At 42.1% G+C, this 144,179-nt stretch overlaps 1 protein-coding gene across 1 annotated transcript; it reads right to left on the reverse strand.

Annotated features, from left to right (window-relative positions):
• Positions 1 to 1,001: 1,001 nt before the first annotated feature.
• On the reverse strand, positions 1,002 to 66,335 carry EMC2 (ER membrane protein complex subunit 2). The gene is made up of 11 exons (XM_060243321.1): positions 66,150 to 66,335; positions 50,036 to 50,149; positions 47,184 to 47,248; positions 32,534 to 32,619; positions 29,343 to 29,400; positions 18,555 to 18,640; positions 18,340 to 18,399; positions 12,091 to 12,172; positions 10,629 to 10,739; positions 8,884 to 8,988; positions 1,002 to 1,315 (listed from the first exon to the last, which is right to left on the reverse strand). The coding sequence occupies exons 1-11, from the start codon at positions 66,187 to 66,189 to the stop codon at positions 1,229 to 1,231; spliced, it is 894 nt and encodes a 297-aa protein (XP_060099304.1). The 5' UTR covers positions 66,190 to 66,335; the 3' UTR covers positions 1,002 to 1,228.
• Between the last annotated feature and the right edge of the window lie 77,844 nt (positions 66,336 to 144,179).

Below are 144,179 nucleotides of genomic sequence, written 5' to 3' on the forward strand. Positions count from 1 at the left end.
TGGTGATTAATTGGCTGATGCTGGTGGAATGTTGTGATGTCATATTGTTAATAAAAGCAAGTGCAGACGTCGCAAGGAGTTACTACTAAGACCTGATTTTCCTTGCGCAAGTATCGTGCACATTTTGAAACTTATCAAGATGTCTTCCGTGTGTTTTATTGTCTTATAAATCTTTCTTTCCGTACCTATGGTGTCAGAGCTGGTTCTCCGACAGACCTGCTTAGGATTACTCCCTAAACTACCTGAAATCTGACTGAATCTCTGCTCAGCATGCAGTTCAGAAGTCTTTCTCTGCTCAGTCGATGCTAACCAATCAGATTGCTTGGAATTGCCTGTCACTTAAGGCTCTATGCCTTCTGTAAAGATTTGTACAGGCACTTCTAGGCTTCTTGAAAGTTCAGTCCATCACACCAGCGCTGCTCGTCGAGCTTTGGAGGGCCACTATTGGTGTTTTCAGGGCTGTAGAAATCCATCCCCCATCGTTGTTTTTCAATCGTAATTGATCGGTGCCATGGTGTTTGCCGCAGATGCTGCTGACACACCCCACCACGATATGCCCAAACCTCCAAAAACCACATCAAAGGTCGTTGAGGCAAGATCACTCGGATCTCAGCTCATGAACTGTGACCCAGGTGATTTTAGTCATGAATTTAGGGCAGGTTTGTGCCCATCCTTACTCCTTGCACTGGAAAAGGCTCCTCCTGAAAGCAGGCTCCAAAGATTTAAAAAAATACATCAATGAATGGAAACAGGCAATCCTTTCCTGGTCAACATTTCAGAGCACCACTCAGTACGCATAATTTTTATTATTGCTCCATCAATTGTTCTGTTAAGGTTTTATTGTACCATATGTTACTCATCGTCATGTACTGCTCCCATCACACTCCTACTCAAAGTTTGATAAATCATTCCACTTTATCATCATGTGGGTTTGTTTCTATATCGGGTTATGGCTTAAAAGCATTTAACTATTCACACAAGATCTGAAGACAGTGGCCATCCAATAAATTTACTCTTTTTATTCATTTCAGTGGCTTTCATCGTAGCAGCAATAAATAGGCATCTTACATCTTTAAAAAACACATTCTTTAAGAGAGTCACTTTTACTTACATTGAACTGCTGTTAACACAACTGGGAATTTAAAATTAACGTGACTTTTAGATTGCTGACATTTGAACATGAAGCTAAAGTGGGGGAATATCTACTGCTGGGTGGATTTGTGACCATTTACGACTGTGTGATCTGCAGTGCTTCCAACATGTCCTCCACAGCTTTCAGAGAGTACTTGGTTTCTTTCTTACTGCGACCAGCGAACTAAGGAAAGAGAAGGATTATTCTATTTCATGGAACATGCAGTAAGTAGTTATTTTGCAACATTATTACAACATATGTAAAATTATTCTAATGCTTTACAACAGGAAAAATTATATGTATCAACAGCTGACTGCAGAAGTAACCACATGTGCTAATGCCCATTTTTGTATTATCTTAAGTTCTAGACAGCCACAGTGCACAGGGGGAGGGGGCACATAATCATGTGTTCACGGATCATAAGTGGACACTGAAAGCTGAACAAACCAAAACATATGTGTATCATCACAAATCAAACTGTCATTAGGCTTAGAATCTGGGAGGAAACCAGTGGATTACTAGGTTCTATAAAAGGTAAAAGCAGTTCCCTGTGCAAGCACCAGTCGTTTCCGACTCTGGGGTGACGTCGCATCACGATGTTTTCACGGCAGACTTTTTAGGGGGCGGTTTGCCATTGCCTTCCCCAGTCATCTACACTTTACCCCTAGTACTCATTTTATTGACTTCAGAAGGATGAAGGCCGAGTCAACCTTGAGCCAGCTACCTGAACGCAGCTTTTGCCGGGACCCAACTCAGGTCATGAGCAGAGCTTGGACTGCAGTACTGCAACTTAGCACTCTGTGCCATGGGGCTCTAGGTTCTATATACAATACTAAAAAAGCCAAAGTAATTCTCAATTCCCAGAAAGGACTGGACACATAAAGCTGCCTTATACTGGATCAAATGGCTGAATAGACAATATTGACCTTACACAATCTGGAAGCAGCTTTCCAGGGTCTCAGGCGTGAGCCTTCCACATCACTCATTACCTAATCCTTTTAATTGGAGATACTAGGGCAGGGGTGGCCAAACTGTAGCTCAGGAGCCACATGTGGCTCTTTCTCACATATTGTGTGGCTCTCGAAGCCCCCACCACCCCATTGGCCAGCATGGAGAAGGCATTTGTCCCTTTATATCAGGGGTGGCCAATGGCAGCTCTCCAGATTTTTTTTTGCCTACAACTCCCATCAGCCCAAGCCAGCATGGCCAATAGCTGGGGCTGATGAGAGTTGTAGACAAAAAAAAATCTGGAGAGCTACCGTTGGCCACCCCTGCTTTAAATCATTTCTCCAAGCCAAGTCAGCTGGCAACTTGGAGAATGCAATTAAAGTGAAAATTGCTTTTTTCCACCTCCCTCTCCCATCTCTCTCTCTCTCCCTCCCTCCTTCCTTCTTTGTCTTGTAGCTCTCAAACATCTGACATTCGTGTCTTGCTGCTCTCAAACATCTGACTTTATTCCATATGGCTCTTACATTAAGCAAGTTTGGCCACCCCTGTACTAGAGGCTGAAGCTGGGATAGTCTGCTCTACAACTGGACCATGGCTCCTCCCCTAAGACAGCATATTACAATAGCACCACACACATAAGTTACCTAGTCCTCCCTCTAAAACCTTCTCAACAGGTCCCACAGCCTTTGCATACAACCTGTCATACTCTGGGAAATTTTCAGAACAAGCTGACAACTGCAAGAGGAAACAAATCAAGAAATTACCCTGAAAGCAAGAAATTACACTTGCTTTTGTTCCTTTAACTCTGAACACCCAAATCTGCAGTTATCTTGTAGGCTGCAGGAGGGAAGGCAGTGGAGATCTACTCAACCAACTCCTTCTGCAAGACGTTCTGCAGGATTTGACTGGGTGTTGCCAAACGTTCAACAAAAACCTTCCTTCCTTAAGGTGTGGGAGCTGATGCAGCATACAGACTGAGCCATGAACCAAGAAAAACCTAATTCAAACTTGCCCTCTACAAGGCTCTCACTTGCTGGCCTTACTGTATGTGAACCACCGCTAAGTGTCCACAATAGGAAATAATACTGTCAGTATCATTACTCTGTTATACAACTCTTGTAGGGGTTATTAAAACACCCTGAACATTTTAAAACTGCCATATATAAAAAGGTATTGTTATTACAATACAAACTCATTGCAATTTTCCAATTTTCAGCAGACAGGGAACATGTCAATTAATACTTCCGCTTAAGGGCAAACCACAGTTTGACTTTCGTCCAACCTGCTTTCTATGGTTTGCACGATTCCTCCAGACCCCAGAATTACAAGCCACAAACTAACTGTGGTTCAAAATCCTGGCTTGCAGGACAAGCACAAACCACACAAATTCTAGTTTGGAAGCAACATGAACTATGGTTGCCATTTAAAGTGGAATAACAGATTCTGACCACATGAGGGAAGGAAGGCAAGCAATCCATGCAAAGCATGTGCTGTGTGAGGATTATGCGCCCAATTTCTCCCACTGTCCCTTGGGGAGGAAAGGGGGATCAAGTTCTCAACATTTTCCCTTGCACAAGCAGTTGGTGCTGCAATCCTGCTTTCCTGGGAATAAGGCCCACTGAACAAAGTGGGACTTACTTCTGAGTATACCTGCTTAGGACTGCTCCCTAAATGTAGTCTAGCAGGTTGGATCCTGTGGATTCATTTCAGTAGCATCAATGGAAAGAACAGAACAGCTCTGCATCACATAAAGACCAAGGAAATAACAAATTAATTTAAGAATGAGCTGATGGCTATTTTTGTAGCAGGAACTTCTTTGCATATTAGGCCACACACCCCTGATGCAGCCAATTCTCCAAAGAGCTTAGAGGGCTATTAGTACAGTGCTATTAGTAAGCTCCAAGAAGATTGGCTACAGTGGTGTGTGGCCTAATGCAAAGGAGTTCCTGCTACAAAAAAAGCCCTGGCTCAACTTAAAATGTCAAGAAATGCTAAGAACAAACTGAAAATATGTTAGCCTCCCAATTTTCGCACAGACTTAGATTCGAGAAAAGTTCTTGGCAACTGACCTCAAGGAGCACGAGCCACTTTTATTATAAAAGCCTTACTGATATGAGTTGGAGGCAGCACAAGAGTCAGACAGCTCTTTTCAGCTAATCTTATTCCTTCCATGCTGGGTTTACGTAGGAGAACTTCCAAGTCATTGGTGCCTAGATTTAGCTCTAGCACAGTTTCTACCACTCATGTAGTTTGCACAGCAGGTTTATCAGTTAGGGCACGGTCTACCGCAAACTTTTAGTTATAATACAAGAATTGGGCTAGCTTGTTTAGACAAGTTCCATTCAGTTCACATGGGCCTGAGCAATAGAAGTTCCAAATGGACAACTCTGGTCACAGCTTACATTGCTGTGTTTTGGGAACTGGACACACACACACACGCACGGCCTAAGTATGGCTCTCTCCTTTAAAGTACCATAAGCTAAAATGGTTCATTAAGTAAAAACAGCCTGTTCCTCAATGAAACATTCACATCTGAGCACTCAATAAATTTTCAGCTTAATGCTTTTTTCTTCAAGTATTGCTGCTGTCCTGCATACTTTGCTCCCTGGATTTACGATGTGTCCCCTTTTCCTCGTAATTAACTCAATTCAGCAAATGTGACCTGTTGACAAAATTCGGTGATCAGACAGGTAATATCCCAGCTGAAACAAAATGCAGGAACTGTTAACCTGCCTTTGACCCCCTTCAGCTACATTCAAACTTGAGGAATTTTTTTAAAACTCCAAATAAGATTTGCAAGCACAAAACCCACCCCCAAAATGAACAAAAGCCAACAAAAACAAACTAGAGTAGCCCCAACTAAAGACTTACAGAGGTTTAACCTCTTGAGAAGAAACAGATTACAAAAAAACCCCAAACTTTAAGAGTACATTTTGGCTTTCAAAAAGTCTTTCAAAAATACAGACACAAATCAGAGAAGACTGTCAAAAGATATTGCTACATAGCAGTAGAAAATGGAGTTCAAAATGAATAGTATTGTACTTATTCATTTAGAACAAAGTGGACCAAAGTCATTAAACATGAGGAAAGTTCCTTGTTAACATGCAAAATTTCTGTCTTTAATTATATTAGCCTATTCTGAAAGTTTGGGGAAGGCAATGGCAAACCACTCTGTAAAAAGTCTGCTGTGAAAACGTTGTGAAAGCAACGTCACCCCAGAGTCGGAAACGACTGGTGCTTGCACAGGGGACTATCTTTACCTTTTAATTCTGGAAGATAGACCAACCAAGTCAATAATTCCAATTTTAGTTAAATTTTAGTTAATAATTATTTTGCCAAACAGCCTTATGTATCAATTCTGATAATTTATACCTCTCCTCTTTGAAAGCATGGTTTATTTGCTGTCCCAAATGGTTTTTTAAAAAATCACCTCACTACATGCAAACAACAAATGGATTCCTAACCTAAAGAATATAGCCAAATATTTAAAAAACCCATATATCTGAAAAAAGGCATGGAGAGAAGTGTTAAAGCTTCATTTTTTAGCTGAAGATTAAACCTCCACTTAAAGTGTTTCTATCTCGAAATATGCTAAACCAATTAGCTAACCAGAGAGCTAGGGAAATGTATTTTCGTTTCAAATGTCAAAGAACACAAATTAAGGGAGAAGAAGTTTTTGATTTTAGAGACTCTCCTCAGTATTTTAACATATTTTTTATTTTATTACTGGAGATGGGTAGCAGTGTTAGTCTGTCTGGCAGTAGAAAAGAGTAGGAGTCCAGTAATACCTTAAAGACTAACACAATTTGTCGTAGGGTATGAGCTTTTGTGAGTCACTGCTGACTTCTTCAGGTGATTTTATTATTTAAAACATTTTAATACTGCCTTTCCATCAACTTAGGACCCCTAAGGTAGTGATCAGTCAGTCAGTTTATTTACGGTCACAGACCAAATAAACAGTGGTCAATAAAAAACATTAGAACCAACTTTAAAAAAAATAAACCAATTAAAACAACAACAGGAAAGAGAACTGCCAAACCAAACATAAAAGCCTCCACCCACTGGTGGAAGATGACAGGGTGGTGGTGGAGGAATCTCCCTAGGGAGAGAACCAGAGCTTTTTTTGAGCAGGAACGCAGTTCTGGCTGGCATGGTGTCAGGGAGTATGGCCTAATATGCAAATGAGTTCCTGCTGGGCTTTTTCTACAAAAAAGCCCTGTGTGAAACAATTGTGGCATCAGGGGTGTGGGCTAATATGCAAATGAGTTCCTGCTGGGCTTTTTCTGCCAAAAAAAAAAAGCCCTGGAGAGAACTCTATTTTAATGGCATAAGGGGGAAGGCTCTTTCTTGGGTTGCCACTCATCTGGCCTCAGATGACAGGGGCACCTGAAGCAAAGCCCCTGAAGGTATAGTACTTCTAGTAACATTCTGGCGGTGAGGTGGAGAGTACCTTGTACTTGGATGGCCTCTGGAAATTTCTATAGCCAAACGGTGTCTGCAAAGTTTCTATTGTAGGACTACAGAGAGGACCCAGAAATGAACTTAAATTTCTAGAACTTATAACTGTAAAGACAGGAAACGTACAGTTTTTGGAGAGCAGACAGAATCCACACAAGAAGTGTCTGTCTGTCTATCATATGGAAAAGTTACACACAGGAAGCATATAATAATATTGGAAAGTCCCTAATGGACAGGGATGGCTTCAGGGTCTTATACAGATTTATAGTCCCTTCCAATGGCTAGCAGAATACGATACAATCTAAGCAAGTATATTTTCAGAGGGTAGCCATGTTGGTCTGCAGTAGAACAGCTAGACTGGAGTTCAATAGCATCTTAAAGACCAACAAGATTTTCCAAGTATGAGCTTACAGTCACCATCAGTGCAATCCTAAGAGCACTTTCCTTGGAATAACCCCCAACGAATAGACCTTAGTAGAATTCAGAGCAGATCTGCTTAGGATTGCTCTCTTTGGTGGTACTGGACTCAAATCTAGCTAAGCAAATATATTTAAATTTATATTACTTCGACAGTTTGTTCATTGGCCAGTTGGGGAAAGCTCAAACTATCTTTCCATTAGAGGTTAACTTTTAATCATTTTTTCTACAAATTTCAAACATTTCTACATTTTGAGGTTAAAATAGGACCAGACAACTGTGTTTGGCTAGTAAAGGAATAGGATAATTTTTATATAATAATATAACCTCTTAGCTAGAGCCTATTATTGCTTTCTTATTTTAATTAATTTTTTAAATTAACCAGCTTGTTAAATTTAACCAAACCAGAGCAGAGCATCTGGAGTAACACTCAGCAAGCTCTTCCGAAGAAGAACATCTTACTTCCTTCACAGAGCACCTGCCATGAAAATTTACTACTGTGCAACTAAAGAACACCAATGTACCCCAAGTATGTAGCCCCACAGCTAAACTGTACAGATGACCTGGAACAGAAGGAGAACAACAGAGCAAAATATGACATCAGGGAAAGAAATCCAAAATAAAGCTTATGGGCCAGGTCCCAAAGGAGATTTTCCAGTGTCCACCCCCACACCTTGGCACGTTTGGTTGACAAGACGGCAACTTTCAGCAGCACAGTAGACTCATGCCAAAATGTCCACTCAGCTGGAGGGGAGCCATATACAGACTTGTCAACCTTATCTGCTGGAGCATTTAGGTTCTTCAGCGGTTCAAATGTAAACACAAGAGCAGGCCAAATCATGCAGGGCTCACACGTCAAACAAGGTTCGGTATTTATTCAGTAAGGTTTCTTATGGTACCTTTTGCCAGAGTAGGGTGTTAACTTGAGATCCTGGCCAAGTTCTAATTTATGTAATTACATCCTGCATTCTTAAATTCCCTTTGCAGTTTTCAACTAGATATGGTATTTGTCACTTTTCTGTTAAAATACAGCTGAAGCATGCAATATATCACAAACATATGAAGTCACAAAGAAATTATGACATTTGTTTTAAATATATTTTTGGTTGTGTAGAATGTGATCTGTTCTGGTAAGTATCAACCAAGAGTGGGGCCAATTTGCAATCATTTTGATCCAACTCCAACATAACTTCACACACACATACAGACCATACATTATAAAATTGAATAAGTACTTTTTAAAGTTACGCTGCCATGTTCAGAGAACTGTAGTAAGGCAGGAAAGTATACGCCATCATGACTCAACTAATTTCTCACAATCGAGTTTTAAAAGGAGTTTCACTTGAGTTAAAATTTAACATTTAAATCCAGCCACCGATATTTATTCAATACATATGCTGCCTTTCCCTCCCTTTTAGACAGCAGGTTGTGAAATTGCTAAAAAAACATATAAAACAAAATAAAAGGATTTATTGAAAGCATCTCAACAGCACTGCTGCTTAAGACTGTATAGCTGAATCCAACCAATGGTCCAGCCCCTTCTGGTGAAATAAGGAAAGCTTGCCATCTCTCCAGGAAACAAGATTGCACAGCTTAACATTGTAAGTATGCCAGAAGTTAATTGCACTCCTATTTACAGGTGGTTAGACTGCATTATATACATGTAAATGCAAGACGATTCAATGGTATGACACCAAGAAATTATAATAGATTAGACAATTTCTTCACTCAAAATGGTTTTTAAGGGGAGGTGGAATGCCACATGCGCTCTGATCCAAAGTGCCCTGAGAAGTGAATGCAGGGATATGAAGATCTGCTAGTTTCTTTTCTATCCTCTGCAAAAGTCCCTTCCACCTTCACACAGACACACACGCAAGTTTTTAAGCATTTCCCCCCCCCCCCATGCAGAACAGGTAATTAACACTCACCTGGTAAGCTCGATTTATTTGGTTTGCTGCCCAACTTGCATACTTCACATTATCCTTTTTCATTTTTGCACTTGCCTTAGAATTGGACGCGATGTGGCTGGCAGCCTAGATGTGGAACAAGTCAACCATCAGCAACATAACCTTGAAAAGTACACCAAAACACTAAAACATATGCATGGAAAGCGAAGAAGCACTACAACTGAAGAACAAATAATTAGAAATAAAGCATTGCTTGAGTGACCGCTTAGATGGGGGGGGGGGGTTAAAAAATCTTGCAAACGGGAATTCCATCACCCACTTCTTTTCAGGAATAAGAATTCAAAAACCTGGTTGGAGTGAAGGGGATGTTTCCCTTCTATAGGATGGGAGAACTTCTCATTTGCTACAGAGGGCATGGCCATGAACTCCACCAAGATATGAACAACATCACAAGGTTCTGTGTTCCTCTGGGCCTGTGTTGCTGAAACAACAGTTTTCTGTGCTGTTCTAAAACTCGAGGGACTTTCCAAAGCTCCTTGCAATATAGCACAGAAGTTTGCTGTTCAAAGAAAAATTCAAAAAACCATACTCTTGTGAGCCCTGAGGTACATCTAAAGCAGCTCTTTGGATTCCAGCCATCGCCTTGGTAACAGTTCAGGAACTTTGGAGGAAAAGTTTAAAAATAAGACCTGACTACCCAATTAAAATAATATTATTTCAATTACAATCCTTAAAATATGAAATATTAAGACAACTTTTAACAGGAAAAAAAATGCTGCTAAAACATAAAGCAGGAATGACCTTGTTTCCAGAAAACGCAAACATTTGTACAGCACAATCTGACCGCTAGTTTTGTGAGAGCTTTCATTTGATCCGGCAGTTTTAAAGGACTCCAAATCTTATTAACAGATAATAAAGCAAAAGTCACAAGTGACCTTGAGAGGGGGAAAAGAAGTTTAACTTGCAATCTGAAAAGATTATCAATCAATGTTTATACTTCTATGCTGACATAAATAAGCCGTATTGGGTTTTAATTATAAGCAGTGGCTCTTTCAATATCCGAGCTTTGCTGCTTAAAGTGAGCGTGCAGGAACTACAACATGTGTGTGTTATGTGTCGTCAAATTACTTCCGACATATGGCCACTCTATGAATTAATAGCCTCCAAAATGTCCTATCATTAACAGCTTTGCTCCAGTCTTGCAAAATGAAATTGAAATATAGAAGAATGTGAATTTAATACAGGGAGGCATTTGTGCACACACAGAAGTGAAATCTGTTCAGGTAATATTAATACTTTTAGAATCTGAAAAGTGCTAATTTTATTGTAAAAAGGAAGAAACAAAGAAAAGCAAACACATTTTGCCTTCTAGATTCCGGTAAACCAAAAATCCTAGGTCTGTCCTCCTAAAAGATCAGCACTGGCTTTAACCCCCTGAAAACTACAGAACAATTAAAACAGTAAGTACAAATAACCCAAGTTCTCTAAAGGGTTGTGCTAAATGCCAGAAATGTAATACCAGCTCAAGTAAACCAAAGGCAACAGTGCTGACAACTATTACATTTTCATCATTTTAACTTTAAGGCAAGATAAATTATGATGACGGGAAGCAAACAGAAAACTTGTTGATTGGAAGTCTTATATAATTCTACTGTTACCAAGGATTTATATAGACAGACCAATAGCACAGGTTTCCCTTTTATTCCCCTCTCACTTTCTCTACTCTGGCTAAATGCAAAAGGAGGGGAAAATTCCTTCAAACTCACCATGTACAGCCCAAATAATGCTCTCATGTTCCTGTTGTTCAGCTTCAGCGCCTGTGCAAAATATTTTCTCGAAAGCTCAAGGTTTTCAAGCCCTCCTTGGGTATATTTAACCTGTTGCATAAGGCAAGACCAATTAATAAGCACTGATCAGTTCACACTAGGAGACTGCATTAGATATAAGCTGTCTTCATATCGTAGGGCCCTGACTTGGATGGCCCAGTTTAATCCAATCTAAGCAGACCTTGGAAGCTACTCAGGGACAGCCCTGGTTAGTACTTGGATGGGAGATCAACAAGAAACTCCAGCGTTGCTACACTGTTAGTCTCTTGCCCTGTGGGGTCACCATACGCCAGTTGTGATTTGACAGCACTTCCCTCCAGTACACTGGGGGTGGGGGGGAGATAAATAGGAATCTTATGTTATATGAAATATTAAAGACAGGCTAGAACAAGCTTTTGCGGACTACAGCCCACCAGTTCACATATAATGAGTGGGTTCCCATTAGGCTGGATTTTTGTAGCAGATACAAGTAAAAGAAACCATCAACATCAGGGTCAACAAGGCCATGAAACACTGGAAGCCCAGGCTGAAAAGCAATTACATAAAATTTAAAGCTAATCAAGAAAAACACAGGAACCTTTCACCAGTAAAGCTGCCTTATCTTACAAAAAGTACAAAATGTCTTAGTGAAACCTAAGACTCCCCACCCATTTCGGGTGTCCACTACTTTAGGATTACTAGCGAGTGGTATCTGTATTTTTCTTGATTAGATCTGAATTTCACATAATTACATTTCATCCTGTGCTTCCTTCATTTCATGGCCCGTGGACCCTGATGTTTGTTTCTTTCATACTGCTATGTAAAATGACTGAAAAGCAAGGATCCACTTACTCATATAAAATGGGATCTATGAAATATGCTGAAATAAAATTTTGGTCGTCTTTGTGGTGCAACAACAGACCAACCTTCTGAAATAGCATCAGACTAATACAGCTTGAATAACGGACCAAAACAGTCTCTTGTTATTTGAGTAATTCAAGGACAAGGGGAGACCCAGTGTGGCATAGTAGTTAGGGCATCTGGCTAAGATCTTGGAGACCCAGGTTCAAATCCCCACTCTGGAAGCTTGCTGGGTGACTTTGGGCCTGTCACAATCCCGATCCACACCCCACAAGGTTGTAGCAAAGATAAAATGGAAAGGGGGGGAGGGAGAATGATGTACAGTGATGGGATAGAGTGGACAGAATTAATAAAAACCGTAAAATGCAGCTTACCTAATGAGCTTGTTTATTTGGAATTTTCCCCCCACTTGAATAAGCAGCAGTAATTAGGAGAAGATGCCGTAGTTGAATCATACCAAGTGAGTAACTGGCAACTAAAGAACAAGATCAGCATACACGTTGCCAACTGGCTGCTCGCTCGGGACAGCATCTACTCGCTCAGGGAATTCCAAAATACTCACCTCTGCAAACTGCTGGCAATACAAGTGGTTGTGCGGGTTCGTCATCATGAGCTCCTCCAAGCAAAACGCTGCCTTTGCATAACTGGAGAACAAAACCAGGAAGAGGTATTTAAAAGAGAACTACAGAAGACAGCAGCTGCAGCTGTCATTCTCCATTTACTGGAGTAGTAGGACCAAAGCGCTGTCAGAACTTCCACAATAAAGGCTATTCCGGAGACTATACAGAACACAAAAATGCAAGTTTTCTGCTTTCCTCTTTTAGTTGTTCATTACTGTGTGAAAGAGGGACTCTCAAACTTGACGTACAGAAGGTTGCAGGAGTCTTCTGGAGCTTCATTATCTTGCTGCACATGAGTCCCATGTGCACGTTATTGCAGAATCAGCTAGTAAAAAATCTGCCGTGAAAACGTTGTGAAAGCAACATCATCCCAGAGTCAGAAACGACTGGTGCTTGCACACGGAACCTTTCCTTTCCCTAGTGCACTAGAGAAACTTATTTGCCCTTTGTTTTCCCCAGGTCTAAACCTGAACCTACTCTAAAGGCCCAATTTGCACATCCACGTAAGACATAATTTTCCCCTTGAGAGTGGTCACAGTGTAGAGGGCCATGTGGTACCTTCTTGGTGCCAAGACACAGCCAGTAGTGATTCCTTAATTATAGCAGCAGGAAAAGTGCTGCTGTCAGCCACTAGTGCATGCATCTGATTTAATAATATTACGATTCCTAGGGACTTCAAGATGGAGAACAAGGAGAGAAAGCAGCAGAGCTGCTTGTGTGAACTGTCTTAAGGGATGGTTAATTACAGCATCCTGACAGGTCTATAAACACTTTGTTGTTCTTATTAAGGAGGTCTACAAGTACTACAGTAGATGGGCATCTTAACATATGAGATGCAAGAGAAACAGAATGTACTCTCATTTTGAACAGATTAATCTAGCCAAGAATATCATAGTGTTTATTGGCCAAAGTACAATTCTTTGCCTCCAAATTTTGGCTTTGGATAATTTGGAAGCCAGAGATGTGCATGTCTACTCAACTCTATGTCCATTCTAAAAATCTCATCTGTTATACAAATTGGACTGACATTAGCAATAGCACAATTGCTGATATCCAGATTTAATCATAAAACTTACCAATTTTCTGAGCATAACAGAGCACAGAAAAATGAGCATTCTGACCTTGATATATACAACAGGGACATCTGATTCACAAGCCAGAGCTATAACATCTTGTATAATATCTTACACCACAACTCATGCTTCAGTCAACTAGCCCCACCAATACACACTGCATGCACCATTACGCATTTTTGTTTCCCAAGATGCTCTTTTGTGATATGCAGTAGTCAAACACAATTTGTCTCTCACTGCAAAAGCTTGGATTTTTTGTATAATGTTCTTTCTCTAGGATATAAAGTTTTTTTAAAGTTATTTGAGCACTTATATAATTCTTCACACTGCTTTTCATACAACATCACAGTAATTTTTACAACCTCCCTGTCAGGTAGGCCAGTATTAAATTTATCAGATGAGCCTTGGCTATGACTGTGACCAAGTATCTCGATGCTAGATAGATAGACAGACAGACATAATTACCAACAAGGCCCTAAGAAACAAATGTAGTCTGAATATGATTAGATGAGGGCCTGTTCCAGTACTAAGCAGTCTAAAGCTCCCCACCCCTGTGATCTTAGTCAACAATATATACATACTTCATTAGCGCAGCTCTTGATTATTCATTCCCTTCAGTTTGTGCTAGGACAGAAAAGAATGCTCATGCTTCATGCCACTACACAGCTGCCTGGGGTGGAATGACACATTACTTTGATGAACCTACCCACTCACTCCAGTCATCCTTGGAGACCCTGCTTCAACTGCCCCCAACATCTGGGACTAGATGGATGGCAACCTGAAAAAGGGCATTCTCCATTGTGGCACCAAAATGTTGGAACTCTCTCCCCATAGAGAAATTCATCTGTCTCTATCAGTGTCTTTTGCCAGCAGATAAAAGAAATGTTTGTTTTGTCCGGCATACCTCAAGTAACAGTATTGGCTATCATCTTGTGTAATATATTCCAGTGCTGTGTGTTTATGTGGCTTGTAAAAATTGAATTTTCTAATTTTAACTCTATTTTTCATTATTTAAATGTTTTACTGTTTGCCACCTTGTGGGCCCTGATTGGGAGGAAAGGTGACATGAGAACATTTTAAATAAATTCATAAATTAAAATAAGCATATGGGCCCCAAACTTATTTTTGCCAAGGTATTCCTGTTTTGTTTTGTTTTTAAAAATGTGCACGTGTGTGTATGTGTGTGCATGCACCTGGATATCATGGTGACCTCTGGTGACTGACCCACAAAGATCTGAAGTGCTAAATCCTGAAACCTAAATAATTACTAGTTGTGTTACACATATTCCATTTTAAAGCTGAAATTTTAACAGCAGATCTGTATTATTTATTCTTCACGTCATTTCTTGCCTTGACTGTTCCTATTCCTATTATGAGGTGTCACAATCTCGGAATGGAATGCATTCATAATTCCAGTTACTGGAAGGTTATTAAAATCACTTCAGAGTGCTCATATAGCAAAGAGGTAACAATTCATCAGCAAAAAGGGTTTGCCGTGTACATAATTTCTAGGATAAAAAAAGGAGGCCAAACTACTTTTCCAAAAGGGGGGGGGACAAAATTAAAACTATCAGCTTAGTATCTTATAATAATAATAATAACAATACATTTTTATTTATACCCCGCCCTCCCCGCTGAAGCAGGCTCAGGGCGGCTTACAGGACATGGTATAGACCATGTTATAACAATAAAAACAAGATAATACAGTTAAAATACAATTCATAGGTTAAATATATTAAATAAATAGTCTAAAACCAGTATTACTTAATAATGCCACAATCTCAGTATGTACAAAGATGGCTTGATGTTATTACCAGGTTCTGTTTTAGAAAGCTAGTTGGAAGAGGGCGGTTTTACAAGCCCTACGGAACTGATTGAGATCCCATAGGGCCCGCACCTCCTCCGGTAGCTGGTTCCACCATTGGGGTGCCTATATCAAGAAGACCTGCTCTCTAGTTGTTTTTAATTTGGCCTCCTTTGGCCCAGGGATTTCTAGAAGATTTTGTGAACTAGATCGCAGTGCTCTCTGGGGAATATATGGGGAGAGGCTGTCCCTAAGGTAGGCAGGTCCTCGGCCATATAGGGCTAATGAGCAAGTTCAGTCGTGCATTTTGTTCAAAGAAATTTGGAAATACGTTCATTCTTTTCTCACAGATGATGGCATTTTTGTACTGTCCTATTACCGGCTTTCAGACTGTTAACCTGTGGGCGGCGCTTGCCAGCTTTTTATGCAATGCTTAATTGTTAAGCACTATAGAGATCAATATTATTATTACAAAAAAACACCACATGTAAAGCAAAACTAAAGATTATTTTGTTCTTCATTAGATAATAATCAGATGAAAATAATGGAAGACAGGGCTTTTTTTGTAGCAGGAACTCCTTTGCATATAAGGCCACACACTCCTGATGTAGCCAGTCCACCTGGAGTCTACAGTAGGCTCTATACTAAGAGCCCTGTAGGCTCCAGGAGGATTGGCTGCAGTAGGGGTGTGTGGCCTAATATGCAAAGGAGTTCCTGCTACAAAAAAGCCCCAATGGAAGACATCTTCTGCAGCTGAAACAGTATCCATTCTAGTACTCTTCTATATTACTACAAAAACCAGTCCCTGCTCTTTGTGGTAGAGAGCCCCGTGGTGCAGAGTGTTAAAGCTGCAGTACTGCAGTCCTAAGCTCTGCTCACGACCTGAGTTCAAACTCAGCAGAAGCTGGTTTCAGGTAGCTGGCTCAGGTTGACTCAGAACTTCCATCCTTCCGAGGTCGGTAAAATGAGTACCCAGCTTGCTGTGGGGGAAGTGTAAATGACTGGGAAAGGCAATGGCAAACCACCCCGTAAAAAGTCTGCCGTGAAAACGTTGTGAAAGCAACATCACCCCAGAGTCGAGAATGACTGGTGCTTGCACAGGAGACCTTTCCTTTCCTTTCTTTTTGTGGTGCTAGGCATTTTGGGGCAGGGGAATTATCAGTGGTGACTACTTTTAAAAGAAGAGGTTACTGTTCTTATCATATATTTGTACGTTCTCACCACAGAAATTCAGCAGACCTTCCACTGCCTCTTTCATTTCATGGCTGCCTTTTGGACTGATTTAAACAACCTAGGGAGCACCTCATTTCCCATAAGGTGATTAATGCATTTCCTAACCATGCTTTAACAATTAACCCATACTGCAATACTATCTAGGAGCATAATCTAGAGCCCTAGAGCAGCCCACATCCTTTTTGCACTGTAAAACTATATGTTTTGGCTCTGTACACAACCTGCCGAAAAGCTAAGCATGCCTCAGTACACTTAAACCAGTGATCTTAAATATGCTTCACTCTTCAATGGACAGAGGCCTAAGTGCTCAAAACCTACCACAGACAAGGGCTAGTGGCTGCTGAGCAAAACACTGCATTTTTTCCCTATAAGAAAGAAAAAGAAATCTCCATGTCCTCCATGGAACATTCAGTCGTGAATATTCATAATTTGTCATGATTATAGTAGGCATGACTTAGTGTGTTACCTTGGTAATGCTTCAACCCCAAAGAAAGGTAAATGTGGCCTCTCAGATCTCCCTTTTGAACAGGAAAGCAGGGCTTAATGCTTGGAGTCCAATAATATCCTAGGGACCAACAAGACTTTTTGGGCATAAGCTTTCAAGAGTCGAAGCTCTCTTTATCAGCGTTACGTGCAATATGTTCAAAAGGTTGAAGCGGGTAGTGTTTTAATTGTGGGTCCAGCATTACATATTTATACTAAGGGAAGATTTCATTTTGAAACAGTACCTCTCTTTTTAAAAGGTAGACATTTAATGTAATGTAACTGGTTTTTAGCAAGACCCCTCAAATCTGATTTTAAATGAGTTGGATTGTAAAAATAACCACCGCACTTTCTGCCTTCAATTCCTTATTGGGGGTTTTTTTCTTTCTGCTCATTTATTTTTATGATTGCCAAGCAAGGATAACATTTCCTGCATCTGACAAAGTTGATTATTGTCCATAGTACCTTATGGCACCATAAAGTTGTTCGTCTTTGAGGTATCACCAAGATTTTTGCTATAACGTATTACCTGGAATTCTCTCTGTGAGTCTGTTTAAATACATTAAGTTGAACAGCACATTCAACTTAATGTATTTAAACAATGTACGGGAGGAGCGAGGTACAAACTAACAGAAATAAATAAATAAAATAAACCTACTTTAAGTTATTTGTTGCTAGCCTCCTGAAATGCATCAAAAACCCATGCATTAAAATAACCAATGATTAACAGGAGCTAATGTTATTCTCTGAGATAAATAAAAAAAATTATAACCCAATGAGAATGTTCTCCTAAGAATCTCATTACTTTACTACCTTCTGAAGAAAGAAAGGAATGAAGGAAACAATGTGGTACAATTCTGGGGGAGGGGGCTGGGGGGGGGAGAAAAACTGTGGGGGGGGCCTACAATGATTTGCCTTAGAATGAGAGCTAAAATTAATGCGGTGATATTAGAAAACTAGAACTAAGGCTGTCAGCTAATCCACTCACACTGGGATTTCCTCTTGTCACTAAAGCAATAAAAAGCTAACAAAAACATTAAATATCCAATAAGAAAGTTTCTACAACACTCAACATATTTGACTACACTGGGTCTTGTAGCCAGGCAACCAAACCCCTTTAATTTTAAAGCAACAGATTTTCTTTTAATGAAAATAAAGACACCAAAGCACATTTTTGTAACATATCTTTATAGCGTGTCTCCTTGTAGAGGAAACAGCCTAAAACATAAATCTCCTCATGGAGGAAACCACCTAAAATATTTATTATATAAAGTAGAACTGATAAAAAACAAATATAGTAATGATGGCAGCCCTTGCGATGTGCTCATTTAAATTCAATTTGTCGGACAAACAAGTAACATTTATCCCAAATCAGCAATTAAAAAAAGAAAAGCCTTCTGGCACTTAAATAAATATCTTAAGGAATTTGGAAGCCTACTCAGCAAACTTTTTAGGCGCACAATGCTTGTCCTACTACTACAGTGAAATTGTGTTTCAGAAGAAAGGCCTTCATCAGAAGCAGTCATGGGCGTCTGTTCTTTGCACTTAAGAAAAACCCCTTGGGGTCCTTTGTGAAGAGGGTTCTGCAAATAACTTACTCATGTTCATTGATGTAAAGTTCTGCAAGTTCATGCCAGGCTTCCTGGTCACCAACAAACCTAAACAAAGGGAGAGAAGAAAAAAAGGAAAGTGGAATTCTGTAAAATGAACAGCATGGAGGCAAACGAGTAAATCAAATGTAAATTCCATTTTAATTAAAAAAGATCTATCGGAACAGCAAAACACAATCCATATTCTCTAAAAAAACACTCACTGTTCCAGATACTCATTCAGCTCTCTGATGGCCTCTGCGTTTCTCCCCTGGGCTTTCCGAATGGCAATCTTACGCTTTCTTGCTGCCTGCGGATTGACATTAACAGAGGATTATGTGCTCATAATTCCCCAGGTTTTTGTGAGGAGGCAATTTGACTGTGCAAATTATTATCTCAGTTCCAGAGGAATTTCACTGGAGAGCAACTGCTTGGCTGGAGTTTATAAATATACCCTATGACATCCTGCTGAGAGATTTACCCCCCTCCAAAAAAATCTTGCTATCACATTACGTCGGTTTTACTTTTCATGTGTAAACTGTATGCATCATTTCATCCAAATAAGTGACTGTCCAGATTGTGATAATTACAAAGCAGCAGGAGATCCTAATCTTTATCCAGCCCAAAGTCCACCAACCTATCATTCATGTGCTCTATCCCAGAGATGGTCAAGGCACAGATGTTTCTGGGGGGGGGGGGGGTGCGGGGAGAAATCACACTGCCACAATGACTGCCATATTACCCAGAGAACTCTCTGTAAGTCTCCAGATACCATCCTTCCATTTAACTATGTAATTTTACAGTAGCATTATGTAACTCCAAAAACAGATATTTGCAGTTTGCAGAACCAGCCTCCACATACTGCGATGACCATACCAAAAAGAAAAGAAAAGAAAAGAAAAGAAAAAAGAAAGGAAAGGAAAGGAAAGGAAAGGAAAGGAAAGGAAAGGAAAGGAAAGGAAAGGAAAGGAAAGGAAAGGAAAGGAAAGGAAAGGAAAGGAAAGGAAAGGAAAGGAAAGGAAAGGAAAGGAAAGGAAAGGAAAGGAAAAGAAAAGAAAAGAAAAGAAAAGAAAAGAAAAGAAAAGAAAAGAAAAGAAAAGAAAAGAAAAGATGGGTGCTGGGTGCAACGTTTCTGGCAGCATGAGAGGCCTTAGGAAAATTTCAGTTCCTAGCAGTTCTTTAAACTTTTAAAAGTTGTACGGCAGCTGTTCCACCAAATTAACAACTTCATAACTGGAAAACAAATCAAGAAACACACCCTAAGAGCCTCAACTTAAGAGCACAAGGCATACGCCAAAATGATCCTTTTTTTTTGACAGCTTCGTCTACAGCAACGGAGCAGACAGTTCATCACCATGAGAAGGGTTCTTTCTTTCCACCTCTGAATGCCATTCCTTCAGAAACACACAAGCAGGGCCTCCTCAAATGATTCGGAATTAGACTTTCCAGCGGCTGCTGCTCTATTTGTCAACCACAGTCTTCCCACACAACAGAAACCATTCAGACCCCTACGCCTCTACTACTGGAAACACTATATCCTTTTCTAGAGCGCATGTATAAACTGATCATTATCTCACACTAACTCCTAGCAGACATTTGATCACATCAGATAACTGTGGAGTTCAGTCAGGAGTGTTTAATGCCTAATTCTTCAAGCAGTGCACGGAATTTCTTGTGCTACAACACAACCAAATAACTTTCTTGAAATCCTCACCTTTAAAATTTCCCCGCTCTGCATTCTTACCGCTCTCTAAAATATGTATATTTATAATCTGCCTTTTTCAGTGAAACTCAAGGTGGATTACAAACTTTAGCAATGCAAGAAGCACAGTAGAAAATATAAGAATAAGACTGGAATACAATGTTAGAAAACAACTTAATTAAAAGAGAATATGATGAAAAAATAAAAAAACCTGATTACAGAAACTGGACAATGCACTAAAAAACTAGAAATGCATATAATAAACACTGCCATCAACTACAGCCCTTAAATACAGAAACACACACGTTGGTCATCTCTACTCTAACTAGAGATACCAATTTGCAATTCCAACATTTAACAGACAAGTCCAATTTGCTTAGCTTGAATTCGTTTCCCAAGAACTGTGAAATTCTAAAACTGGCAGCCTGAACCAATCTAAGAAGTCTCATCAAAGCATAACAACCCCTCTGCTGCATCAGACCAGTGGTCCATTTAGTCTAGTATCCTGTCTCACACAGCAGCCAACCAGATCCTCTGGAAGTCAAACAACAGGGCATAGAAGCCTTCCCTTGATGTTGCCTCCTGGCACCGGTATTCAGACACTGATCGCCTCTATACGTGGAAGTTCCCTTTAGTAATCATGACAAGTAGCCACTGATACTTATTCTCCATGAATCTGCCTAACTCCCTTTTAAAACCATCTGTATTTAAAACCACTGGCAGTGAATTCCACATTTTAATCACTTAATCACAAATGGCTTTCATATCACTCTACCCAGCATCTACACATCTTGAGTCCCCATACCATTTACCTGCTAGACAACCAGCAGACAGAGACTCACGACTCCTGCCCTATATGAATGGGTGATCAACTTCCTTTTTCCCAGCAACCCCATGTGGAGCCATGACCCAAGACATCCTGAATCTTAATGGGCTCTAAACAGATTACCTCTAAGAAACATAATGTGTTTTGTTCCGCATCCTCCAATACTGTTCGTCCTCCAATACTGTCTATCATCATAGGAAAGTAAGACACTTTTTCAACTTTTTTTTTAAATTAAGAATCTTGCTTTAGATTGAATTGAAATAGTACCTATTATAAATAAGTGTGTTCTAGAGCAAATCAAGTCTGAACTCTCCCTAGAATTTTAAATGACCAAACTAAGGCTATCATACTTTGGTCACATTATGAGAAGAAGAAGAGCATGCTAGGAAAAGCTGAAGACAGCAGGAAAAGAGCCAGCATGAGAAGGATTGATTCAAGCAAGCAAGCCGTGGCCCTCAGTTTTCAAGACCTGAGAAAGGCTGTTAACAATAGGACACCACGGTGGACATTAATGTATAGGGTTGTCATAAGCTGGAAGCAACTTGATGGCACTTACTGCACACACAAATATTACCTACCCTGATTGCTTCATTGCCATAGACCAGGGGTGGCCAACAGTAGCTCTCCAGATGTTTTTTGCCTACAACTCCCATCAGCCCCAGCCAGCATGGCCAATGACTGGGGCTGATGGGAGTTGTAGGCAAAAAACATCTGGAGAGCTACCGTTGGCCACCCCTGCCATAGACGGCTTTTGCCTGCTTGTTCTGTTTTTCCAATTCTTCATCCCCAGCCCCACTGCATTATTTTGCTTTATTACAGATCTCTACTGCTAGACAGAGCTGTTTTATTATAGTTCAGGGGTGGGAAGCCTCTGTCCCGAGGGCCATATACGGCCCTTGAGGTCACTTGGTGTGGCCCTCTGGGATTGTTGGGCCGAACCGAGCCATGTGGCAGCCTCTCTGGGGCCTGGCTGGCCAGCGAGGATCGTGGAGCCCAGCCGTGCTGTGCAGCAGCCTCCCCAGGGCCAGGCAGGGATCACAGGGCCCAGATGTACTGTGCAGCAGCCTCCCTGGGGCCTGGCTGACTGGCCAGAATTGCTGCAGGGCCTGGAAGTTACGGTCACAGTTCAGTTTGCCCTTGATTATCCCAGATGGTGTGGCCTAGCATGCTAATGTGTGTGACATAATATGCTAATATTAGGAGATGTGGTCTAATATGCTATTGAGTTCCTGCTGGGCTTTTTCTACAAAAAAGCCCTGGATCTAGGCATTTGCCTAGGGCAGTGGGCTGGGTGTGGGTGTGTGCACGCCAGATTAGGCTCTCCCCTCATGACTTCAAATAGAAAAAAACAATTATTTGCATTAATTTTGCTGGGCTGAATCATTCTCCCTCTGCGGAGCACTGTTTTTAAAGCTGATAATTTTTTATGGCCCGCAAATGATGTTATAAATATCCATATGGCCCTTGGCAGAAAAAAGGTTCCCCACCCCTGTTATAGTTGTACTCTGCTTGCTGATTGAATAGTTTCTCTTGATACTATCCACCTGGGCCGACTGCATTCCTCTGTTTTAGGAGAAACCCTTATTGTTAAAGTCAAATGCTTTTGATCAGACTTTGTTAGTTTACTTGCTGATTGACTGAAGAGTTCTTATCATATTCGTAATCCATAAAGCTAATAATAGTGTGGGGAAAAATCATTTAAAATTCTGAATAGCAGATTTAGATGTTCACATCCACTTCATAAACTCCAACTCTCTAAAGGAAAATTAATTTTAGTGTAAGAAAAGGTGTGCGTGCTGTTAATTAAGTATTTTGAAACAATACAGGTTGGGCAGGTGTTGCAAACGCCATATGCTAGTTGAGAGGGAACTTCTACTAATTAATTACAATGTATATTCTTTTTCTTACACAAAAATTAAACTCTCGCTGTAGAAAATAATAATGTATGAATTATGCTTCAGCTGGCATCAAGACTACACTTTTAATATCCAAAGTATAAGCTTTTAAACTACATTCCTGTCAAATGATGAATTTTGGTACTGCAAACTTGCTTCAACTTTGGTCTGCATCCTTTTCAAGCAAAGTGATAACCAAAGCTTCGCATCAGTTTAGAACCTACAGATATCCGTACGTCTTCTCAAACAAAAAGCGGGGATAAAATCTATCATACAAGAGTTTCCAAGTGGAAATATTATTTATGCCTATTATAAGAAATCATTCCTTCTACCACTTGCCCTATAAAGCACAGAGCGCTGCCAAGAGTTATAATAATCAGAAGAACAATTTTAAAAGAGCATTTATGGCCGTGTTCTGGTGAATCTAAAGAACATTTCAATCACAGAGTGAAAGCAATGTATAAGCTCCCCTCAGACAGTAGTTTTTACTAGGCAGCTAGAAAAGCAAGAAATGATTCCATTTGATAGTAAGTCTAGAAAGTTTCTGTAAAAGCACTCAGAATTCTTCTCAAAACAAGAGATTCTTGAGAACCAACTTGACATACGAAAAGGATACTTTCCTCCCTTTTCATTCAAAAAGTATTTGCGGACCTGGTCAAAAGTGTGCTTCTCTGAAACCAGATCCGTTTTGCTTGACCATGCAGAACTGGTGACTTGGAATTTCCCCATATCCATTTCCCAGCATTCAGAACAAAAACCTATAGAGATTACTATACTGGCTGGCTCTGCAAAGCCATCTTTCTTAACGGAAAGATATATGTCATCTTAAAGAAACACTTATGCTATAATCGGTATCAAATGAGCCAAGGTACTCTTAAGTATGTCCCCTATTTCTTTATTAAACAATGATCCATTCCAAGCTATTTCTTTGAAAAGAACGAATAATCCCCAATTTGGCTCCAGAAGCAATCCTCCATAGGTCATGATTTTTTATTAATTAGCACTGAGTCTCAAAGTGAAGCGAGGATTTGAACGTTCGTCATCTTCTGCATTTGATTAGCAAAACAGACCAACACACAGTTTGGAAAGAGCTTTTACCAGGAGATGGGTTTTGAATTTGTTGAATGTCTCATAATAAAAGGAAGCCTGCCACATTTTGGATCTAATTCTATTTTGTAAGTCATTTAAAAAAAACCCCAGAAATATGTTAACTTGGGTTACATAATCCATTAAAAATTGTTTTTCCCCCAAGTGAAGACGAAGTCATTTCTCCAAACCATAGAATACTGGGGTTCACTGCCTTTCTCTGCAATGTTAAGGAAATCACAATTACAGCATGATCTTATTGTTTTTACTCAGGCTAATTTATATGCCATTTTATTGTTTCACACAGGAAACACTCAATGCATCTAGGGGCACAGCAGCTAATGAAAACATGAACAAGCATCTTCACTCCACTCCAGTACAAAGTAATGCTAGATACACATGCTGTGGAAAACTCCATTTTGTTCATAATGAGAACAAAGTCATTTTCACCACAATCAGACTGGCATTTATTCACAACATGCACAGCCCGAGTGCTTCTCTGGATCTGCATCAGCAACTATCAGTGGTCTCAGTGTCCTGGTTCTTGTCCCATGGTGCTTAAACCCTCAGCACTAAATTAATAAAGGTCAAATGGAGACAGTACGCCCTGTATTACTTAATATGAAAGACTGGATTTGGAGACTGCCCAATAAAGGGACAGTTGAGCAGTTCCCCACCCCCCCCAAAAAACCCACCCAGTTGCCAAGTTACCATCAGCCTATTTGATAGCACGTCACACTTTCCATCTTTTCATCTGAGGTCTTTCTAAGAGTCTAGGTTTCTGGGTTCAATTCAAGGTGCTGGTTTTTACCTTTAAGTCCTTCACCACTTGATGCCCATATGTCTTCTTCTGCCTATATGAATGCAGGCAGCAGCTTTGTTCCACTGGAGAGTTCCTGCTCTTGGTTTTCCTTCCGCTTTTACCATTTTTGGCCACGGCTTGCCTGTGAGCCTTCTCAGAGGCAGCCTCAGCCTTCATACCAGGGGTCGTTTTGTAGAAAAATAGGTGCTGGAGCTCGTCCAGGGATTGTTATGCAGCTGCACCTACTATTCAATGGGCAAAGTGGGAAGGAGGAGGGGGAACCCTCAGAAAGGTTCAGGAGCTGTGCTCCTGTGAGCTCCTGCTGAATTCAAGGCCTGCTCCATACTACGGAACAGTCTCACAGAAGAAGTACAGAAAGCTATTAACTTGCTCAAATTCTGGAGGGACTGAGTTTTTGGTAGTTTTCTAAGAGGGATTTCTGTAAAAGATAACTACAGCCAGTGTGGTGGTGTAGCTAAGAGTGGCAGACTCTAATCTGGAGAGCCGGGTTTGATGCCCCACTCCTCCACATGAAGCCTGATGAGTAATCTTGAGCCAGTCACAGTTCTCTCAGAATTCTCTCAGTCCCACCTCTCTTGCAAGGTGACTGCTGTGGAGAGAGAAAGGGAATGTGACTGTAAGCCACTCTGAGACTCCTTGAAGTAGACAAGTGTGTTATAAAAATTTTCTCTTCTTAGGTTCGGCCGGGGGGGGGGGGAGAAAAATACTGTTTATGTAAAGATAAGCTTTGATATAAAGTCTGAAACAAATATTCTAGATAGATTTTTATTCAGGCAGAAGACAAAAATTATTCCTCATACTTGCAAAGGATTGTCCTTAATCTAGTCTCAATTTACAGAAATTTATGACAGAATGGAATTTGGGTTTGTGCTGCACTACATAGCAGATGTTTTAAGAAGCCATCATAATGTTCCATTCTATCCAAGTATTACACCTTTCATCAGCAACCAGGTCCCCTTACTTCACCTGTTCTTAAGAAACACACAAAGTCAGCAGTTTTAAAAATGAAGAAGTGCATATAGTTAATAATGTTTTCACATGGAAACAAATCTAGGCCTACATGATGCTGATCAGATGACTGGATCCAGAGACAATGTTCTGTATGCATCCAGACTACTAAAACAACAGTGGTCCAGACATAACAAGTCCTAACTGAACCCAAAACAGATTTAATAAACCACAGTTTACTAAACCAAAGAAGAGATTCAACCAACCATGGATTATGATTATATCCAAATCACCCACCAAGGCTTGAGTTTGCAGGAATGGATTCTTTCTCCAGAGTGTAGTGTGTTATATACCCAGTTATTATAAATGCAGCAGATGATGCTCTTGAAGAGGATGCTTTATCAAAACGGATCAAGCCAGTTCAGTGTAGTGGTTAAGTGCACAGACTCTTATCTGGGAGAACCGGGTTTGATTCCCCACTCCTCCACTTGCAGCTGCTGGAATGGCCTTGGGTTGTCCTTGAAAGGGCAGTGGCTGTGAGAGCCCTCTCAGCCCCACCCACCTCACAGGGTGTCTGTTGTGGGGGGAAAAGATATTGTAAGCCGCTCTGAGTCTCTAATTCAGAGAGAAGGGGGGTATAAATCTGCAGTCTTCTTCTTCTTATGGGAGACCCACTGAGCACCTGTATGTCACATTTATTTCATACTGTTTATGATTAATTACTTATTATGATATATTTTAGGCAGTATATGAAGTATTTTAGGCAACAGGAGAAGTATGCAATAACACACTGCATCATGGCGCCTTAGTTCTTTGCACTCTGGTGTGTTTTTTATTTAGACTAGACTTTTGTTGTTTTCTTTCAGTAGCACTTAAGAGAAGCTCCCTTTCATCTATATACTGTTTTCTCTCACACAATCAAAACACACAGGGACTCACCAAGTTAGCAAAGTCATCTATTCTACAACACTAAGACTCTGGAGCTTGTATTCTAGTTCTACAATATTAAATTTTTTACGTCAAATCAGTTCACAGAGTGGGGAGTGCAGTGCGCGTGGGTGTCATTTTATTTGCAGCTTATCTGCTTTGTAAGCCTTTTGTGCATAGTTCAAAGGCATTCTCTGCTTTGACAGAGAAAACAGACCAAGCATGGGGTAATCTCAGAGGTGTCTTGTTAGTTACTGGAAAACAAAACAGATGGCAAACATATGACAGTTTTCACAACGGTAATTATAACAGTTTATATTCTTGTATTCTCTCTTTTTTTAAAGTAACACATTTTCTCTTCAAATATCTTAAAAGTTTAAAAGAAATAATAAACACATTCTGATGGAATGAGGAACTTATTCTAGAAGCTTAAGAGCCCAGAAGGAAGAAATAGAGGGAAAACCAACTGCACTTGATAGAATAATCTTGTATGCATTTCATTTTACTTTATTCAGTTTCCTGTGATATGATTCAATTTCATAACCTCACTTCTTTTGCAGTTAATTATTCCATAATCCAGGATTATTTTCTGACTGACACTCGGGAGGAGGGGGGGAGAAGAAGGGGGAGGAGTCTGTAAAAGCAGAGAGCTCAAGAGCTTGCAAAAGGGCATCAGTTCTTCTGAAACTGCTGAAACTAATGGAAAAAAGTAGAACCTGAACATACATCAGACGGATTGATCATAGTCACTTTCACCGCACTGAGGCAATATAGTCCTAACATGGCATCTGAACTATGACTTTCAAGCGGTTCCTTTTTAAATTAGGTGTTTATGTGCCTTTTTTATATCAGCATAAAAACCAACATCTATTTTAATGGCTGTTTAAAAAAACACACAACAAAAACCCCCTTAAACTGTCTTCTTTTCATAGCTGCAGAACTTAACAATGACTGGCACAAAGATGCACGTTTACATAAACTCTAGTTTACAACCCTCTGTTACCCCGGTGGAAAAAGTTTTAGATATTAAAGTTACTTCTAATCCTTGCGTAGACTCTATCTTTCCTGTTTGAAACTGTCAGCTCCTGCAAATGCGTGATTTTTACATGACTTATGTGAACTAAAGTCTGTGTCTCACATGCCAAAGAGAAAATGTTTAATATAGCTAAGCAACTCCATGTGTCAGTGCTCCAGAAGAGACTGCTTTAAGCCCAAGTCAGTGCCAAGACAAACTCAGCAATAGTTTTAGTTTAAAACCATGAAGCATTTATTTTCCTACCGCAGCCTCACGTGCACAAGAAAACAATTAAACAGGTAGTTCACATATAAACTGTTCCAATACCTAACGATTTATCAAAATGTATTTAACATTTTCAGCACAGAAGACTGAACCAACCAGTACTGAAGGGCATTTGCTTCACAATGGTGTTTTAAAAACCGCATGAAATTCAAACAGTCCACTGTTCTAATATTTTAGTACAGAATATTTAGTATTCAGTATTCATGTCTGGTGTATTTAGTACATTTAAAGCACAAGGTACTGTTACAGTGATAACTTCAGGAATTGAATTTATGACAAGAAATAGAAGTGTAAAAGTACAAAGATGGGACAGAAGTATGAATTGTAATGCCCAAAAATGTTTCCAGAAAGCCCAGTTTTTGTTTAAGTGTTGTGGGTTACATTTTGGAGTATGTGCATGACTACTGAATAGTGACAAGCACATAATGAAGAAAAGTGATGTCACATAGTCCAGTATGTGAAAAAGAGAGTGTAAACAAGAATGAAGATCTTAATGTTATTCAAAATGCTCCAATCAATTGGTCCTATATCTATTGCTCTGAACCATTTGATTTTTTAAAAGTATTCGTATCAAGCATTCATGGAGAAAAGTTTTGCTTTTTAGTCAAAATTACTATGTCTGCTTCACGCTGACCTGTTTTTAAAAGAGTGTGTTTACTTTCTGATTAAAAAAAAAAATCCGCCCTCAACCTCTCCTGAAACTAATTTGCATAACACAAATCCCACTGGCAAAATTCCAAATTAACCATGTCTTAGAATTACAACTCTTAAAGATCAGGAGAGCTTCAGTATACTAAAGCAACACAAAGAAAAGCAAGTCCTTTTTCTTCAGCCACCTATACACCAAAAAACCTGTGTTCAACATCTGAAACAACTTAGTCCAATAAAATGTATTATGTGGTTTGCTACTTGTCCTAAGTCAATACAGCAATTATGATTTTTGACCTGAGTTATCTAGTTTTTACACTGAATTCTGTTGAGAAAGACTGTGCCATGTTAGAAAGTGGATGGAAGTGTCGAGAACGTGTTCTAGAAAATCACCACTAAACTGCCTTTTGAAATTTGTCTGCCGAATGGATAATTGTGTCCTTTTAAGAAGAACAAGATTGCATATATTAAATTCAAAGGAAGGTTTCTGGAAGCTAGATTTTCACTTTGTAGTTGGGCTGATTAAAGCACAGTTTTATTCCTGCTGACAGGCAAAAGTAGTTTGAAATTACGGACTAACCAGCATAACAGTTGCAAATATTATGCCGCAGAGTCCTTTGCATTTTCATAGAGGATACTAATATTCACTGGTGTCCAAACTAAGTGCTCAAAGGGAAACAGTTTTAGCACTATAAAGTGACTATGTGATGTAAACTCAACAAAATCTCAAACCTTCAGAAATTCTGAAATTAATTCTGAATTTTAACCAAAGACTCTTGTAAGGGAGTGGGGTGGTTGCTTTTCAAGGTATTAGCACAAAACATGTAACATTATCATTATTTTTACCATCGACTTACGGTATTAGTTGAATCCTCTTGTAAAATCCTGTCGTATAACTGGATTGCATCATCATACCTATTGCAAGGTGCAAAGAAGAAACATTTCCAGGTGAATCATACAGAGCTCTAGCAAGTCCATACATTTCCCCAATCCAGCAAACAGGCACCCATGTAGCTTTTGGAAATGTGGAGAAACATCTGGATGAACATCCAGTCCTGCTGAACTGGCTAGACAGGAAGGCTAGTGAATTCAGATGAGCAGGAGTATTTGCATGCCGACCAAGTTGGGTGGAGAATAGTGTTCAGCCCAATGCTTAATGTTTAATCCACACCGCCATCTGTTCAGCATTGTAACAATTAGAACTGCTTTATGCTGTCAGACCACTGATCCATCTTGGGCAACCTACCGCACAAGATTGGTGGCAGTCTGCTCCATTAAATCCTTTATTTGTGGATACCAAGGGTTTAAGATGGAACTTTATATATGCAAGTTGCACAGTCTACCACTGAAATATGCCCCCCTTTTATCACCAGCATCAGGAACTAATTTGATATTGCAGGGCCTGCAAGACGGAGCTGTTCCGCCGGGCTTATGGCTGAGGCAGTGGGCATCTCATTATTCCATCAGCTGGCCTCCCTTGTGGGGACCTTGTGGTGATATTGTGCCCTACTGCAGTACTTTCTTACTACTACTACTATCATTTAATATGTGCCTATAACTATTTACCTTGTATGATGTGCCCTTCCCACCAGTGGGGCGCTTTATTTACTGTTTTACTTGTTTAATTTTAATGTAGTGTTTTAATTCTGATCTGTAGGTTATTTATTGTTACTATTGTATGTTGTAATCCGCCCTGGGCCCGTTTATGGGAAAGGGCGGAATATAAGCCTACTAAATAAACAAATAACTAAAAATATATAGCCCTCCTCCTTGTGCAGCAGTTATGACCTGGATGGCTAGTTCAATCTCATCAAATATTGGAAGCTAAGCATCACCCCGGGTTAGTATTTTGATGGGAGACCACCAAGGAAGTCCTGGGTTCCTATGCCGCGGCAGACAATGGCAAACCACCACAGAACGTCTCTGGCCTTGAAAACCCAATGGGGTCACTATAAGCTGGCAAAAAAAAAATCCTGTCAAGAAACAACCTTGGCTCTATCTTTCCCTAGTGTCTACTATACTCCATCCCTTGGTCACAAGAAGTAGATTTATACCCCACCCTTCCCTCTGAATCATAGTTTCAGAGCTCCTTACAATCTCCTTTATCTTCTCCCCCCCCCCAACAGACACCCTGTGCGGTGGGCGGGGCTGAGAGAGCTCTCACAGAAGCTGCCCTTTCAAGGACAACCTGTGAGGGCTATGGCTGACCCAAGGCCATTCCAGCAGCTGCAAGTGGAGGAGTGGCAAATCAAACCCGGTTCTCCCAGGTAAGAGTCTGCACACTTAACCACTACACCAAACTGGCTCTCAGTTACAGGTAACATGGGAACAAGCAACAACGCAACCTGCTGTAGCTAAAGCAACCAAGCTCCAACTAGCTAATTTCACCACCTTCATAAGACTATCCAGATTCTGATAATTTCCAGGTTTAAGAGTGGCCACAATGACTCTCTTAAGGCTAAATTAGACAGATTCACTTCTCCCATGACCATGCAGCAGCTGTGGGGAATGGATTTTTAAAGTACTGAAGGGGCCCAACATGGATCAGGACTGTGGCATTTTCCTGAGCTAAAACTGCCTGGGGGGCATTATTCACTCCATTTGGGAGCAACCCATGCAGTGTCCCATCTAATTTGGCCTTAGACCACCCTCATTCCCAAGAAACTGGAAGAGAGGAGAATGACATAAACTGCTCTGGGTCCCCACTGGGGAGAAATGTGGGTTGTAAATGAATTAAATAAATAAAGAATGAAACTTTTCAGTGAACTTTCACTTTAACATTCTGAGGACTTCATTATGAACACAGCTTCAGCAGCCCAAGTGCCCAGTTTATTTCAGTTTAAGCAATGGCAGAAGGATGCTTTTGCAAATGATTCGATACATAAAGTAGTTCAGTCACTACTTGAAAGAAAAAAGAAATCCTCAAGATTCTAAACCCCACATTGGGCTATCAGATCTTCACTAGACCAGTTGTGTAGCACAGGCAGGTTTGTCTGCAATTTCAGTTGTTCAATACAGAATGATTTATATTGTGCTTCTAAAGTCCACGAGGCAGTTGTTAAATCTTAGGAATCATACACAAAAACTTTTTTGTTTTCTTATTTCTCAGCACAATTAAATACTTCAGTATATAGTCTAGGTATCTGCAGCTGACAACCATATCACTTACATGCTGCAGAGGCCCAGGACGTCCGAGGCACGCCCAGGCAGCCCAGCCCCGGCACACCTCTCCCGGGCGTCCGGAGCTTTGAAGGGGGGTGGAGCCAGGGAGGGTTGGAACCCAGGAGGGGGGAAGGACTGAGACGGGAGGATAAAAGGGAGGGAGGCAGGAGGTTGGGGAGGAAGCTGGCCGTTGCTTATTAAGGCTGCCTCCAGAGAGAGAGGGACAGGAGCCGCTGCACAGCCAGAAGGGGAACGGGGGCCTATGGTGAAGTAACCTGGCTCCCACCCCTGTTTCTGAGACCTCCGGGGAATGCCCACAAAGTGCTCGAGGGGGGCAGCCCAGGATAAAGGGATGATGGCTGCACCGGGAGAGGCGTGCGGGGTGCGACATGGAGATCTCCCATGACCTCCCCAGGAGGTTTGTAAGGTCCATGTTGGCAAGGCTTGCAAAGCCGTTCTGTGCGTGAGTGAAGTCTGAACAACAACTTCACCCAACTGGAGCGGATGAACTCGCCACTCAGCTTTCCCTTCTGCTTTGTGTGGCTTTGCAAAAGCCATGTAAAGGGACCATGTTCCCTTTAAATGGCTTTGTATACCATGCAGCATCATGGACCAAATGGGTCACGGCCTGGTCCATTAAACTTGGAGGTTCATGGTTTGGGGATCTGTAAACCCTACGAACCTCCCTGGACACATTTTTCTGGACCATGCCCATCCCTATACTGGATTCAAACTTTGTTGTGTCCCTTCAGACCAACAGGGTTACCCTCCAGAATCTACCAAGTGCATGGAATTTATTCCCTTGTGCATTCATTTTGATGGGTGGGAAAAGTTAGTTTTTAAAGTTGTGCCATTTAAAGTTTTTATTTAAAAAAAATTCAGTTACCTCTCCATAGCTTCAAATCGCATGCCAGTTAAACGCTTAACTCGATGGCTCCCGGGGAATTGCCGTCTTAGCTCTTGAAGACAAAACTATATTTAAGAAAAAGAAAAGAAAATCAGATACAGTAAAAAGGAGGTAGGGAGCCCAATATTCTCTCAAGCTGGACATCAATATTTGAGTGATATTTATTTGTTTATAATACTTAAGAGGTTCTTCTGGCAGCTGTCTTTAAACCCAAATTATCAAATCAACACGCTCGTGGTGGTGTTTTAAGAGATACCAAGACACACAGACAGAACTCAGTTTTCAAGCTGTAAAAATATCCTGTCATCAGTTTTTTAAAAAGTAAGCCCAGACTAACCTTATGATTTATGAACAGGATTTTAAAAAAAAAAGTTTAAGCTGCACAATGTAACAAGCACTCATGTGGATTGAACTCCAAGAAAATTGGAGCAAAAATTCATTTACAAATTAAATTATTATTATTATTGTCATTATTATTAATAGTTTATTTATATTCCACCCATTCTCCCATGGGGGCTCAGGACAGAGCACAACATAAATAAAATCACATTAAATTCATATATTAATAAAAGCAATTACAATTATTCCATAAACAAATAGCTTGGCAGAACAATTTTGATGAGATGGTACAGCTGGACGGTGCAGCGAGTCAGCGCAGTAGGATATACGTAGGGGAGGCCAACTGATCCAGTGGGCAGATGCCCGCCGCCTCACCCAAAGAACAGCTCCGTTTTACAGGTCCTACAAAAGGCTAGTAAGCCAGGTAGGGCCCAGATCTCTATAGGGAGCTGATTCCACCAGGTTGGGGCCAGGACTGAAAAGGACCTGGCCCTGGTAGAGGCAAGACGGGCATCTTTTGGGATGGGGACAGTCAGCCTATCCTGGGAGGCCTAACGAAGTGACCTCTGGGGCATATACAGGAAGAGACAGTGCCGCAGGTATGCTAGTCCCAGGCCGCGTAAGACTTTGAAAGTCAGAACTAACACCCTGAAGCGGATCCGGTATTCTATAGGCAGCCAGTGCAGGCCACGGAGCACCGGCCGCATGCTCACCCGTATAGGTGATGCAGTCAGCAGGCGAGCTGCCGTGTTCTGAACCCGCTGCAGTTTCCAGATCAGCTTCAAGGGCAAGACCGTGTAGAGTTACAGTAATCTAATCTGGAAGTGACCATTGCATGGGTCACTGTGGCCAAGTCTTGGGAGGGGAGATATGGTGCTAGTTGCCTGGTCTGCCATAGATGGTGGAAGGCAGACCTGGCAGCTGCCACGACCTGGGCCTCCATGGAAAGTGAGGCATCCAGGATCACTCCCAAGCTCTTCACCTGTTGAGGTGGCACTAAAACCGTGCCATCCAAGGGTGGGAGCTGAGTACACAAACCCTCCCCCCCCCCCCCGACTCAGGCACAGGGCCTCTGTCTTTGCTGGATTTAACTTCAGGTGGCTCTACTGCAGCCATCCCGCTACGGCTCCTAATGCCTCGGACAGGTGTTCAGGTGCAGAAGACTGTCTGCCATCCATCAACAGATAGAGCTGGGTGTCATCAGCATACTGGTGACAACCCAGCCCGAAGCCTCGGGCAATCTGGGCAAGGGGGCGCATATAGATGTTAAATAATATGGGTGAGAGAATAGCTCCCTACAGCACTCCACATATAAATGGCCGCTACATGGAGGTTTGCTCACCCAGCTTCACCCTTTGTCCCCACCCCTGGAGAAATGAGGAAAACCATTGCAAGGCTGTTCCCCGTATTCCAGTGACAGCGAGGCGGTGGGTGAACAGGTCATAATCGACCGTGTCAAACACTGCTGATAGGTCGAGAAGAATCAGTAGTGCCAACACGCCTTCGTCCAAATGTCTTCTTAGGTCATCTGTGAGGGCGATTAGTACCATCTCTGTCCCGTGGCCCGGGCGGAAACCAGATTGGAATGGGTCCGGGCAGATGTTTCATGCAGGAAAGCTGCTCTGCCACCGCTTTCTCAACTACCTTTCCCAGAAATGATAAATTCGAAACTGGGCGGTAGTTGGCTAGAACCATAGGGTCCTGTGAGGGTTTTTTCAAAAGTGACCAAATTTCCGCATCCTTTAACTTCTCTGGGAATGTCCCACTTGTCAGGGACAAGTTGACAATGTCACCTAGAGAAGCCCTGATATCATCCTGGCAAGCCAGGATGGGCAGGGGTCCGGGGGCAGGTAGTAGGCTTCACTGCAGCCAGGACCCTGTCTACATCCAATGACAGTCGACAGAATTGGTCCAATATTGGACTGTGTGGCGGTCAAAGGGCTTCCAGTTCATGTACTGCATCAACTGTGGCTAAGAGGTCCTGGTGGAGAGTCAAGATTTTATCTGCAAAATATGTCGCAAAAGCCTCAGTACCAATATCCAATTTCCTATCTTTTTGATTGCTTGATGGCAAAGTAGGCAGAGACCAAATCACTCTAAACAATTGAGCTGGGCCTGATTTCGCAGAAATTCTTCTTAATGGACTTCACAGCCTTCTCATAGACTTTCATAAGCGTACTATAAGGAGTTCTAGACTCTTCATCACGGGCACGCCGCCACATTCGCTCTAACCGTCTAAGCTATCATTTCATCCTTAGCAGGTCCAAGGAATACCAAGGAGCTGCCTTGGTACGACAGCGAAGAGGGCGCCGGGGGGCAATGTCGTCGATGGCAGTGGAGAGCTGGGTATGCCAGTCCTCCACTAGCTGATCTAACAACCCACCAGGGGGCATCGGATCCCGCAAGGCCTCCTGAAACCGCTCTGGGTCCATCTGGCTCCGTGGGCGAGCATAAATCGGCTCGCCAACTAAACAGGGCTGGAGTAGTAGGTCCAGTCGGACTTTCACGGCATAGTGGTCTGACCATGGAACAGCATTTGCTGTTACCAGATCCACCAATATTCCTGCCCCAAGATCAGATCCAGCGTGTGCCCAGCCTGGTGTGTGGGGGCCGATACAACTTGGCTGAGTCCCAGTGTCTCCATGGACAACACCAGGTCCTGTGCCTGCAAAGACGCCGCATCATCAACATGGACATTGAAATCCCCCAAAACTAAAAGTCTGGGGAAGTCCAATGCCCAGGCGGACACCACATCTAGCAGGGCAGGTAGGCTCTCTGGTGGTGCGTTAGGAGGTCGGTACACCATCCAAATCTGCCACTTTTTATGTGAGAAGTCAACAAAAGGCAAATTCAGAATGGGTTTAGACAAGAGAAGTAATTCCATGATGAACAGAAGTCAAATTATCAGCAGAAGGAAAATTTAAGAATCTGCAAGAACGGCAGGCTTTAAAGAGGAAATTAAAGAGGTAAGTAGCAATAGGGCATTTTGTAGCCAAAAGGCAAGCAAGAAAGAAAGGTTGAAGTTGCAGAGGAAGACCTCAGACTGAGGGAAAGTTCTAGAACTGCTAAAACATTGAACAAAAAGCATTGTGAAAAAAGTGAAAAAATAGGTTTGGGTAAAACCATGAACAATCTTTGAAGAGTATAGTATGAAACAGATTTAAAGGGAGTAGGAAAGCTGGCAAAAAGCACCAACATGGACATAGAACAACTACTTAAAAGTTGGTGGTGTTCCAGCAATCTTCTTGAGTTGCAACTCTAGGACAATTAAAGAAGAGGAGTATGGAATTCAGTAAGAGGAAGTAGCTGTGTCTACACCAACTAATTCTGCTACCACCAAAGAGAGGCAGAGGTAGAGTTTGGATGTAGAAGATGGAAATAAAGAATGTGGCATGTGGAAAAAAGGATATAACGTGGAAACAACCTGAGACCCTGGAGAAAAGCTTCCAGTCTAAGAACATAAGAGAAGTCATGTTGGATCAGGCCAATGGCCCATCCAATCCAACACTATGTGTCACACGGTGGCCAAAAAAACCAAGTGCCATCAGGAGGTCCACCATTGGGGCCAGGACACTAGAAGACCTCCCACTGTGCCCCCCCCAAGCAACAAGAATACAGAGCATCACTGCCCCAGACAGAGAGTTCCAACAATAAGCTGTGGCTAATGACCACTGATGGACCTCTGCTCCATATGCTTATCCAATTCCCTCTTGGAGCTGTCTATGCTTGCAGCCGCCACCTCCTGTGGCAGTGAATTCCATCCTTTGGGTGAAGAAGTACTTCCTTTTATCAGTTCTAACCTGACTGCTCAGCAATTTCATTGAATGTCCACGAGTTCTCGTATTGTGAGAAAGGGAGAAAAGTACTTATTCCTCTGCTCTCTCTATCCCATGCCTAATCTTATAAACCTCTGATCAGTCTGAGTAGACTATACTGTCTAAGTAGATAATACTGATTTTGATGGACCAAAAGTCTCACTTAGTATAAGGCAGCTTCACATGTGACAGAAATACTAAGGTAACACATACTCCTTGGTTTCCACATTGATCTCCTCCAGTAGCAAAGGAGGACCAGCCACAAATGGTAGCCTATGCTGGAAAACAGACAGAGCAAAATACAGATGCTATGCCAACGAGCAGGGCTCTATTCTTCAGCACTTGCCCAGTGTTCCTGTTTTGAGTTCAGCCTCTTGTCCTACCCTCTCTAATTTTTCCAGAGGCCATCAACAGCTTCATCTGCCATATCTTCTTTATCACAGAATACATATACCAGCTGAGACTCATCAGGAAACACAGCCCTCTTGACTAGTTACCTGAGCGGCACACTGGAGTAGAACCTTAGCTTAATCAGTGTGGATTAGCTATTGGATACATCCAACAGCACTATCCTGTACAGAGGCAAAGATGACATGGAACAACAAAGGAAATCAGAACAGACACTGGCTGGGACCCACTGGTGATTTCTGTCCACAGAGAGTTATTTCCTTGTCCAAATGCTGTTCCTGGAGTTAATGAGATGGATATGCAGCAAGTAGAGGAATCAACAAAAACTGTTCCCACCTTTCTATCTGCAGATATTCTTTACAGGACCAAGTGACTGGATGTAGTGGTAACATGAGAATAAATACTGGTCTACCTTATAAGAGTATTATAAAGAGAGTAGGTGAAATGATTTGACTGCTGAAAGTGCTATAGGCATTTCAGGTATTATAATTATTGGTCAGAAAGGGCATGAGCTGGAGTCTCAGCGATAGTAATGAAGATGAAAATCACACCATGGAAAATAAGTCAATTATTCCCATTGATATCTCTTTTTTTCCTTTTAAAAATTCAGTACTGCAAAATGCAGACTTCAGAATTTTTTTTCTGGGTTTTTTTTTCTTTTTCTTTTTTTTGCAAGCCCCTGCATAAACGGTATTCCATCAAGGTAACCTAAAACTCTAACACTTTCCAAATTCTTTTTTCCTCTTCTGTTCTGTCCTATAAAGAAAATGGGGGGGGAGGAGCACCCAGAGAGGAAATTAATACTTAAAACATGAAAAGAAAAGTGTGAAAAAGGTCTCATTTGAACCCAAGTAAAGCAAAGAAAATGCAGACTTGAGCATCATACAGAGGTCTTGCAGGTGGCTGCCAAAAGAAGGCGATTTCACCAAAGTCATGTGGTGGATACACACAGAATGGAGGAAAATAAGGTTAAGAGCAGCTAATTAAGATCAAGGTGGAACAGTCTAAAAGACTAAAAAAAGTCCAATATGATCAGCTGAAAGTGTACATCTCTCAACACACTTAATCGAGAATGGAGGGCACCCGTTTCCTTAAAAGAGACTTCTTCCTTGTTCAGCTTTCTACGGGAGAAAAACCCTGTTTTGGGATCTGGTGCCTGCAGCTGCGGGGAAAAGGCCAGTCTGAATGATGGCTACGTTGAATGACTTTCAGCAAAGTATGCAGACCAAAAAAAGTAAAATGTTTTCATTTAAAGCCCTCTCCATGTGGAGACCACTACACTCGTTGAACCATGCTGTGTTTCTTATAGGACACTTTGGGGCCAGAAGTTCAAATTTATACTGTTACTAGGATTATTGGCATTTAAACATGCACACGCCTTTGATTGCCCTGATCCTTTTAGGAAACTCACAAGTATATGTAAGAAGAAATCCTTTCAATATCTTTTTATTTTTTACAAAGTGAATGTAAGACGAGAACATAAAAAGCGCTCTGCTGGATCAGACCAATAGTTCATCTAATCCAGAAACCTGTCTCAGATGTGTGATCGCATGTTTTTGTTTTGCACAAGAAAACTATGACAACATTGTCAGCAGTTGTACAATACAAGAGTTGTGCTTGAAAACTTCACGGCTGCCGTTCTGAAGTTACAGGTTTCCATGATACCCAGAAGGCAGCCATGGCTTTAAGACAGCACCTGTTTAGTGAATCCTAGCATCACAATCCACAATCTCATCATTGTTTAGTGCGAATGTTTCAGCATGGCTTCAGACACACATTTCTGCTGCCGGGGGTTTAAAAGGCAAGCTGAAGCACAAGGAACGTGTCACACGAAGCCTATAAGAGGAGACCTGCTGGATCAGACCAGCAATGCATCTAGTCCAGCATCCTGTCTCACACGCTGGCCAACCAGTTACTATGGCCTCAATGTCACAAGGCATCAAGGCCGAGGTCTTCCCCTGATGCTGCCTCATAGCACAGGCACTCAAAAGTTTATTGCTTCTGAACACGGAGGTCCCTTCTAGTCACCATGACTAGGAACCACTGATAGACTGTCCTCCATGTCATTCTCAGATTCTTTCTTTCGCACTGTTTATGATTCCCTAAGATGTCTAGGTAATCTGCTTGGCCATGGTTATGCTGCGCAGGACTTGGGGTGCTAACAAAAAACCAGCAGCATTGTCTTTGAATGTCAGAGAATCAAAAGTTCTACTAAGAAAAGCAGGAAGGGCTTAGTCTTCAAGATCAATTAAAGCAAACAAAACAGAAGCTTCTAGACTTAGGGATGAAGAAGATGAAGAAGACACTATTGGAGTTATACCCTGCCCTACTCTCTGAATCTCAGAGTGGCTTACAATCTCTTTTACCTCCCCCCCCCACAAACAGACACCCTGTGTGGTGGGTGGGGCTGCGAGAGCTCTCACAGAAGCTGCCCTTTCAAGGACAGCTCTGCGAGAGCTATGGCTGACCCATCAAGGCCATTCCAGCAACTGCAAGTAGAAGAATGGGGAATCAAACCCAGTTCTCCCAGATAAGAGTCAGCACACTTAAACCACTACACCAAACTGGTGTCAGAGAATCAAAAGTTCTACTAAGAAAATCAGGAAGGGCCTTCAAGGTCACTTAAAGCAAACAGAACAGAACCTTCTAGACCAGGGGTGTCAAACATGCAACCTGGGGGCTGAATCAGGCCCCTGGAGGGCTCCTATCAGCCCCCCAAGCAACTGGCTGTCATCTGCTTCCTTCTCCCTCACTCTTGCTTCCTTCTGCATAACAGCTTGCTTTGCCGGGCTTCTACATTTGCACAGGAGCCTCAGAGCAAAACCTCTATTTACAGAAGAAATCTGTAAAGCGGCCATGTGGTCGTCAATTTCCATGTTCATTAGGCATTACAAAATCAACATGTATGATTCAGTGGATGCGGCTTTTGGTCATAAGGTGCTTCAATGCATTTTGGAGAAAGATGATGATAGACACCCTCCCACAATCTAGGGACACTGCTCTTATATGTCCCACAAGGTGGTCTCTGTCTCAAAGGGAGAACGACCAGTGGCTACTTACCACGAGGGGTCCTTCTCCTCTGAGGTCAAGAGGCCATCTTGTGGGTGATTCCCAACCCACTTGTAGGGAGGCAGCACTAACTTCAAACTTCCTCTTCCTGTTGGGACTCACCCCAAGTCAGTTTGGTATTCCTAATAGCAGTAGAACCATAACTAAAACAAGTTATAAGAACATGAAAACCTTCATCATGAAAAAACAGGAAGGGAAGAATAACAATAGTTCCAACTGGACAAAGAATAAGATACACAGAGAAAAGGTAAGAATCCTTTTGTGCTTGTTTGCTTGATTTTTTTTTTATACAGTGCATTTTGAAGAAAACGATGATGACTGGGTGGGATCAAGATGGCCTCTTGACCTCAGAGGAGAAGGACCCCTCACGGTAAGTATCCAATGGTCGTTCTCCCTCTGAGACAGAGACCACCTTGTGGGACATATACGAGCAGTGTCCCTAGATTGTGGGAGGGTGTCTATCATCATCTTCCTCCAAAACGTGTTGAAGCACCTTATGATCAAAAGCCGCATCCACTGAATCATACACGTTGATTTTGTAATGCCTAATGAACGTGAAAATTGACGACCACATGGCCGCTTTACAGACTTCTTCAACCGAAGCTCTGCGTGAAAGTCGCATTGGTGGTTGAGCTGCACACTGAATGTGCCGTCAGGCCAGAAGGAACTGAAATCTTATGAACTTTGTAAGTTTCTGTGATACACTGTTTGAGAACCTTGCTGATAGCATGTGACATTTTTTTACCCATATGAGGTGGCAAAAGGTTGACAAACGAGTCTGTTCTACGAATGCTCTATGTCATAGCATTTCAAGGCCCGTCGTACATCTAGGGTGTGCCAGATTCTCTCCTTAGGATGAACGGGCTTCGGACAAAATGAGGGCAGACTGATCTCCTGGATCTGTGGAAGGCCGTGTTGATCTTAGGGCAAAAGGTCGGATCAGTCCTCGAGACAACTTTCTCTTTCTGAAAAATACAAAATTGCTTTTGTACTGACAAGGCCCCCAATTCTGAAACTCGTCTCGCCGAAGTTACTGCGACTAGAAAAAATTTTCATGCGAAGGAAGGCCATGGAGATAGACTGAATGGGTTCAAATGGATGTTTGGTCAGGGCCGTGAGAACAGTGCTCAGCCTCCATGTTGGAAAATGATGGATCTGAGGGGGAAGCGATAGGGCCACTCCTCTGATAAAATGGGAAATGTGAGGATGAGATGACAAACCGGAATGGCAATCTCAGGAAAGGACCAAAGAAAGGGCTGCCACCTGGCGCCTTAGTGTCACTGCCTTAAGGCCTGAATCGAGACAATCCTGGAAGAACCGTAAGATGGACCTAATCTCTGGACGAAGAGGATCCACTTGCTTTCTCCTACACCAGCGGACGAAGGCTTTCCAGGTTGTGTTGTGAATTATCACTGTGGAGGGTCTCCTTGAGGCAAGAATGGTATTGACTACCTGAGGAGAGTATCCTGACCAAAGCAATTTTGACCTTTCAATTGCCACATGGTCAAGTTGAGCCACTCTGGACGTGGATGGAAGAATGGACCCTGTTGCAAGAGATCCGCTGAAATGGGTAGAAATGGGTAGAAACCCTGTTGCGTTGACATCTCCTGCAGTTCTGCAAACCATGGGTGGCGAGGCCAGTGTGGTGCTACTACAATCACCTCTGCTTCCAGGTCTCGGATTTTCCTGAGTCGGCGAGGTAGGAACAAAGACGGCGGGAAGGCAAAGAGACATCCCCGCAGCCATGGGGCTGTTAGGGCATCCGTATCCTCCGCTCGAAGATGGTAAAATCGAGTGAAAAAGTGGGGAAGTTTGTGATTGTATGGAGAAGCGAATAGGTCGACTAGGGGTAGACTGAATCGATCCACTATCAGCTGAAAAACCCTGTCATTGATTGACCATTCACCCTGCTGAATTTGTTGACGACTGAGCCAGTCTGCCTCAATATTGAGGAATCCCCTGATGCACTTTGCCTGGATGGACTGAAGATGATGAAGAAGAAGAATTGCAGATTTATACCCTGCCCTTCTCTCTGAATCAGAGACTCAGAGCGGCTTACAATCTCCTTTATCTTCTCCCCCCACAACAGACACCCTGTGAGGTGGGTGGGACTGAGAGGGCTCTCAAAGCAGCTGCCCTTTCAAGGACAACCTCTGCCAGAGCTATGGCTAACCCAAGGCCATTCCAGCAGGTGCAAGTGGAGGAGTGGGGAATCAAACCCGGTTCTCCCAGATAAGAGTCCACGCACTTAACCACTACACCAAACTGGCTCTCGATGAATTTGAGCCCATGACAGAAGCTGACAAGCTTCTCTCTGTAGGTTGTTTGACCTGGAACCTCCTTGGCGATTGATGTAGGCCTTGGCTGAAATGTTGTCTGTTCTGACTAAAACATGGCAATTCCTGACCTGACATTGAAAGTGACACAAGGCCCGACCTACAGCTCTCAACTCCAACAAGTTGATGGGTAACTTGGATTCCTGAATGGTCCAGAGACCCTGGGCGAACTGGTTCTTATGGGCCCCCCAGCCCATAAGACTGACATCTGTGAAGATTTGGATCTGATCTTTGATCCATAAGTGTTTCTCTTTGGTAAGATTTTTCAACCTTGTCCACCAACACAGGCTGGTCTTTATTTTCAGAGTCACTCGTATTTGCAAATCCGACTTCCTGGAAATCTGAAGCTGGTAAGGAAGTAGAAAGTTTTGAAGTGGTCGAGTATGAAACCTGGCCCAATATATCACATCTAATGTGGCTATCATCAACCCCTGTAGAGAAGCGAGAGACATCAAGGACAACTGACAACTCCTGATTACCAAGGATACAGCTTCCTTGATCTTTTGCACCTTGTCTGTTAGGAGGAACAGACATTGTAACCTGGCATCTATAACCACCCCCAGATGTTGCAGCTTGTAGGTGGGTACCAAGGAGCTCTTCTGGACATTTGACCACAAACCCAACTTCTTGCATATGTCGAATAGTTTGTTCCGTGACCTGAATGGACCTCTCTCGAGGGAGCCCTGAGAAGCTATCGTCCAGATAAGGATGGATCAGGATGCCCTGCTCCCAAAGGATCAGGGTTCTGATCAGAACCTTAACACTGATCAGGACCTTGGTGAAGATGTGAGGAGCAGAAGCCAGGCCGAAGGTTGAAACGCTTGGGACTCTTTAGCTTGGAGAAACGTCGACTGCGGGGTGACATGATAGAGGTTTACAAGATAATGCATGGGATGGAGAAAGTAGAAAAAGAAGTACTTTTCTTCCTTTCTCACAATACAAGAACTCGTGGGCATTTGATGAAATTGCTGAGCAGACAGGTTAAAACGGATAAAAGGAAGTACTTCTTCACCCAAAGGGTGATTAACATGTGGAATTCACTGCCACAGGAGGTGGTGGCGGCCACAAGTATAGCCACCTTCAAGAGGGGTTTAGATAAAAATATGGAGCAGAGGTCCATCAGTGGCTATTAGCCACAGTGTGTGTGTATATATAAAATTTTTTGCCACTGTGTGACACAGAGTGTTGGACTGGATGGGCCGTTGGCCTGATCCAACATGGCTTCTCTTATGTTCTTAAAGAGGGATAATTGAATAGAGATAAGAATTTGTAAACTACTGAGGTAATAGGCACAGCCTATAACTAGGTGCTCTCCCTACTGAGGCAGGAAAAGAACTGACTTGGGGTGAGTCCCCACAGGAAGAGGAAGTTTGCAGTTAGTCCTGCCTCCCTACAAGTGGATTGGGAATCACTGACAAGATGGCCTCTGCCTCAGAGGGAGAAGAAGGGGGGCACAGCTTGTCTTTCCAGGCTCTTTCAATCCCACAGCAGAGCTATTGAACCAAGCCCCCCCCCTTCTATTGGTTGAGGCTCTTTCCTCCCAGTCCCTGGAGAAGGGAGGAAAGAACCAGAGCTTCCTTTGCCCAGTTCCCTGGATCCCATGGGAGAAATACAAAGGAAGCACTTTTAAGATTGAGTGCTAACATTTTAAGCATGCTTTAAGTTTTTTAAAAAATATATTTGTGTTTGTGCTCTTTAAAAAGTTTATAGCTCTGCTACCTAATCTAAAATAAGGTACACACGTGGCCCAGCCCAACCCAACATGGCCTGGCCCAACAAGGCCTCATTTATGTCAGATCTGGCCCTCGTAGCAAATGATTTTGATGCCCCTGTTCTAGACTTAGGGATGCCAGCCTTAGACTTGGAAATACCTAGAGGTTTTGTGGGTGAAGCCTGGGGAAAGAAGGATTTGGGGAGCAGAGGGACCCCAGCAGTGTATAGGGCCACAGAGGCCACCCTCCAAAGTAGCCAATTGCTCCAGGGGAACTGATCTTGGTCATCTAGAGAGCAACTGTAACAGCGTGAGATCCCCAGGTGCCACCTGGAGGTTGGCAACCCCACTAGATCTTCTCATTTTTGTTACCACCCACATATCCCCAGTCACCATCCTGTCCACTCTGATGCGGCAAAAGTAACTTGAACAAATAAATGTAGTTTCTAAAAGTGTGCACAAGAAAATTTGTCATGTGCCATTAAATCCTAACACACAAAATCTGTGATTCTGTGTTACTTTCCCTACTTTTGAGAAGGATGAATTTAGCAAAGTTTGCCGTATGAATTTTACTTTCCCTATATGCACATAGTTTAAGCAATTTTTAAATGCTTTTTACAAAAAAGGGAAAGTATCAAAATTTATGATCTCAGTACTGCAATGGCTGAACAGTGTTAGCTAAGCAACCAGAGAATAAGTGTAATTCAGTTCCTGGTCTCAAATAAGACAGACTGCTTTTGAAACCAAGATTTGTATTTTTGTTGTTCAGTCGCACAGTCGAGTCCGACTCTTTGCGACCCCATGGACAAAGTCATGCCAGGTCCTCCTGTCTTCCACAGTTCTCCGAAGTCTGCTCAAATTTGTGTTTGTTACAACAGTAACACTGTTCAGTCATCTTATCTTTTGCCGTCCCTTTCTTCTTCTGCCTTCTATCTTTCCTAGCATCAGGATCTTCTCCAGGGAGTGCTCCCTTCTCATTTGGTGGCCAAAGTATTTCAGCTTCAGCATCTGACCTTCCAGTGAAGGTTTTGTATTAAACAGATTTGTATTAAAGAACTGCAAATATACTTGGAAAAGTCCACTTATTTTATTCAACTACTTCGTTTTTAAAAAGACATTCTTTACACTATAATCTCAGGTCAATGTGAATTCAATTTACAAATGAAATAAGCACTAGCTCATTTAAAATACATTACTGTGGGGAAAGGTTGCTGCTGAAGGTAAAAATGATCTGGATAAAACGATGCAGTAGCATGAGAAAGATTCCTCCCACCATTTTTATATTGCAGAAATCTCATCTGCCTGCTCTACATTCAACTGATACATGAGCCCTGTACTCTTTTGGCTGGGTGATGCTGGCAGCATCTCTTGAACAAATAGGAACGTTAACTGCATGTCACCTTCTGCTAACTCAGTTAATACCTGAAAGACCAGAATGGGATATCAAATATAGAAGTACTCTAAATATTGTGAGCATGATTTAGAGAGTCAGTACATCAAAGTATTTTCTTGGTTCCTTGAGAATCCAGTAGCTTAAATTTATAAAAAGTATTTTAAATGTAATGCACAAGATTCTTCAATGACCGTTTTTACACTGCTGATCCTTTGTGCTAGCTCTCCAATGAAAAACAGTGTATAATCCCAACAGCTGCATGGTCTTTGACTAAAAGATAGTAACTGGGGAGGAGGGGAGAATTGCTTTTTGTCATTTGTATCTTCCCAACTCTTTTGAAGAAAATGGATATTATTTTGATACAGATGCTTTGAAGCGGCTTTGCAGGGAAGTCTTCTCTGAAAGTAACCTCCAAAAGAAAGGCTGACACTCGCTGAAAAGGTTTTAGGTCAACACTTTCTTTTGCGTATGGCAACATTAACATTCTTTTGGCCCACAGCTTGCATCCAAGTAGCTGTAAATATTTTTACAACTGTTGAAAGACCCAAGAAAATTATGAGCGAAAGTCTGAATATAGGCACAGATCCTACAACCCTCGGCATCTTTCCAAACAGTAAAAAGTCAGACCTTTTTTCCCCTGCTTACGCTCAAGCTACCCTCAATTCAAAGTAGCTCTGCAATACCCCATACCTGCAGAATGGAAGGTAGCCTTGCTATGATGTGGAAATGTGTGTACTTGTGATTGCTGCTTAACAAACAAAAACAGAGACAATGCGCTCTTCAGCATCAGAGCTTTTAAAGCAGCTTTCTGAGAACCAAATATTAAAAGCAAAATGATTCAGCAAAACATTTAGGAGCAAAGATTTAGAGCAAACGATTTAAGAAACAACAGGGGGAAACTAGCAGGATGCATAAGCAGTACATTGTTTAAAGACAGTGACACTTTTTTAAAAGGACAAAAGAGCCAGAATCCAGTAGCATCTTAAAGGGTAACAAAATTTGTGGCAGGGTATGAGCTTTTGTGAGTCACTGCATACTTCTTCAGATACAGCAGTGACTCACGAAAGGTCATACCCTGCCACAAATTTTGTTAGCCTTTAAGATACTACTGAACTCTTTCTCTTTTCTACTGCTACATACAAACTATATGGTTCCCCATGTTGCACTATCTCCCTGGAAGGTACCACTTTCTAAAAAGTTCACAAAAAGGTGGGGAAGGGCAAGGAATGGGAGCTGCATCACTCATGGCCCTAAGACTTGCAAAACTACCTGCAATGCAGTGCCAACAACTACAAAAGGCATGGAAAGAAAATGGGAAGAGAAAAAGTGCACTGTTGCACCATCAGTTGTTGTTCTTTGAATGAAGGGAGAATATATTTGTAACAGAAGCACTACTTTTAAAAGACATCCATAGCTCTCACTGAGATTATAAAAGGCCAATCAGAAAACTGCAAAATGCATTACCAAAACCATATCTTAATGTTTAATCCACACGAAGAGAATGTAGCATCTGTCATTAAGAAAATGCAAGAGCTGTATAAAAAGTTGGAGTGCTTACCAAAGCCAAGTCATCTCGACTGCAATCCAAGGCAGCAATCATCACCTGTTCATATATTATCCAGACTAGACGCACACACACAAAAAAATAAACCAGTTATATGAAATATAGACAAATGACTTTTCATTTACTCATAAAACAAATTATATCAATGGCATTCTGTTATAATTCTATAAAGACTGCTACTTATTGAAAAATGAACTTGTCACAATATTGCTTGAGATTATTAATGTAGGAACACTATACGTATCAGAATTCCACAACTGGTTTTGTTTTAGCACTGCATGGACCCTCTCAGAAACAGCTCTAACCCTGCAATGCACAATTACAACTTGTGATATCTAACAGACTACAGCAATGGATCCAGAGCTCCTCTACTTTTCAAAAAGCAGCTGCGAGGTTTGGCAGGAAATCCAGTTCTTAAAACTTTTGCCAAAGCCAGGTGCGTTACTTTTCTCCAATATTTACTTTTAAATAGTTCTTTTCACCAAATCTTCAAACTACTACTTTAACTGAATTCTAAAGTTCTGTAGAAGCAGCATCTCAGGACGAACTCAGGTAACTGAGAATCCCTCTCTTAAATGTGGCCTGTCTCATTATTTATCCACTCCTTCAGGAATACCAAACCCAGCCAATACTACAATCTTCCTCCACCCTTGCTTATGCACTGAAGTTTACCAACTATGTTCTAATTTGGCAAAACAAACTGTTTTCGGCTGCCCTTATGCTGACAGTACTTGACACTGAAGTGCGCAGATCTCTGTGTTCCACACCAATTAGGATTCTTCTGTGTAAAAAATCAAAGCTAAAAGGATCTGGGTGCCTGCAAGGGAGAGCCACAAATTTCACCTTCCTGACTACATCAAAAGCAGATAACAAACAAGAGTCAATCTTCTTTCACCACAACTGTAAACATATGAACCACTTGAAAGGTGGAACTTGCAGCTCTCACTCTTTCATTTAATTGGTTAAAATCAGATTGACTTCTGTAGTTAACTGGAGCAGCAGCTATAAAAGCCTAGCTGGGGGAGGGGGGGGGGAGAATGGAAGCACATGACAACTTCAATCACGCTGCCATCTAATATAATAATGTTTCTGCTGACTGGTAACCAAGGCAGGGAAGCATTTAGGTTGTATTCAGATGTCACAACAAGCCAAGAGTAAACAGGGATATGTACAAAACCCAGTTTACTGCTGGGCTTACATTCACTCCTCCCTTCTTGCACAGAGAATCCAGTTTAACACTAATTCCACTTACCCATTATGTATGGCTGCCAGTTAGTTTTTCCTCCACAGTTTAGCCAGTCAATTTTCTCTCCAAAACTCATGGTTCCAAAAAAGGACTCAATCCAGATTTAGAACACCAGTTTGTTGGGGGGAAACTAATTCTGGGTAACTTTCCCAGCTCCAACATTTGTATGTTGCATGTAAGTTCTGAGGCTTTGTATGTTGCACGTAAGTACTGAGGGTTTCTTTTCATGAGAACGGAGGAGGAGGAGGAAAAAGAAAGTGCACACATGGCTGACGACAAGCCAGGTTTATGCCCATCTTGGTTTGTTATGAAATTTGAACACAAGTCTTAGAACTGAAGCTGTACTACAAACTGGCAAAGCTAATTACAACGATAATCAGCAGGCTTCCCATCCCTTTCTGAAGCTACTTTCTACAAATGAGTTTTACAGGAGGGCAAGAAGCAAAGCAGTGATTATAAACCATTTTCCTAGGCACTTCAAACTTTCATCCCCCAGATAAGAAAATGACTGATGTATTAATATGCAAGTTTCATGTACGCTATTTTTTTCCCTGTAAGGGGAAAAAAAGGTGTTCTGTGCATATCATTATGAGATGTATCAGTGGCATCTTCTGGAAAGTTCCCAAAGTGAAAATCCACTGGATGACTACTGAAAGAACTGAATCCACTTCAGAAATATCCCCCTGACTTCCTATCAAACATAAGTGTTACCGAGACCAAAACTTCCTAAAATTAAATAAAGAAGGGTGCCCGCTCAGAACTTTGAGCTCATTGCCAGACATGAACTCCTCATACTGTCTGAATTAGGTTAACTGAATTATAGAAAGGAAAGAAAGAGAAAGTGGAATGAGCTCATTAAAAACAAATCACTGATGCTTATTTCCCTTCCTTCCTACATAACAGTCTTGCTCAGCCCTATATTCTTTTTTTGCCATTAAAAAACTGTGATGTTTTATCCTTTGCGCATATATATATGTAATATAAAGAGGTATTGCACTATTGTGACTTTCTGTTTAAACTATCCCCTTCTGTTCCAGAATGCCACATGCCAAGTTTCTGTCTAGGGAGAATTAGTATTGTGCACTTATGACTTCCCTCAAATGCAGGGATATTGTATATAATGAAAATCCAGGCACGCCCTAGACTCTCATGCACAACACTATAATAAAAGCCACCCTTATATCGATTTCCACGTAGCCGAAGTTATGGTTTCATTTCAGGAATAACATTTTTTCTTGGTTTCAAACCTTGAGCTATCCCTCAGAAGAGTGAAGACAACCTTTGAGTGAAATGCGTCCAAGGGCGTTTGGCCAAAGTTTTTCTCAAAAGTATTCGCATGACTAGTGGAGCCAGGGCTATACATCCTATTAGGCATACATCTTTCTGCCCACACCCTTACATTGGAAGATCAAGAGTCAAAGAACACTGGCAGATGTTGAGCTTACAAAAATAATGTGCGGACCATACCACCAAGAAAAAATGGAGTAAAAGTAAAATAATATGGAGGGATGTAATAAGGGAATCAATGGGGTAATAAACAAAACCAGCTGCATGGAATTAAAAAAAAGGAAAGCTACAGACATGAAAGAATTCAACCTACTGTCATCACCCAGCTTAGATGCATATTCATGAATTAACTCTTCTCCAACTTCCACTATCTGCTCACTGTTCCGGCAGTTCTCGTCCCTCCATTTCCTCATTTTATCTCGCATCTCTGAAAGATAAACAATAAAACACCTAAAGAACATTCCTAGAATGAGTTAAGACATCTATATCTCCTTCCCAGCTAAAGTTTACCTTAACTGCAATGGTTTCGAAACTTCGAGACTAAAACTCTGAAATCACATTCCGCATGGTGATTGAGAAGCTAAACAAAAATGGTTGGATTTGGGGATCTTTCAGGATACTAGGCTAATGAATCCATTGCCTGGAATGGTCATACTTAAGGATGCCAGCTTCCAGCTTCCAGGTTGGATCCGTCAAGCAGTGGATCTTCACTCTCTACTCCAACAGCCTTTCTGCCAATCTAAAGGGCATGAGGCAGACAGAAGCACATCTAGATTGAGGCCTACCTCTTCTTCATCTAGTAGTTTTTTTACCCCTACTTCTTCATCATTTCAGTGCTATACTATACACACACACAGAGCACTGAAATGATAGATGTAGGGGTAAAAAACTACCCCTGAAATGAATATTCATCTAGGTGTATACATGTATGTATGTATGTGCATGTGGCTAGATAGATAGACAGATGACGGACGACAGACAGACAGACAGATAGAGCAAATGAGTACATATACGTGCGGATACCTTGTGGGGCGGAAGGTTGTTCCTTTCTCATTTTTCACTGGAGATCCACAAATGGCAATCAGTTGTTTTAAGGGCACAGAAACTGGACTGGGGTGAAAGATCCTGTTTCCAGAATATGTATTCCTACTGATATCAATGGAGATTACTCATACATACTAAGGCCCATTGCACATGAACGTCTTACTGCAGATTTTCAAAACAGTAAGCCTTTAAACTTGGCTTTGGATTCTGTGCCTGCCTTAGGCACCATTCTTTCCCCTCCAGTTAATTTATCCTACAATCCAATCAATTATACAAGCTACAAATTAAAAAAAAAAAAACTTTTTCTAAATCAGGATGGAATGTCACTTTTGATGTGTTGGGGCAGTGTCCAAAGGTTTCTTAAAAAAAAAATCCGCAATTGCGCTATCACAGCTGTACAGTAGCATTCAGCAAGTGCCTTTCATTTAAATCCTCGTGGTTCATGTTTTACACATGCATTGAATGAAATGAAATAGAAAGGAAGGCAGGGAAAGGGAAAAAAACAACGCTGATCAGGTTTTTTTGTGTTCCATATTGCCCAGCACTCGAGGATTCTCTGCTGTTACTGGCCACACTGAAAAACTGGAAAAAGTCACACAACCACATAATACGGGGGAACATGTTGAGTGTACAGAATGTATGGCAGAACCCACTGACACTAGCACTGCAAGCTGTGCTCACTGGCAATGTGTGTGTGTGTGTATGTGTTTGTCGGTGCAAAGTCGGCTGCAATTCCACCATGCTTTGCAGAGGGCTGCAACTTCTTTGGGGGAGGTGTTATCCAACAGAAGCTCTGGAAAGCTTTTTTAGTTTTGTCCCACTAAATTGGAAAAAAAAACTGGTAGGAGGGTATTTTCATCAATGCCCTAGTGCAGTTGTACGGGAACACTAATTCCTGCCCTTCCTTATAAATCGGTGTGGTTTTCTCTTTGTGATTCTCTAATTTGATCCTGCACACTGGTTGTGATCTTGGCAGTTTTTTATAGCCTGTTCTGTGCAGATTGCACTCTGTCCTCCAAATGGATCGATCTCAAGCAATTCTTAAGTTTGACAGTTTGCAGAAGGTACATGTGGGCTTAGCTGCCATTTTAATGCCATGCTTCCAGAGACTGCCATAATGCAACATTCCCCCCCCCCCCCCCTCATTCACTAAAGCATGAAACGGAAAATTGCTTTCAAAACCTCAGGCTTTCCATCCCAGTGTCTGTCTCTCTTTACATCAAATGTCAATTTCATTCTGCACTAAAAATCCCTCCCCCTTTATTTTGTTTGCACTAAACCCCCCCCCCCCTTTTTTTTTTTGCAATGGGGATGCTGCCCTTTACCTCCTCTCTGATTCCTCTTTCAAGTTAATACCAGCAGGGAACTAAACCTCATACAACTCCTTTTACACTTTCCCTCATTTTTAAATTTTTATATACAGGAATCCAAGACTGGCGAGACTCATGCAGCTTGTCAAAAAAATTAAAATGTAAAAATGAGGGGAAAATGGAGCTTGTACACCAATGAAGGGTAGAGGATGGCAGGAAGTGTAGAGGGGGTGGAATGACCTTGACCTCAGTGTGGGCAGGGTAGTGATCTTTGAGGGGTGGCAAAAGGGCTGGGGGGGGGGGCAAATCCAAGGTAATCTGTATGCTTTTGAATTACCTTTGGCTTGGAAGTGGAACAAGGGAAAAACCAACACAAAAGCACTCTCAGAAAACCCAGAGAAACCACAACCAGAAAGTGAACTGAGCATGGAAAGGAAGAAAATCAATGCGGAATGACAAAGAAAACCCAAAAGACATGCACGGTGAAAATGAGAGAAAACACTCGTGCGTAACATGCCTACATTTAGAACTGAAGAGGGGGCAAAATCACAGTGAAATGCAAAGTCTTGGGTCTCCAGCTTTCACAATTTTGACTCCTGTCTGCTATAATATTAAACATTTGATCCAACAACCTTTGCTAGAATGTTTATGTGTGATTATTATCCATTCACCTCTGCTTCATGGCAAATCTGGTTGCATTTTACAACGTCTTTAAAAAGAATTTCTTAATTCATATATGGAACTAAATATCTTTCAAGTTCTGGAAACAAACTAGGAATCCTGTTTCATCCTAAAAATGACTATATGAAAATACTGCTTCATTATATCAACTGTGATAGCTTGAGAGAGAACACCATCATTTTTCTCAAGAATTTCATGTGGAAATTCTCAGATTCTTTTCAGCAGTCCCATAAACCAGCATTTTTTAAGAATCCTCTGCCCCCTTGATTTGTATTTCCATCAGGGCAATACTAGTGTCATACCAGTGCTGTCTCCATTATTCCCTGAACAAAACAGAAATCATAACTGGAGGGAGGATATAAGAATTCAGCATTACTGCTGAAATATGACAACATTAACGCGCATATTATATAGAATTTTTATGGGACGGCTGTTCTAAATATCTCGGCAAGTCATTTCATTTCTTGAACATTACATCACCTCCTGTTATGAGAAAAAGGCCACAAGTACAATTTTAAATATTTAATATTATTTTATCCTATTTTTTTTTAAAACAAACAATTTCCAACTAATGTGAGTCTCAGAGCAAAGACTTTCTAATAACACATAAAACCAATTTGCAAGAACATGAAATACACCACTATCTGACCACTTTTTCCTAAAAAGTGCCTTCCTTGAAAGTTATTGAATCACTTCTTACCATCACCATGTGCGCTACAGACTGGAGAATAATTTTGTTTTCAGAGTAGCAACTGTAAATGAAGAAACCATCCAGAAAAAGCAAACCAAAAATTTGTTCTTAAAAAATAAGGCTTCAGTTCTGCTTATTGTAAGCATGTTAAATGCAAGATGATGCACTGAGTTATTTTAAAATAAGGTCCTTGTTTAAACACACTATTCTGAACTTGCTTGTCTTCTTGTCACTTCAATACATACCAGTTAACAAAACTGACAGCTTTAGATTAAACAACTTTCTACCCTTCTCTCCCCCATATGCTTCTATCCACAAAGAATGAACATAGATCTCTTACGGGGGGGAGACCCCACTCTATTACTGCGCTTCATTTTATATTTTGAAAAGCAACCAAAACCACCACAGTGTTACATTTCATGTGCATGAGTAAATCTAAATGGTTCCTGACGCATGACAACCCCTGGAAATTAAAAATTAGACAGAAAGAATGTAAGTGAATAAAAACCCAACGCAGAGAGCGACATTTTAAACATGTGTGCACACACACAATAATGCAATTTTAGTCTATTAATTTACGTGGCTGTTAATAAAACTCTCGTGCTAGTATAACTTTCAAAAGTAACATCAAAGGGTGGTGGTAGAAAACGCTGTAATGTCGCAGCTGACTTATGGTGACTCTGTAAAGTTTTCAAGGCAAGTGACCAACAGAGGTATGCCACTTGCTCCCTCTGTGTAGCAACTCTGGCTTTCCTTGGTGGTCTCCCATCCAAACGCTTCCAAGATCTGTCAAGATCATCCAGATCAGGGCCAATATCAAAGTACGGTGATGGAAAAACAGGAGAAGACGGATTATGTTTGGACATGTGACCGTCTGAAATAACACAACAGTGCAATCTTAAATTTTCTGGAATTAAACACTACTGACCACAATCCAGAAGCACTTCAGAGTAGCCTTGCTTAGGACAGCAATGGGGACGCCCTAAATGTCTACCATTTCATATGTACACACATTTCCTTCAAATGGAGCTTCACACTCTTCAATGGAGTTTACTCTCAAGTGAAATGCCCTTTGGACTGCCACATAAATTGGTTATTGGGGGAAAAATGGTTATTGGGGGGGAAATGAGACTGAACAGGCCCATTTATTCAGATTTCTTCTCACCAAAAGCCTAAAAGACGTCTCCTTCACTGGGTTCAAGGCTATGGAATCCACCAATCACATACAAGTTCTTTGATAACATCACATTATTTATTTCAATTTATATTCCGTCCTCCCCGCAAGCAGGCTCAGGGCAGATCACAAGACAGTTCTAAAACACACCAATGCAAACATTAAAATCACATAGTTTAAAAACAGCTAGCACTACTTGTAGATATGCACAGTTTCTATGTTGGTGCTGCTGGGTCTCTTGAGGTCTCTTAAATCTGGGTCACGTGGAGATGGTAAGTTTCAGCAGGGGAGACTCTAGTTTTTATTGGACGCCTGCTGCCTCAGCCAAAGGCCTGGAAGAACAGCTCCATTTTACAAGCAAGTCCCACAGGGCTCTGATCTCAGACGGGAGCATGTTCCGCCAGGTCGGGGTCAGGACAGAAAAAGCCCTAGTCAAGGCTAAGCAGATGTCCCGTTGGGTCAGGGACAACTAGCAGATCTCGACTAGTGGAGCGCAAAGCTCTCTGGGGAACTTATGGGGAAGGCGGTCCCTCAGATACTTACACTCCCAATTAACAGACTTCAGTGCTCATTCTAAAAATACTATTAAAACCTTCTGTCCCCTCAATCGTTTTATTATTGTCTATGTAATTATCTGAAATATCTTAATAAAATTGTTTAATTTTTTTTTATTAAAAAAACCCCTTTTGTCAAGCACTTAAACCTGCCCTGAGCCTTGTGATACCAGGGGAGGGCAGGGCAGGCTAAAAGTTGAAGATAATACATAAGTAAATAAATAAATAATAAAGCCAAAAGTCAAAGTCATTGCCTCACACTGCTTTTGCCTGATGCTTGAATGAGATGGAACAGCCAGCCTTTTTGGTCTCCAAATAAATGAAATAGCTATCTGTGAAGCTATTGATAAAATGGCAAATCAAAGGGGAGGGGGCAGGTGAAATGATGGATGCAACAGACCAACCAGATTGCACAGACTGCAAATAGGGTTGTTTTCCCATGACAAATATAAGGGACTAGAAAGATCAATGTGAAGCACCAGTGGCTTTGCTTTCGATGCACATACAGCACTTTCTGGCCCTAATGGCACAAAGGCTCCAATGGAAGAGCTTACACTCAAAAAAACGTTCACTCTCAGAACAGTCATATTTCAAATCCTAAATTTAAACTGCAGCTGCTTCACAGGCGCAGACCCTCCAGGATCCTGCTGGCTTACAGCATGCCCTTTCGCCACCCAACTGTGACCTGAGACTACTCCAGCTCGACTACACCCCTTCTTTTGAGGTGAAACAAGGGAACTGCTGTGCTAAGCAAAAAACAGTCATGCAAGCCATTGTTTGGCAGAGGCTACCTGCCGCTGAAACTGTGGGCCTCATTACTTCTATTACAACTGTTTTAGCAATGCTTTTTGAACTGCACCAAGGTAAATTTTAGCTGCTTGAAGCAGAGGCTTCTACGTGCACAGTTCCTTGAAATGAAGTTCCTCTGAAATCAATAGATCTGAGACCCAGTGTGGTGTAGTGGTTAAGAGCAGGAGACTCTAATCTGGAGAACCAGGTTTCATTCCTCACTCCTCCTCCACATGACACCTGCTGGTTGCCCTTGGGCCAGTCACAGTCCTCTCAGACTCTCTCAGCCCCACCTGCCTCACAAGGTAACTACTGTGGGGAGAAACAATTGTATGCCACTTTGAGTTTCCCAAGGTAGATAAAAGCAGGGCATAAAACACAACTCTTCTTCTACTACTTCTGCAGAAGCATTATTTGATTTGCATATGCTTCTCTGTCATCTTCAGACTCCTTAAAATAGTTAGGAATACACAGAATTACTGGGAAAAAAAGACAGGATTGTCATTGTGGGTCAGTCTGCTCAAATGAAACAGGACCCATCAGCTTCAGCTAGCCCATACAAGACAGGGCCTCACAACAGAAAATAGTATATTAAGGAATTAGGAATCTAATACTTAAGGGAAAGTGGCACATGTTCAATATGAAGCAATTTAAACAGGAATTAATAGGAGCAAATCACCTGTAGGTCAGGGTGAAAGCATAAACAGACCGGTACCATATATGTGGCACAGCACTCAAAAATAGTCACTTAATTCCACTAACTGTGCACAGAAAAACATGCTAGTGAGTACAGCTCTCCAAACAGGAAACTGAACCCAATTATAATTTTATTTGCTGGTAAAAATATATATTAAAAATGCATACACAGTAACAGGATAAAGAAAGCAATGAGGACTTAATTACCATGCTGTAATTTGGGATTCTTTTTTTACATATCTATACTTTTCTGAAAGATTTGTTTGCCTCAAATATTATTCCACTGGATGCCCAGACAAACAGACTCAAGCCTTGTAATTAAAGTTTTTGTTCTACACTTCCTCCTAAGGACCACTGGATCCATGAAAAGAAAATCCCCAGTGCAATTCAGATTTTATTGTATATTAGCCTACTCCGATAATGAACGTTCCAACAAACCAACTGCCTCAAATCTCTCTTCCTTTCTAACATATTTTTCACTTAACATTATGTTCTCCTTACAGCCATCATAAAAAGACGCTTAATAGACGCCAATATTTTAATGCTTGGAGTGTGAACATTATAGCAAAATGTATACTCCAGTCAACTGAAAGCCAGCTTTTTAAAAATATGCACCCAATTATAATACAGACCTAATTATACTGCAAGCTGGTAAATTATGATGTTGCTTTCAGAAAGTACAGCCCAGTTTTTCTTCCACTGAAGATCTAAATTACAAGTCAAACCCATTCCCTCAAGACGATGTGCATGAAAACGATGTGGGTCTCTCTCTCTCCATGTCACCAATAATTTTAACACTGGCATTTATAATAATGCTTACACCAACTGTCCTGTAGGCCTTGTTGGTCTGCAGAAGAATGGCTAGATTCAAGTCAGTAGCAACTTAGAAATCAACAAGATTTGCAAGGGTACAAACTTTTGAGAGCCAAAGCTTCCTTTGCCAGATACACTGTATATGACAAAGAAAGCACTGTTTTTCTCTGCCCTAATGAATCTCAAGGCAGCTTACAATCACCTTCCCTTCCTCTCCCCACAGCAGTCACCTTATGAGGTATGTGGAGCTGAGAGAGCTCTGCGATAACTGTGACTGGCCCAAGATCACCCAGAAGGCTGCATGCGGAGAAGTGGGGAATCCAAACTAGTTCTGCAGATTAGAATCCGGTGCTCTTAATACTACACCATGATGGTTCTCCAAGGACCCTTGAGCCTTGAAAGCTTTCACTCAGAATAACCTTGTTGATCTCTAAGATGCTACTGGACATGAATCTAACTGTAAGGCAAATAGGGGGGGTGGAGAGATACCTAGGAATATCACCAGGTCCAGATGGCATACATCCAAGAGTTCTGAAAGAACTAGTTGAACTTGTGGCTCTCCTGACAAAAATCTGTAATCTTTCATTGAAATCTGCCTGCGTTCCTGAGGACTGGAAGGTAGCAATGTCACCCCCATCTTTAAAAAGGGTTCCAGAGGAGATCCAGGAAATTACAGGCCAGTCAGTCTGACTTCAATACTGGGAAAGTTGGTAGAAACCATTATCAAGGACAGAATGAGTAGGCACACTGATGAACACAAGTTATTGAGGAATACTCAGCATGCGTTCTGTAAGGGAAGATCTTGCCTCACTAACCTGTTACAGTTCTTTGCGGGGATGAACAAACATGTGGACAAAGAGGACCCAATAGATGTTGTTTACCTTGACTTCCAGAAAGCTTTTGTTCCTCATCAAAGGCTCCTTAGTAAGCTCGAGAGTCATGGAATAAAAGGATAGGTCCTCTTGTGGATCTAAAACTGGCTAATTAATAGGAAGCAGAGAGTGAGTATAAATGGGCAGTCTTCCCAGTGGAGGATGGTAAGCAGTGGGGTGCCGCAGGGCTCAGTACTGGGTCCCATGCTCTTTAACTTGTTCGTTAATGATCTGGAGTTGGGAGTAAGCGGTGAAGTGGCCAAGTTTGCAGATGACACTAAATTGCTCAGGGTGGTGAGAAGCAGAGAGGATTGTGAGGCACTCCAAAGCGATCTGTTGAGGCTGGGTGAGTGGGCGTCAACGTGGCAGATGAGGTTCAATGTGGCCAAGTGCAAAGTAATGCACATTGGAGCCAAGAATCCTAGCTAAAAATACAAGTCGATGGGGTGTGAACTGGCAGAGACTGACCAAGAGAGAAATCTTGGGGTCGTGGTAGATAACTCACTGAAAATGCCAAGACAGTGTGCGATTGCAATAAAAAAGGCCAACACCATGCTGGGAATTATTTGATAGGGAATTGAAAACAAATCAGCCAGTATCATAATGCCCCTGTATAAATCGATGGTGCGGTCTCATTTGGCGTACTGTGTACAATTCTGGTCACCGCACCTCAAAAAAGATATTATAGCATTAGAAAAAGTCCAGAGAAGGGCAACTAGAATGATTAAAGGTTTGGAACACTGTCCCTATGAAGAAAGGTTAAAACGCTTGGGGCTCTTTAGCTTGGAGAAACATCGACTGCGGGGTAACATGATAGAGGTTTACAAGATTATGCATGGGATGGAAAAAGTAGAGAAAGTACTTTTCTCCCTTTCTCACAATACAAGAACTCGTGGGCATTCAATGAAATTGCTGAGCAGTCAGGTTAAAATGGATAAAAGGAAGTACTTCTTCATCCAAAGGGTGATTAACATGTGGAATTCACTGCCACAGGAGGTGGTGGCGGCTACAAGCATAGCCAGCTTTAAGAGTGGATTGGATAAAAATATGGAGCAGAGGTCCATCAGTGGCTATTAGCCACAGTGTGTGTGTGTGTGTGTATGTGTATATATGTATGTATATGTCTCTGTGTATATTTATATATGCACACACGCATATATTGGCCACTGTGTGACACAGAGTGTTGGACTGGATGGGCCACTGGCTTCTCTTATGGTCTTATCTAGTCCAGGGGTGTCAAACATGTGGCCCTGGGACCAAATCAAGCCCCCAGAGGTCTCCTATTAAACCCCCAAGGGATTGGCTGTCATCTGCTTCCTTCTCCCTCTCTCTTGTTTCCTTCTGCATTACAGCTTGCTTTGCCAGGCTTGTTTAATCACACAGGAGCTACAGAACGAAACCTCTATTTTCGCCATTGGTTGAGGCTCCTACCTTGGAGAAGGAGGGTGGGAGGCAAAGCTTGCTTTGCCAGGCTCTCTCAATTGCACAGAACCACTGAGGCAAGTCTCTCTTCCTTCTATTGGTTGAGGCTCCTCTCCCTCCTGTTCCCTGGGGAAGGAAGGAAAGAGCCAGAGCTTCCTTTGCCAAGTTCCCTAGATTCCATAGTAGAAATACAAAGAAAGCATCTATAAGACCAATGAGTGCTAAAGTTTTAAGCATGTTTTAACTTTTTTTTAAAAAAATATTTAATTGTGTTTTTCTGTGTCCTTTTATAAAGTTTATATCTCTACTACCTAATCTTAAATAGGCCCGACAAGGTCTCATTTATGTCAGATTCAGCCTCATATCAAAATGAGTTTGACACCCCTGATCTAGTCAATTTAGAAGTAAAGTTAGGTTTGTATCAGGGACTCTGCAGCTCAGCTCACACACTCTTCGCTGCTATCCCAACAGTAAATATGTCAAAATTGAGCAACATAGACGGGCACCCTAGGGATAAACAAGACAGGCATGGACACTTTCCTCAATCTTATATAAATTTTAAAGTAACAGCTTTGATGTGGGCTCTAAATCATGACATTCTGCTTTTCTGCTGTGCTTTCTATGCAATTTCCAACGCGAGAGCAAGAACAGCAGGCTGCTGCTTACATGCCTCAGTTCGGACAGGGCAGACTGTAATTCATGGTTTTTATTTTCATTTATGCTTTTATTCCCATCCTTCTGGCAGCAACAGGACTTTGCCAAGTGTTCACAAGAAAATTCATCTAAAGCAAAACTATAATCGTAATAAAGCTAATAAAATAAGACAAAGAAAACTCAAGCAGGCTGTCTGCCACTCCTCAAACTCTTTCAAATAAAGAGATTCCCTCCTCAGAGGCTATTTCACTCCATTCTCCAATACAGTGATACTTAAAGAGCCTAATGAGAAGCTGAACTGACTGAAAGTGAGGAGGAACAGAGGCCTTCATCAAAGCTGGTTGCTTAAACAAGAGGCAGGCTTGGTTTAGCAAGGAGGGAATTCAGAACTCCCTGCAAACAGTTTACCAGATGGGGGAATGCAGAGATGTTCTTGAGCGGCTTAAATGTGCACTGAAGTGCCGCAATACAGACATCATTAGCTGGTTTTACAACATTCCATCATTTCTACTGCTTGGCCTCGTAAGCTGCAACAGGATTTTGACACTACTTCCTGGTTCTTCATTTACAGATGTCATTGGACAGAGATTTACAACAATCCCATGCTGTACACATTCACATTCACTACACGGGTTTTGCTTTTTTTTTTTTAAAGATGTCTCTATTATGCACATCCATTCCACAAAATGGAGAAAAAACAAATGGGGGAGGAGAACCATAAAAGATTCATTTTACACATTAAAATCCAAATTATGTGGATCTAGGTACATAAATTCCCTCTAACCCATCCCATGAAAATGTAAACAAGCATCACTTTAGAGATACCAGGGAATGATTTATCAGTAAAGAAGGAAAGAAACCCTCAAAGTCCCATTGTTCTAGTCATATTTTCTTATGTAATGATTGTTAAAATACAATGTAAAGAACAAACACGACCTCTGGAGGATAGCAATTATAAAAAAAAAAAAATTATGTGTGTTGAGGGTGGGAGGGACCACTTAAACCTTAGTTTGCATCATACAGATGGGCACAAAACTTTACTAGGCCAAAAGATCAAGAGTGAAACCCTGATGACAATTCAGGACACTGGCCATAAACAAGTTTTTTGTTGTTGTTGTTGTTCAGTCACACAGTCGAGTCCGACTCTTTGCGACCCCATGGGTCAACTAGACAGTTTCTTTGCTCACTAAAATTTTATATTCTCCACATAAACAGTTCTTCTATCAAGAAACAATTCCTGCTATTTTTGGAATTACTAAAGTCTCCTCTCTCACAGGGTTCTAATTAATTAAAGTAGCTGTCAGAAATAAGGAAAACTGGTTTTCTGACAGTGACGATTCCTTCCCATACCACTGTGTGGGTGGGAGGCACATCAGTTGCCCAAACCACATGACTGTTTCCTACAGATGTTACAAGGGGAGCACAGGAAGCAGCCATGTGGAAGCTGTTCCCACACTGCTCAGGTATCATGAGGACTGATGATCCGTTCACACGGCAGTTGGGTGCATCTTTTCAAAGTGGTTAAGCTGTGCGTTTTTTTGATCCTTCTCCTGTCTACAACTTTATGCTACTGTCTTGTAATCACAGGCAATACCAGAAATGCAGAATACTGAAGGTAGCTTCTGAATATTTGGTTGGATCCAATCTGTCCATTAATGGCATGAACTTGCAGGAAGGATTTCTGTAGGACAGTCTTCTGCATATGTTCCCGCAATAGGAGTAGGCATGAGGTGGGAAGGAGGACTACAGCAAGAAGGGGAGGAATCAACAGAAATCCCCCCCCCCCGAGATCTCTTTGCACGAGAATGAAGGGTGGCATTTTCTACTGAGTTCCCCTTCTTTTTGCAGCCCCCCCATACTGCCAGTCACAAAATGTCCCTGAGGGGACCACCAGGAGAGGCTTTCCACAGGGTTCAGGGCCACGATGGGATGCAGAAGGTGTCCATCATCCCTTCCACAAACCAATTCCACTCACAGTAGCTGAAAGTCATTGACCTTTTAGCAGCTCCATTTAAATGCTGCCAGGTGAAGAGACCGCATATGCCATTACTATTTGGCCAGGTTTAAATTATAAACTGAATCAACAGAATGCATACTAATAAGAAAATCTGATCATCAGCCTTGAAAATAACTCAACTGAAATACTGGCTGGGGAGATTTGCATTCAAATTCTTTCACACCAAAGGCTGATCATGCCCTACGTCCAGTCTTAACCTGTCCTCACAGGGTTGCTGTCAAGATAAAAGTGGGATAACTCCCATTGAATTTCTTGGGAAAACAGACTACAAATCCAATCTGCTAATGGGAAATAACATAGATGGTCTGAATTCGATTCACAGCACAGTCATATATTAAGTTACATGAGCTAGAATAACTGCAAACAAATGAAGCAGTCTTGTAATTATCCTGGTTCTAAACCAAAGCACAATACATTGATCATACTGATTCAGGAGCCAATTTAGGATACTGATTCAGGTAGCTTCCAAAAATATAAAACAATGCAAAATAATTAAAGCAATCAATTAACCATTTAAAACAATTTAAAATTAACCAAATAACATCATTAAATCATTAAAAACATTCCGCTGGGATCTTTTATATCCCATATTGGTCCAAATTTTAGAGATTCCAGATGATTTTAAGGTTCCTTTCTCGCTTGATAATTGTGATTCGGAAATAACTGAAATAGTAGCAAAGTTTCTTTATAGAACTATGGTTACTCATCCTGATAAGTAGTACTATGTATCAGGTTTTACTATGCTGCTACCTTGTTTATATCTTGTAATCCTAATTTTATTTTGTATGGACTCTATACTCTCCTAATCTGTAACCTGCCCAACCCTCTATTTTATATTTTTATATATGTCAATAAAGGCTTGTCCTGTAAATCATAAAAAACAACCTAAAACCACCAAGTACGGGAAAAATATAGAGAGAGCATGGTCATCATAATGAAACAGCTAAATGTCAAATACTTGACAGTAAAAATTGGTGTTAAAAAAGCTGGAAAAAATTCAACTAAAACTCCAAGCTAATAAAGATGGTTTTATCTGGAGTCTAAAGCATAGTGAGTATCAGGAGATCTGGTGGGGACAGAACCTGGTTGTCGACAATCTGAGGAAAAATTTCTTGCCCTTTTAGTAGAGGTTTCATGTATGGAAATGGGCAGCTGTAGGTTCTGCACATCCCCACGAAGCAACATCCCATTGGCATTTTGCATTGTTGAATGTGTCCTGTTAAATCTTATGCTCTTCTTCAGATCTGGGTTCATTGCTTACTGAACATTGGCATCAGTTAAAGGGACAGGACATTTATTCTCCAGGTTGCTGGCAACCTTAGGGAGAACATTCCTCAGATGGAGCAGCACCGTAAAAACCTTGTTTCTAATTGTTTCCCATTTCACCTCCATACTTGAGGAACATGGAGCAGAGTTTGAGACGGAGATCTTTAACTGGCTTGCAGGGTTGTATCACAGGTTACCTAAGCCATACTAAAGAATCCCAAGTACATACCCCTATGAAACCACCATATGCACAAGAGCATACCCTTGGATAGTACTGAGGGACTGTCTCATCCATTTATTCCTAAGGTTGCATGTGGCATAATCTGTAAGGTAATATTTACCATTATTTTAATCTTCAGTAGGAACCTCTATTAACACATTTTTAAAAAGAGAGGAAGGAGATGCTGGAAACAATTAGTCTCTTGAGGTCAGGAAGGCTTTCTGCAAACTATACAGAACCGTGTCGGTCTGAAGCAGAATAACAAAGTTTAAATCCAGTGGCACCATTAAAACCAACTAATTTTTATTCAAGGTATAAGCCTCTGCCTTATATGTATGGACTGGTAAATTCAGTTTCACTGTAGGTGAGACAGTGTGCAAGCACATGAAAGCTCATACCCGAATAAAACCTTTTTGGTCTTAAAGGTGCTACTAGATTCAAACTTTGTTATGCAGCACTGAATTATTCAAGAGGGCTTTTCCACGCAGGCGGTAGGGTAGCACTGTACAGAATGCTTCACAACGTTACTTGGACAAATTATTAGTGACTGTGGTCTACATTAGAACAAAGTTGGAGTTCAGTGGTTCCTTTAAGACCAACAACGTTTTATTCTTGGATTCTGCTATTTAATTTTGCATTGTTGAATGTGTCCAGTTAACACTTATGCTTTTCTTCAGATCTGGATTCATTGCTTACTGAACATTCCATCATGTTTCATTATGTTGTTTTACTCTGGGTAATCCACTGTGTAATTCACATTGGGCCCCAATGTGAAAGGTGGACTATAAATACTGTAAGCGAATAAAAATAAAATTTAAAAAGCCATCTAAAGTCATACCTGCATTGCAGTTATTATATCTATCAAGTAAATTTGAACTCACCCTTTCACCAAAAGTGAGGTTCATAGTTCTCCATCATTGGATTTTGACAACCACCATGTCTGGTAGGATAGGAGTGCATGACTGGCCCCAGGTTACCCATTGAGCTTTATGGCTGGTTTTGGGACATGACCCTGGATCTCCCACATCCTAGTCTGATATTGTAACCACTATATAACGGTGGCTATGCCATCTTGCAACTTCTTGACCAGTTTATATAGTACTATTAAAATGCATGGTGTACTGCCCCAAAGAGCTTAAAATCTATGCTTTTGACAATTTGGAAAGGAATAGAAGAACAGGACGGGAGGAAAAGTCCATGATGCCAACAGCTGTATTTGCCCGGCTCACGTGATTGCCCCGAGCCCCCACCCACCATGCATCTGTAGTGCTCCGTACAGTCGGGAACAGACCAGAATCTGATTGGTGGAACATGCACGGGGGGCGGGCCAAGGGTGGTTGGGACCAGCCTAGGTCATGCTCAGCTGGCCAATGGGTTATGTAAGCAAATGCTTCTTATACTATTCAGACTTTACTTTTGATTGAGGATTAAGGGGTTAAACCACAGTCTAAGTAAAATAAATTCAGGTGGGTACCCGTGTTGGTCTAAAACAGCAGAACAAAGCTCGAGTTCAGTTCGAGTCCTTTAAAACCAACAAAGTTTTATTCAAGGTATAAGCTTCCACGACCATGCACACGTCTTCAGATACAGTGAAATGGAATTTGCCAGTCCATACATGTAAGTAAAAGGTGAGCAGGAAATTTAAATAAAGCTAAATAAGTTGTTTGACAGGTTCAAGGACCAGACAGGAAGAACAAGCTTAGTTTATATGGTTACCATTTGTTTGAGTTTAATACTGGAGGAAAACATAAGGAAATAAATGCATCAAAATTGGAGATTGATGGGCAGATATATTCTTCTTATGGAATGCTAAGAGTAATTAACTGAGACCCTGCATTTGCTCCATCCGTCTCCTCTCAAGCGTAAGTAAAGGTGAGTTAACGAACGACGCGGAAGAAGGGAAATACCAGCGTTCCTATTTCCTTCCCGCCGGAAAAGGATCTGATACCACCTTCTGGTTGCGGGGGAAAGGGAGAGGATGCCCACACGGCTATTATAGGGTTAACGCCTCCGAAATATGCGTAACAGATGTTCGAGAATACACCGCAACAGCGGTGCCCAGCCTTACCATACGCTCCTCACTACAGGCGAAGTTGCTGAAGAGAGACTGCTTCGGAATGGGCGGGGCTAAGCCAGGCGTCAGTCCCATTCTCCCCCACCCCGAGCGGCGGACCTTCCCCTCCACCTTCCCGTTCCCCTCCTAAGTTAACGGCCACGGCATTACCTTCCCAAGTCACATCGTACATCTCTGAGACCTTCGCCATCTTGCCGCCTCCGAACCGGCCGTATTCGCCCGGCTCACGTGACCGCCCTGAGCCCCCGCCCACCGTGCGTCTGTAGTGCTCCAGACAGCCGGGAACAGACCGGAATCTGATTGGTGAAACGTGCACGGGGGGCGGTCCGAGGGCGGTCGGGACCGCCTAGGTCATGCTCAGCTGGCTCTAAGCTACGCTATGGGAACGAGGTTGGGTTGCCGGCGTGTGGAAGGTGTGGTGCTGTCGTTCTAAAAGGGACACTAGGCTGGGATCACACGCACTAAATAATGTTCTTTCAATGCACTATACAACTGGATTTTACTGGGTAAACTTGCAAAATTCAGTTGGAAAGTGAATTATTCAGTGTGTGTGATCACAGTCTAGACTTTTTAAAGAGGATGTTTCCATCCTCTGAAGGACGCACGGTGGTTGCCCCTTCCCAAAACATGTCCTAAATCATGTAACACAGAGACTTTCTGTCAGATAGATGCAGGTGGGCAGCTGTGTTGGTCTGAAGCAATAGAACACAGTAGGAGTTCAGTAGCACTTTTAAGACCAACAAGGTTTTATTCAGTCTGTAAGCTTTTGTATGCATGCATCCTTCTTCAGGACTGAACAGGGATATTGGTTTATCTCATTACATATGCTAAACCTATTCTCGTCAAGTATAGCTGTGTAACCACAATATTCCAATGTATTTCTTTTAGAATAGTGTATCAGAATAAAGTTTTTTGTATTAACATATTCAGATAAGGGATATTGACTGTTTATCTCATTACATGTACTAAACCCATTTTCACTATATTTTAATATATTTTTTTCTTATGACAAACCAGAATTATGTTTATAATGCATGTTATATTTTAAAAAGTAAATTAAGGGGACAAGAACATCTTTAAGAAAAGACGGCAAAAGATAAGATGGCTGGACAGTGTTACTGACAGGGCTCTTTATCTAGCAGGAGCTCCTCTGCATATCAGGCCATGCCCCCTGATGTAACCAATCCTCCTGGAGCTTACAGTAGGCCCTGTACTAAGAGCCCTGTAAACTCTTGGAGGATTGGCTACATCAGGGGGCGTGGCCTAATATGCAGAAGAGCTCCTGCTAGAAAAGAGCCCTGGCTACTGATGTAGCAAATACGAATTTGAGCAGACTTTGGAGAATGGTGGAAGACAGGAGGGCCTGGCGTGACTTTGTCCATGGGGTTGCAAAGAGTCAGACTTGATTGCGTGACTGAGCAACAAACTTGCTAGCTATAGGGCGATTAACAGACAGCTTTTATTACCTTTTATTGGTTTCCCATGCAAATTATTTCCATACCAAATGTTCTTTCAATTTGTTAATTACACTAGGGTTTGTAGAATCTTTCGGGATCAAGTGCCGTGTTCTACTGGAGAAAGTGCCGTGTTCTACTGCCTTCCAGATGTTTCGTTCTCAGCTGCGGAGAACATCCTCAGTGGCGTTGCAGCCGGAGCAGGCGCTCAGACCTTCTTGGCTGCTGTGCATTGAGCACAGCATTCAATGCACAGCAGCCAAGAAGGTCAGAGCGCCTGCTCCAGCTGCAACGCCACTGAGGATGTTCTCCGCAGCTGAGAACGAAACGTCTGGAAGGAAAACTTTCTCCAGGAGAACACGGCACTTGATCCCGAAAGATTCTACAAACCCTAATGATGTTACCAGCCGTGAAAACCTGAAATCTTTGTTAATTACACTATTTTGCCGCTAGAGTTTAACTTTACCATTTTGCATTCTAAACCACTGCCCACCAGCTACGTGTAGCTCTGCTAACTGTACCTCATTCCTTGCCTGAAGAAGTATGCATACATATGAAAGTTTACATTCTGAATAAAACTCTGTTAGTCTTAAAGGTGCTACTGGACTCCTACTTTGTTCTAGACTTTCTTTCAGACATTCAGTATTTATTTCATGGCCTTTGGGATCCAGTGCTAGCATTCTTTTTTCTGTCTCTGTGTAACAATAGTAATTATTGGTTTGGATATAAATTCTGACTGGGGCTGATGTGAGTTGTAGGCAAAAAACATCTGGAGAGCTACCATTGGCCACCCCTGGTGTAGTGCACAAAAGTTCCTAAACTAATTGGTGCAATGGTCAGAGTGTTCAACTAGGACAGGGGATGGGGTTCAACTGCCCCCTTGATGAAATTCAACTTTTAACCTAATCTATTGCACAAGGTGGTTGTGAGTATAAAAAGGAGATGAGAACCATGAATACTTGCTGTTCTGCACCTTTTATTTAATTCATTTATACACTGCTTTTCTCCCCAACGGGGACTCCAAAGTGGCTTATATCATTAGCCTCTTCTTCCTTTTATCACCACAACAAGCCTGTGAGGTCAGTTAGGCTGAGAGGGTGTGGCTGGCCCAAGATCATCCAGCAAGCTCCCATTGAATCTCAGTGGGGATTCAAACCTGAGTCTTCCAGATACTAATCCGACACTCTTAACCACTACACCACACTGGCTCTTTGAAGGAAAGGTTGGATAAAAATGCACTAAATAAATAAAAGGGCCTCTCATTCTTAGTCATCCATTTGCATATATATATAGAGAGAGAGTGTATGCGCAGCTGAGTACTCTGTCCAACACTTCACTTATTCATCCTGCCCTTTTATCATAGAAAAGAAAGTCTTCCAGTTCTTTAACTGCCACTTCTCCATTTATTATACCCAAATAGGGTTGCCAAGTCCCTTCACCGGAAGTGACATCATCGTGTCTTCATTTATCATACCCAAATAGGGTTGCCAAGTCCCTCCACCGGTAGTGATGTCATTGTGCCAGGGATGTCGCACTAGGGATGCTCTAGGACTTGCGATAAAACACAGGAAACGCTCTAGGATTCACAGTAAAACTCTATGGTTTTTAGCACAAGTCCTAGAGCATCCCCAGCATGACGTCAGTTCCGGGTGACATCATCGCACCGAGGACAGCATGCGCAGATGGATCTTCGGGGGTGGGGATCCCCCCCCAGTGGCCAGCTCCCATGCCAGTGGGTTGGGAGCCTCCAGGGCGGGGGAGCCCCCACCCCCAGCAGGAGCTTGGCAGCCCTATGCCCAAAGCAGTTCTCAATATAGTAAATAAATACAACAATGTTCAGAAAAACAGTCTCTGGCATTTGGCAGTCAGAGGTAACTTACCTCTATACATGGAGGTCCATGTAGCCATCAAGGCTAACACCATGAAAATCCTTACAACTCAATAAAATAAGTCAAAATTAGTTTCGTTTATAGATCGAGAAATAGTTGCATATATGCCAGCAGTCCCGGCACATATATATGCAATCTTTCCTAAGTGTGAACTAATTGCATCACTGCATAGTCATTATGACTGTTGAAGTCCACAGACCAAATCCTGCTGCCAAGTTGTCCATGCTCTTAATTTTTTATAATTTTTTTCATTCCGTGTATAACCTGCTGCAATCAAACATGACTGACATCTTGCATGTGAGTTTGTGCACAGATGAACCCCCACCATCATTTGTTCCTGTGTGTTCATCTGTCCTGTGAGGTAAAATCTGCCACAAATGTACTAAATTTCCAGCACTTTAACTAATTCCGTAGCCAGCTATGTGAAACACAATGATTTCATACTTGGAACAAGCTCATACATATGTTATCTACATCTTGTACAGACATTAGGTCTGCAAGATACCGGACTTTTTAACCTAGCATTAACCTAACTATCTCTGTCACATACTAACTATCTCTGTCACATGCAAAACCAACAAATTCCAGGCCATGATTGCTTCCCATATTTTTTAACGTTATACTAACACCCACTTCACAATCTCACATATGTATCTTCCTTCAGTTTTTCTCACATCATATATTACAGAACAGGACACAATTTCCAAATCTTAGCATACCTTCAAAATCCCACTGCACAATTCTCTAACCTACCAAACCTCCATAGTCACATAAACCTGCTTGTGATTTTTGTCCTTATACTTAACTTGCTGCGTAATCTCTCTCTCACGTACACACATACTCATAATGGATTGGATCTAGGCAGCTTTTCAGCTGCTGAAAAAGGAATCATGGGTCCCTTTTGACCACCAAAAACTGCTATACTGGGGATCATGGGCCCCAAATGTCATGTATGATGGCTGTGATAAGGAAGGGGAATTCAGCAGGACTGAATGAAAAGGCTGGTGGGGGAACTGGGGATCCAAGTCACAGGCAATGTTAGCAGCAGCCCTCTACAAAGCTGAGGCTTTCTTTTTCTTGTCTATCTGTACTGATTTTTTTCCATCAGTGTTGTAAAACTAAAGCAGAGAAGTCTTCAGTATTCCCTTTCCATCTTTGTTGCAGTACACTAAGAGAGAGAGAGAGAGAGTATGTGGAGACATATGTACAAACTGATAGCATCATATAATGGGGGGGGGGGGAGGAAATCCCAAACCTTTTCAAGCCTGTGGGCAATTTTGGGATTCTGACACAGGATGGTGGGCGCAGCCACAAAATGCTGCTGCATAGGGTTACCAACTTCAAGTTGGGAAATTGCTAGAAATTTGGAGGCGAAGCCTGGAGAGAGCAGGGTTTGAGAAAGGAAGGGACCTCAGCAGATTATAATGCCATGAACTCTACCATCCAAAGCAACCATTTTCTCCAGGGGAACTGATCTCTGTCATCTGGAGATCAGCTGTAATATCATCTGGAGGCTGACAACCCTACTGCTAAAGGCAAAGCCTACCAAAAATGCCAGGAAGTGATGTTCTATAGAGCCCTAATAGTAACTTTTTGGCATTTCAGGCAGAAGTTCCACTTAACATGATAACTTTTAAACTGCACAGCCAATCAGAAGCCGTGCTGAGCAAAGCCCCATCTGCCCATTTTCTACAAGCACTTGTGGGCCCCAGGAAAGGTGTTGGTGGCAGCACCATCGCTAGGGGCCATGAGGGGAAGGGCCACGGGGTGAGAGTAGGAAGCTGGAAGGTCCAGGACTGTCCTTCTCCCTCTTGTGTGATTTAAATCACACGGGAGGGACTTGCAGGAACACCCACCATCCCTCATGCATGACTTAGACTGTGCAGGAGAGAGAGGGAAAAGAACAGCACTGGGGTGGGGGTGAGGGGGCCCCAAAACTGTTAGGGCAGGGATGTCAAACAGGCAGTTCGGGGGCCAAATCAGGCCCTCAGAGGGCTCCTATCACGCCCCTGAGCAACTGGCTGTCATCTGCTTCCTTCTCTCTCTCTTGCTTCCTTCTGCATAACAGCTCGCTTTGCCAGGCTTGCTCAATTGCACAGGAGCTACATAGCAAAACCTCTATTTTCTCCATTGGCTGAGGAAGGGGGGAGGAATAGTTTGCTTTGTGAGTTTCTCAATTTCACAGCAGAGCTACTGAGCCAAGCCTCTCTTTGTGTTGGCTGAGGCTCCCCACCTCCCTGGCCTCTGGAGAAGGAAGGAAAGAGCCAGAGCTTCCTTTGCCCAGTTCCCTGAAACCCATGGGAGAAATACAAAGAAAGCATCTTTGAGACCAATGAGTGCTAATGTTTTAACCATGTTTTAAGTTTTTTTAAAAATATATATTTGTGTTCATCTGTGCTCTTTATAAAATTTATATCTCTGCTGCCTAATCTTAAATAGGTACACACATGGCCCGGCCCAACAAGGTCTCATTTATGTCATTTATGTTATGAGTTTGACACCCCTGTGCTAGGGGCCAGGCCTCATGGGCCCCTCGTTAGCTATGAGCCTGTTTGGTGGGCATCACAGTGGGAACACTGCGCCTGTTAATTGCTCCTTAACTAATGTTTGAAGTGTCAGTTGGGTGACCAGATTCAAAGGCCCGTCATTGCACTCTAGAAGACTTAATACGATGCTTATGTCTTTGAATATAGATGTAGATGCCCATGTGAACCCTAAAGTGTTTGAGGTCTTCAAAATAGCTATGCATGTTTGTTGCCACCAGTAAGCCCATGGTAAATATGAGCCCCACCCCGTCCCCCCATAGGCAGATAGGAACAGGCCTGATAGCAGGAATGGTATGTAACCTCCACAAAGTTCCCATGTTGCTATGTGGTACAAATCCTTCTGCAAATGTGAACAAATTCCTTAATTGCCCAAAGAAAAAGAATGCATGCTTGGCAAATGATCCCCCAGCTGTGCTGAATCCCATAAAACACTAGCAAATATTACTGTTCTTTATCAAAGTTTTGGCTACAGACTCAATTATTAATTTACCAGACCAGGCAACAATAATCCACCCAAGGCGCTGGAAAGTGACAAGAAAACTAAGCAAAAAATGGTTTAGACCAAATTCACATATGCCTCTTAAAGAGGTTTTATAATCTTCTTTCAACTCCTGATGTGCATGTATGAAAAACAGAAAAGCCACCAAAAGCAGAAGCATCAGGTTTCTGATATCTAAAGAACAGAAAGGCAGTTTTAATGTACTGCTCTAGAGACATTTTTATGCTTGCATTGCTGTTTCATTACAAATTGGGCAATTAAACAATTGGACCAACAACCTGTCTTCTATACAACAGTAACAATTGTTCTAAATTGTACTGCAAATCTTTTGTGCAAGTATGTTCTTGCTTTGCCTTCCCACAGTCTTCTCCATCCCACAATTCATTCCATAGGAAAACGATGGTAACTTATAAAAAAGTTTTGTCCCTTGGTTGTCTCCAGTGATTTACTCATGGTCTGTCCCAGCTTGGATGCTGTTGCAGAGAGAAAAACCCTGCTTCCCCACAGCAGTGTGGTGCTTCTGTTTGGCTGCCAGGTTCCCATGTATTTTTGGTGATCTTTCCCAAACATGCTTTGCTGGGATGTTTTGGGAAAGATAGCAGCAAAGCTGGGGTGGCACCCTTGTGGACACCAAAGGCTACCTCTTCCTGATCCTCAACACACTCCTCATTTCCCCTGCCCCAGTTTTCCCTAGTGGCTTTTCCCCTACCCCGGGCTTTTTTTTTTAGCAGGAACGCAGTTCTGGCTGGCTTGGTGTCAGGGAGTGTGGCCTAATATGCAAATAAGTCCCTGCTGGGCTGTCTTCTACAAAAAAGCCTGATGTGGAACAACGGTGTTGTCAGTGGGTGTGTCCTAAGATGCGATTGAGTTCCTGCTGGGCTTTTTTAGCAAAAAAAGCACTGCCCATCTTTTCCTTTTTACCTCCCCAATGTAATGAGCTAGAACAGGGGTGGCTAAACTTGCTTAACATAAAAACCACATATAATAAACGTCAGATGTTTGAGAGCCATGAGACATGAACATCAGATGTTTGAGGGAAGGAAGGAAGGAAGGAAGGAAGGAAGGAAGGAAGGAAGGAAGGAAGGAAGGAAGGAAGGAAGGAAGGAAGGAAGGAAGGAAGGAAGGAAGGAAGGAAGGAAGGAAGGAGGAGAGGGAGTGGTAGAAAGAAAGCAACTTTAACTTCAAATGTATTATCCAAGCTGCCGGCTGGCTTGGCTTGAAGAAGTGATTTAAAGAGACAAACACCTTCTCCAAGCCTGCTGATAGGGTAGTGGGGGCTGTAAGGAAAGCCCCCTACTTTTCATACATATGGACATCGTGATCACACCAGTATGGTTGCCAGGGGGCCTGGAGTTTTGACTCTCACACATCTGCTCTAAGAAGTGGACTTTGCTTACAGTTTCTAAGGCTTATGTGGATACTATAAGCCTCAGCTTTGCAGCAGCATTCTACATCTCTGAAGGGTGTTAGCCAGAACTACAGACATGCTCCAGCTGCTCCTTGTGTGCCCAGTCTTGGCCACTGCAGTGGAGGAAGCCAGGCCACCATGTTTCCAGCCTGTTTCCATGAACCAAAGGCTAACACCACCAGAATCCATCGTGCTTTCCTGATTCCATCTCCAGCATCTGCTTCAGCTTTGCATGAGCTTATCCAAGCATACCCTGCCAGACCACTCAAGCCTTTGCCTAAGGAAACCCAGAACAAAGACTGGTGCCAGAAAGAAGATAGGAAAGAGGAAGAACATCTCCTGTCTCAACCAAGTCTTTTATCTTACCCGGGTGATACCTAGGCCAGTATTTGATTCTCTATTATCACCTTTTCAGATAATCCCATTTAACCTTAAGTATCCATTTATTCCCATTCTTACACCTTGGAGCCGCCTTAGGCCATATTGCAACTTGGAAATTTCCAGGTTCACAGGACTAAGGTGAAGTTCATTGGTTAAAGCTGACACCCAATTGGATGTCACCAAAGGACTCACCATTGGCTCTGCTAATGTCCAGCCTTCATGGTCATCACAGAGCCTCTCATCTCTCCTCCCCGTCACCTCCCATCCCCTAAGGGGTCTAAGGGAGCCTATTTAACCTCTGACCCAACTCCACTCATGTGTGCTTCTATCAGCAACCCACCTTCCGCTGCATAGATCCATCCCCGATTCCTGATCAGTTTTGGGTCCTCCCCCATTCCCTCAACTGTCGCCACCGGAGCCTTCCTTGAAGTCTGCGAGAGGTAAATATTACCCTGGCTGTCTACCCTTATATGTTCCCCTATCAATCTATCTGTGTTTCTTAGACCTGTGTGAATGTGTGATTGTTTTGTATTTTTATCTTGTGTGGAAGAACTATTATTCTAAATAAATTACAATTGGTTTTTATTAAATTAGAGTCCTTTTATTGAGCAATTACCCTCTGGATGGTTGAGCCTGGTATAAATTGGTAAAAAGATTCCTAGTGAGCCAGTGCCCACCTAACTAATTCCCCAACCTCGTTTTGAGGGCATTTAGGCTTACAGGGCCTTTGAGAGCCGCACAATATGTGTGAAAGAGCCACATATGGCTCCCAAGCCACACTTTGGCCACCTCTGAGCTAGAGACTTAGTATTTTTTTTAAAAAAAACCTTGGGTTTCAAAGAACCTGATACACAGATTGATATGAATTTCTAGCACTACTGTTATCGGCAATTGCCAATGCCATTATACAATTCTTACATTGCCCCTGAACTGTATTGGCAGCCTCTGTGGCAACAGCAGAACTATACTGTCCCTGTGTAGAAAACAAATAAATGCTGCTTGAAGTAGGGGGGCATGGAGGGAAGGGAAAGGTGTGTGGCTCCTCTCTCTTGTATTTCAGCCATGCCCATTTGGCCTGTGCAATTCCAGAAAGCAAGGATTTTCCTTGAGCATTCTGTTCAAAATTGCAAATACTCTGTTCATGCTTTCTCTGCCTGTTGATTACTGTAGTTCTATCCAGTGAGTTCTAAAGAAGCTCTAACATAATAAATGCCACCAATGGATTAATGCCACATACTATGCATTCAAAACTCTGCTGGATTTAAATGATGCATGACCAACGCGTGATAATCTGGGGCATTTCAAGATCCTGACAATCTGGTATATTGCAAACCTGTACCAACAGGGCTTGGTGGTTAGCAGACATGTTGAATACACAGACACAAAAGTGTTTGAAATAATGTATTTATCCATCTGTTGATCAAATCATCAACAAAAGCATAAACAGTAGTTGGGAAATGAGCATTGCAAGCAGAATACATTTAATTCCTGAACATGTTACTTACAAAAATTGAAGTATCCCTGTTTTAAGTGCACTTGGGTTTCTAAATCAGTTGGTAGCTGTGTGGGAAGCTGATTTACAGTCTCATCTCAGCTTTCTAACATTTTTATCACGTGCATGCAATGTCAGTCTTATAGGTAAAGAGCTATTCGAAGCTGATCCTGGGTTCTAGGGTTTCACGTGCAGATTTTTCATCCACGTTTTGCTAGATTTAACAGCTAACAGTAAGGTATGCGGTAAGTTTAATTCTGGTATTGCAATTTAATGTTTCATGTATGGGTTTTACAGAGTATTGATTTTAATGCTGATTGATGGGACTGGGAGACAGCACTAGAGTTACGAGTCCCTATGCAACTCTACAATTGCTTATTAATATTTCAGTGTTTCACTGTAACTAATTTTTGCCTGTCGCATGTGATTTCTTCGACTCTGCCGCACAACCCATTACTCTATGTTTCTACTTTCATTTGTACTTTCATTTCATTTCTATTTTCATTTGGCTACTCAGTTAAACATTTTTTTCTTTATTTACTTCATTTATATCCAGCTTTCATTCTCCCGATGGAGAGCAAGTCTTACTCTAGTCCCCAAAGAGAAGATACACAGAACCTATAAGAATAGCCGAAGGAAAATAAGGAGCTGTTCTAACAGGCTGAAATGAACCCAGAACTTTCTGTGACTGCTGGAAGCTCTCCAGATCCTCAAAGGGAAGTTTGCCACCCTGCTGTTTGACCATCTTTACCAAGAGATGACAGGGATCAAGCCTGGGACCTCAGGAATGCAAAACAAGCATTTTGTTATTGAATTACGACTCTTTCCATCCGTTCAAGGGCCAGATTCATTGGAAAGCAAAAAGAACCAGTGCTGTCCAAGAGTAATCTGGAGTCTAGACCTTGGCCATTTCCACACAACCAGAAAATGAGACAAAATGAATCCCATCTTCTACAGGAAAAATGAATTTTTGGGCTGGAAGAAGATTTTATAATAGTGCATACCTCAAACAGACATACAAGCAAGTTTGATTCCATTTAAATACTTGGCAAGGAAACCCTTAAAAACCAAAGGGCATGCCTTCTAAACATATACTAAGAAATACCTGCTAGCTCTGCCTATGGAAAAAATGAGGTTACTGTGTTAGTATCAGTAGGCTCAGGGCTGCCATTTAAATTCATAATTTGTGCAAAACTAGTTCCACATCAAGGTTCATGTTGCAGGTGGCAGACTCCTGTTTACTTGCTAAATTTTTATCTTCAGCCTCCATGTGCCTGAATAATCTTGCAGAAGGTAGCCTGGAGCACAACACAATGGCATGTGCCCCACATACCATAAGCAAAAAGCTCTGATGTATGAGATTTTAAAACGGGCTGCCACGAAAAGGATAAATATGAATGACATACGGTCAGTTTTTCTTTCTGCCCCACAGAGTTTTTGAAATCCACAGCTGCTTGTCAGTGGCAGACAGACCACATTGACCTCATAAACCCACACTCTTCTTTGACTGCATAAAAATAATTGTTTATGCTTTCAGCTAAAAATTCTTTGCCAAAGGGGTGGTTATTATTACAAACTGTGTGCCAGTCCTGGCTCATGCAAGCTCTTACTGTCAGAAGCCTTCACTTTGCAGTAGGACTCCTCATCTCCTGGCATCTGAAAGCAAAACTGCAGATGGAAATGTTAAAGAAGCAAAGCTTTCAAGCAAAAAAAAAAATACTAAAGAAAAAATCCCTTTTTTTGTGAAAGCAACAGTGACAAAAAGACTCAGCTGCTGAACGCCTTCTAGTATTGGTTGTACCGTCTGAAGGAAAATATGAGAAAGACATCTGATAATATGGTAACAGTGGCTTTCACATACAGCCAAACTATACATTTAGGCCATAATTAAACACCATAAGAATTTAACAAGGAGAAAAAGAGAGCAAGGTCGTCTTTATTGTAAGGGATAGAATTTAAGGTGGAATGCAAAGTGGATGACATTTGGAATTTTCATCTCATTAAATTTGAGATGAAACTTTTGTGCTAAGCAAGCATGTGCTTGCGTATCCTTTCCCACTAGAGTTGCCAGTCCAAGTTGGGAAATAGCTGGAGATTTGGGGGTGGAGTCTGAGGAGGGCAGGGTTTGGGGGCATAATGCCATAGAGTCCAACTTCCAAAGTGGCCATTTTCTCCATGCGAACTGCTGTCTGTTGCCTGGAGATCAGTTGTATTATTGGGACATCTCCACCTGGAGTTTAAGCCAAAAGAGAATCTTGGAAGAAAGTAAAGTCAAACAAGAGCTGTGACAGAATAACTAGGAAAAAACAATTACAATAACATGTAAATTCATTGAACTATAAAAAATGATACAAATGGCTTTTCTATAATATTGAAATGAGTCCAAGGCTTTGGAGTCTGTTGTCAGTGCTCTCTGTTCTTACAATGCTTTCCAGCAGACTGCTTGTAACACTCCCAACGCCCAATGAGGTTTTATTCCAATCTTGAGTTGTAGTGGAATTCTTGGTAACTTGCCTCTCAACAATAAGGCACGGATCTGGAGAATTAAGCCTCTGACAGTATTGTCGACTAAATGATCATTTCCCAAGTCTTTTAGTCGACATTTAGTCATTCTGTCACGGCTCTTTGCCCTACATAATTCAGCAACATTACTGGATATCTTATTGTAGAAACAACACCACGAGGGGGATGATTTACATCACAAAAGGGAAGGAAAGAAGGGTTCACCTCCACACCTTACTCAATATGGCACCTCCAATTCAAACCAGAAGGTTCTTATTTTTTAAAAAATAGGCTTATTGATATAGCTAAGGGATCTGCCCACAAATGTGGAACATCTCCAAGAAGAAGTGCAGTTCTTAAGCAGGGCTTTTGTGCTGAATCCTAGTGCTTTATCATATTGCTTCCTCTCCTCTCCAAATGTGTGTTGCATTTGATAACCTGATATCATTTGTGGAGAAGAGCAACTGACTCAGAACAGATGTGTATAAACATTATGTGCATGTAAGGAAAAACAAAAGACCACACCTTTGGAGTAAGTTCGCAATAGGTCTGTACCTTGCACTCTGTGATGCGTTTGTACTCTGACACAATTGCCTTGCAGCGAGATGTTGTTGAGCAACAGCACTGTCACTCAGCAAAGGGGACTAATTTGCAGATCAGTTGTCTCTTGCTAGCAGTACCAAGGGGCATATTTATTATATTTATATCTGGTCTTCCTCCAGGGAGCTCAGAGGAACACACATAAGGTTTTTCCTCACCTCAACCCTCTGAAGCAGAGTAGACAAGAGAGAATGTCGCCTATGAGCTTCATGGCTCCACAGAAGTTCAAATCTCATCAGTTCGAGCTCACAGCCATGCTCTACAACGTGACTACTTCATACAACCAGCATCCACTATTGTGCTGCAGAACCTCTGAGAGAGAGTGACTAACTGAACAGTTAAAGATCTTCATTAGGACCAGCACACACAACAGTGCATTTTCCTTGTACAGCTACAGCATTCTTATTGCAGAGGTCAGCTAACTTAAACAGTAGTAGAAAAAAGTAAGACTCTAGTAGGATCTTAAAGATTAACAAAATTTGTGGCAGGGTACGACCTTTCATGAGTATCTGAAGCCAGTTTGGTGTAGCGGTTAAGTGTGTGGACTCTTATCTGGGAGAACCAGGTTTGATTCCCCACTCTTCCACTTGCAGCTGCTCAAATGGCCAGGGGTCAGCCCTAGCTCTCATAGAGCTGTCCCTGAAAGGGCGGCTTCTGTGAGAACTCTCACACTCCCACCTAACTCATAGGGTGTCTGTTGTAGGGAAGGAAGGTAAAGGAGATTCTAAGTGGTTCTGCGACTTGGAGATTCAGAGTGGAGAACAGGGTATAAATCCAATATCTTCTTCTTCTACTGGACGTGCTCTTTTCTACTGCTACAGACAGACATGGCTATCCATTTTAATCTATCACCGTGAATAGTAGTTTTTCACCTGCCTGCTAAACCTGAGCATGCAGTTTTCTCTCACACCATTTTTTTTGGATGTTGCATTCAGTGGTACACACATCATCCTGGCTCCTACTGACTGTCAAACTACACAATTCGATGTGGATTTTCATAGCGCTGTTCAGCAAACCAAAGATGTATGTATGCTACAAATGTATGCTGGTTTAACAGCCCTTTGGCTGCAGATCCTGAGGATTTACTCCTCAATCAGAGGCATTTCTTCCATCCAGGGAAGTTTCTTCCACCAGAAAAAGGGCTGCCAACTCCACATTGGGATATATTGGAGATTTAGGGGTGAGACCTGGAGAGCGCATGGTTTGGGACAGTAGGGAGCTCAGCAAGGATATGATAGGATAGGGGCCACCCTCCAGCGCAGCCACTGTCTCCAGGTGAACTGATCCCTATACTCTTGGAAAGCAGCAATACCAGGAGATCTCCCGGTTGGTCTTGCCTAAAGTTTGGCAGCACTAGGAAAGCATCCGTATTAGTGTCAATCATCTAGCATAGGATCCAACTCAGTGTCTCTTTTCCTCGTTTTGTGAAAAGAATCATCTACTAGACTGCTGTCAAGCACCCTAACTAAATTACTTTTCCACAATTCCTTGTGTCAGATGTTGGGGCTACTAGCTTGGACTCTTTGTAGGAGGTTTTTGTGGCCTCAGTACTAGGAAAGAAGGAGGTTAAACTCCTCCAGTAGCATCACCCCCATGAGGCCTCTCCACAGACTAACAAGAGAGCCCGCACACGTACTTCCTGGCCTTTCACTGATTCTCCTTTTAAAGGAGTCATTGGAAGCCCGAATTGTGCACCAGAGTGAGTACTGCCACAGGACTTGAGATGAGGGATGGGACTTCATTCTTCACTGGAGAATGGCCAAGTGGCAACAAACCCAACTACCAGATGTAGAAGAGCTCCATGCTTCTACCAGCACTGCTGGCCTTTTGAGCACTGCTGCTGCTCTGGGGCCTACCAGCTTCTCCTTGGGGCACACCAAGATGGGGGGACAAAATTGCTGGACTTGCTGGAGGTCAGGTGGTTACTCCCAACCCTGGTCTGCTGACCTTGGTAAGTGGGGGGAGGAAGGAACTCCCCAACCCTGGGCACTTTGGATGGAGTGCTAGATTATGGACACAAATTTGTAATATAAAAAGAGGGGGGGAACAGGGGCGTAGCAGTTTTTATTCAACCACAGCTTTTTCAAAGGGCATAGCTAACATATCTTTATATTGGAAAATACATTTTTTAAACAATAAAAGCTTGTTTCACTGTGTGAACCGCAAATAAAAATGTGGTTATCCAAAACAGAACTGAAATATGCTGTTAGGACCCTATCTCTCTCTCTCCCACACACACACTGGTATTACCAATTCAGAATTATTGTGTGCACAGAAATATGTTGATCCCCGAAAGAAAGAAAAAACAAGTGGAAAAAATTATTTTAAAACCAATCAAGGGAATTTCATAAATGAAACGTTGTCTTCTTTTGTTTTTTCCTTTAAGATTATTTGTTTTTGTGGTTCACTGACAACTGGGGCTGTTATTTTACAATCTGATGACAAATTCTATATAAAATGAGCTCATGGTATATAGTTCACTAGAATATTGAAACCTAAACAGATAAAAGCATGTGAGGTTTGGCTTGGATCATTGTTACTGAATTGAATCTTGGTGTTATAAAAGCTCAGCTTGTTATTTCTGTCGGCATGTTCAATTTCAAGCAGAATAAAATTTAATGTTGGCAGTAAATTAGAAGCAAGATGCAAATTGCCAAAATCTCTGTTGTGCAGCTTTCCCCCTTCTGCCAAATGGAATATAATATATTCTTTTTTAATATATTGGCATGATTGATGTGCTTAAATAATCTTATCAATCAGCACTGAAAAGTTGCTCAAAGATAAATCTAGCATGTCAAATGGCAGGGGTGCCTTAGTTATTTGTAAGCTGCACACTGAATGGCCCAGCATCCAATAAAGAGATAAATATTTCTTATCTAGCTTAATTGAGCTAACTGAAAATACAACAAAATAGCAAAAGCATAAAGTGAAGAACAGAGAGGCCTCCCAAAATTAGATTAAAATATATCAATAGTTGTTAGTGGGAGCTAACACCAGCAGGGCTTTTTTTGAGCAGGAACGCACAGGAACGCAGTTCCAGCTGGCTTGGCATCAGGAGGTGTGACCTAATATGCAAATGAGTTCCTGCTGGGCTTTTTCTACCAAAAAAGCACTGGACACCAGTAACTAACAATGGCTAGTACTGGTTAGAGAACTGGACTAAGGACATAGGAGAACCAGGTTCAAATCCTCAATGTGCCATGGAGGCTTGCTGGTGACCTTGGGCCAGCCACTGGGAGCTGCAGTTACAACCACTAAATAATGCACTTTCAATCCACTTTCAGTGCACTTTCCAAGTGGGTTTTACTATGTGAACTGGCAAAACTCAGTTGGAAAGTGCACTGAAAATGGATTGAAAGTGCATTATTTAATGTGTGTGATCACAGCCACACTCTCAGCCTAATCCATTTCACTGGGTTGTTGTGAACATAACATGGAGAGTGAGAGAGTATTGCAAGTTGCTTTGTGTCCCCCTAGGGAGAAATGTGGGGTATGAATCTGTAAGCCTTGAAAAAATGTTTATTATTAAAAAGCTTGTTGTTTAGATGCTCTCACCAATGTAGTGGGCCTAGTCTGAAAACAGTGCCCTCAAGAGGGAGGTGCGTCCTACAGAGAGGCTGAGTGAGTGGTTGCCTGGCAACAGGGCAGAAGAAGGAGAGGAAGAACTCCGAGAGGAAGAAGCAGCCAGAGAAGGAGCTGGGACATTTTTATTTCTGATGATGTGCAAAATTTCTAAAGCAGAAGTTACTGGGGAAAAGAGCCTGAGAAAGGTAGTCAGCAGAGGAGTGGCCATCTTCTGAACTAAGCTGTCAATTACACACATACACTTCCAATGCACCTTAGCAATTGTTTGCAAGTAGGTCTTCTGTTCACACAGGAAAATCCAGCAAACAATTGCTAAAGCACACATTGAATTATCCAATGTGTATGAAATCAGCCAGTGACTCTGAGGAAAAGTGACTAGAAGACTTTCTTCTCTTTTTGCCCTAGGTCTGAGGCCATTGTGACTTTTATTCATACTGTTCATTAAACCTCCCTGTCTGACCTTGTTGTTTTCCCCTCAGCTTTCAAAATGTATTCAGGTTTCGAATGGGACATCTACCGTTTTGTAATCATTAGCCTGCTCCTTTTAAGGCAAATGAAAATGAAACATAAATAAACATGCTGATTGCCCTGTCTAATACATACCCAATATGTCCCAAGTTATAATGATGATGTTTTGAATACTTTGGCTGTGCTCCAAAAGTCAGCATGAGCATAGAGTTCTCATTGTGAAGGCTGACTGGCAGCTGGAATTCGCCATACACTGCTGTTGACTGCTATTATAGCCCTTTTTCCTGCCCACTCTAGAAAACAACAGGAAAAGGAATGACACCTTTGGTGGATAGGACTAGTGAAGACTATTCTTACTAATTGCTAAGAATGCTGGACTCTGAATTTGTGTCACCTGAAACCTGATAGGGCTGCCAGTCCCGAGCTGGGGGCAGAGGATCCTCTGGCTGGGAGGCCCTCCCCCTGCTTCAGGGTTATCAGAAAGTGGGAGTGGGGAGAGGGAAATGTCTGCTGGGCACTCAGTTATAAGAGAATTAATCCATGGGTATCTGGGGCTCTGGGAAGTTTTTTTTGGGGGGGAGGGGTTTAAGGGTAGAGGCACTAAATTTTCAGCATAGCATTTGGTGCCACTCCTCAAACACATACCCTGTTTAAAAAAAAAGATTGGACCTGGGGATCCAATTCTATGAGCCCCCAAATAAGTTGACCCATTGTCCATGATTTCCAATGAATGGAAGGCATTTAAAAGGAGCATGGTCCCCTTGATGTGATGGACCTTCAGAGTTCAATCGTGCTGGTCACAACCTTGCTCCTGGCTCCACCCCCAAAGTCTCCAGATATTTCCTGCGTCAGACCTGGCAACCCTATTTCCACAGAGGGCCGACCCTGCCACTAGGCAAACTAGGCAATTGCCTAGGACTCCAACCTTCTGGGGGTGCCAAACTGGGTGCTCCCCATGTGACTCAGTGATGTTATCAGTGCAGGGGGGGTGGGGTGGCACCAGAAGTTAGCCTTGCCTAGGGTGCCAGACAATTTAAGGCCAGCTCTGTTTCCGCAATATGGTGTTCATAGCTCGGAACATAGGAACATATGAAGCTGCCTTATACTGAATCAGACCCTTGGTCCATCTTCTCAGACTGGCAGCGGCTCTCCAGGGTCTCAAGCTGAGGTTTATCACTCCTATTTGCCTGGACCCTTTTTTGGAGATGCCAGGGATTGAACCTGGGACCTTCTGCTTCCCAAGCAGATGCTCTACCACTGAGCCACCATCCCTCCCTGAACCTCAGACTCAATCTAGTTTCAAAGCTGTATGTGACTTGTGTCTCTCATATGTAGGGTGTCCATTCAGGACTAACACCACAGTATGTGTACACAAGGGGCTTTGGCCTCTCCCCAGGCGTTACCCAGGGCTGAGGAAGGAACTATTTGGCCCATTGTGGAGGATAAAGTAACAGCACGCTGAGGGAAAGCCTGATTTCTTCTGTGCTTGCCTTGTGGTCCTAATCCAGAGAGAGAGCCATGCTCACAACATGCAAGTCACATGTGACTCTGAAACTACTGGCAGGTTGAGCTCATGGTCTCCACCTCTGAGCTCCATCTTGTGACAGTCAGCCCTGTCACAAGTAACAACACATAGCTATATCACCTGGCAATGCTGCAAGCACCATAATTTTGCATCCATGGAGTTGTCAGGTCCCTCTGGCAACTGGTGGGGGATGGGGGGGCCTTACCAGGAGAAAGAGGAAGACCTAGGTGACTTTGCCAATGTCACGCAGAAAGCAATGTCATCATGCTGTGTTGCTACTGTAATGCTCTGGTATTTGGGCAAAAACTCCATGGTAAAAAAGGCTTCTACCATAGACTTTTGCCCAAATACCAAAGCATTGCCTGGACCTTGCTGGCATGATAATGTCACTTCCTGTGCAGCTGTGGGGTTGTGGCCTGGGCTTTCCTCCTGGTAAGTCCTCCCACTGGCCAGTTGATTGGCAGCTAGGGGACAGGGTCCATCCATAGGGGACCCTCACCTCTACTGGAAACCCTATGTCAGGAAACCCTATGTATTCACAGTGCTAGGAACCAGAAGGGCTGAGAGTGTGGTAGTAGTGCGCTTGGCCCTCAGACAGCATTGAAGGTGTGTGAAATCCTGTTGGTGGTCTCCCCCTGCCATTGATTCCCCTTAGCTTCAAAGGGGAGAAACTTCTGGGGAATTTCATGATTGTAACTGGAGAAGCAGAGGTAAAAAATAGTTAGAAAATTAAAGATGACTTTGCCTTCTGTGTCCTTGCCCAATAAAAACTACCTTCCTTATGATTTCCCTTTGTGTCATCCATCCTGCCGTTTTATCCATGCAGTACAAGCCATACCTCTTTCTCACGAGAGTGATGGTCCAGCCGTACGACTATCTAGGAAAAATGTCAGTGAAGGACATGAACCAGACGATTTGAAGTGACACGCTGATCGCTCTCTTCCTGTTACAAATCCCACACAGAACTAAATAGTGCCCTGCTGGATATGCTACTTTGTTTCCAGAGCAGTATGATTCCAGAAACAGCAGTTTACAATACACGTTGTGCATAGGTTTAATCTCTTGTGTTGACTTGAACATCTAGATTAATTTTTCTGAATTGCATTTTTGTCACAAGCATAACTGGAAATTAGACACCTAAACACTGATATATTAATTTCAATTGATCTAAATGAATGGTCAGACAAGCAGAGCGCCTTTGAAAGATAGCACCGATAACACTGTATATCTATACTGTGGCTTGGATCCATCAGATGATTTCAGCACGTACTACAGTAATTGTGCAAGCAGAGATGTGGGGGGGACCTTTCATGTCAGCCACTTGGGCTATTTTAAAGGCAGGGCTTTTTTTTTAGTAGGAATACACAGTAATGCAGTTCTGGATGGCTTGGTGTCAGGGGGTGTGGCCTAATATACAAATGAGTTCCTGCTGGGCTTTTCCACACCCAAAAAGCCCTGGTTAAAGGTAATGTGTCTAGAACCGTCTTTCTGCTTGCACAAGCAATTTCTGGGCACTGTATGATAGACGAAGGAAAAATTATTTATGTATTTACCTTAGATTTATATCCTGCTCTTTCTGCAAGCGGACTCAGGGCGGCTAACAGTCATGTTAAAAACAACAATTTCCAATTACAATTAAAAACAATAAAACTTAAACAATTAAACCATTTAAAACTACATATTTGGCACTGGACGTTGCACAAGTGGAACTGTGCTCCATGATTCATTTATGTTTCTGCTTGTACATAACTTAATCCAAAGCTGTATTTGGATTATTGGAAACTAGAAGGTAAATGCACTGTCATCAGATGACATGGGTAATGTTTTCCAAATGCTATTGAACAACATTGGTGTTTATATGCCCAGTTTCCTACCAATCATATAAAAGCAATTTGGAAGCTTTATATCCTAAGACTTGCTACAGCAGCAAATGAATGGTTAGAAAGTGGAATCAGCTCAGTCTCGCCAATACTAAGTGACACCATTGCAGACAACCAGTGCAGAAGTTCATACTTGGGATACCAAATTCACAGGATCATCTTTTTACCACCCCTTTCTATTGCTAATCATTTGCCTACCTAATTTACAGATTTTTTAAAAAAATTGTTATTTTGGATTGGAAATTTCCCTTAATCTTTGGAAACTGCAAGTCACCATTCCAGTGTGTCTTGATTTACTGAACATGCCCAGATTCTCACATTTTAGAGGCAATCCAAGTGTTTTCAAATTAAATCTGTCAGAGGAGAAATTTTCCCTGTAAAAAATGTAAAATGCCAATGACCCATGCAGTTATGGCACCAGAGATAAGGACAGATATGCACCCTCCTCACCAGCATACTATCAACGCTTCCATCAATAACATGAAGGAGCTGAGTATTTTTCTCAGTGCATTTTGCAAGTGTTTCACCAAATGCCTTTCTAAGCATTGGGTGAATCGATTCCCCCTCCTACCTCCTCTCAGGTGTTGCTTTCCAATGACATCATCAGCTGCCATGTTAGTTTCAGCCAATTTACTGCAAATCTTCCAGTGTCCCACTGTCTTGACTTTGAAGTAGGTTGTTTAGAAAACCAGTGGAAGGACAGTAACTTTCCTTTTGGGATCAATGAGGGTGTAAGTTTGCCAACTGTACAGGAAAAATAATGTTCGGGCATCTTAATAGACTGGAAACAGACAGCTGAAGCTTTCCATAGCATAAAGCTATATAACAGCACCTGATAATTGGTGCAGATGAACTGATATTAAATGGAGAGGCAGAGGGACCAGTTTTAAGGCCGGTAATCCTATGTGGGTGCCTCATATTTACACATGAGTATGTGTAGTGTACACACCACCTATTTTCATAAGCATGTGTGTATATATCCACACAAGCTCATGCACTTGAAAAACACTTTAAATTTGTCCTCATTTCTGATGTTTAAAGTTCATTATACTTAGCAGGAGCTAATGATACCCATAAAAGTGTAACATAGTATTAAGTAAAATAAATACAGAGTAGAGTCTTTAAAATGATGCTGTGCATTTAAAAATCTCAACACAGGTTTAATTTCCTTTTTCTCCCATAGACAGGACAAAGTCTACCCAGCCCAATAGAATGTGTTTCTGGGTCATCTCCTGTGGCTTACCTCCCACTGCTGAGCCCTCCCAGGTAGTTCAATCTCACTTTTTCTAAAGCAAAAAGGGAAATATAGTCTAGCTGGTCTTCTGCTGTTTTAATATATATATTTGCTTTATGTCCCTTCCCACCTTGTTTTCTTTTTGATATTCCGCTGTTGGGAGCCCCACCAATTTTGGCCCTCTGATGATGCCATGGCCTACCAGCCCAACCAGATGCAAACTAAGCCAGATCAAAATTGACACAGGAATCAATTCCAAACAGGTCTGTTTGTAAAGTTGTCAACCTCCAAGTGGGCAATAACACAACCCGAGGGTTATGGTGACAAATAACTAATGATTTATATAAACAATTAGACAATAAAGTGACATAAGTCCCTAACAAAGTCCCAATGAAAAATAATTCACATGCTCAAAAGTTCCAAACTGAGGATGTCTTCTTCATGCTGTGAATGCTTCCTTCAATGAAGAATATTTCCTTCAATAAACATGACATAAAGACATCTTGGAATTCCCTGGACAGGTTGTCAACTTCTGCCCCACCTGTTTCCAATTCTTTATCAACAGGGGATATTCCATAAATGTTAGAAATAATCAATACTGAAACTTCTGAATAACATTCATAGGGACCAATAGTCTCCAATGTAATCTCTGACTTGCGGCTAATGCTCAGAGATGGCTCAAAGTTCCCAGCTCCTTCTTCCTTGTCTTTGCAGTGGCCAAAACAGGAAGCAAAGTGGCAAAGAAAATGTGGAGTGGATTTTCCATCCAGGTCTATGGGCACAGAGAATTGAATGGAAAATCCACTCCACATTTTTTTTTTTGCAGCTTTGTCTGTGCTGCAATGTGCTTCAGTGGAGTGGAGTTCAGTGTAATTTCCCAGTATTCCTATGGCAGCTGAAGCTTCCTGGAGTTGTGTCCTTGCACATAAAGGTTTGATGCTTTAAGCCAGCTTTGTCTCTGCTCAATGGACGTGAGAACTGGTGCCTAGTGAGTATTCTAACTTGGGAACTCACAGCCAAATGGGGATATTACACTGGAAAGCCATTGCCAATCTGAGTAGACAGGGGAGGGGGGGGGGGAGAGAAGAAGCTTGCAATGCACTGCCATTTCATGTTTTCCCAGGTTGAGAGCATTTTATATTTTTAGTTTCTGCTATGAAGTGACTCTTGTGTTTTTTCTTAGTGTTTTATTTTTAAAATTCCATTGACAAATCTCACTATTCCCCCACCTTTCCATGTTAAATAAAATATTGCAAGAGTTTTAAGCATGTTTGTATTTCAAGTTTAAAAACTAATATCTTAAATTTGTTTGTGTCCTTTATAAAGTTTGTATCTCTGCTCTCTGGCATTACATTTTATGACATACATGGTTTGGCCCCACAAAGTCCCATTTATGTCAGATCCGGCCCTCCTAACAAATAAGTTTGACACCCCTGAAACATTGTACCCTACTGAGGCCATCCCCAGGCTCTACATCTCAAAATCTCCAGGAATTTCTGAACCCAGAACTGGCAAAACTATAAACCAGGAGTAAACCATAAGCCAGAAGCAATTTGAGCCCAGAAGGGAGATCCTTCAAAAGAACATCTCTTGAAGCTCAAGTTGTTTTTAGTAGGGCTGAATTAAAGGGAGGCTACATTCATACCGGAACTTGTCTAGTGTATATGTTTCCCTAATGACAGACAGTACCTCCTCAGTTCTAGTCGAATGGGCAAATTTAAATGTGCATACATTTTGTATATTAAGACACACCAAGGAAAAATTACAGTTCCAACTTTTAAAATGGCTCTTATATATAAACGATGAAATAATCAAAAATTTTGGAAGGCTTAGGGGTGTCCAGGAAAATCATAGAGTTTTCCCAGAAATGTCTAGAGTGGATGCCACGCCACGTCACCACCGTGATGATGTCAGGGGAGTTTCCCCCCACCGGTGCAATGTGGAACCCCCGCCCGGACCGGGGGCTTGGCAGCCCTATGTAGGGGACATTTTCAAAGGCTATTTTATAAACAGTGTATATCTTTAAATTTCAGAATAGTGCTGCCCACCCCTTAGGCTTTGTTAAGGATGCTAAAAATAGTAAATCAATGAAAAATGACTTCTAGTTCAGAATCTTTTCTTTTTGCTGAATGATACTGTCCAAACTATACCAAAAACTTTGACTTGTAGATAGTTAGGGAAATCTCGGCAAGCTCGTGACCATATAAGTCCTTTGTACCAAAAAAATAAAAATTAAAAAATCACAGGATGACAATCCAGGATGTGTCACTGCTGTTTTTAAGTCAGATGATGTCACTTGACCGATAGACTTTCAACTTGCAGAACATCCAAGGAAAGTACTATCTCATCAGGAGACGTGTTCTGTGATGTCTTCCTCCTTAAGTTACATTGTAAGTTTGCCAAAACAAAGGGAACTGTTGTGCACAGGGCTAGTAGACAGAGGTACAATGTTCCCTTTTGAGATATACTTATCTGGAATATAGAGTCGCACTTCTGCAAGGCTGTTGAGAGCTTACATTTTGTTTAAGTAAATCCCCTCATATAATGCAACATAGGAGGCTTGAAATAAATATAAACCAATCAAATGAAGGTAGAGTGGGGCAGGAAAAGCATCTTGTTAATGGTTGGCAATGAGTTTTTTTCTGACTTCTGTTGTCTCTGTCTTTTGTTGTGCTGTTGCACTGTAAACACCTCATCAATAATGACTAATTATGGCCCTGACCTTGATATCCAGGCAAGCCCAATCTTATCAGATCTCGAAAGCTAAGCAGGGTTGACTCTGGCAAGTACTGGGATAGGAGTCTTCCATGGAATACCAGAGCCAAGAAGCAGCAGCAGGCTTTATTCAGCCATCTTTCTGACTATCCTCCATGACCCCAGTGGGGATCAGTCACCAGAGACCACCATGACTTCCAGATGCACACGTGCGCACACACACACACATTAAAAATACCCCTCCAAAATACCAATCACATTCCAATAGCTTACCATGAAGTAGTAAACAGAGTTACACCCTTCAATGACTTTAGGAGGGTGTAACTGTTTACAGTAGCTCTTGGAGATGTGACACTAAGGACATCTCCAGTTGAAGGTACGGTTGCCAGGTCCAGCTCAGGAAATATCTGGGGACTTTGGGAGTAGAGCTGGAAGCCTTTGGAGGTGGAGCTGGGAAATAAGATGCAGCAGCACGGCTCCCCTGAAAAGAGTCTTCATTTCTTCCTTCTCTTTTTTTGCATTCAAATGCTTCCACAGCAGCTGTACTTCCACTAAAATGAAAGTGAACTCACACACACACTCACAAAGCAGCCAAAACAAACAGTTTGCATGCCCACACTTTTGTGATCTCCCTGGGGCAATGGTATAGATAGCTTTACTCACCAGAGTTGCTGAATGTAACAATCTGCTGTATTTCAACCAACTTACTGAGAAAGAAGTCTAGGAGGTGGAGTTTTCCTCTATCTTATACTTAGGTTCTAGTTAATGCTTTTCTCCCTTTTACTTTGCAAACAGTTTCTGAATGGAATGCAAAACGAACAGAAGGATTGGGCTCTCTCGCTTCCTCTCTCTCACACATGTGGCTCTTTCTGCCTCTTCTGCTCCGCCCCCCCCCCCGCAGCTTAAGTCATGCTGAGATTTAAAGGCACACACACACCTTCCAAAACAGAAGTGGTTGCAAGTTTCTGAACCTGCCTTAAATCTTAAGGCATATTGTGGGTGTTAGGGCGGGGCTTCCCCCCACCAGCCAGCTGGCTAGCAGTGGGGAAGAGACTGTGATTTCCGCCCCCCCAGACCATGGGACTGGCTCGCCTAGTTGAAGGTTTGCTGACTATAGAAAAGACATATGGTTTTGAAGGGCAAGGTTCTTGATATTAGTAAATCTCATTAGAGGGTCAATTTAACATCTAGAATTTATGTTGTAAAGGCTATGTATTTTCCCAGCACATAAACCACACGTTGGATTCTGTAACAGATTCATTATTTGATTACATCAAGGAACAATCACTGAATCCATTTCAAGAAAAGCAGATACCAATGTGTGAAAATATCAGCTGGCTGAGTAGGAGCTAGGGGAGAATTACAGTGAAGTCCACCAAAAGCTTTCATTTCACAGACAAATAATAAATGAAGTGTTAGGTCACGAGACTTACACGTCGGGAGTGCTCCCTTGGCTCTTTGAGCTCACTTGCAATAACAATTCATTTGGTTATTTGAACACATGTGGATACCGTAGAGTATGAACCTATGTATGTGTTGATGAAACCTGATTCTTGTAACCCGGTATATGAATAGATAAAGTTACCATGTCCTAAGCATTCCCTTGATGCTACACTCGGAAACCACATGTTCCCAAACTTGTGTTTGCCTAGAGAACATTGATCCTGCCTTACTTACATTTTGAGATAGAAACTCCTGGCTTGGATCCAGAGTAGCATTTTCAAGGGCATGGCAATTTTTGCCTGAAGAGCACAACTTTTCTCGCATACCTCCCCAACAGCCCCAAATGTTATCCAAAACCCTGAATGACAGGAGACCACAGAAACAGGATGGAGGGTAGAAATCCTTGCAGCTGCAGAAATGATAATCTGGATCCAAGCCAATGTTTCTCTCATAATATTCATTAAACTCTTAAGAGTGCAATCTTAGGGTTCCTTCTTAGTTTAGGACATCCCCAGGGCTTTTTTGTAGCAGGAACCCCTTTTGCATATTAGGCCACACACCCCTGATGTAACCAATCCTCCAAGAGTTCACAGGGCTCTTAGTGCAAGGCCTACCGTAAGCTTTAGGAGGATTGGCTACATCAGGGGTATGTGGCCTAATGTGCAAAGGAGTTCCTGCTACAAAAAAAGCCCTGCTCCTGACATTAGGATGTTGATATGTTGGCATTAGGATGTTGGTCAAATCCTGCCTTCCTCAGGCTCCACCCCCCAAAACAATCTCCAGGTGACACATTTCCTTCATGCACCAGGGTGGTCAACTGCTTAGGGGGAGGGGAGAGAGCCTTGTCCTGTCCCTTTAATAGAGACTCAATATGGTTTTATTTACATCTGTGCCATGAAAGTTGCCCATTTCCAGACACTGAGCCTCCATAAAAGGGAAAGGACTTTTTTTTCTAGACCTGTCAGCAATCCTACTCAGATAAAATGAGATGCCCCAGACTATATGGCAAAAGCTTGCATAGTGACCCTCAGGGCTTTTTTGTTGCAGAAACTCCTTTGCATATTAGGCCACACACATGTATTCAATACTCTAAGAGCTTACAGGACTCTTAGTACAGGGTCTACTGTAAGCTCCAGGAGGATATACCAGTTTCTTGGCCACAAGTGAGGGATCATTCTATAAAGTACCTACAAACACCTTCATATGGGCACAATATTTCCCTCCTTTTTAATCTCTCTAGAGAAACATGATTTAGATGTATGTAAGGTTGTCGACTGGCTAGAGAAAAAAATGTCCTGTCTCTTTAAGAGAGGTTTAATAAGCAGAAAAGGGGAAGCTTTTCATGGCATTGCACTGACCAATACCACCTCATAACTGCTGCCATTTAAACTGATATTAAAGGAACCAATTGGAGCAACCAATCAAAAACTGAGCATCCCTGTATGTATACTGGGGAAGATGTTAGAGCACAATCTTAAACACCCTCACCTGGGAGTAAATGGAGTTGTCCTTAATGAGATTTACTGTTCAGTAAATCTGGTAAGTGTTATGCTAAAGATGTGTGAGGCAAGATTAGCAACTATCCACAGTTTCCTTGCTAACCTCAAATAGGTGTGTGTGTCTTCCTTGTGGAGGTGCCGAGGGTAATTTCAGATACCAGAACCTTTTCAGTTATAATGGATGCCTGTATGATATGGATTATAATTATGCTGAGGCCAATAGAGTCATAATTACCTCTCTGGGATATAATGGTTTAGTGTTAGGAACCAAAGTGAAATAGCCACAATTAAACCACAGTCTTTCTGGAAACCATATAATATCTGGGTGTTCAATAAAGCCCCAGACCACCCAACCTTCCATTGACTGTTGCTTCTCCAAGTTAAACTCCACCAGTATCCAGCAGAATAAAACACTTGATATTTAATTTTTAAGGTCCTTGTGAACCATGTATCACACAATATATTTTACAGAACAAAATGCATATAGGAAGAAAGTTCAAATCCTGATTTTGTCCATATGTCTAACAGATGAACCAAAGTTTGGGGCCCGGGGCAGGGGGGAAGTGTTTTTAAGAAAATGTTTTTATCTCCAGTTCCACTTCTGAATTACAACACGGAGTATGTAAACAGAAGAAAGCTCACTAAAGTAAATTGAAGGTTCGTGTGTGTTTTTTCCCCCCGTTTAGTGGCAGCAACTTTTCTGCAATTCAGAATAATCCCATGTTTGAAGTATATAACTTGAAAAATGTCAAGTTCTATTTCCCTTCTCTGTTCTTTTATTAGTGTATTGGAAACCTATTATGAACACCTGGCAATGAAAAATGTTCAAGCAAAGTGGCTATATGAGCAGTAACATTAATCTTTCAGAAGGAAAGATTTGTGTATTTGATCCTGCTTCCAGAGAAGAAGGGTCAAAGAATATCTCAATTGTGGCTTCATAGCTCTGGTGCTCCCAACCAGACTTATTATTAGGGTTGCCAAACTCCAGATGGTATTTGGAGATCTCCTGCTATTGCAAATGGTCTCCAGGCAAGAGAGATCAGTTCACCTGGAGAAAATGGCTGCTTTGGAAGGTGGACTTTATGGCATTGTATCCCATTGAAGTCCCTCCCCTGCTCAAATGCTGTTCTCATCAGGCTCCACTCCCCAAAAAAATCTCCAGGTATTTCCCAACCCTAGATATGATAGCAGCCCATTAAAGCAGAATTAGATGAAAGAATCTTGAAATCATAAAATGTGTTGTAACACTTCTGATTGTAGTTGGGGACAGGCACATCTTAATGCTTCCTCATCTAAAAACTCCCTGAAGATTAGGGTTGCCAAGTCCAACTCAAGAAATATCTGGGGACTTTGGGGGTGGAGCCAGGAGACTTTGGGGGTGGAGCCAGGAGCAAGGGTGTGACAAGCACAGTTGAACTCTGAAGAGAGTTCTGGCTATCCCATTTAAAGGGATCAAGCTCCTTTTAAATGCCTTCTCTCCATTTGGAATAATGAAGGATGGGGCACCTTCTTTTGGGGCCTATAGACTTGGACCCCCCAGTCCAATCTTTTTGAAACTTGGAGGGTATTTTGGGGAGATGCATTGGATGCTATGTTGAAAATTTGGTGCCTCTACCTCAAAAAACAGCTCTCCCCAGAGCCCCAGATACCCGTGGCTCAATTCTCCATTATACCCCATGGGAATCGGTCTCCATAGGGAATAATGAAGTGCCCACCGACATGTCCCTCCCCTCCCCCACTTTCTGATGATCTTGAAGCGGGGGGGAGGGCCTCCAAACTGGGGGATACCCTGCCCCCACCTGGGGATTGGCAGCTCCACTGAAAATTAAAGAGCCCCCATCAGAATGAAAGATCTTCGTTTAACTAGCTGCATGCTATGTTAGTTTTCCACTTAAATGAAATTCCCTCACCTGCAGTCTCAAAATAGTTCAATCCATCAACCTTAGCAGTCTTCCACCTCAGTAGCACTTCATTCTGCTATATGTGTAGAGGAGGCTCAAAATTTCCAATGTCATTTTATACATTGGGCTATGTCTCTTGTACAGATAATAGTGGAAATCCTAGGCCTCGGAGGTGACTACCTACCCTTGACTGATGAACTTTTCTTGAGGACATTGTCACTGATAGTTTAGGGTGTGATATTCCCAAACAGGATTGATAACTCAGGGTTGGAAAATTCCTGGAGATATGGAGAAAGAGGTGGAGTCTTGGACAGAAGGGTTTGGAGAGGGAAGGACCTCAGTGGGGTCTGATGCCATAGAGTTCACCCTCCAAAGCAGCCATTTCTCCAGGGGGACAGAATTCTGTCATCTTGAGTTCAGTTCTAATATCAGAAGATTCCCCAGCCCTGTCTGAAAGTTGGCAACCTTATTCCCAAAAGAAAATCACTATTTTTGGTTCCTATTAGTGGAAAAGTACAAAGTAATCTCTGTTAATGACTGAATTTTCCCACAGGAGTAACAGTGTAAACCCAGCCCATGTTATTTATTGCATTAGTGAGACCCTGCTAATTTTAATTTATTCACCCTGGTTATGTTTTGGTTCTTTGCCACTTCTTAGGTTCTAATTTCTGTTTTCTAAAAGTATTCTATATGCTCATTAGCTGCCTTTCTTTTTAACACAAAGAATGTTAATAGATGGCACAAAGTGATCTATATAAAGACAGGGAGTGGATCTGGTTGCTAGAACTTTCCAGAACAAATGGGTGCCACTTTCAAGCAAACTCTTCTGAGAAATCCTCCCTTTCCTTCTCCTGCTGAGGTATACTGAATTACACTTCTCCCAAGGCTAGGGTAGGTAGCTGAAACATTTGCCAAACACCAAATCCTTAAGGTAAATAGATGTCTAATGGCACTACTTTGAAACATACTAGTGCCATTGTTACTTTCATAGTTTGACTGGTCCACAATCCAAACTGGAATGAGAGAAAGTGTGAAATAGAAAGCATATGTTCCTGGTCAGTCTTGATCAAGAACTGATGCATGGCCAAATTAGGAGACTGTAGGATGGGGTCTCTCTTACGTTTTCTGTCAGATTGGTTTTGACCACCCTCAGGTGCATCCTGCCATGCCTATTCAGATAACCTGCATCACAAAGTGAATGTTGCATATTTTTCCAGGATCCAAGGGATTACACATGCTGCAGGCCAAATGAGAGCCACTAGACATTTGCTGCCCATGAACACTTCATTTCTATATGCCTAAAGCACTGCGTCTTTAGTGCTGAAAACTGCAATAGGCTTGACAATGGGCTGTAATTGGGATCTTTGTTTGGGAGGACCAAAATTGTTTCCTGCTGCTCTAGAGGGCAAGATGAGATCAAACAGGCTAAAGTTACAGAAGAATAGATTCCTGTAGAAGATTAGAAGAAACTTCCAAATGGTAAAAGCACTGGGACAGTGGAATCGATTTACCACGGAGCCAACACAAGTGCTGCACAGTAGAACACGTTATGGACCAACACAGCAACTCTAAGCCAACTTTGGGGTCAGATTCTGGCTCCAGTTACAGGGCAAACAGCAAGTCTCAAAAACAAAAGATTCTTTTCTTTGCAGGCTTGGAAAGAGGGGAGGGGGGAAGGGGATGCTCAGGTGAGTCACCTAACTGATTCAAGTGAGTGGTTCAGAATCCTGGGGGAAAGTGTTCAAAAAAGATAAAAGAAGGGAGGCATTTGTTTGGGGGGGGGGAGCATGATTGGGGGTGGTCTTGGTCTGATCTGAAGAGTATAAACAGCTTGAGATGCAATTTCAAATAGTTTAAATTAATCTGCAGCAATAAACTGTAGATGGGAAATGATTATGTGAGGGGCATTCTCCTTTTGGAGGAAACTAACAGCAGATTTGTGTTATGGCTAAAGGTACAGATTAATCACTGAAAAATCTTGATTAACCTCTTGATGGGCAGCCACTGGGTGAGTCTTATTCTACTCCAGTTATTATGTATAAGTATAAGATGATCTATGTGATGCCTCCAGTAAAGACTCATGGAGAGGAGGTATGGCTCAGCATAACAGCCTCTGCTTTGCATGCAGAAGGCCCCAGGTTCAAGCTATGGCATCTACAATCAAGAGGATCAGTAGAAGGTAATGGGAAGGACCTCTACCAGATAACCTGGAGCATCGTTGCCAATCTGGATAGATAATATAGCCTTTGATGGCCCAGAGGTGTAAGGCAGTTCCATGTGTTCATGGGCAAGAAATTTCATTTTGCCGCTCTTGCTTATGGATCTCTGCAGATTCATGTGTATTTTCTATTCCAATGTACTATTTTTTATGCATCCTTTTATGGGAATCATTCCACTGCAGAGCATACACACCATCATGCTGGGATATGCCCGGAAAACATTTTTTTTAAAAAAATGTATTGCTCCCTCCTGTTGCCCTTAGTGGAAGAGAAAGAACAGGGCAATCTGTATAAAAATACTAAGGTTGGTTCTATTTTTTTCTTGTCTTTATTCTATCATAAGTATTTCATATATTGAACTGGCAGGCTCTATGTGTGAATGGAAGACTAATGGAATTGTAATGTTATAGACACCGAGTCAGTGAAATATGATCAACTGTGATATGTATCACCATATATATCTTTCAAGACTTACTTCTGTCTACATCATAGGAACGCTGGAGTTATGACCCTTTTTCATTGCTTTGCTTTGTTTTCACTTTCTGCAGGGCAGCTTTGTGCAAATCCAACTATTCTTGTCCTTAGAGAGACTGCCTTAGCTCCCTAGCATCAGCTATCAATGGTAGAATTTGTCTTTGACCTAGGTAAAAGATCTGCCCAGACAGGCCCTTAGGCCCTGGTGGACTCTTCTTATGGTGTCAGGCCCTTCGTTACTGCAAATCCCTTGCAACTGTCCCCAAAGATAAACTGGATTTTTCCACTGTTTTGCTTTCCAATCTCAGCATTGCCAGATGTAGCATATACTGTGTTCCTAGCTCCAGGACAGCTGTCCAATGTGTGTGCCAGACTCCTAGCCACTATAGGATTCAGGGAGCTGTCAGAAAGCTACCTATTTAGCTGGTAGGATACCAGCAGGCTTGCTTCGATTGCACACAGCCTGATTCCGAGGTCTTCTGTACCACAGTAGTCACCACTGTGTTAGAAAGGCAGAACAGGAAGTTTCCAAAAAAATAAATAAAACAGTAGCCGAGTGTAACATCTGGCAAACACAGTTCCTTTGCTGCTTTACTAGAGCGATGGCCAATGTTGCTTCAAGGGGCAGAGATGGCCTGGAATGAGGGAGAAAGCCAGTGACCCATTACTCCTTCACCAAAACATCAAGGGACTTATTGGAGTGTGATGTAGTGGTTAAAGAGTCACAGTAAGACAAGATTCTAGGGCTGCCAAGACAGAAAAAAATCTGGGGACTTTGGGGGTGGAGCCAGGAGACTTTGCCATCCCTTAACATTCATAAATAAAAATACAGCAGTGCAGTTCCCTTGAATACGGTCTTCATTTCCTCACCCCCAGCAGCTGCACTTTCACTAAGTGAAAATAAGCATGCACACACACATACTCACAAAGCAGTCAAAATAAAGACAGCACACCCACTTTTGTGATCTCACTGGGGCTATTTACTCATGGGAGTTGCTGAATGTAACCATCTGCTCTATTGCAACCAACTTCTTCAGACTAACAGGAAAACAAAAGCAGGGACTCTGCTGACTTCTCTTCCTTTCTTACATGCTTCACAAACTCATTGGGAAGACTCATGTGGCTCTGCTTGCTCATATGTTTTTATGTTTTTAATCTATTAGGAGTATATTGGCTTAATTGGTTTTATGCGATGTTCTATGAATATGTAAGCCGCTCTGAGCCTGATTCAGTGTGGAGGGCAGGATACAAGCTGAATCATAGAATCAGAGAGTTGGAAGGGACCTCCAGGGTCATCTAGTCCAACCCCCTGCACAATGCATGAAACTCACGAATACCTCCCCCTAAATTCATAGGATCTTCATTGCTGTCAGATGGCCATCTAGCCTCTGTTTAAAAATCTCCAAGGAAGGAGAGCCCACCACCTCCCGAGGAAACCTGTTCCACTGAGGAACTGCTCTAATGGTCAGGAAGTTCTAATGGTCTAGTGGTAAGGAATAAATAAATAATTTCAGCTTTCCTCTTGCTCAGATTTAAAGGCACCCACACAGCCCAAAACACAGGCAGTTTGCAGGCTTCTTTTAAGCCTGCACAGATTTAAAGGCACATGGTGGCTGTTGGGGTGGGCTTCCTTCTGCAAAAGGAGGAGCTCGCAAAATCAGGGGATCCTCCTTTGGGACTTGGGGGCTGGCAAATCTACCAGGTTCACATCTCTGCTGTGCCATGAAATCACTCGAGCCAATTGCCATGTCTTAAGGCTAACATACCTCATATAATAAAACAGGCAAAGGACTATGTATGCTGTCCTGAATTCCTTGGAAGAGCAGACTTATTGTTGCACAATCAAAGGTGCATGGAACTAACTGCATCAGTTTAGTGTAGTAGTTAATAGTGGCGGACTCTAATCTGGGAGAACTGGGTTTGATTCCCCACTCCTTCACATGCAGCCAGCTGGGTGACCTTGGGCCAATTGCAGTTCTGTCAGAGGTCTCTCAGACCCATCTGTTGTGGGGAGGGGAAGGGAAGGAGACTAGAAGCTACTCTTAGATTCCAAGTGAAGGGCAGGGTATAAATTCAACCCTTCTCCTCCTCTGCCTCCTTGGTGAGGAAGAGAATAAAAGTTTTTCCTCTTATGCCTCAGCAAGTAATTGAGCATACTACTTATTTATTTATGGGGCTTTTTAAATAGGAAAAACCCAACAGGAACTCATTTGCATATTAGGTCACACACCCTGATGTCGCCGGAAGTGCCAGTGTCCTGCATAAGCTTTTGTATTGAGCTTGTATCCTTAAGAATGTGATGGAAATAACACTTTAGTCCTGTGCCTGAAGAAAAGTGGCATTGAAACAGGAATTGAAACGCTGGCTGTCCTGTTGCACATACATATAATATTTTCATGGGATTTATGGAAATGCAAAATCACTACATGGATTGGAAACATTGATACCTACAGGAAGACTATGGACTTTATAGAAGTACTGTGAATGGTATTCAGTAGTATTGGACTGAGTATTCTTGATGTGAATAATATTTTTACGGTTTGCCTGTTCTTGATATAATAAACATTGTATATTTTAGTTATTTTGGTCACAATTACTTTTGGGTTTGCGGTGTCAGGCTCACTGTGTCAGCAGGGGTGGTGTTGCTGGGAGCTGTGTCTCCTATGGTGGCAGCGGAGCATCTCCAGACATCAAGCTTGTAATACCTCTGAAAAATCAATAATGTAGGGGATCGCAGGAAGGCAGTTTGACAGAGCAGGGGACATAACTGAGTAAGCTCTGGAACAGGTAGACATTGGGGTGGACCGTATCTAGCGTTTCCAGCCTCCAAGTGGAACCTGAAGATCTCCTGCTGTTACAGTTGAGTTCCAGTCAAGGTAGATCAGTCCCCGTGGGGAAAAAAATGGCTGCTTAGGAGGGTGGTCTCTGTGGCTCCAACCTCCCCATGCTCCAACCCTAAAATCCAGAGCTGGCAACCCTATCTGGCAGGGTGGGAAGGCTGGGTATCTTGTCTCAGTATGCGTGCATGAAGAAGCAAAGAGCTGGCTCACTGTTCTAGTCAAGGTATTCCAACAATTTCTCCCAAGTAGTTAAGAGCAGCACCAGTAACCCCATTTCCTACCAGTGCAAGCCACTAGAAGAAGCGTCAGGCCATAACTGTGTAAATCCAGATCTGGTCCTGGAAAATGAGAGAATGTGAGAGAGACTCCCCAGTGTGTAGTGTATTGAGAGCTTCAAATGAAGAACCTTTGTTCCCTGCAGCTTCATTCAGATTGGCCGCCCTTGCTGAGCCAGCCAATTAGACAATATCCATTTGAATGAAGACCATTGTTTGAGAGACTCCTTGCAGCTACACTCAGAGTGGCCACCCTTGCTGAGCCAGCAAGTTGGGTAATATCCATTTGAATGAAGCCCATGCAAATGAGGGTTCTGAGCACCTCTTTTTATTTATTTATTTATTTAAATTTTTAGTCTGCCCTTCCCATAGAACAGGCTCAGGGCAGGTTACATCATAAAAGACAATCAACAGTTAAAACCAATTAAAATATATAAAATCTAAAATTACAGAATAACAATAGAGACTAAAATGGCAAATTCTGTTTTACAAGCATGGCCTATTGCCCAGGTCCAGCAGGTCCTTATGTTCTTATGTCCTATAGCACTGACATGGAATGAAAGGGAGAAGGCCAATAACAAGTGACGTCCACTGCCTCAGCTGAAAGCCTGGAGAAAACTCTGTTTTGCAAGCCCAGCAAAACTGAAGTAGATCCCGCAGGGCCCAGATCTCCAGGGGGAGCTCATTCCACCAGGCAGGGACCAGGGCTGAAAAGGCCCTAGCCCTCATTGCGGCCAGACAGGTGTCTCTGGGGCCAGGTATCACCAAAAGGTGTTGGGTCGCTGACTGACCATAAAGACCTACAGGGCTCATACAGAGAGAAGTGGTCCCGAAGGTATGCTGGCCCCTGGCTGTATAGGGCTTTAAAGGTAAGTATCAGCACCTTGAACCGGATCCGATACTCAATAGGTAGCCAGTGCAGTTCACTCAGCGCAGGATGGATCCATGCCCATACAGATGACGATGTCAACATCCGTGCAGTTTTATTGCTGGAGGTATGTTTTGGGTGGAGTTTCTGTGTATATAGTTGCTGCCAGACACATGTGTTTTCAGTTGAGTTTTTGCCAATAAAAGAGCTATGCTGGAATCACTATAGCTTCTGATCCACTACTTTTCACAGAGACTCATGACGGAACCAGTCATGTCTGATGGCTGGTTGGTGGGGGGACTGAACCCAGTCAGTTGTCTAATCCTTTTCTTTTCCTAACTAGCTTCAGTACCAGAAATGAGCTGGCCATGGACCATAAAGAGGTGAATTGGGTGATGATAAAATTCATCTTTCCCTCTTCATCCCATATCTGTATTCTATATATTATGTAAAATTACAATAAAATGTATTTGAAAGAAAATTCATCTTTCCCCAGCACCCACATCCATTTTCTGGTACAAAAATTAGACTAATACTATAGTCTTAAGAGTAGCTACACTCTTTGAGGCCTACTGAAGTCAGTGGGTTTTGATGTTTGTCGCTCTCCTTAGGATTGACCTTTTAGTCTAATTTTTGCATCACAAAATGTTCAGTGTTCCTTAATGGACGTTGAAAAGTAACTCTGTTTAGGATTGCACTGTAAGTAGGCTAAGTCAATTTGAGAACGCTGAAGTATATATACCAATTACGCATCAATATTAATATTAAAAAAAACCTTTTCCAGTCTAAAAACGTCTCTTAAAAAACAAGACGGTGATTTCCATCTTGGCACACTGAGAACTGCTTTTGAGCTCTGCACAAGGGTACATCTATGTCACTATACATGACTCACATAGAAACATATTGTACTATGTCCTCCCTTCCTAAGGCTGGCATAGACCCACAGAACACAAAAAAAATTCCCCTTCTGACTGTTCCAGGCAAGTGGTTTTCTTGTGAATATTTGTATACTTGCCAGATGCCGTGACACCATGGGCAAACAGTAAGAAATAAAGCTCAGGTTAATTGTGGGATTGAAGGCTTTCATCACACTGACAGACTGCCAGGTCAGTAACCATATCCAGTGAGTTTCTATACAAATTGTGGAACTGAGGAGAAACACAGCCAAGCTTCACAAACCAAAAATTGACTCTCACAGAATAATTTTTTGAGTGAGGAGAAGAGCGCTTTGGAATCAATTTGTCCATCTGATTTTTTTTTTTTTTTTTTTTTTAGAATGGTGTTAATAAAGAACATGTGATAGAAAAAAGCCAAGATACCACGATTAGTCTCATGAGGTGAGGTTTGGGTGGGTACACAAACAAGTATATCTTAGGAATTCAAGGAAATTTCCTTTGAGACTGGCTCCAGAAAACTAGGGAAGTCCAAAGCAAGAGAAACTGCTGAGGCAACAGATCCAGTAGGTGAAGGCCAGGCTATGTTTTCTGGGCTTGGGACACGTTCCTCAGACATGTAAGGTTGGCAACTGGACTGAAATGTTAGACTTGCAACAGATCTCTAGACAACAAGGATCAACTCACTTGAAGAAAAATGGCAGTTTCAAAGGATGGACTATGGCACTGCACCCCCACTGAAGTCTCTCTCATCCTCACTCTGACCTCACCAGGCAGTGGCCCCAAACCTCCAAGAATTTCCCAAGCTGGAGTTGGCAGTCCTACACAAATCATATAAATGAAGCACTATAGTGCAGTGGTTAGTGTGTTGGATTAAACCTAGGGAAACCCCTAGGGTTGCCAGGTCCCCTGGCCACGGGCGGGGGATGGGGGTTATGATTGCCAGATCCAGGTTTGGAAACTCCAGGAAATTTGGAGATGGAGCCTGAGGAGGACAGGGACCTCAGTGGGTACAATGTTGCCAAGTTCATCCTCCAAAGCATCCATTTTATCCAGGGGAACTGACCTCTGTAGTCAAGATGAGCTGTAATCCTGGAGGATCCCCAAGTCCCACCTGGAGGCTGGCATCCCTAAAACCCCTGATCAATCAGGAAACTCCCAGAACAAGTTTCTCTCCCTCATCCAGGTTCTCAGAGTGGTAGGATCATTGCCATCAGACCCAAAGGGCTGTTTAAGCAGGAGGGGCCAGATTAGTTGGATGTCTGCCACCTCAATCAAAGACCTGGTGGAATAGCTCCATTTTACAGACCCGGTGGAACTGTATTAGATCCTGCAGTGCCCTGATCTGCCCTGGGAGCTCATTCCACCAGGCTGAGGCCAGGACCAAGAGTGCCCTAGCTTTGGTTGAGGCAACGTAGATGTCTTTTGGGCTGGGGATTTCCAGCAGATGGTGATCTGCTGAATGCAGAGCTCTATGGGAGGAGGTAGTCCTATGGTTATGTTGGTCTCTGGCTGCATAGGGCTTTAAAGGTTAAGACCAACACCTTGAAATGGATCCAGAATTCTATTGGCAGCCAATGCAGTTAGCATAGCTCCATGAATATGTGAATATCTGCCTTGGGGAGTACATCTTCTGTCCTCATATTAGGCTATTGCATTTTCTCACAAGTGGTTTACACATCTACTTCCTTCAGATGTGGCCTGGAAGCATGAAAACAGGAGGCATCACTTGCTCTTCTTCAATCATTGCTAATTCTGCATATCCAAAGTAGCCAGCTGATTGCAACTCCCTAGAATATAGAAACAACATGTCTTTCTTGGTGTGTTTTGTGTTTTGCAATTACCTCCAAGAAGTATGGGATCACCAGGTTAATGTTATAAGCAGACTTTTAGTATGGTTTTAGCGTAATGTTTTCTTTGCTGTTTTTAAAGTTGTGTTTTGGGAAGTCAAGATATACCGTAAATACTGTCAAGAAAGAAAGAACATAGCTTCTAACATATAGGATTGCTAGGTCCATCCTGGCGGTGATGGGGTGGTGGTGTAGGGTTGCCATCTCCAAGCTGGGAAACTTCTGGAAATGGAAATTTAGGGGTGGAGCCTGGGGAGGACAGGGACTTAGAGTGGGGTACGATGCCATAGAGTCCGGCCTCCAAATCACCCATTCTTCCTCCCAGGGGGACTGATTTCTGTAGTCTGGAGATGAGTTGTGATTCTAGAAGATCCCCAGGCTCCACCTGGAGGCTGGCACCCCTACTTGGCAGGAACTTATTTGTATATGAGACCACACCCCCTGACATCACCATTGTTTTACACAGGGCTTTTTTGTAGAAAATACCCAACAGGAACTCATTTGCACATTAGGCCACACCCCCTGACACCAAGCCAGTCAGAACTGTGTTCCTGTGTGATCCTGCTCAAAAAAGCCTTGCTTGTATATACAATCTGATACTGCTTTGGAATCTCATCTCAGTGAGGCTTATTGAATTATCTGACTCTGAGACATCCTAATGACTATGCTTACTAATCTTGTTGGGAGGTGAAGGACATGGAGTTGGCTAAAGATGTTCAGTTCGTGAGTTGCATGCTACAATATAAACATCATTAGAGACAGATGGATTTTAAAGCACACTCACCCGCCCAACCACCCCAGGTTAATAGATCTACTGGGTTTTCCATTTCACCACAGTTTGCTCTCCCCCACCCTTGAGAAAGCAACTACTAAAGCTTGCCAGATTTTGCCATCTAATACACAAGTCATTTTGAGAGTTGTATTTGTTGGTGCAGAGGACCACTCCCCTTCCCAAGAAACAGATGTTTCAAGTTAGCGGCAAGATACCTAAAACAAGTGTCAGTGAAGCGTCGGCGCAAATAATGTGTTTCATTACAGTCATTTATAGCTGTCCGCAGATATCATTGTTTTTTATTTGAAAATTATTAAAGCAATTACAGAGATGGGAAGATACAGCCAAGACTGACTCATGCAGTACAGTGCAAGCATGTAAGAAGTAGCAGTGTCTGTATCATCTTCTTTGGGAAGGCTTTCTGAATTAATTGAGTGTTCTTTTATCCAGGGCTATGTGGAAAGGATTTATCTAGAAATGCTGCCTGTGCAATCTCAGCTGGATTTTCAGCTGGGTTTTAGTAGGAAAAACATCCCTCAGTGTGAAGCTCTTACCAAACTTCTGTGAGGCAAGCATCTTATTTTCAAAGCCCAAACCCCTGAGTCACCAGCATGGTGCCTGTGTGCACCTGCTAACAATAGTGATCGCTAGCACTTACTATCAATTACACCAAATCTAAAGTAGTTGTCTTTTCAAATTGCTGGCGCCCACAGAGATGGTTTATTGGCAATTCAACAATCAAGCAAACAAAAAATTTTAAATACTTGGGGATCACTTTTAACCACAAGTTAAGCTGGGTTTCACATCGTAACAACACCGTCAACTTGGCTAAATGTTCAGCTGCTCAAATTAAACAGTTTTTCTTTGCAAGGGGCAACCAATTAGTTCCAGCAGCTATTAAAGTGTTCAAAGCCAAAACGCTTGCCCAAATCCTCTATGGTATCCCTATTTGGATCTCAGCTTTTACGAGGAAAGTGGAGGGCATTCAAGCCTCATTCTTTAGACAAATTCTTGGTTTGCCAAAATGTGTGTCCTACTTTGCTCTCTGCTCTGAAGTGGGTCAGTCTTTGGTGGAGACAAAAGCCTGGATTGTAGTGTTAAAATTCATTTTAGAACAGATCCCAACAGCCTTCTTGATTGTATGAAAAGAGACCCATATATTTCATCCTGGACAGCAGTGCTTCTGTCTAAACTCAATCAATTGGGGTTAGAGGTAGATGATTTTTCTACCGCTGATGAGTCATATATCTTCAGATGTATTAAACTGAGACTATGGGAATCGGAGGAAACGAAATTACGGCCAACTGACCCTTATATTTGCTCTCCAGCTTCCTTAGGTCTTTATGCTTTTTGTGGCAAAATGCCCAATTATCTATCAGACCTAACCACTCCAAGTCATCGCAGGGCATTTATGTTGGCTAGACTGAACGCGTTTCCCTCCAAAGTTTTACAAGGGAGATATCAGCGAGTCCCTTTAGCCGACAGACTTTGCTCCTGTGGAGCAAATACCCCTGACTCAATCCAGCATATATTGCTTGATTGTTCTTTATACCATAACCTCCGTAAAGATTTATTTGGCAAGCTTTCTTTTTCTCCAGATTTGTCTATTCTGCCACCCTGTTATTATTTATTGAGTGATACTGAGGGGGTGGTTAGTGAGGCTGTGGCAAAATTTCTGGCTGACATCCTTAAATTTAATTCTGACCATGTTTGAATGCATCTGTAAGCTCGGTTTTATTTTGATTTTATCTCCAATGTTTAAATTTTTATATTCTGTGTATTTTTATCTGAATCTATTATGCCATTAAAGGTTTGGTATGGTATGGATCGCTAGCACCTTTCCTGGTGTCCACAAAGCACTTTTAGAAAGTGGGAAGGGCCAGGTAAAGTTTTTGCCCAGAAAGGCCTTTGATTGGCAACAGGAGATGTTGCCAATCTGTGCAGATTTTTTTTTGAAACGTTACTTTGGCAGCAGCTGCCACCACAGCACAAGGACCTTCAGTGTCTGACTGAAACTAAGCCTCAGCAACTATTTTGTGGTTGGTTTCACCTTCTGTGGCAGCCATTTTGTGGCTGTGCCTACCATACCATGTCAGAATTTCAAAGATGCTTGTAAGCTGAAAAGGGTTGGAGACCCGTGTTCTACACGCGCACACACAAGCAAGCCCTTATTTAGACCTGATAAATCATAAAATATAACAAAATATAAGCCTCCTCTTAGCTTCAAGAAGGAGGACTACAGGAATGTGTGGCCTGTAATTGGAGGATTTTATATTTTCAACAAACCCCTCACAAGTATACAAGTTTGGACTGAGGGTTGCTCCATCAGAACAATGGTACCAGCTATCTGATATTGGATATGAAGGGAGCAGCTGTTTGTCAAGGAAGAAAAGTTTGGCTGGATGCAGCAGAACAAGATGGAAGAACAGACTTTACCATTTCAGGCAGTGGGTGAACACACATGAACACATGAAGCTTTTCTTGCACTGAATCAGACCCTTGGTCCATCAGGCAGCATCAGTATTGTCTACTCAGACTGGCAGTAGCTCTCCAGAGTCTCAAGCAGGTCTTTCTTATCACCTGTTGCCTAGGGGACAATGAGGACTGAATGTGGGACTTTCTGTATGCCAAGCAGGTGCTCCATGACTGAGCCACAGCCCCACCCCAAAGGAGGGCATTGTTGAATGCCCCTCCCCACCACCAGTGGGAAAACTTTTTGCCTTTATCAGGGATAAAAGGTAGCTTCTCCTACTCCCCCTGATGTGATATTTTTCTGTTGGCAGAGAGTTTTTTAATGTGACATGACAATCATTCAAATTGTTTCAGGCCCTGACCTGGATAGCCCAGGCAAGCCCGATCTCATCAGATCTTGGAAGCTAAGCAGGGTTGACTCTGGCAAGTACTTGGATGGGACTCCTTCTTAGAATACCAGGAATCAGGAGGAGGTGGAGGCAGGCTTTATTCAGCTACCTCCCTGAACATCCTCCAGGCCCCCAGTAGGGGTCAGTCACCAGAGGTCACCATGACTTCCAGGCGTACACACAAACACATGTACCCATATACATTTTTTAAAAGTATGTTTCAGCATCCACAGCCTTAAGCAATCCAGTCCGTTCTACCTCCAATGGACCCTTCTGCCCTTCCATCTCATTCTCCTGCATGTCCTGAGTTTGTCATAAGCACTTGAGAAGAGGATGCAGTCCTAAGGGGAACTGGTTATGTGGACTTGGCATAGAAGACCTGAAAGGAAAAGCATGTCATGATTTGCTGTCCAATGCAACATTTAGGACTGTCTAGCTAAGATTAACAAGAGAAAGCAGGCCTGCTGCACCTTGAAATTTATGTGAGGCGTAGTTTCCTCTATCAAAATGCCACTGGCTGACAAAAATTCCTCATATAAAAATTCTCTCTATACAACTTTGAGCAGCTTAGCAGCTTTACTGCATCTGATCACCATATTCAGCAGAGAGCAGTCCAGTGACTGAGACAATGGCTTGTATGCTCCTACCCCTCTGCCAGTTTGGTGTTGGAGAGCCAGTTTGGTGTAGTGGTTAAGTGTGCGGACTCTTATCTGGAAGAACCGGGTTTGATTCCCCACTCCTCCACTTGCACCTGCTAGCATGGCCTTGGGTCAGCCATAGCTCTGGCAGAGGTTGTCCTTGAAAGGGCAGCTGCTGTGAGAGCCCTTTCCAGCCCCACCCACCTCACAGGGTGTCTGTTGTGGGGGAGGAAGGTAAAGGAGATTGTGAGCCGCTCTGAGACTCTTCAGAGTGGAGGGCGGGATATAAATCCAATATCTTCTTCTTCTTCTTCTCAACAAAGTCTAAAGCCTTCCTCTCACCCCAAAGCGTTCCTCCTTGAGGAAGAACCACTTCAATCACTATGGTGGAAGCTGCCACTGAAACAACACTATTTTAGTGTGAATAGCCAATTGGACCTTCAGTAGCCAATCAGAAGTTTTTTCAGAAAGTGGGTGGAGCCAGGTGGGGCACTTATCCTGTACCCAATCAGAAGACTGCTGGACAAGTGCCCCACCTAGCTCCGCCCACTTTCTGAAAAGACTTAGTGAACTCCAAGGAAGATATTGTGGACCTCTGGGCTTGAAGAAGACTTCAAACATGGCTGAGCACAGGAGAAGGATGTTAGCTACCTGGCTGTCTGCAAAGGTAACAGAACCTGTTCAAACTGCATCCTCTAATACTGATGCACTCTACCACTGAAATATCTGTATGTTTTACATAGGGGAGTATATTGTACCTTTTTGGGGAGACACACTCTTTGGGTCTAGCAAATCATACCTGGAGGGATGAAACCCACCTTCTCCTAGCACAGTGGCCCTCATGATTTCCTCTTCCCACAGGCATTTATTTCTAAAAGAAACCCCACCAGGCTGTCTGATGATGACTATTCAACATCTTGTCTACAGGTGCCAAACTAATGCATGAATTGGAGCAGCTGTAGTTGATGTAAGTTCTGGAATCAATGCCTTCAGAATCTGGATTTTATTTCTCCAGGTGTTACATCTTTGATAGAAGTTTTAAGAGAGTGGGGGAAAAGGTTCACTTTTTGTTATTTTATTTCGAAAGTAACGTTTTTAAAAAGATGGACACTAAATCACCCTTTACAATAGGAGAGGGTTCAGTTATTACTATATAGAAGATTCGTTTCTTCAGGTATTTTCTCTAATGAAAAAGATTGGGCAGACTTGGAATGTTACAGCTAAGAATTTATGACCTGGTCTAAAAGTAAATACTTCTAGGGATCCCATTCACATCTCAAAGAAGGATTCTGCAATCATAAGTAGCCTGATTTCTTTTTTAAATAGGCAGATATTTGCAATTTCTCCATTTTAATCCCAGGAGAACAAAGGCGCTGGATTTTAAAGTTCCCCAAACTTTAAAATCATTAGGGTATTTTATATCATTAGGGTTAGATTAGTCTAACTGGGTATATGATCAAGAAAATAAATCTATGTGGGCATGATGCTGAAGATTCCCATTCATTTCTATGGGCTTTGGCTCCTGTTTGAGTTATTTCCTGAGATCTCTCTGCTTTTTCTAGTTTCTTTGGTTTGTGTAGCTTCGCTTCTGTTTATTCTGGGAGATTCCTTTTTTCCGGTTTGGACTTGAATGAATAACCCCACATTCCATCATGAGTGCCAAATACTATTTTTCCATTACTGGAAAAAAGAAAGATCTGGCTTTTATTTGGGACTTGATAGGTCTTTCAGTTTCCATTTGTTCATGATGCTCTGATTTCAGTCTAAATTGCTTACCTTGATTCCTCACTTCTTTCAGGTGAATGGTCTGAACTGGTTCACAGTTCAAGCATGTTTGCCGCAGATACATTGGTGCTTTAGTGTCAGGATTCTAGCCCATAAAAGGACTAGTGACCACTGGACTCCTGCTTTGTTCTGAGAAAAATACAGCAGGGATCAACCCGTGAACCACCACCTTGTTCTGCATAAGCAAGCCTCCTTGCTCTAAGAGGCCAGAATTGGTCAAGTGATATTCCTTGATTCCAACAAAACTTCCTGAGCCATCATGTTCACCATTCTGAGCCCTCTCACCTCAACTTCTTCCTCTTTGCAACATAAAGTGAACATTATGAGCTATAGACACATTATGCCCTCGGCATATTTGAGAAAGCACATCTGCATTCCAGGAAAAAAACATGTCGGTCAATTTAAAGTGTGAATGTTCCAAATTCCAAATAGCTTTATTGGCATAGAAATAAAAAGTACAGCATAGCAAATTTACATGGAGTTTCAGCTATAAAAACCAGTCAAACATCAAGAAGGGGAGCTAGTCTTTTGCTCCCTGATTGTTATGGCAGCCAAAAGTGTGAATGTATTTATTTACTTCATTTACACTTCACCTTTCTCCCCAACAGGAATGCAGCGCAGCTTACATCATTCTTTTCTCCTCCATTTTGGTGAAGTGGTTAAGAATGGTGCCTCTAATCTGGGTTTGATTCCGTACTCCATTCCACATGCAACTGCTGGTGTGACTTTGAGTCAGCCATAAGCTCTCAGAGCTGTTCTCTCAAGAGCAGTTCTCTGAGAGCTCTCTCAGCTCCACCTACCTCACTGGGTGTCTGTTGTGAGGAGAGGAAAGGAAGGAGATTGTGAGATGCTCTGAGATTCCCAAGTGAAGGGTGGGATATAAAGCCAATCTCCCCCTCCTCCTATTTTAGCCTTATGACAAGTCTTTGAGGGAGGTTAGGCTGAGAGTGTGTGGCTGGCCCAAGGCCACCCAGCAGGCTTCCATGGCAGAGTGGGGATTTGAACCAGGGTTTCCCAGATCCTAGTGCCACACTCAACACAACACTGGCTCTCAAATCAGTCAACTCAAAATTTACAAGAAGAGTGTGGATGGTATTTTTAATTTTTTTTTAAAGTATGAACTATATTATTTGGGGGTTTTTTTCTGTTGTTTCTAAGTAAAAATGATCTCTCTCTCTTTCTCTTCTAAAATGTGGGTGAAGACTGCATTCATTTGGTACGCTTAACTTAGTGGAAAGTTTTCTCATGTACGCACAGTGTAAAAACATAAACAGATTTGGCACAGTTCCGCTTGCACAAGAATTTGTGCAGCACCTAGCACTTTCCCTCCATATTGGATAGTGCCCAGACCTCAGTTGCTCATGATCTTGTAAAAGTGGAAATGCAAGTAGAAATACAATATGTCTGCTTAAGCACAGACAGCGGTCATGGTCTTTTCCTTGTATTTCTGCATTAACAAGAGCTCTCGTCCAAGTGGAAATCTTGTGCTTGATTCTGAATATTTGAACGTGCATCTAAGTTTCACATCTCAGTAAGCAAATCTCTTAAACCCTACATGTGTTCATGATCCAAAATAACTTTTTTCTCAATTATGCATGCAGTGATCTTAATCTTGGCTGCTTTAAAGAATAGAATAATGGCCCCTTTCACATTACCGTTCTAAACCGGATGTTATCCATTGTCAGCCAGGTTCCAAGAAAAGCGATACAGGGATGGGGGTTTCATAGAGTGAATTTTCTTCTGTTAATGAGCCATCTCTGGACCTCCGTGGTCAGGGCTTTTCTTCTTCTTCTTCTTCTTCTTCTTCTTGAGCAGGAATGAAGTTCCAGCTGACTTGGCATCAGGGTGTGTGGTCTAATATGCAAATAAGTTCCGGCTGGGCTCTTTCTATTTAAAAAAGCCCTGTGTGAAACAATGGTGACATCAGGGGTGTGTGGCCTAATATGCAAATGAGTCCCTGCTGGGCTTTTTCTCTAAAAAAGCCCTTTCTATGGTCATTTCAAACAGTGCGGCCGCTTCCCCTGCCCTTTTGTGTGGGAAATGTAGTGGTGCCAAGGCATCTCAATGGTACTGTTGTAGCACTGAAGTGCTATATTGGTTTAGCACTATAGCACTCCACTTAGAATATTAAAAAAAGAGCCTGAGGAAGAAGGGTGGTAGTGGGGAAAGGTGGTATTGTAGGAAGTACTACGGACATCTTAAACAGCACACCGCAGCAATTCAGAAGCGCAAGGAAGAGGTGAAAACAGAAGAAATCAGTTTCCCTCAAAAACAGCACAACCATGCTTTGCAAACTGGATGCAAGCAGCTTTGTATGAGTAAAATCTGCTAGCAGCTGGTTACTAAAATGGGTCTGTCTGAAATGACATTAAAAAATCCATTAACAACCAGCTGCTAAAATGGAATACAAAGGCTGTTTGAAAGAGGCCAATGTATTTGTAATTGGAATTGAAAAAGAAAAAAAATCACAATTTGGCATAATTTAGCCCTAAAAAGCATTGATTGCAATTACTAAACCATGGTTTTGTACATTTGGATGCATTTTAGTGTTTTTCTGACAGTTAAAAACTTGGTCGCCACTTATCTCTTCCTCTAGGGTCCTTGTTTTATAAGGTCTAGACATTTGTCAGTATTTCCAAGAAGGAAAAATTTCTGTCATCCCTATACTCTACCATATTCTGGCCCTTTTTCTGTGAAATACTCATCAAAAGAAAAAAAAATTGCAATGCAAGGCCTTATTATTTCACTGCTTGTCCGTTAACAAAAACTCTGTTTCATGGAAAGTCTACAGAATGTCATCGGATTTCCCCCCTTCGCAGTTGGAAATGGGATCATTTGGTTATGTATGAGCTCAGCTTTGGATCTAGCTCGGTGTCAATGAAATCTTTCCCATTCCTGAAAGCAAAAAAAAAAAAAGTGATTTAAAAAAATTTCTACTTGCTGACTCCCCTCAATATATGCCCAGTATATTTCCCTTCTCATGCATTTGCACTTCCTGCTATGGATGTGGGCTGACAACACCGAGGCAATTTCAGGCGGGTAGCCGTGTTGTTCTGTATAGTCAAAGAGCTAGATTCAAGTCCAGAATCACCTTTAAAATCAACAAGATTCCAGAGTTTAAGCTGTCCAGGTGGTAGCTAGAGATCGTCCACTATTGCAACCAATTTCCAGGTGGCAGAGATCAATTCACCTGGAGAAAATGGCCACTTTTGAAGGTGGACTCTATTGCATCATAACCCATTGAAACCCCTCCCTTCCCCAAACTCTGTCCTCCTCAGGCTCCACCCCTAAGATCTCCAGGTATTTCCCAACCAGGAGCTGGCAACCCTATTTGACTTCCCTTTGTCATATACAGACAGACAGATGACCATCAATGGCTCAGTTGGGCTTCTTCAGGGGCAGTAAGAGACTTTTGATGCAACCAAGACAAACTGTCTTAATTACCTCTCTATCTGCTTCATCTGCCTTGAGTGTTCAGACATCTCATTGAACTTGTCTGGATACTCTGATTTGCCTGTCTGATACAATCATTTTCAGAGAGCCTCTGGGTACTTTGAGTTTCAGAGGTCTCAACATGAGTGAACACCAAGGACAGTGACTGTTGTGGCTAGGCTGGCTGCAGGTTCTGTATTATTTAGTAGGAATAGAGGTGAACATCATGGAGAAGATGAGCTGCACATTACTGTGAAAAGCAGTTTTCGTTTAATACTTCATGATGAGGTGTTATTTTTGAAAACTACTATCAATTGTTCTCCATAGGGTTGCCAGGTCTGTGTTGGAAAATACTTGGAGACTTTGGGGTGGATCTGGGAGAGGGTGGGGTTTGGGGAGGGGAGGGGAGAAGCCTCAGCATAGTCCAATGCCATAGAGTTCACTCTTCAGAGCAGCCATTTTCTCCAGTGGAGTTGATCTCTTTCAGTTGGAGATCAGTTGTAAAAGGGGGAGATCTCCAGGCCCCACCTGGAGGTTGACAAGCCTAGTTCTCAATGAGTCAGTTTCTTATTCTCTCCCAATGTGTTCCTTACTCCTGACTTCTTTGAGTCACTCACAACTCTAGCTAAGGTGCCATAACTCTGACATGCCCATCCTACAGAAGTTTGTTTGGTGACAACTATTTTCTTTTAGGTGGCTGGCAAGGGGTTTGCTAACCAGGATTTCATAAGACTCTTACAAAACCCAAGTCTGCAGCTGGGCAATGGCTTAGTGCAGTTCTTCTTTTTGAGACTTGATCAAATGTCATTTTAAAGTGAGTCAAATAATAATGTTTTAGTGAAATTATGAGCTATAAAAACTTGGGTTACATGTATGTGAAGGAAGAAATGTTTAGAATCCCACTGTGATTTATGTGCATGTGGCACACAGATGTTTTGAGCTCTCTTGTTTTCCCCCTTCACTTTTTTTTAACATTTACATTTTATACATCTCTTTTTTCTTCTTGTCTCTTCACTTTTGTATATTTGGATCACCTCTCCTGTTCCTCCCATCCTGTCTGTACACTGTGCTTGATACTTTATTAAAAGTCTCTGCAGGGTAAAATGGAAGATTAATAATTGTTGATGACAGAAATTTGGGTATTGTGAATCTCTGAGTGAAAGATAAATACAACGGGAATATTTTAATGTATGTATATTCTATATCAGACAGGAAAGCTCCTATAAGACCGTCTGTGTTAAGGTTGCTAATGATTTATGGAGATGTCAGCCCTGACCCCAGTTCTGGAAACCTTCTTACAATTTCTCTTATTGTAATCATTGCTTCTGCTTCATATATACCTGGGAAAACATTTCCACCACAAATATTCAGGAGAAAGTGAAAAATATTGCAGGAGAAACCAAACAAAGGCACACATGTTAAACCCACAAGCAGTTCTCCAGACAGTGGAGCTGTTAAGCCAATTTATATAGGAGGCCTGCAAGAAGCCAGTCTATGTGGTCAGAAGCCTATAGTTGGCTGTAGCAGCTATTGGTTCTAACAGCTGCCACAAGCGGCAAGAGGACCAACCCCCCCCTCCCCCCCTCAGCTCTTCATCTGAGTTACGACCATCAAAGGTGAGGATTCATCTTGCAACCCCAAACAAACCTCTTTTTTGCTCTCTGGTTCTGAAGGGAGATGAGTGGGGAAGGCAATGTCAAACCACCCCGTAAAAAGTCTGCTGTAAAAGGTTGTGAAAGCAATGTCACCCCAGAGTCAAAAACGACTGGTGCTTGCACAGGGGACTACCTTTACCTTTTCTGAAGGGAGAACATAAAATGCCCACCCCCCATAAGCTGATCCCTATGTGATTATTTCCTTACATCTTTGTATAAAAAGGAACCACAACAAATCTGAAGCATTCTGCTTTTTAAAATAGATTCAGGTGGGTAATCATGTTGGTCTGAAGCTTCAGAATAAAGTTTGAATCCAGTGGTGCCTTGAGTCCAGAGGCACACACACACACTTATTCCCAGAATAAAGCTTTGTTGGTCTTAGAAGGTTCTGCTGGGACTCAAAACTTTGTTCTGCTGCTTTTTGAAATGTAAATTTGAACATATCCAAGAGCAAACCTTTGACCAATGCTGTGATTTTTTTTCTCCCCCTGCTTCCAAAATCTTTTGTCCTATTAAAGTCTGAAATGGTGCTCCTGATTTAAATGCACATGTGGGTGATCTACTCATGTTGAACTGGTGAAGTGGTTTAAAGTGGCAGACTCTAATCTGAAGAACTGAGTTTGTTTCCCCACTCCCCGCATACAGCCTGCTGGGTGACCTTGGACCAGTCACAGTTCTGTCAGAGCTCTCTCAGCCCCACCTACCTCACAGGGTGTCTGTTGCAGGGAGAGGAAGAGAAGGAGATTGTAAGCCACTTTGAGTGAAGGGTGGGGTATAAATCCAACTCTTCTTCTCCTCCACTTCCTTCTCAGAGAATAACACAATTATATATATATGGACATATATATGGACAAAGAATTGAATCACTGGGGAAGAAACATAATTTTTTTGGATTTTTTCAAGCTATCCAGCTAAACTGACACATTCGTAGACACCCAAATACTAATTTAAAGTTATCCCAGTGCACTCAAGTGGAACTTTAATTTCTTTTTATTGAGATTATAAAAGCTTTCCACTTTATTGAGATTATAAAAGCTTTCCACTTTAATTAAATTCAGATGTAAGGTGGCCGTCCACTTCCAAGGCCGTTATTTCCATGCCACCCACATTTCCACTGACTGATCATGGGTAGAGGTAGAGGCTATGGTTAAGCATCTGCTTTGCCAGCAAAAGAAAAAGAAGAAGACTGCAGATTCATACCCTGCCCTTCTCTTTGAATCAGAGACTCAGAGCAGCTTACAATCTCCAAATCTTCTCCCCCCACAACAGACACCCTGTGAGGTGGGTGGGGCTGAGAGAGCTCTTATAGCAGCTGCCCTTTCAAGGACAACTCCTGAAAGAGCTATGGTTGATCCAAGGCTATTCCTGCAGGTGTGTGTGGAGGAGTGGGAATCAAACCTGGTTCTCCCATATAAGAGTCTGCACACTTAACCACTACACCAAACTGGCTTTCCTAGGTTCAAAAGATCCTAGGTTCAATCACCAGTATCATCAGTTAAAAAAGAATCAGGTAGTAGGTATTTTGAAAGACCTTTGCCTCTGCCAGTCAGAGTAGACAATACTGACCTTGATAGACCAATGGTTTGGCTCTATCGAAAGCAGCCTCATGTGCTCAAATGGGAATCAAGAAATTGTACTATGGTGCTGGAGGAAAATGTCAAGTTGCAGCTGGTTTATGGTGAACCCATAGGATTTTCAAGGCAAGAGATGTTCAGAAGTTGTTTGCTGTTGCCTGCCTCTGCAGTACAAACTTGGAATTCCTTGGTGGTCTCCCATCCAAATACTAACCAGGACCAACCCCTGCTTAGGCTTCTGAGATCCGATGAGATCAGACTAGCCTGGACTATCCAAGGCAGGGCTGACGGGAAATTACAGGCCAGTCAGTCTGACTTCAATACCGGGAAAGTTGGTAGAAACCATTATCAAGGACAGAATGAGTAGGCACATTGATGAACACGGGTTATTGAGGAAGACTCAGCATGGGTTCTGCAAGGGAAGATCTTGCCTCACTACCCTGTTACATTTCTTTGAGGGGGTGAACAAACATGTGGACAAAGGCGACCCGATAGATGTTGTTTACCTTGACTTCCAGAAAGCTTTTGATAAAGTTCCTCATCAAAGGCTCCTTAGAAAACTTGAGAGTCATGGAGTAAAAGGACAGGTCCTCTTGTGGATCAAAAACTGGCTTAATAATAGGAAGCAGAGAGTCAGTATAAATGGGCAGTCTTCGCAGTGGAGGACGGTAAGCAGTGGGGTGCCGCAGGGCTCGGTACTGGGTCCCATGCTCTTTAACTTGTTCATAAATGATTTAGAGTTGGGAGTGAGCAGTGAAGTGGCCAAGTTTGCGGATGACACTAAATTGTTCAGGGTGGTGAGAACCAGAGAGGATTGTGAGGAACTCCAAAGGGATCTGTTGAGGCTGGATGAGTGGGCGTCAACGTGGCAGATGCAGTTCAATGTGGCCAAGTGCAAAGTAATGCACATTGGGGCCAAGAATCCCAGCTACAAATACAAGTTGATGGGGTGTGAACTGGCAGAGACTGACCAAGAGAGAGATCTTGGGGTCGTGGTAGATAACTCACTGAAAATGTCAAGACAGTGTGCATCTGCAATAAAAAAGGCCAACGCCATGCTGGGAATTATTAGGAAGGGAATTGAAAACAAATCAGCCAGTATCATAATGCCCCTGTATAAATCGATGGTGCGGTCTCATTTGGAGTACTGTGTGCAGTTCTGGTCGCCGCACCTCAAAAAGGATATTATAGCATTGGAGAAAGTCCAGAGAAGGGCAACTAGAATGATTAAAGGGCTGGAGCACTTTCCCTATGAAGAAAGGTTGAAACGCTTGGGACTCTTTAGCTTGGAGAAACGTCGACTGCGGGGTGACATGATAGAGGTTTACAAGATAATGCATGGGATGGAGAAAGTAGAGAAAGAAGTACTTTTCTCCCTTTCTCACAATACAAGAACTCGTGGGCATTCGATGAAATTGCTGAGCAGAAAGGTTAAAACGGATAAAAGGAAGTACTTCTTCACCCAAAGGGTGATTAACATGTGGAATTCACTGCCACAGGAGGTGGTGGCAGCCACAAGTATAGCCACCTTCAAGAGGGGTTTAGATAAAAATATGGAGCACAGGTCCATCAGTGGCTTTTAGCCACAGTGTATGTGTGTATATAAAATTTTTTGCCACTGTGTGACACAGAGTGTTGGACTTGATGGGCTGTTGGCCTGATCCAACATGGCTTCTCTTATGTTCTTACGTTCTTATGACTGTACTATACACGGTCCAAATTAAGGCTGTAATTCTATGGACCCATGTCTGCTTGTAAGTTTAATTAGTCACCACGGAATCGAGTAAACATACATAGGAAACATGAAGCTGAATACACTGTAGAACCTGAAAATAATGGATAATGGAATTGCATTATCTTATGATTACACAACACAGCACAGGGTGGGGAGGAATGAGATCTGGCAAAGTTTATTAAAAAAAAATCTATGTCCCATTCTAGCCAAATTAATGATTCATGTGCTGGACAAGGGTCTGAGGAAACTGACCAATTGCAGGCACTGTGTTATAGTTTTTAAAAAATAGTCCCTTGTGCAAACACCAGTCGTTTCCGACTCTGGAGTGACGTCACATCACAGTGTTTTCACAGCAGACTTTTTACGGGGTGGTTTGCCATTGCCTCCTCCAGTCATCTACACTTTACCCCCAGCATGCTGGGTACTCATTTTACCATCCTCGGAAGGTTGGAAGGCTGAGTCAACTTTGAGTCAACTACTAGAACTCAGCTTCCACCGGGATCAAACTCAGGTTGTGAGCAGAGCTTGGACTGCAGTACTGCAGCTTACCACTCTTTATTATAGTATTAAAGGTAAAGGTAGTACCCTGTGAAAGCACCAGTCGTTTCCAACTCTGGGGTGATGTCACATCACTCTTCCAGCTGGCCTTTGGTTGAGATGGAGGCTTTATCATAGATGGAATACCGTCGCACTGTAAAATGGAACAAGATAATATCTAGATCTGAACACCAAAATGATATGTTGTTTTAGTTTTTAAATGTACCATCTTATAGAATGTATTATTTTATAATATGTATTGTTTTAACTCTGTGATGTTTTATGCTGTGAGCCGTCCTGAGCCTCTTTCAGCAGGGAGGGCGGGATTCAAATAAAATAAATAAATTAAAAAACAACATTTTCATGGCAGACTTTTTTATGGGGTGGTTTGCCATTGCCTTCCCCAGTCATCTACACTTTCCCCCCAGCAAGCTGGGTACTCATTTTATCAACCTTGGAAGGATGGAAGGCTGAGTCAACCTTGAGCTGGCTACGTGAACCCAGCTTCTGCCGGGATCGAACTCAGGTCATGAGCAGAGCTTAGGAGTCCCAAACAAGCTAAGATACTTCAGGACCTGGGAGAGCTCTCAGAGAAAGCAGATGTTGACCTACATTCTGAGCCCTTATGTTCCCAAGTAGGATCCAATGGAAGTCAGCGCCTTGTCTGTCCAGTGAGGTTGCAGGGTTTTCAACAGCTGCACTTTCAAATGAACTGTGGGATCCTTAAAGGATTGTGCCTTTTGCCTTCTCTAGTGGGGACTCCTGGGTGAGCAAAGACACTTGGGTAGTGAATAAACTCTATGTTAATTTAACAATTTTGAATGGGGGGGGGGGGAGATCTGGGTTTCTGACCATTTAGAAAGTGGGTACATGGACCATTTACTTCGTATCATTGTATAGCTGCACAGGGTCACTGTAAGGATCATGAGCATAAGAAAAAGCGGAAGAAATGTAATGATGGAAGTTTTATTATCTTTAGTGAAGCCGAGGAAATTATCACAAAAAAACTTTGAAATGTATTTCTAACTGCAAACAGTTAACAAATGGTTTCTGGCCTTTTAAAATAGTACATCTTATCAATTTAACAAGTAGGAATTATCTTAACAATATATAGAATAATTTTGCGTGATTGCTCTCTCTCTTAAACTATGGCAACAGTTTCCAAAATATATTATGTGCACACATGAACAAAGGCTGAGCTATAAGCTCATTTTACAGTATTCCATGTATTTCTTGTGCAGTATTTCATTAAGAAAATAAACAAATGAACCAGCAGTCCTTGGGTAAATTCCAAAAATCTGAATCTTGGCACTAAATGCTAATGTGATGTTTACTAGCATCATTTGGTACTCTCTCTTTCCTTATGATGGTCTGGTGCAGTTTTTCATCACCATTTTTTTCTCTAATGTGTGTTCAGTGAACAGAAGTATAACAGAGGAAAGTGTGAGTTCACTACTGCACCATCCCCCGAAGAAATTTTACTACCTGTAGCAAATCACTTTTGAGTTCCCTTGAAATTCTTCAGAGGCTTCCACTAATGAGGAACCTCCAGATTTGTTTTGACTCTCTGTATAGGAAGAATCCGGTGTCAAGCAAGGGTTTGTAAGCTGTGCATGTCTATAGCAGTTAGAGTGCTGGGTTTGGATTGGAAAGACAAATGGAGTGATCCTAATTGGAGTCAAACCCTCCTTAGCACATTTACTTCAATTGACTTTAAAAAGTATAACTCTCCTAAGGGTCAGCCTCAAACTCACTGGATGTCCTTGAACCAGTTACTCTCTTGCTGCCTACCTCCATATGCAGTCCTGTGAAGATAAAATGGAGGAGGGGGGGACACTTGGGTTGCTCTGAGCCTCTTGGAGAAGGAGAGGAATAAAATATAATAGACAGCTATGCAGAAACTCCTTGAGAAATCTGACAGATTGAATCAAAACTCTGTTGGCTTTTATCAAGATTATTTCTGTGTCCTCTTAGCCAGACATGCTTTGAGTTTCTCTTCAGGCAAACAAACAAACAAATAATTTTTAATGGCATCTCTACTTGGTGGCAAATATCAGAAACTTTAAGTTCCAGGAATGCTCCTTAGAATGGGAGGAAGGAAAGTTTAAAACTATCAGCTTATTTTAACTGGAGATGTTGTGGGTGAACCTTGGACCTTTTACATGCCAATCAGATGCCCTGCTGCTAAGCCACAGCCTTCCCCTTCACTAGCAATGTGACTAATTTAAAAATAAAATAAAAACAAAACTAGCTACATCCTCTTTGAGAACTCCTAATTCATACGAGGATTTTATCTCTGTCACTGCTGTTCTGTCCCAAAAAAGCATGGCTGGAAACGTTCTGAGATTCTAGAAAGCCTGGCCACTTGAAACAAGTAGAACTGGGACAGTTATATTAATGTTCTGACAATTTGTGGTAGCTTCCATTGCTTGAGCAAACTCAAGTTTCACTGGGAGCAAAGCCACTGTGCTGGTATCCATGTGTGCTCTGCAGGCCTCTTATACAAGAAGCAAAGAGTAAAAAGTCTGAGCAGGGCAGGAATAGATGGGAAATAGTGAATCTATATTGGCATGGTAAAACAAATGACTAGGGAAGGCAATGGCAAATCACCCTGTAAAAAAAGTCTGCCAAGAAAACATTGTGACGTGACATCACCCCCATGGGTTGGTAACACCTCGGTGCTTGCGCAGGGGACTACCATCACCTTTAACAAAGGACGGTGTTTAATTTTTGTTCCTTTGTGTGTATAGGATTCTGAGAGGGACCCTTCATGCAAGGCCACTCCCTACAACACTAGCTTGATATCTTTCCTCATTGCCAGGAATAAAAGTGTAGCCATGGCAAGAAAGCAAAGGGATAATTTTCTTTCTCCCAGGATGGTGTTTTCTGACTGTTCGCAGACCAAACTCTGAGGCTAATGCATACAGTATGTAGTCCATAGCAGGGTGCCTCTTCACCTATGGGCATAAGGAAACTATGGAAACCATTAAGAGCTCTTTCATGATTTCCAATTAGAGACGAATATTTCCTGTTTCAGTTTTTTAATGCATTTATAAGCGTGCACTACATAATCTTGTAGCCACTGAGCTACTGCATGTACAAGCAGAACTGAGCAAAGTACATATTCCTTTCTGCCATCAGTGGCTGCATTCAGATCATGACAAACTTGGTTGTGATGGGCATGAACGTGGACTGTCACCTTGCTAACCCCCCCCCCCTTCCCTTCACATGCAGAGTATGACAGAAGGGTTCCTGATTTCAAAAGTCTTGAATCAAAGTCCAGTTTGCCTTAAGGTCCAAATGTGGGCATCGGAGCAAACTGGAGCTTGTTTCCTACCCACAAACTCCTGTTTGCCCAGACAGGTTTCAAATGGCTTGCCAAACCAGTAAGTCTGCAATTTTGTTCTGTGCATCATAGGAGGAAGAGCTGGTAGAAGATAACACAATCTGATCGACCAGAAGGACCACTGGTCTGATCCATCAGGGCTCTTCTGATGTTCTTCGGACAACCAGCCACATTTTTGCCTGTCACGAGCAAACAGAAGTTGCTTTGGGACATCTGAGTGCAATCCATACTGCCAAAAGGTGTGGGGGAAGCTACATAAGCACTTTAGGGGTCTCTAGGGCAGCACCATCTCATGTGCTGGACTCAGATTGTGGTACATTTGCCAGAAAGGTTGACTGACACCACGCTAGAAGCTTTGGGAATTGTCTTCACAAGTGGGAGACCAGTGGGTACTGCCATCACTCCCCATTTCTCTTCTTTACTCTCATAGTGCTCAGGGTTGCCTTTGCTCATGCCAGAGAATAGCTCCAGATGAGAGGAAAGTAGGAGGCCCACCTGCTACTCTTTCCCAAAGGAGTTTCCAACAAAAACAAATTGTGAACCAAGACCTTAATATGCAACACATGTACTATATGGTTGAGCTACAGGCGTTGTGGGAGCTGTAATTTTTTAAAATATTCTGACTTTTGTGTATTTTAAATCTCTACTATAGCATTACAATAACATTAGGGGCTGTGAAGGGGACTGCGTGTAACCCCTTTTTCTCCCCTCATTCAGGAGGAGGAGGAGTGTGTTGGAGCACATGTTCAAAGGGGGATACATGAGGGAGAGTCAAATAAACACAGTCAGATAATTTATTGAAATGATTGCACCATCACACACTCAAATAAATGAAGTGAGTGTATTTATTTGAATGCTCTCACAGGAATTTGGGATCACAAACCATGAGGGCCCTCGTCTCACTCCTCACTTACACCCGCTCATATCAGTGCTAAATCCACTAAAGCAAATGTGTAGGCCTGAAAAAAGAGGTGGAGATTCATGCCCATTCGACTTTTTACTGTGTAATCACAACACAATGAACTGGATTTCTTTCTGATTCCATTTCCCAGGTTAACAATTGAGGGATAAGACCACAGTCTTTGGTTAGGCATCTGATTACTACTATCACACTTTTCTGAAAAAAATAAGTGATGTAAATGCCAAACTGCTTTCATTTAGAAGAAGAAGAAGAGATTGGATTTATACTCCTCCCTTCACTACCCAAAGAAGTCTCAGAGTGGCTTATAATCTCTCTTCCCCTCCCCACAACAGACACCTTGTGAGGTAGGCAGAGCTGAGAGAGCTCTAACAGAAACTGCTCTTGAGAGGAACAGCTCTGTATGAACTTGTGACTGACTCAAGGTCACTTCAGCAGGAATGGGGAATCAAATCTGGTTCTCCCAGATAAGAGTCCATGCACTCAACAACTACACCAAACTGTCTCTAAAATAGTCTTATTAAACTGTAAAGACATACTAAATAGTACATGATACACAATTACATGTATGATGATTATCTTCCTAACAACACTAAAAAAACAAGTGCACATATTGCATTTGGAATATATTTCTACTTCACGCCAAATTCTAATGTATCTTGAAAAAGAAAATGTTCTACAAAACTTTTTGTGTTTGGGATAGTGGAAATAATTGTGTTTCATAGTACTAAAATATCAAGAGCTTGAAAACACACACTGACAGGTGACAGAGTGTCTCTTTTGTATAAATTCATTCCTCCCCTTTTGCATCTTGAACAACTGATATCAGTATGGTTCTTTTACAAAGGACTTATTTTTGGAATAACAAAAACAAAATTTTTAACCTTAAATATTAGGCAACTAACGTGCTTTCATGTATGTAAAAAAAAATCTAAAATTAATAATTTTAATACTCATCAGACATGAGATAATTTTCTGCTTCATGAATTTATGTGTCTGTGGTGAAATAAATATTCTGCAGGTAGTCACGAAGGGCTGTTTCTCTTCAGAGCACTTAAAATAGTTCCATGGATCAAATTTTTCTTAATGAACTCCTGGTGGAGCATGGCATGGCATGGCAACTGCTGCGAGTCAAAGGGAATGAGGACATGGGGGGAGGTGCCATCAGTGACGGCATGATGTCACTTCCATGGAAAACCTGGAAGTGAAGTCATACCTCCCTAGGAATCACCAGAAACTCTGTGTTAAAGCTATAGAGCTTCTGACAGAGCAGACTGACATTATTTTAGGGGCTTTGCTGGAAGAGACAGCAGCTGTCACCAGCTGTGTTTCTTTGTTTGACATTATTTTTCTTGGTGGAAGAATCCTCCTGGTGTATTTTTTACCCCAATATGATAAATGGGTTTGGGATAGAAAACCATTCCCAGTGGAAAAATGCACAGATTTCTGGGGCTGTTCCCTCTGCCCCAAAATCAGATGGGTTTTTTTTTAAACAGAAAGCAAGCTTTAAGTGGTAATTGGCTATACTTTGGGGGGGGGCATTGTTTACTGCTGTACATGTCACAATATCCTAAGAGGAAACAGTTCAATAGTTTTTTTATCATAGAGACTGGGAAATTCCAGAGTAATGTGATGTACTTAGAAGTGACTCTGTGCTGTCTTTCCACCCCTACTATTGCTCCCATGGGAATGAATAAGCCAGCTGGCTACCCTATGATGTAGTTATATGCCTTTGCTGGAGGATCAAAATATTTTTATCATAATTATTTATTTAAAACATTTCTCACCGGCACTTGTCCTGAAGCAGCTCTAAATGTCTGTAAAGCCAATAGAACACCACAAAAACAGTGATGGGGGGGGGAGTAATCAATAGGGTTCAAAAAAGTGTGGAGTGATTTCTGCCAATTCTCCCTTTTTGGTAAAGCTTTCCGTACTGGCATACTCTGTTCCACAGTACAGAGCAGAAAAAGTACAGAGTAGAAAAACAGGATAGAGAGACATTTTTATCTCCCACAGTACTACAATGCAGAGTCACCCTTTGGAACTGATTGTAGATTCAAGACAGAAAAATAAATACTGCTTCTAGGGATGCCGATCAGCAGGAGAGGGGAAAGACACCGATGGAGGGGTGTTTTGCCAACAGCTGGATGGTGGGAGAAAAATAATCTGAAAATGTGGTGTTTCACTGATAATGTGACATCACTTATGACAAATATTCAAAAGTTGATGTCACTGTGTAGAATGTGATATCGCTGTGATACTGTGATATTTGTCAAAACTCCACCATAGATCTTTTGGCAAATCCTAGAGTGACATGGTCAGCACAATGACATCATTTCTGGGTATTTGTTGGAAGTGATGTCACTGCATTGGCATGGTTCCAAATTTTCAAGTGGCAGCAGGCAGAGGAGAGGAACACTGAGAGGTCTCCTTCTGAAGTGAGACACCTAAGCTCCTTAAGTATTTCACTTAATTGGTGGTTGACTTGTGTAACTCACTGCTCTGTGATATGGTCATGACCACTGGCTTAGATGGATTTGAAAGAGGAGTGAACCATTTATGGAGGACAAAACCAGTGCTGGGTACCTTCATAGTTCAGAAGCAGAATGTCTCTGGTCGTCAGATGGTGGGAATGGTTAGAATGTCCAGGCAGGCCCTAAGTATAAGTTTTCCTGTGGTATCTGGTCACTTTTGGAAACAAGACAGTGTACTAGACATACGATTGGTCAGATCCAGCATGGCTACTCTTATGTTCTTAAAATCTTCAGGAGCAGCTAAAGAGAGGACATAGAAAGCTGTACAAAAGCAGGGAGAGTTCCCTTCCAGGAACTTCATCTGTTCTTGGTTCATAAATTCAATCATATCTTGAGACAGCAAGTCCCGCTCCTTTGAATGAAAGAGCTGTTGGGATCTCAGTGCACGTAAACAGTACTTAAAAATAAAATAAAAGAAGGATCAAATGTTTAAGGCTTTCCAGGCCCTGTTACATTTGGGAACACACATGAAACTAAACTGTTTTAAAATACAAAATTAAAACAGCTGCAGTTGATTAACGCTTCCATTGATGTTTAAAATGAAGCTTCCTAAAATGCATTCAATTTGATTTTTATATGGCTTTTGTTATTAATAATTTGGTAGAAAAACAATCTTTGCTTCCTATGTTTTCTGAGCTCATTCAATAGCCTGGCTGGACAGGATGTGCCAGTTAGCTATTCTATTAGCAACAATATTATTATTGGTAGGATTCCTGTTTGTTGCCAGAAGAACACCTACAGTGCAATGATTCTCTCCCCCTCTCCCCTTCCAGTTACATTCAGTGTACATATTAAGCAAAAATAGAACATTCACCAAGTGACCCAATACAATGAAGAGCTGTAATGGGATTTTCAATGTTACAAAGCCATTGGTGAGGGAGTTCTAGAGTTATGTTCTTTTTTTTTTCTAGGATAGCTAGTCCCTCACTGCCAACTAGCAGAAGGTTGAGGAGGAGTAGACATTGATGCCACTTGATTCGACAACATCATTTGTGGGTGGAGACCTAGAAATGATGTCAACACATTGTGTGGCACTCTAGGAATTTTCCTGATCTTGATAGTGAAGACCATAGAGACTAGAGGAATTACTCTGCTCACATGTCAGGAATTACTCTGCTCACAAGTAAGCTCTGCTCACATGTCAGTGTGTGCTGTCAACAGTCACTGGAATGGCAGGAGGTGAGAAGGGGGATTGGTGTTGCTTGACAAAGCCCCCTCTCCCCAATTTTCTACCTGCCATTCCAGTGTTGGCAGGGGTGGATCAGCAGAAGTAAATTGTATCTCTATTCCTTGCACTGTTTATGGGATGGAAAAAGGAAAATAAGACACAGCTATGCTGTCCTCTCAGATTAGTCTGTTTGATATTCAGTGACTGGGCTCTTTTTGCAGTTTGAGATTTGCTTCTGCATCAGATATTCAGGTGATAGCAGCTGCCAGAACAAGCAATAAACATCTTATAGGCAGGCTACTACTACTTCAAAAACTGCTTAATGTGGAAAAGGGTAGTCTACAGTGGCAGCTTCTTCCTTCCTTATCCCTTGTGGAGAGCACACAAAGAGGGAGCCTTTCTTGCAGTACAGGAGAGATTGGAGACACATTTACCAGTTGGAGACACAAAAGCCAGAAGCTTTTAAGTGGATTAAAACTTTCTTGAGGGCTCGATTGATCAGACTGTTAAAATGTCGTTTCAAAGGCCAATGCAAATATGTAAAAGTAAACTTTTTACTGTCTCTGGACATGTCAAGAAGTAACAGCTAATCATTAATGGATGGGCATCCTGTTAATGAACCAGCTGGATTTCGATCTGCAACAAATGCTGGTTACACTAAGCAAAGAAGAAAACGAAATGGATAAATCAAATGGGATACAATTTAATTGCAGAATACCTCTTTAATTTCCCCTTTCCATTGTGTAAGTAGCCCCTATTAAAATAGGACTGAAGACCTCTTGGAGCAACTCATGAAATTTCGCTACAATTTTTAGGATTACCGCATAGAGGCATGGTTCTTTGGCAAAACCTTAACGATGCTTTTGGCCACAAAGTCCAGGAAATTGTTCAGTTTTGCCAAGGCTTTCGCCTAATAATACTATTATATGATCCCACCTCGATTACAATTATACATGGCAGTTAATGGAAAAAGCTTTGAAATTACATGACTTTGCAGCCAAAAGCATCAATGTGAATAGCAATAAAACCGGCAAAGGCATATTGAAAGGTTGCCCAAAAGCAATACAGAGTATACACAATGGATTTTCTTAATAAACAAGGGGGGTGCTGAAGAATCGTTACTGACACATATGAACTGTGAATTGCCATTTCAAATCTCTGTACTAGCGATCCCCAGTGTGGCAGGATTTCCTGGCTCCTATATGTTTCATTTTTAGATATCTCTTCCTGAAAACAACAGCCCTGGCTTTCCTTTACCTCATCGGAGCAGGAGGTGCTTCAGAAGGTCCTTAGAGTCATCTTCTTTGGGTCTGGAAGGAACGTTCGGAAATAGTTTTCCTATCATGGGAGCACACTTATATTGGAAACTCCCAGCATTTTATGACTGGCTCCAGTCCCTGCAGAAGACATTTTGTGGTGGCCACCACTCCGTCTTCTCAAAATTATGAGTGCCCATAAACCCAACAAGATTGGGGATGCCTGCCTTAGGCTAATGGTCCATCTAATGCCCTAAAGGACTGCTCATGGCTGTTGTGTCTTAGTATGATTTCATTTCAGGCAAATCATGAAACTTCCTGAACTTTTGATACCTGGAGCATGTTCTTGTTCCCCAGGAATTTGATATTTGAAACACAATTTTTTTTTCTGAATTAAAGTGACAGCCACACAATTCTATGCTCCAAATGATAAAAACATGAGAGAATAATGTGCCAGCATACATCCAAGATGTCAGTACTTATTTTTCAAGACCGTCATGACTTGGAGCTACATATCTGAATGACATGCTTGTAAACTTGCATGATGATTGTGTGCCATGGATCAATGCACTTATCTATTTCTATTCCATGATTCCTCTCATTGAGGACTCATAGTGACATACAAAGAAGAACAACGATGTAATTAAGATATGCAGACAAACAAAAATACAGTGTAGTTCCAACTCCTGGATCCTCTGGGCTGGCTAGCTCACTCATTGCAAAAATATTCAAGGACCAAGATGGAATCTCTGACAATCTCCTTGGACTCTGCTCAGAAACGTTGGGCTATATCCTTCTTGCAATGTGGGATAGTTCAAGTTATGTTGCTGCCTAGACAATAGATAGATAGACAGACAGACAGACCAGAACTGCATGCACAGTACCTAAAATAAGGCTATGTTTTAGCTTTTTACAATGGTATTACAATATTGGTCTTTTTATTTCTAGTCCTTTTCCTAATAATTCCTAGAAGGGAATTTGCCTTTTTCATCATTCCTGCATACTGGGTTGACATTTTCATTTTCCATTTCAATCCCAAAATCTCTTTCAGTGTCAGTCTCAGACAGCTCAGACCCCATCGGTATATATTTAAAATCCAATTTTTTGTTTGTTTGTTTCACCTGGCATCACCTTACGCTTATCCACCTTTAGGGCTTTTTCTTGAGCAGGAACACACAGGAATGAAGTTCTGGCTAGCTTGGTGTCAGGGAGTGTGGCCTAATATGCAAATAAGTTCCTGCTGGGCTTTTTCTACAAAAAAAGCCCTGCCCACCTGGAGCTTAATATGCCAACTGATTGTCCTCTCATCCAATTTAGAGCAAATCACCTGTAAGTGTTCACAATTGACCTTGGGTTTCACTATCCGAAATTATTTGGTATCATCTGCAGACTTTGCTGCTAGACTGCTCAGCCTTCATTCTACAACATTTTTAATAAATTAAATAGCACTAATCCCAATACTGATCCATGTGGGCCTCCACTGCTCATTCCCTCCATTCTGAGAAATGATCCATTTATTCCTACTCTCTGCTTCCTGCTATTTAGCCAACTTTTAATCCATGGAAGGACCAGTCTTCTTATTTCATGATAAGTGTACTGAGGAGACTCTGGTGAGGTCAAAAGGCTTTAGAAATCTAAGAATATGTTGTCTACTGGACTGCCCTTATCCACATGCGTGTGAACAGCTCAAAGAACAACAATGGGTTTTCCCTAGGGTTACCAGGTCCAACTCAAGAAATATCTGGGAACTTTGAGGGTGTGTTACCCAAACTGCCTCTGAGATCAAATTGGGGAATTAAATTAATAGGCAAATGGCCAGAGCAGGATCAACGACCTATGTCTACAGGAGTTGGAAGTCTCCAAAGACCCAATAATGAGGAGATTGGTTGCAAAAATTCAGTATGTTTTATTGGAAAATACAGGTCACACAATCATACAGTTATGCCAACATACACACATAAAGAACTAAGATTACAGAGATGAAAACTGGATAGAGACATTTGCATTAGCAGGATCGAAGCAATGTTCACGGGTGATACAATTACTTGTCTGAAGAAGAGAGAAGATTCTCATCAGCAACAGCAGCAGAGAAGGGGATAGCAAGAACTGGCCAGCAGATCTCACTAAAGAAGGAAGGGACCCAAACTTGATCAAGGTATGGGGGTTATCTCTGCTGGCAATACGTGGGGTACTGACAGAAGAACCCAGAACACCTATGTGTATGACCTTAAATAGTCCATTTTCCTAACCTAGAAGAAGGGAGGGCAATACTCACTAGGGAATGGCCCTGATTGGAAGGGATACTTGATACTTGCCCTATGAATTGGTTCCCATTGAGGACCAATGAAGTCCAGAATTCTGTTATGTGGGAATTTGGGGTCCAAATGTTAACTACATGTGACACCTCTTGAAAACCTTTAGCAAGACAAAAGGAGGAAAGGAAAAACAATGGATGTGGCCAGTTGGCAGCTAGTCTCGATGTTGGGTATTGTTGATGAGTTCCTGGCTCCGCTGGTGCAACCTCCTTTCATCTGAGCCAGCAGTGGTCCATATGCATAGAACATGATTGCAGCTGCAAACGTGATGTGGCTGCTTTACAGTAATGGTGGCTAAGAAGGAACTGTGTTGTCCTTTTTCCATCCTTCCTCTGGAAAATGGCTTCCCCCCCACCCCCGCTTCATGGTTTTCCTCTCAGTGTGGTGAAGCCTAGTCAGTAGTGGAGGGGGTGACTGGGACTGTAGCCTTCCTGCTTGTTACAGGGTATTTGAAAGGTGCATTCAGAGCCTTATGCATGGCTCTGTGTTAGTCTCTGGGTTAAAACTCACATTCCTAGCAATATTTAGCAAACTGCTAGGAGTTGAAATACAGTCCAATGCAGGTGGCTACCCATAGTGTACTGTCCTTAGTGGATAGTTATGGGGGATCATTGGGAGACCACAGTCTCTGGCTCCCAGGTGGAGCCAGGAGCAAGGTTATAACAAGCACGATTGAACTCCAAACAGTGATCTGGAAATCACATTTAAAGGGACCACATACCTTTTAAATGCCTTCCCTTCATTTGGAAATAATGATGGATAGGGGTACTGTTAGATACTGGGTTAGGTGGGAAGACCGAGGACTCCCAGAGTAGTGATTACCATCTTTTACTTAGTGATTTCAAGCAACTAGATACAGCATCCAAACCCCAGACTTTGGCCTGGTTATATACAGTGAAACTCCACGCCGCTCCCAACCCATAGGTGTATCCAAACTGGCCCTCTATCCCACTATTAGGTAGTCCAGGGCAGCCCGTCCAACCAGACTGTGGCCGCTTCAGTCCTAGCACTCTATTGTTTTTTTTTTTTTTTTGGGGGGGGGGGGGGTTGAAGCTCACAGAGTCTCTAAGGAACTTCAGCTTGGATATAACAGGCACCTTTTGGGGAGGGGCTCATAGAATTGGACCTCCTGGTCCAAACTTGGGGAGTGTTTTGAGGAGAGGCACTAAGCTGAAAATTTGGAGCATCTACCTCAAAAAACAGCCCCTCAGAGCCCCAATACTCACAGATCAATTCTCCATTATATCCTACGGGAATCAGTCTCCATAGGGGGTAATGGAGTGCCCAGCAGACATCCCCCCTCACTTTCTGATGACCCTGAAGTGGGGGGAGGGCCGCCAAACCAGGGGATACCCTGCTCCCAACTGGGGATTGGCAACCCTAGTTTTCCCTCAGCAAACTTTTTCCCACTATGCTCTTAATACTTCTTTATAATACTTCTCCCTTTAATAAAGATTTCTTCTAATTTAGCAGAAAATATGTTAGGCTAACCGGTCTGTAATTTCCTGGATCCTCCCTGGATCCCTTTTAAAAACTGGGGTGACATTCTCTGCCTGACATCCTAGAGAACTGCAGTTGCCAGTCACAGAAAATGATACTGAATGAGATGGACCAAGAATTTGAGTCAACATAAGGCAGTTTCACATGTCGAGGATCTGGCAGCGATTTAAGGCGTGTCCTTTGTTGTATGAATATTCAGAAAGGGCATGCAAACTTCCTCAGTCTAGACTGAGGCTTTTTAAAGTGCGGCGGATTTTTTTTTTCCAACAAGAAGTCCAGCAAAATTAGAACAAATATAGCAATAATTCTGGATCGCTTAGGTCCTTTCCTCCATCTGTTCCATGAAAAAAACAGTTTTCCTTTAAAAAAAAAGAAAAGAAAGAAAACCAGAATTCCTAATATGGTTTAACGAGTCATATCTTGGAAATAAAACATTAAACAGCTGATGTATTTCACTTTGACAAATAGTCTGCACTGACCTTTACAAATTTGCCAGTAGGGTTAAAATGACAAATTACTCTCACAATGGGACTTATTAGACTCCCAGAGTATTATTATAGCATCACTGGTTAGGAAATTGTAGTTCAGACTGTGTCAGCACTCACATTTTTCAGAGGAGTTTGTAATTCACCTCTTTTAGAAGTCATTGGACATGCAATGTCCCAAACCAAAGGGGACTGCTTTTGTCAAAAAAAAAAAAAAAAGCCTGCTGGTTTACAGCACTTTTGTGCCTGCTGGCAATCCCAAATGCAGCTTTTATTTCAGGAACGTTTGACTTCATATGCCGGTCTTGTTGTTTTTTCATTGAGCCGTTTCAGAGGGAGGACAGAAATGAGGCCAGATTTGGGGGAAGAAAAGTACATTAAACATCAGAGACCCTGATCCTCTTGTCACTTCTATCCACTGCAGCCTTGGCTGAAGGCCCATTTGGATCAGAACTGATTGGAGGAGGGGAGGAGATAATAACTCTTTTCTTAGTGTCAATTGGCTTCCTGGTAGCACTTTTCTGTGTCAGTCAGTTCACTTGGCAGCAGTTTTGGATCACTATGGAAAACATTAAATCCCATGCACCCTTACCCAGAAGTACAATCAATTGAATGTGGTGGCATTTACCTGCTGGGTTAATGTGTGAAAAAGATAAGGCTGCACGAAAATGGGGATTTTGCTTTGAGATGCAGCAATAGCATCACTATCAAAGCACATCGCTTAATCTGTTGGGAAGCTGCCCAGCCCAGAGTCTCCACTGAGGCTTTGACCCAAAGTAAGAACATAAGCAGAACTCTGCTGGATCAGACCAGTGGCCACCTAGTTCAGTATCCTGTTTCACATGGCGGTGAACTAGTTGTGTTGCAGCAGAATTTTTGAAGAGGAGGGAGTGTTTGAACTGACTTCCAGCTGGCTATACATGAACTGAAATCACATGGGTATTGTAAAATACAGAATGGATGGTTGAAATGTAATTGTAAATGAGCCTTGCGGCATGGTCATCCATCAGTTCAGAAACCAAGCACAAGCACATTTGAAATTGCCTGTTTTTCACTTGTCAAAATGTGATTCTTGCACATTTAGGCCCAAACTGCACACTACATTTAACATATAGCCACCATGGTGACTTGTGGTAGAAGGACGGCCATGAGCTCCCTATGGGAACAATTTTAAAGTGCTGTAGGGGCCTGATTTGGATCAGGGCTGTAGAGGGGAGGGACTCCACCTTCCCCATGCCATTTTTCTTTCTTTCTTTTTGTATTTTGTGTGTGTGATGGGGTTGCCAGGTCTGTGTTGGAAAATACCTGAAGACTTTGGGGATAGAGCTGGGAGAGAGAGGAGTTTCAGGAGGGGAGGGCCCTCATAGTACAATGCCATAGAGTCCACCCTTCAAAGCAGCCATTTTCTCCAGGGGACATGATCTCTGCCAGCTGGAGATCAGTTGTAAAAGTGGGTGATCTCCAGGTCCCACCTGGAGGCTCACAACAGTGTGTGCATGCACACCTGGAAGTCATGACAACCTCTGGTGACTGACCTCTCTTAGTGGCATGAAGGATATTCAGAAAAGTGGCTGAATAAAGCCTACCCTTTCCTCCTGGCTCTGATATTCCAAGGAGGTCTCTCCTCCAAGTACTTGCCAGAGTTGACACTGCTTAGCTTCCAAGACTGGGCTTGCCTGGGCTATCTGGGTCATGGCCCATGTCATTTTTCTAACCACAAATTGCCCATGGAGTGTTCTTTGCTCTGGATGAAGGGGCTAACAAGGACACCACTGAAACTATTTGTTACCTCGTCCAAAGATTTTCTATATACTCTATGCAATTCTCAATCTGGTCTACACTTTATAGCTCTTGCCGCATAATGAAATCAAGGGAACTCATGGGTTTTCGTCTTATAAACTCCAGAAATGTAAGTAGGCAGTGTGATACAAACTCATGCTTAAGAAGAGTGTCCTTGAGGCAAGCAGTATCTTTTGGTCAGCTGCCATTACAATGGAACTTAAGGAACCTGCCAAACCCGACTACATTTCTAGGCAAACAACACTATCCCATGTTTTTGAGTGCTTTTACATTTCCTTGGAAAAGGCTTTTGGCAGGGAGTCAGTGTCACTCAAAGAAAAAGTAAAACTAAATTACATTGTCAACAGGCATATACTTAAGAGATAGGTTTTTGTAAACCTGTAGAGATACAGAGAAATTCTGATGATTATGTGAAGCATTCCCTTTGAATAAAAGACAAGCATACAATGCAGCAATTTGTTTTTCTTCATTTATAGTCTGCCTTTTTTTGCTGAGACTCAAGGAAGATTGCACACTTAAAAAAATGCTATAAAACCAGAATAACACATTCAACAAGCAATGCAATAACACAGGAATTCAAATTTGGAGAATGATGGAGTGCAACAGTATAAAATATAAAATAAACAGTGCACCTGAACTAGATTACAGAATCAGAAAACAGTGCAGTAAAACAGAATAAGAGAGAGAGAGAGAGGTTTAGTTTTAAGGTAAGATATATTTTGAAGTGGTTTGCCTCAGGAAAATCCAGGTGCATAAGGAGGGTATGCCTGGTCTTCCATTTCATAGCTGGTTCTGGTCCTAAGCTGCTTCCCATCACTTTTGCCTTTTCTTTTCCTTTTCTGCTTCTTTTCCCATTGTGTTTTTTTAATCTACTCCCCCATCTCTTAGCTCCTACCTTCCCTGATCTCAGCCAGCCACCTTTACAGCCAACCAGTCTCCCCATATAGTTTTCTCACCTTGTCTAAGATTCCTTTCCCTCCTTCTCCAAAACTCCTTCTGCATGTATCCTACCATAGCTTTTGGATCCTTTTTGGGAAATCCTTTACTTGTCCCTATTCTCTGGGTTTATTTCTCTAGCTTAAACATGAAAGAAGAACATAACTGGTTAACCATAACTTAAATTCAGCTCTAGCACAACTGAACACTACAGCTGTGCAAATTGGAGTAGTTTTATTGGCTCTGTATTATTGCCAATGCCATTTGTATAGTCCAGTCTTGTTATCATGACTACCACCATTTTGTTTTTTCTTTCTTTCTTGTCAGATTCTGCAGTCCAGTTCTCTTCAATCAGTCTCATGCCATATATAGCAGTCTGGTTATCTGTTCTGTTTAAGGTTTCAGCTGTGGAAATGAAATGGCATTCAAGATTCACCCCAGTCTTTGCAAGGAATCTTTTCAACAGCCCTCTACAGACACATCCCTAAGTATACTGCCGATTTCTTTTATTTGCAGATAAGCAGCCCAGGTCTCTCAAGAATAACCCTGTGAAACTATTTTACCCTCAGAGTTGATATTGCAAAATCTTTCACAGGCTGTTCTCCAAGACACTGTTTCAGCACAGGGTCAGACTAGTCCCTCTCCAAAACAAAAGTTAATGTTTGCTGCTGACATAAAACACAAACTTTCAGCAAAATACAGAAATCAGATCACCTACTCATAAATTATTCTCTCTCCCCCTACCCCTTCAGAGTAGGTACGAAACTATAAAGCCGCACACTGAATGGCTTAGCTAATTACCTTCCTTTCAAGCCATTTTTATGCTCCCCCAAGGACAGGCACAGAGATCTTTTGTCTCACGGAAATTAAAGACTACTCTAGTGGCTGTCTATGTAATGAAAACATTCTATAATAATAAACACATTGGGTCCTATTCATGTTCAATATGCAGACTTTCTACAGCATAAAAGCCAACGGAGGTCAAGGACCAAGCTTTTATATTTTTCCAGTCTCATTCAAAGACAAAGCTTGCGGAGTCCTGGAAAAGTTCTGAGAAGACTCATCTCCCAGGGAGAACTGCTCTAGACATGGCGTTTTTAATTATTTCCTTTCTCATTAGGAATGCTAATCCTGAGATGCCCCAAGCAAATGTTATTTAGTAGGGCAGTCAACTAAAGGTGTGAGGTTCTCTCCAGGCAAAGAAGAGGATAAAATCTGCCCAACAGTTCTTACATGCCACTGATGCATGCAAAAACAAATCACGTGTGATAAATCTTATGCAATAATAATAGAAAGGAGATAGTTCAACATATGTTGATTTTTCAACATTTATTTAGTTTTTAGAAATTCTCTACCCACCTTTCCCTTGACCATTTTAGGATTTATGAGTGGTTTGAGGAGGTGGTTAACACAAACAGCAAACAAAGTTTGTAGACGGTTACTAAACCAAGAAATTATAGCTAACTCAGCAATTCTTATCAAGGAGCATGAGATGATGGACAAACCTTGAGGGACATTCAGTTGTGAGAAAATAGGGGAGAGGGCATTTAGTATTCTGTTAGCCCTTTTCTCCCCACTTGCAATGGTTTCTGACAGCCAGAGGAGATGAGTGGATTTATACTGTTTACCCCATCCTAAGAATAAAACCCCATAGTTTCTCCCTCAGACACTTAGAAAACTGGCATATAGAAAACTGGAATCACACCTAACATGAAGGAGTTGACTGATGGTCATCATGAACAAGGTCTCATTGATTATATGCCTAAAATCTATGTATCATATGTGTAGATTATAAATGTACTATATAAATAATGCTACTTTATCCTGAGTGCTATTTTTTTCTTTTCTTTTTTTACTTGGAAATTAGGGAACACTCAGTGATAATGCCATGTACATGCTAAGCAACTTTGGACGGAAGGTAAAGAATCACTGACCACTCACTAAATGCCCCTTTTGGAATAAAACCATTTTACAAGGTTTTGGGATGTGGAATGAGGTACAGCCTGATCTTAGAAGCTAATTAGGGTCTGAGCTTGGAAGGGATGCTACCAAAGAAAGCTCTGTAGAAGAAGGTAATGGCAAACCACCTCTGCTTCTCACTTGCCTTGTTGGGTTGCAGGTGCTCTCCTCACCTGGTTGCCTTCCTGGTTGTAGGTGCTCTCCTCACCTGATTTACTAAGACCTTTTATGGGAATGGATCTATGTCTATGTCCTACGACCTAACCATCCTTGTGGGACAATCCTTGAAAAGGGTAGCACCAGGAGAATGCTGTTTGAACAGCACAGATTGATCATGGAAGTGTATCAGGTCAGGTGGTTTGATAAATTTGAGGGTCCCAGCACTAGTATTCACTCATGAATCTGTCTAGATTTAGCCCGGTGAAGCTGCGGCCTCTTGTATCACACACATGGGATTCATTTCACCTTAAACCTTGAGATTAAAATAACTCTTGTAATCCATATGCTCACCATAAGAACTCATCAGCGAAAGGAAACTTCCTTCCCTTCCCTCTTTCAGCCTACACCAGTTCCACACATGAAACGCCTTTTGCTTCAGTGTTCCTCCTCCCCCCTCCCCACATTTGAGCATCTTCTGGTGACACAAACGTTATTTACAGGAGCAACGGGAATTTTTGATTCTGACTCATGAGAGTCTATTTTTTTATATGTGCTGTGGAACAAATGAAAGGAAACCCACTTCTTTGTAACGCTAGGGGAAGCAAAAAGGGACATTCGCAACCAGTTATCCTCTTTATCTCTTGTGTTGACTCAGTATCCTGAACAGCTGTAAGATTTAACCAGAGGTAACAGAAAGACGGTACATTTTACAAGGCAATAATCCAGTTCCTGTGTCCCCTGCCTATAAAGTAGATGTTGAAGTAATTTAGCACAGCAAGGGAACTAAAATGAATGGCCACTCCTCTAGCACATCATAAATAATATCTGAATTTCCTGCTTCCTTTTCACACGTGTATTTTCCTTTACATATATCACTTCCTTGTTGTTATTAACACCATGATTGGTATGTTATAGATCAGTTCTTTTGATTAAATGCCATGCCACTTCCTATATGTTGAATTTTTCTTTTATTTTTTAGAGGATCAGACATACAACTCTGTCCATAGTAATTAGCCATGCCAGCACAATAGTAAGTAAAAGTAAGTAAGTAAAATTTTATTTATATCCCGCCCTCCCCCGCCAGGCAGGCTCAGGGCGGCTAACAACAGCAAAATAACAATACATTTAACAAAACATTAAATTAACCCCAAACCGATTAATCCATTAGTTAAAACAGTTACTAAGTCTAAAAACATTAAGTTAAATCTGGCAGTACCGTTATTGATCGACGCTATGCCTGTCAATTTATGTAATGATGGCGGATCTCCAGATTGGACCATTTTGATGTTTCTTTGTGGACTTGGTCAGCCGTTCATGAATGCCTGTTTGAAAAGGGTGGTCTTGCAGGCCCTGCGGAACTGATCAAGGTTCCGCAGGGCCCGCACCTCCTCTGGGAGTTGATTCCACAAGCATGGGGCCGCGGTAGAGAAGGCCCGTGCATAGGTAGTCCGAAGTTTAACTTCTTTGGGCCCAGGGGTGGTCAATCTGTTTTTACCTACTGACCTCAGTGCTCTCTGGGGCTCATACGGGGAGAGACGGTCCCTCAGGTAGGTCGGTCCTCGGCCATATAGGTCTTTAAAGGTAATCACCAGCACTTTGTACTGGACCCGGTATACAATCGGCAGCCAGTGCAGTTCGCGTAGCCCCGGCCGTATATGCTCCCATCTTGGGAGGCCAAGCAGCAGCCTGGCTGCCGCGTTCTGCACTAGCTGCAATCTCCGGGTCCAGCACAGAGGCAGCCCCATGTAGAGGGCGTTACAGTAGTCCAATCTTGAGGTGACCGTCGCATGGATCACCGTTGCTAGGTCCCGGCGCTCTAGGAAAGGGGCCAACTGCCTCGCCCGCTTCAGATGAAAAAATGCTGACTTGGCAGTGGCTGTTATCTGGGCCTCCATTGATAATGAAGGCTCCAGTAAGACACCCAAGCTCTTTACCCGCTGCGCCGCCTTCAGCGGCGCACCGTCAAAGGTCGGGAGAGATATTTCCTTCCCCAGAGCGCCACGACCCACACAGAGAACCTCTGTCTTCGCTGGGTTCAGCTTCAGCCCACTCAGCCTAAGCCATGTTGCAACAGCCTGCAGGGCCTGATCTAGGCTCCCCGGGGCAGAGGCGGGCCGGCCGTCCATTAGCAGATAGAGCTGGGTGTCATTTGCATATTGATGGCAACCCAGCCCAAACCTCCGGACAATCTGGGCAAGGGGGCGCATATAGATGTTAAATAACATCGGGGAGAGAACTGCCCTATAGAACAATGAAGCTTCTGTATGCAGAGGCAGGGTCAGACATACAACTCTGTCCATGTTAATTAACCATGCCAATGCAATGAAGCATCTATATGCAGAGGCCTTGGAACACCTTGGAACACAAAATGAACATGAGGGAGTTGGGTTAGCCACTGTTGTAAACAAAGTGCTGCACTTTGTTCAGCTCTAGCTAGACAATTCTTGTGTTTGTATATTATGCACGGTAGCTCCTGGATTAGAAACTGAAAGGTAAACAAGATGCCACATGTTTTAAGATTTAACAGATTTAAAATAAAATATGTATTTTTATTGCTTCTTGATTTTAATGTATTGTGTTTAATTTTAATTGTAGGTTTTAATTGTTATCTCATTTATGCTGTAATCACCCCTGAGCCTGTTCATGGGAAAGGGCAGAATATAAATCCACAAAATAAATAAATAAGTAGAATAGAATCATAAAACTGTTATGTCTCCTCTTAATGCCTCCAAGTCAAATCCAAAATCTGTTTATTGATTTCTCAGCCAAAGAGGAGTTAAAACACATTCCTACAGCTGCATCCACTTTCACTTCCTACATCTGACATATACACCTCTTCTCAGAACAACAGCTCTCTTAAAGATACACCCACCCACACCACATTTCCCGGCTTTCTTAGCCCATAACATAGCCCTTTGTCCAAACAAGGTGGTCATCTCATTCTTGCTTCTTTTTTCCCAACCACTGCAGTAGATGGTATATTTTGAGATGATGATAAAAGTGCCAACTGAAGATCCAAACTGACCCTATCACCATCAGGTCCAACCTCACTTTGGATTACTGGCAACAAAAAGGATCATCCAGCTCAGAACCAATTTCACTCCCACTAGAATACACGGGTACCAAATGGGAAGCAATCTATAGGTATCTGGTCCTTTCTTCTCCACAATCTTACCCCTTCTCCCTTTAGTATGATCCCAGGTATTTTTACTCTGACAAACGAACCACTTACAAATTTAACCCTCCCAAGGAATTGGGGTATTTTTGATCCTGGAGTCATGGGGAAAGATCGGTTTACCTATTTAAAGCGTTCTACAGGCACCAACTTCCTGTTATGCCATCTCCTGGGTGAACTGCAGTGCTCTGAAGTCCCCCTCTCCCTCCCCTACTACCTTTTTTTTTAGTTTTGAGTTTCATCAAAAGGGAAAATGGGGTCAATCTGGCCCCAACAGACTTGGCTTGAAAATGAAGGCACTATGCATAATAGTAATTTGGGGTTCTATTGACCCCAAAAATATTGGGAAAAATTATTTTAGCATTCTTCCCATGTTTAAATAGATGGACCAACACCTATTTTCTCCATTTTATGAAAGGTGAAGCAAACAGTGAAAACAAAATCTTTTCTCAAAATAATTTCTCATAATCCTCATGACTTTGAGGATTTAGAACACTTTTGGAATTTGGGAGTTGCAATGGCTCCAAGAGAGCAGATAAAAGTCGTGTGTTTGTGCTCTGTCAAAGCTTCCCTCATGCCTATAGCTTCATGGAAAAGCTCAAATTGAAGTGCACTGCACTTTTGGAAATGGGGTCATTCCATACCCCATTGCAAGACAAGCCAGGACCTTCCTGTAGGCATCCTCTGAACCTCACGTTTTCTATACTTGAAAGAGTCATGAAGCCTGGAACTTTAGATGATCCCTGGTATTCTGCTTACTGAGTTAATTAGTTTTCTTTGTCCTTCACATTTTGCAAACCTCAGAGTGATCTTCTCACCTTTACTTACCTGGGGGTAGGGGAAGTATTCTAGATGACCCCAGCCTCCTGTCCACTGAACTTTTCACCTTCAGTTTCTCCAAATCTTAGTCACCTTTTTAACCTTATATATTTGGGGGGTGGGGGGATGGAAGGTCATAATGACAATATAAGGAGGTGTGACATACTTGCATTTCTACCTTGGCACACCAATAGTGCATATCACTGAGGTTTTGCCTGGGCTTGAAATTCAGAACTCTATTGAACAATGGGGGAACGCGGGGTTTTCTCGGCAACTAGCAGCCCAGGGTACTTCTCAGTCCTTTGAAGCAGTTTTATAGATTTCCAGCTGTATCTTCCTTTTAAAAAATGATGGGGCCAGTTTTACCTAGGGTTGCCAATTCCCAGATGGGGGCAGGGGATTTCCTGGTTTGGAGGACCTCCCCCTGCTTCAGGGTCATAAGAAAGCAAGGGGGGAATGCCTGCTGGGCACTCCATTTTGCCCTGTGGAGACTGATTCCCATAGGATATAATGGAGAATTGATCCACAGTTATCTGGGGCTGGGGGGGGGATGCTGTTTTTTAGCATTTTTTCAGCATAGCATCAAATACCTCTTCTCAAAACACCTTCCAGGTTTCAAAAGGATTGGACTAGGGGGTCCAATTCTATGAGCCCCCAAAGGAGGTGCTCCCATCCTTCATTTATTTCCAGTGGAAGGAAGGCATTTAAAAGGTGTGCGGTCCCTTTAAGTGTGATGGCCAGACCTCCCTTTGGAGTTCCATCATGCTTGTCACACCCTTGCTCCTGGCTCCACCCCAAAGTCTCCTGGCTCCACCCCCAAAGTCCCTGGCCCCACCCCCAAAGTCTCCAGATATTTCTTAAATTGGACTTGGCAACCCTAGTTTGACCTCATTTATGTTTTTGTGGGGTTTTGATGTTTTCAATGAGGGGTATTTTTGACCCCAGTTCCAAATTTGACTGTCCTTTGTCCTGTATTTCTGAAGGAAGTTATTCTTGAGGCCTGGTTTTTTCCTTAGCTTAGTAGCTAAAGCCACGACTGAGAGAGCTATCAGGTTTCTATGGCTTTATAATCACTCCTCCTGTAGATGGCCAGTCTAGTGCTTAGAGACAGATACAGAAACACACTTCACAGAATATCACCTCCCTGGCCCAAAATGACACAAAATTGAGGCCATACAGAGACAAGCCTGGGAGATATCTTTGAAAGGTGAAAGAGTGAGTAGATGGCTAGCTAACGACCCTCTCCCCTACCCTAAGGAGATACATACCTTAGAAACAATAGGTATCCCAAGAAACTACTAATATCAATGAGCAGCCTCACTTCCCTCTTTCCCATTTACCCTAATTTAGCAACACTTAACACTTCACCAAATCTGTTGGCCTTCCCATCTGGTATTAGTGGGTCATCAAGAACCATTTACACCTACCATTTCAGGTAGAGTTATCAAGTCTCTTCCAAATCCTTGTCCATCTCTGGAAAAGCATCAGGGAACATTTCCCCTATAATTCCAACGCTCTGCTCCATAGCAGTTGTATATTCTTTTGGACTCTCTACATAGCCCCACTTGTGTGTGGGCCCTTGTCTCTCTCACTTCCCAAAATGCTGTTCATTTGGCTGCTGCTTCTGTGGACCACTTTCTTCAGGACTAGTAATTATAGCCTCCCTGCAACTGCTTTCTCCCCTCTCCTCCCTGATTTCCTCTAAAGTTACCTTTGTGCGTGCTTTCAGTGTGTATTTTGCTCATTTCTATTTCTTTTTAATAAAAACTATCCATGAAACATCTACCCAGTTTATTTTTAGAGTTCTCGAGGGAAAAATCTCTGTAAACTTAGACGGAGAATCCCAATTACCCCCTCTGGCTCTGTCTTCTTAAAGCTAATTTTCCCAACTAAACAGGAGACTGCCACTTTGGGTAACAGACAGCACATGAATCAGAGTCAGAAGGGACTTCCAGTGTTATCTAGTCCAACTCCCTGCACAATGCAGGACACTCACAAATACTTCCCCCTAAATTCACAGGATCCTCATTGCTGTCAGATGGCCATATAGCCTCTGTTTTAAAACCTCCAAGGAAGGAGAGCTCACCACTTCCTGAGGAACCGTTCTTACAGGCAGAAAGCTCTTCCTAATGTTGAGCCACAAACTCTTTTGATTTAATTTCAATCTGTTGGTTCTGGTCCTACCTTCTGGGACCACAGAAAACAATTCCACACCATCCTCTATATGACAGCCCTTCAAGTACTTGAAGATGGTGGAAGGAAGACAGTACCAAGGTCAACTAAATCCTGTTGGAGTGGGCTTGGTTAAGCAGGCAAGGAAGCTCTCTCTCCTTCCCTCCTTTGAGGGGAACAGAGATGGGGCATACCAGAGGTGAGGCCA

Source organism: Heteronotia binoei, chromosome 7 (genome assembly GCF_032191835.1).
Source record: "Heteronotia binoei isolate CCM8104 ecotype False Entrance Well chromosome 7, APGP_CSIRO_Hbin_v1, whole genome shotgun sequence".
Taxonomy (NCBI): Eukaryota; Metazoa; Chordata; class Lepidosauria; order Squamata; family Gekkonidae; genus Heteronotia; species Heteronotia binoei.

What these genes read in the sequence shown, in the direction of transcription:
- EMC2 (XM_060243321.1), bottom strand. Translation starts at nt 66,189, where the DNA reads ATGGCGAAGGTCTCAGAGATGTACGATGTGACTTGGGAAG. An exon ending in ATCTAAGCTGGGTGATGACA is followed by an intron (nt 47,249 to 50,035) that starts GTAGGTTGAATT and finishes GTGTGCGTCTAG; the next exon opens with TCTGGATAATATATGAACAG. An exon ending in GTCGAGATGACTTGGCTTTG is followed by an intron (nt 32,620 to 47,183) that starts GTAAGCACTCCA and finishes TCTTAAATATAG; the next exon opens with TTTTGTCTTCAAGAGCTAAG.